This window comes from Ptychodera flava, chromosome 8 (genome assembly GCF_041260155.1).
Source record: "Ptychodera flava strain L36383 chromosome 8, AS_Pfla_20210202, whole genome shotgun sequence".
Lineage (NCBI taxonomy): Eukaryota > Metazoa > Hemichordata > Enteropneusta > Ptychoderidae > Ptychodera > Ptychodera flava.
The window spans coordinates 11574694-11718872 of NC_091935.1; the positions used below are offsets into that span (position 1 = coordinate 11574694).

At 38.0% G+C, this 144179-nt stretch overlaps 9 protein-coding genes across 9 annotated transcripts; 3 read left to right on the plus strand and 6 right to left on the minus strand.

Annotated features, from left to right (window-relative positions):
* Positions 1–1183: 1183 nt before the first annotated feature.
* LOC139139515 (galanin receptor 2a-like) lies at positions 1184–2422 on the minus strand. Its single transcript, XM_070708427.1, has one exon. The coding sequence runs from the start codon at positions 2420–2422 to the stop codon at positions 1184–1186; it is 1239 nt and encodes a 412-aa protein (XP_070564528.1).
* A 24606-nt stretch (positions 2423–27028) lies between these two features.
* On the minus strand, positions 27029–28234 carry LOC139139516 (galanin receptor 2a-like). Its single transcript, XM_070708428.1, has one exon. It carries the CDS (start codon positions 28232–28234, stop codon positions 27029–27031), a length of 1206 nt encoding a protein of 401 aa, XP_070564529.1.
* A 6568-nt stretch (positions 28235–34802) lies between these two features.
* LOC139139517 (galanin receptor 2a-like) lies at positions 34803–35978 on the minus strand. The gene has a single exon (XM_070708430.1). It carries the CDS (start codon positions 35976–35978, stop codon positions 34803–34805), a length of 1176 nt encoding a protein of 391 aa, XP_070564531.1.
* A 22574-nt stretch (positions 35979–58552) lies between these two features.
* On the plus strand, positions 58553–59695 carry LOC139139518 (QRFP-like peptide receptor). Its single transcript, XM_070708431.1, has one exon. The coding sequence runs from the start codon at positions 58553–58555 to the stop codon at positions 59693–59695; it is 1143 nt and encodes a 380-aa protein (XP_070564532.1).
* A 6254-nt stretch (positions 59696–65949) lies between these two features.
* On the minus strand, positions 65950–67206 carry LOC139139519 (QRFP-like peptide receptor). The gene has a single exon (XM_070708432.1). It carries the CDS (start codon positions 67204–67206, stop codon positions 65950–65952), a length of 1257 nt encoding a protein of 418 aa, XP_070564533.1.
* A 6357-nt stretch (positions 67207–73563) lies between these two features.
* LOC139139520 (QRFP-like peptide receptor) lies at positions 73564–74796 on the minus strand. Its single transcript, XM_070708433.1, has one exon. It carries the CDS (start codon positions 74794–74796, stop codon positions 73564–73566), a length of 1233 nt encoding a protein of 410 aa, XP_070564534.1.
* Positions 74797–86893: 12097 nt separating this feature from the next.
* On the minus strand, positions 86894–87841 carry LOC139139521 (QRFP-like peptide receptor). The gene has a single exon (XM_070708434.1). The coding sequence runs from the start codon at positions 87839–87841 to the stop codon at positions 86894–86896; it is 948 nt and encodes a 315-aa protein (XP_070564535.1).
* Positions 87842–103411: 15570 nt separating this feature from the next.
* LOC139139522 (uncharacterized) lies at positions 103412–104272 on the plus strand. Its single transcript, XM_070708435.1, has one exon. The coding sequence runs from the start codon at positions 103412–103414 to the stop codon at positions 104270–104272; it is 861 nt and encodes a 286-aa protein (XP_070564536.1).
* A 6089-nt stretch (positions 104273–110361) lies between these two features.
* LOC139138482 (epidermal growth factor receptor substrate 15-like 1) lies at positions 110362–142929 on the plus strand. The gene is made up of 19 exons (XM_070706874.1): positions 110362–110419; positions 122975–123019; positions 124376–124513; positions 125376–125471; positions 126886–126963; positions 127114–127239; positions 128233–128292; positions 128537–128764; positions 131241–131407; positions 132579–132750; positions 133718–133891; positions 134663–134872; positions 135098–135247; positions 136039–136227; positions 137052–137220; positions 138071–138226; positions 138574–138644; positions 139200–139646; positions 140269–142929. Exons 1-19 carry the CDS (start codon positions 110387–110389, stop codon positions 140440–140442), a joined length of 2883 nt encoding a protein of 960 aa, XP_070562975.1. The 5' UTR covers positions 110362–110386; the 3' UTR covers positions 140443–142929.
* Positions 142930–144179: the final 1250 nt, after the last annotated feature.

The window sequence follows — 144179 nt, forward strand, 5'->3', positions numbered from 1 at the left end:
TATGTAATCTTATTTTCTGGTAAAATTATATAATCAGCGATTTCCACTCGTTAAAGATTTATCCCAGGTAAAACGTACCCTACTGCACGCATGATATCAAGAACAAGACTGAGATTAAAGGTAGAATGCGCCTCGAAAATAAAAGACAAACTCTCGCTCGAAACTTTCCTCAATGAAACTTTCAAGCTTTCACAAAATTAAGTGTAAAAATCAGGAGTCATCACACAAAGTACGGTACCAGAGAAACAAATTACCTAAAGCTTTCTGATATTTTGTTAACTCTATGGGGAAAACAATTTTTTTCCTAAAAACTAAGAAATGGACACTTTTCTTACTAAACGGACTTTAACATGAGTTCCTCAAGAGATAAATCAGAAAAGAATTGTAATCAGCGAGAAAAATTTAGACTCTCAAATATAAAGTTTTTATAGGCTTATTTTTGTTAAAATTGAAGTTTATTTTTCGCCATAGAGATAACGTAAGGGTGTCACAGTCATTTTGAGTTTCAAATAAAGTAAAATTTATGTAATTTTCCCCCCAGGTAAACATAAAGTTTACTCTGTGACCCCTGATTTTTAATTCTTGATTTCGGAAAGGAATGGTTTGAACTTTTCTTGTGAAAAGTTTGAGCAAAAGTCTAAGTCATTTTAATTAAAGGCGCGTACTATCTTAAGTTAATGTAAAATTCCTTCTGCCCTCGGTGCAGACCGACGAAAGATAATTCGTCCTCTGTGGGTTTTGTATCTTAGCTTATGGGGTAATAATGAAAGAAATAGAAAACTTTAGAATTTCACAGGTTAATACCTTGATCATACGCAACATTCAACATGCATTTAACCCTTTGAGCGCCAAAGTCAATTTTTCAAGTTGTCACCCATAAAAAATATACCCTAGTCAATTTTTTCACATTTTTGCCAAAATTTTGATAAAATTCAAGTCGATGGAATGTGGTGTCCATTTGGTCCAAAATTATGAAACAAATTACAGAAAAATTACAGAAAAATTGGTAAAATACTGCACTAAAATTTTTGTTGGAAAAATTACAGCACTCAAAGGGTTAAGAAGTGAATCAATGATTTCTTCGGAATCTGCAAAAGATCTTCGGCAGCATTTCTCCTTATCATGATCATGTCTCCAGCGTTTGTCGAATTTGGTCGGCCGAAATAGTATTCTGTTGACTTTTTCAGTGAGTGGGCGAGTCCTTTGAGGCTTCGTATGCAGTGTTGTCATACCCACCGGTGTGATGTTCAGCGGGGAGAGTTGTAAGTTGTTCGGTTTGGATCGCAATCGTTCGCCTTGCGGTGTGAATTGTACCGTCATCGTTGGAGCACTGCAGGCTACTTTCGACAGATACAGACAATAGTGGCTTGTCGGTGATTTTCGATTCAGAGTGCGCGTTATCGGGTCGACTAGCTCGGTCTTCAAGGTTTACAGCTCGACTAGCGTCAGCTCTACTCTTCAGGAACTTGCAAGTCAGAATCTCGACAAACTCCTTGCGAAAGTTGCTGCCGAATATAGCAAAGATGAACGGGTTGACCCAACTGTTGGCCACGGCGAAGGACATCGCGATAGCCCGTACGAAACTGAACGAAGTCCCTACAAAAACCCTCGGTGCAAAGATTCGTAATAATCGCATGATGCGAAACGGCAGCCAGCTTATTCCGAACATCACCAGGACCACTATGAGCATCTTGATCGCCTGGCGCTTGCGTCGTCTGGATTTATCGTTTGGCGAGTTTCCGAAGTACAGGACAGAAATCATCTTAGCGTATAACACAGATATCACGAGTAATGGCAAGAAGTAAAAAAATGCAAAGTCTGTGATGACTATTAAGCCGATAATGTCTGAGCTTACAATGTACCAGCAGTTGAGAGTAGTAACATTTTGCCCACCAACTTGGGTTGTCTTTGGGACGATACCGCTGAGCATGATGTAGTTGCTTGAGTACAGGAACGAGGTGAGCCAAGTCAGTAAGATCATCCACCTTGCCTGCTTGACGGATACTCGGGGTTTCATAGGGGTGACGATCGCACGATATCGGTCGATAGCGATGCAGAGGAGCGAGAAGACGGTAGAATTCATGAAAGTCCACGATACCGTCATCACGGCGTCGCAGAGAAACTCGGTGACGAGTAACGAGGACCCGAAGACTCCTGCCACTTGAGAAGGCATGAAGACCAGGCCAACGAAGGTGTCAGAAAGAGAGAGGGATGCGATCAGGTTGTTCGTCGCCGAATTTCTTAACTTTGTTTGGCGCAAAATTGCAATGATGACCAGTGCGTTTCCACCAACAATCAGAATTAAGTTGCTGACATTAATGCCGGCTAGTAGCCAATCTGCAAGCGCGCTGGCAGACAAAATCGCCGTGTCTTCAGCACCACTGTCGACAGTGTCGTTCTTCGCCTGACTTTTGTATAACATGGTTTAAGTGTTCGCAAGCACCACCTGTCGAACGCTTTGCCCGATCCGAGTACGATGTCTCAGTTTCGTTCACTTTTTTATATAAAAAAATCTTAGGCTGTGCTGAGTAGGTTTTAATACCCCCTAAGCCGAGAAAAGAGAATGTAATCGACTTGATGATCTCATGACGCGCGTAATTCGTATCCGTCGTATTTCATTTTGTAACTAACAAGAATCAGGGAAAGACTGCAGAACGAGGCCGGATTAACTTTGACAAAGCGTTTGCCAGAGGATAAATTTCTTTCGACAGTTTCTCGACAACAATCAAGGTGTTTTGTAACGAGTCGTAATGTGTCACACTTTTTTCGGAAAGAGGTATTTACGCTGTGGAATCTGGCCAGAGGGTAAAGTGCAGAGAAAATCAACCGGTCATGTTAGGTAAAGGCAGAATTCTTTCCTTAGAACAAATTTATACACTCTAAAACTAAGGACGGTTTCTTTACTTATCGATATACTGCTTGCATGGGCTTCTTTTGAAATCTGCTGTTGGTTGAAATCTCTCTATCTTTTTTTTTCAAACATTTAATTTGTTGTTGTTTTCTTTTAGAGATAACAAAGAGAAAGGCAGCCTTGTTGAATTCCATGCATCACTATGTTTGATTATTTTGCCTTCATAAACCAGAATTGTGCGGTATGACTATTGGCTTTACCCCTGATAATGAAAAACATCGTTTTAAGTTGCCCTGAGAAAGTATAAGGTAAAGTCTCTCATATTTGAGGTTCAATTTCCCTTACAAAAGATGCGGACAAGTGTTAAGGCCCGGAAGCAAAATAGATTCTACTGATGAAAATTTAACTGGAGGGGACATGACTAACGAAGCAATTCAATGCAATTTGAGAACAAGAATTGTGAGAGAATATGCGACAGTTTTGCCATTGGGATTGAGAACGACGGAAACGAGACAAAAAGTATCTTCATTTTATCTATATTTTTTGCACGTGTAGGTACTAGTGTTGACATCGAAATATGATAAGGTGGTATCGATATTTAAAACCGAGTGATAGAGGTATAGCAAATAGAGCTTATAATACCTCTTGCTATCAGATAGATCTTCATATGCCCGGCTAGTGTTACTATATGGCAGTATCAACATGCAAAGAAGGCACGTGAGGAGTTGATTCAAGCATGGTTATATTTCCTTTCAGTGTATTTTTTACAGCAGTTCTACAAAACGACCTCGAAATGGATATAGGTTGTAAGCACCTCAGAAGCGAGACACGTAAAGTTTTGCCAAAACTTTTCATAATGAAACTTTCAACAGCTCTCTCGCCAAATCAAGATCTAAAATCAGAGTCACCATGCGAAGTTACTTACTAGAGAAACATATTACCTATAACATGTACCGATATTTCAAAATTCAAAGTGGATGCCATCGCCGTGTTAACTCTATAGGGAAAGTAAAAAAGTCCGATTTTCGGCAAAACTATAATTGTGAAAATTTTTCTTTCTCCTGTATAAGTAAGCCCTCCATACACAGGAAAATTTTGAGAGTCCGAATATTTTTCCCCGAGGCGCATCCTACCTTAATGACGGAAAGACTAACTTACCAACTAGCCTAGAAAGTGAAATCAAAAAGGGTGGCACAGTTTGTGTCCAAGAGTGTAGCCCATTTCCGTGATTACATCAGTGGACGATGATTGTGATTCAGCTGAGTGGATTTGCTACAAACAGTGGTGAAAGGTGCTTCCGTAAACGATAAAAATGTCGAATACCAATTAACACTCTGAACTACAATTTTTATTTACAATCTGTCCATACTACTTGGAAGTGTGGGTATTGTTAAAATCGAGTCCATCTTATGATTGGATCGGACATTATGGAAGATTCTGTGGACATTAATTAGATGACAAATTGCCAAGGACGTCACAGTCTGTTCATTTCGTGGCAATTTCTGCCCTAAGGTACTAATGGATGTGCCCTGGCTATAGGTCTTTAACGAAACAAATTTCTCGATTTTTGGGGACAATTGAAATAGGAATTTTATATTGTTACGTGCAGAGAAAACGAACAAAAGGGTGAACTCAGCAGTTAACGTTTAAACAAAATTTATTACGAAAATAAAACTAATTGCTAAGTCAGGGATAGAGTACAAGCTTTAAAAGTGTATAGACTACTTATCTCAGCTGGGACGGCAAAGCTCCAGTCTCAGAGTTGTAACAGTCTGTCGGATGAATGAACAGTCCTTTGGCTTGCAGGCCTGAAGTTGCACAAAGTCCATAGTATAAATCCAGCGTTGGCAGTGAAGGTCTTGAAAAGTTTTGAGAATGACTACTGCTGGAGTTTCGAACACTTGTAGTAACACACAAGAGACACGATCCCAAAAGTCTGACTGGAAGCTGTGCAGGTCCCTTTTATACCCATGTGCTTACATAAAGGCATATAAGAACAATCTAGAACTTTTATTGACATGCTAATTACTGTTCTAAAATTATCTCTCTTACACAACTAATTAAATTTCCAGAACATTCTGAACATGACTAATAAAATTCGAGGTTGTGAGGTCATTAAGGGCAGTGACCTTGAGAATGTTCTAGACTAATTGAACTCAGGTCAGGATGAGTGTGGGGGAAAATGACCTACATAACAATATCATGATGTAACAGGACGTGTTTTCTGAAAACGATATATATTTAGAATATATTTAGAATGCACAACAATCGAGTGCCTGGAAATTGTTAAGAACATAACATTATTTTGATAATTTGTTCTGTTGAGCCATTTACATTTTCATACCTTAGCGTAAGACCTTCAGGCTCAAGGTGACATGTCATGAGAATCGAATGGTACGTCCTAACCATATGAATCAGAATGTAAAGCTATGAATACCTTCAGACTGTCTGAAGATTGCAGGATGCATGAAAACTTAAGCAACAGATATTATTACTTTGTTTTTGAAGAAATTTGTGATATATATATTCCCGAAAAATATTTTCAGAAGAAAGATAGCGAATTCCAATTATTCTGATACAATTAGCTTAAAGTCTAAAGTAATAGATCTTCCTTAAATGTGAACAAAAGTCCAGGTCCTGATTGTATTTGTGGTCGCACCCTGAAGTTCTGTGCTGATCAGCTCAGTGTAGTCTTACAACACCTTTTCCAAGTTTCTCTTGATACAGTTAGTATTCCTGCCATATGGAAAAATTCTATTGTAGTACCAGTCCCAAAGAAAGCTAGCCCTAAAGAACCCAATGATTTTCGACCTGTTGCTCTTACTTCCCTGGTAATGAAAACATTTGAGAAAATAATTAAGTCCATTATTCTGACAAAGGTTGGCAACAAACTAGACCCCCTACAATTTGCATATCGACCGGGAAAAGGTGTTGAAGATGCTAAGCTTTTCATTCTCAATACACTGTACAAACATTTAGAAAAAAACAGGTGCTCATGCAAGAATCCTTTTCGCAGATTTCTCCAGTGCTTTCAACACAATCCAGCCCCATATCCTTGCAGAAAAACTCTTAAAATTTAATTTTAGCAATCAACTTGTTCTTTGGATTATTGACTTTCTTACAAATAGATCACAAAGGGTGTTTGTCAATGGTATTTTGTCAAGTATCATTCAAACAAATACAGGTTCTCCTCAGGGTTGCGTTCTGTCTCCTCTGTTGTACATCCTTTATACTGACGATTGTAGAAGTACAAATGAAAGTAGCCATCTTGTTAAGTTTGCTGACGATAGTGCTCTGCTTACACTTCTACAGGGATCAGAATGTCATCATGGTCCCGCTCTTAGTGAGTTTGTTGAGTGGTGTGATAATTCGTATCTAAACTTAAATGTTAAGAAAACTAAGGAAATGATAATTGATTTTAGGAGGCAAGAACGCACCCTCCTACGTCCATTGTTCACGATCAAGAAGTCGAGATTGTTTCGAAGTATACATACCTTGGTTCAATATTTGACAACAAATTGAAATGGGATCATAACACCGATGCTATACTGAAGAAGGGGCAGCAAAGATTGTACTTTTAAGGAAACTGCGTTCATTCATGGTTGATAGACAAATTTTATCTCTTTTTTATAAATCTTACATGAAAGTGTTATCTCATTTTCATTCATTTGCTGTATCAAAATCTGTCTGTTAAAACACAAAACTTCACTTGATAGAATTGTTTCACTTAGCTCAAAACTAATTGGTATACCCCAGAGAAGTCTTTCTACGTTTCATAATCAGCAAGTACTCAGGAAAGCCCGCTCAATTCTTTTGTCCAGTGATCACATTTTATCAGCAGAGTTCGACACACTTCCCTCTGGTCGGCGTTTTAGATACCCGGCTTGCAGGTCAAACCGGCGCAAGTTGTCATTCATTCCAACCGCTGTGCGGCTTTTAAATGATTCCTAAACTGTTTTTTGTATAGTCCTGCGTCCCCTACCATTTTGTAAATTTGTATTATATACTTTTGATGTTGTATTTGAGCCACGCTTTTTAATTGCCCGTGTTTGGGATATATAAAGTTCTATTGAATTGAATTGAATTGAATCGAATTACGTATTATTAATCTCTATAGCATATTTCACCAATAAAGAGATTGAAGTCGATTTCAAAAATACCCTATCATCGTAAAATATTTCAACAAAACATTTAAGTATCGTAAAACGAACCAATGTTCACTGAGATATCATATTTAAGGGTTCACCATTGCTAGACTTAGAGTTCCCAGAGTCCTTGATGCTTCAAATTTCATCACGATTCTCACAGACTGCTTTACTGCAAAGGTCGCTGATTTTCGCAACTCGGATTGCTGCATTGTTCTTCGTTGTCCGGTTTATGTTGATCGATTCAGATCTCATGTTTCAGCATTAGTTTCTTCACAGATACATCGCATTGTTTCATATTACACTGACAGTGTTACTCGCTCAGTCGAATTTCGAAGGTCATTTTGTCGTTTTCAGTTCTTCTTGTCGTCATCGATGTTGGTTACTAGTTCGACGAACGTTCTCCGTCTTCGTGCTATATTAGATATAGATCAATGTATTAAGGATTTACGTGGATGGATGAAATCAAACACGGTGGTACTTAATAATGATCAACAGAAGTGATTCATTTTTCATCACTTTTCAAGACAGATATAGATTGTCTAGGTAGCCTCAAAGTTGGAGATTTAGAAATACTTTCAGCTACTATGATACACAATCTCGGTATCGCGTTAGACTTTGCCGGTTTTATGACGAGTCATAGCCAGAACATATGTAAATCGGCGTATTTTGCGGTACATAGAATAGGGAATATTTGCTCCCTGATAGACACTTCGACAACCGAGAAACTAGTTCATGTGTTTGTAACATCGCGTTTAAACTACAGTAACACTTGCTATATGGAATCAGTCGCTATCAACTACAAAAGTCACAATCTGTACAGAATATATACTGCAGCTAGACTTGTTACAGGTGCTAGGAAATTTGATCAGGTAACAACTGTCTTAGAAAAGCTTCGTTGGATACCAATCGAGCAAAGAATTAAATTTAAGCTAATGACATTAAAAATTATCTCCGGAAAATGCCCTGACTATCTCCGTCTACTAATAGACGCCCGTGTTTCCAATCGTATCCTCCGTCTATAGGACAAATTCGTTTTACTTAGGCGTGACACAAACAAGAAAACTAAAAACTACGTCTACCGAGCCCTTTCAGTCTCAGCACCGATTTTATGATGATCTCCCTTGAAATGCTGACATAAACTGTACTATCAATTCTTTTAAGGTAGAACGCACCTCGGGGACAGACATTCGGACTCTCAAACTTTTACAATTCTCTTTTGATATACTACATGTGGGGGTTCATTTTAAAGCTCTTGGTGAAAGAAAACTTTTCAAAGGCTTAGTTTTTCGAAATTCGAAAATTTTACTTTTCTCCATAGAGTTAACACAGGGATGGCGGCCATTTTGAATTTCGAATATCGGTAAATCTTGGGTAATTTGTTTCTCTAGTACCAAAATTTGCATGGTGACCCCCTATTATTAGTTCCAGAGACCAGCTCTGGAACTGTTTGTTTTTGCTCACTTTCCTTCTTTCTTTCTTTCTTTCTTTCTTTCTTTCTTTCTTTCTTTCTTTCTCTATTTCCGGTATTACTATCATAGAACATGCTATACACAAATTTTACCTTAATTACCCAGAATGCATTGCGACACGCTTATGACGTCATCGCTCAGCTCGGACGGGTTATACTGGAATTTCTTGTGTGTTTATTTATTTATTTTTTATTTTGCATTGCTCAACTATCATATTGCGTTCAGCTATTAATAATTCTAGCTTTCTTACGCTTTGTTTTTTGTTGCTTTTGATTTTATTTTTCTCTAAATACTCGCCGTGCGTGGCGCTATACTGTTTCGCCAGAATGCTAATGAGATAACAATGGCGGCGGTACGATCGCTTCGCTCGCATAGAGAGAGAAAAGTAGGCTTTCCTTAAGTTTACAAGCGCGGCTGGGCACATCGTGTACCTAGGCGAAGTGGGTGTGCTCGAAAACGAAAATCAATGCAAAATTTGGATTCAAAATCGGCTGTTTTGGCGGAGAAACTGCCCGCCGTATTTCTGAGGAGCCACCAGCGGTTTTTTCCTATATCAGTCTGCGAGGCCGTTTAACGCCGGTAACACAGCCCTGCCATGCAGAGCTAGGCATTCATAGTCAACTGTCTGTCACCGCAGCGGCACATGCGGCATGCATTGGCTGCACGTAAAAGCAACTCAACTTTCCAAGATCAAATGGTCAATTTCTTGTGAAAACAGCGACATAGCAATGAAAATTGTTTTAGTCTGTGCTTTTAATCAAATGAAAATGCATGTGGCCTCGGTTTTCAATTTCAACGGCCTAGGTCCGATGTTTCCTCTCGTCTGATCATCGTCGTAAACCACGCGCCTCTTTACAGCAACAACTCAGCGCTACCCGTCAAGCGATTGATTTTTGCGTAGGTCAGCGGAGCGAAAATTATTGCTCTGGCTCGCGAGAATGTCGTCTGATATACATTTCCGTGCGTTGTTGCCCCCATATGTATCTGTTGCGTTTTTACCGTACATGTAGGCATTTGTAATCTGTGTACTGTAATTCCCCGGACTGCCTTGCTTTTAGTTGTATTATGGTGTTTACTGCTATCAGCCCTTAACTATAGGTACGTGCTTGAATATTAAAATCCAAAGCACTCTTTCATTCTGCACCTATCTTTGTCACACATTCTCTTGTTTCTTCCGCTGCTCTGGTCTCTGGAACTTCGCTTTTGCTTGCAAATGCTTTCTAGTTATTCTTGATTTTGAAAGAAAATGATTTAAAGATTCCCTAAGGAAAGTTAGAGCAAGTTTAAGTCTTTCACTTCCGAGGTGCATACTACCTTAAGCTTAGTGTGAAGACACAATGTGTAACTTTGTTTTTATTTGCCAGTCAGATATTTTATTTTCTATGAATATCTTTCAGAAATACTTTTTAGCCTTGTAAAGAGCACTGAGTAGTGCGCTTTTAAGAAATATAAATAATTAATATAAGTATTATATAGAAATAATAACGCGAATAATAATAGGTTCAATTTCCGTGAAATTTTCACCATAAGGGTATTTTGGGTCGAAAAGACCAAATATGATATCGATTTCACTGCCCCATGTTTCCATGGTAACCATTTTAGGGGTTGAAAATTTCAGTTTTTCTAATATCCCATGAAAAGTTACTTTGATTTTATATGAAAATTATCTAGTGGGGGAGTTCGGGTCAGAGAACACAAAAACCAGAATTATTTTAATGTTTTGAGTTGCCATGGTAACTATTTTGGGATTGAAAATGTTACTTTTTCGCTAATTCCTATTAAAGAACGATTGATTGATGTAAAAATTTGATCATAATGGTTTTTCTGGTTTGCACACCAAAATATATCACACTCATTTTAATGTGAGATGTTTCCATGGCAACCATTCAGGAGTAAAAATTACTATTTTTTTAAAGATTCCATCTAAAATCCAGGAATCAATAGAATGTGTAATATCAAAGGGATATTTTGGGTTAGAAAGACCAAATATCCAGTGTAAAAATCCAGTAATCAACAGAAATATTATACCAAAGGGTTATTTTGGGTTAGAAAGACAAAATATGATATCCATTTTTACTGCCCTGTTTCCATAGTAACCTATTTGCATTTTAAAATTTCAATTTTTTTCCAAATTCCATTAAAAGTAATCCCAGTTACTATGCAAATGCTCTCCTAAGTGTATTTATCACAGCATGAACTCCATGTTAATTTTTGTTTTATGTTGCCTTGGTAAAAAATTTTGGTAACCACAGTTTTTTTTATTTCAAACCATAGACCCTCGAGAGGGTCTATGCTAAAACATAATTCACTGTTCTTTATTTATTTTATGGATGTCTAAGTAACAACTTAGAAATTTGTTCTATAATAAAAATAATTGTAATTTCTTTGCCTTCATTTTAGGCTGAATAGTAACATAATATATATTGGGGCCATTCTGGTCAAAATTATGTTTTCCGTTAATTTTAGTGTGTTAGAATTAATTTTATATAGACCAGAAATAATTTTTGACGTATTTTTAATTTTGTTTCATGCAGTCATCCCAAATAAGTGTTATATAGTACAGTACTAACTCATTATGCATCGAATTATGTTTATGCCTTCAAATTAATTTTATGTGCTAAAATTAATTCTACTAGTATCTCAAATTAATTAATTTTAATTCATAATATTAATATTTAATTAATAATTATTTTTTTTCGTTAACCAGAGAAGAAAAGGCTATTTTACAAGATTCTGCCTATGAAGTGAATTTTCTAGTCTTTTGATGTGTATACTTGCACACCTTTAATACCCAAGGAAACAGGTATAATGGACGACAGTGGGACTCAAAAGTTTTGTGACCTATTAACAACCTGTTTAACCCTCAGAGTTGTATGCAAATTTTAAAAGTCGCCATGACGACCTGACAACAACATGGCCTTTTCAGCACTAAGACATAGTGTAGCAGGGCTAAAAATAAACCATGGCCCTTCTGTCGGGAGGAGGCATAATTTCTGTGTCATTGTGATTGATACATTATTATCAAAATGCGACGAGAATGCGTTTTTATTGGCCATCGTTTCCTGTGTCTGTCATTCAAGTATGCCAGTTCAGATATTGAAACTTTGTTGCAAAGTTCCACCGCACGGCCGGTTGTCTTCGTAATTTCCAGAACAAAGTCTGTGCGCAGCTGGGTTTGACTGCATGCATTTATCTAGCTCGTCCCAAAGTGACGGACGCATCTTTCAACCTTTCAGCTTGGTGAAAAATGCATTTATTGATTCGCCAAAGGCCTGTGGATTCGCATATTTTTGCACAAGTGCTACATGGACATAGGAAAAAGTTTGACTCACCCTAGCCCTCTCGATTGTTGAATACAACCACGGTCCATGATGAGAGTTCTCGAATCAAAAACTGTAGTTTAGCCGTGCTCGAATACAAATATCTTCTTATTAAATTACGTCATTGTTATACAGAGCTAGCATTCCAAAGTCTGTCACCCTGTTTAGGGCGGCATTTCCATCTGAATGATTGAACGACGTGAAACGCAAAATTCTATAGCATATGTTCCGGCAATATGTACAGTGTCAGTAGAAATATATACTGTCAGTGTATACGCTGCTGAGTTACGTAAGCTTATAAGCTTATACTCCACAAAATGGCCACAGGCGGCGTGAACTTCTGAAAGGATTTCCTAAACGTCCTACTTGGTACCTTAGACACTCACATGTGATATCCTGAAAAGTATTCTCTGCAGTAATTCCAGTTTCTGTAAAATTCCATCATTTTTAAAGCTCACAACGACACGATAGCGCGAGATCGGAGACGTTCTACTGTCACGCCACGCACTCTCAATTGCGCATGCTCTGGGATTCGCGTCGCGTCTCTGAAGGGCGCGCGCGTGTTCCGACAGAGAAGAACGCGAATCGCAGGGTTTCTGCCAGACTACACTGCCAGAGCGAAACATGCGAAATGCAGAAACAATGTTTATTCTGCAATGCCAATATGACGCTTACGAAGTAAGTCTGAATAAGTTTTAAATTATACATCAGAATGAATCCATTGTACATTGGTACGTTTATGAAAGAATTAATACAGGATACGTGTCTGAGATGTTTTTCAATTTTAGGTCAGTTATTAGAGTTGGGGTTTGGGGTGGGGGGTTCTGAGACCTAACTTAAGCAATTAAGTTAGATTTATAAAATGAACTTTTAATATTACCCCTACTGTATGGAAAATATTCGTTCGGTGGTCGCAGCATAGCAGTTTCACTGCAGAGAGAGAGATAGATTTTTAATTTATATTGGAAATCTTTTTCATAGTCGTGACTTTTGATGGAAGAAAACTAAAAACAAAATTAAATTGAACCGATTGAACGTGTATCCGTAAAGTTCGCACAAAAGTTAAAAGTCTAGGCCTGCTGGTATCGCGTAAACTGCTTGGTGTCACTTTTCCGACAAGCATTTAATTACCCCTTGGCTTAATGATATCCCCCTCTCTCCGTACAGTATGATGCACAATTCTGCGCTGCACGTAAAACAATTGGAAGTCACCCCTATTGACAAAATTAAAATATACAACACCTCTTTTTCAGAATTCCCACACAGCTTCAATGAACTGTTATTAGATTTCTATATAATACTTATAGCCCCTAAACTTGTAATAATAATAATAATAATAATAATAATAATAATAATAATAGAAGAACATCACAAAAAAATTTCGTGAGCTTATTAAAGTAAAACGAATAGGCAACTTGAATCTCAACATCGTAATACGCATTCACTTTCTGAATAAATAATGCTCAAATCAAAAAATTTCTCGGTTTCGTTACACCGATGCTCCAACAAATGCATCGTCTCAAATAACTTACATAGAATAATCTTTACGATATGAATTTTTCAAATAACTTCGTACGCAAAAGTCACCTTTACTCATCGTGACTATATAAAATTCTCATAAAACTCTCAAAATCTCTTGAAAACTATCGATCTTCTACATGCACAACAATAAAAAAAGATATTTTGCTATTCTTCAAGTATTGTTCACACAGACACCATGTCAATTACTGAGGTACGATTCAAATCCTAAAACAATTTCACAATAAATAAGTAACATCAATGCAAATGATAGTAGTGCTTAACATAAAACGGAGGTTAATGTCTGCTAGTTATAGCCTATGACACAATTCTGCTCGTATGTCACTGTATTTAGTTAATTCAACTGGTAGGATTACATCACAAAAACACTCAGTTACGTTGAAAGCCTCAATACTGTGAATCTGTCATGTAAACCCATCCCATTATAAATTAACAGATAAATGTCGCAGTTGTTTTGTCAGCTATTATTGTTTATACGCTTGCTGTATGATTAAAGGAAGTCTCAAGTGAACAGCCAAACAACACTTTCTTGATTTTCATGAACCAGAATTAGAGACTTTCTGCATTGAAGTAACATATCCAAATTCACCGGGAATTATTATTGGGGTGGTGTATAGGCCACAGTTCCAAATATTATCATGGTGGATCCCAAAATTTGAGATTTGCCGAAAATAAAGAATCGATCATTCTTGGGGATTTCAATGTTCACCTACTGGAAGAAGGTCAACACTGTGATTTTCGTGACCTTATGTCATCTTGTCAGTTGGATCAACTTATTACCCAACCAACAAGAGTAACTGATCCTTCAGCATCACTGTTAGATCATATTTATGTCAGTAACGCTGAGTATGTTCGTTGCATCAATATACCTACTTTAGGAATGAGTGATCATTATCCTACCATCATAGTCAGGAAAAGAAATGTAGCCCGAAAAGATACTTCAATCAAAATTAAATATCGGTGCTACAAAAATTTTGACGAAACAAATTTTATCAGGGAGCTTGATGAGCTTTCATGGTTAGTTTTGGAATAGACATCAAATCAGGTCCAATAATCATTATCATTCAAGGTAACTATCCAAGGAATATATCGAAAATGACAAAGGCAATGGGGTCATCTTGAACCACGAAATAGTGGTGGTACCAGGTGTCCGGAATGGGTAAAGGTACCCTGCCAGCTAGCTGCACCCGTAAAGATTGACCCAAAGCGACAAATCCATTGTTATTTGGTGAAATTACCAAATTACTTTTGTGAGTCAAAATTTGGTATGCTGTCACTCATCACTCGAGAATCACACAGGTCATATTTTGATACAACATCTCCGTATCTACCATAGAACTTCTTAAGTGATTTCACTTGCCTCACTAGCTTTTGAGCTAATAGGCTGTGTCTCACTCGAAAGTCTTCGTGATCATATGAATTGCATGCTCTATTGTATCCAAAGAGTTGTGAAATATACACACCATAAGCTGGAGATGATGGTATATTGCTTGACAAAAAGGGAAAGTTTATGATTTCAAAATTGAAATCATCTCTTTTGTCACACAGCTTATATAGTGTATTTTGTCTAATTTCAAAAAATAGGTCTAGATATTATGCCGAGTCCACAATTTCAGTTGTTTCTTTTATTTCTAAATCATCTGGGTAGATGTGGTGTAGATAATTGGATATACCAGGATTGTTTAAACTGATGAGATCATCAATATATCTGTGGGTGTTGTTAAATCGCTTGGCAATCCTTTTACACCCAGATTTCTGAAGTGATTGCATGAACTCTGCTTCATACGAATACAAAAATAAGTCTGCAAGAAGTTGGGCGCAGTTTGTGCCCATGGGAATGCCTATGGTTTGCCCGAATGTCATGCCAGCAGACTTGATAAATATGTTGTCAATTAGGAAATATAGCATTTGAATCACTTCAACATCACCGTATTTGAGTTTGGCATCGCTGTTGTCGGTGAAATAGCCCAAGTTGCGCTTGATGGCAATGTATTCATACCTAAGACTACCTTTCTTGTAAAAGAAGGCTTTCTTTACGAGAGATGATAGCCTGTCTTTAAGTTTGTTGTGTGGGATGGTTGTGTACAACGTTGAAAAATCAATTGTGTGGATTGAGTTGTACATGGTTTTGTTATTTTGTAAAATATGTAACAATTCTTTGGAGTTCTTTAATATCCACATTTGATTGACCCCACTAGTTTCATAAACGTTGTCACAATAACGTACCAAACCAGATTTAATGGTTGATAAAATGACGGTTAAAAGTTGTGACAAGCGTTTTGTTGTACATTTACAGGAACCAGCTATGAGATGTTGTTCATGGGGATTCTTATGGATCTTAGGAATCCAATACAGATTAGGTAATACCTTGTCATCTTGCGCTAACTCGATGCCAAATTCACTCAAAACTGTTGAATGGTTCTGCAATATTTCCCCTTCAGCTAAGGTTGAAAGAGAGTATGTTGTGCTACTCTCATCATCTGAGTAAATCTGAAGTTCGTTCTTTAAACATTGAATGTAATACTGCTTGCAGACAAAAATGATGTTGTTTGATCCTTTCTCTCCAAACACAACAACATATTTATCGTGTAAAGCATCTAGACATTCCCGTACAGAAGGGTCATCGAAGGCAGATGTAGTGTTGATGACAGCTTTTGAAGAACGAAGACGTGAAATGCGAGATTTTACCTTATCACGGGACTGTGCGAAGCCAGTCCGAAAGACATCAAACGTCTTCGTCTTCGAGGGCAGCCCACTTCTTAGCCCACTTCTTTTGGAAATGTTCGATGACCCAAATGATTATTTAGAAAGTTGATATGAAATGTATGTTGGTGTGTTGGATAAATATGATCCGTGGCGAGAAAAACTTGTCAAGAAACCAATGCAACCAGAAAGGTTATCTGATGATATTCTGAATGCTATTCACACTTATTCACACTAGAGATAGATTTGAGGCATTGAAAAAGCATACAGAATATAAAATCTTGAGACATAAACTTAATAAAATGGTTAAAAAGGCTAAAATTAATTATTACAGATCGCTCATAGAGGAAAAAAATACAAATACTAAAGAGCTATGGAAGTACATGTCTGATCCGGTGCTCAAAAAGTCAAACACTTGCCCCGCTTCATTGAAAGTAGAGGGATCAGATATTACAGATCCAATGGAAATAGCAAATTCTTTCAATAAGTTTTTCAGTTTACTATACAGAGTTAACAGATTCAGAAACAGATTTTACAAAACTTAGAAATCATATTCATGGCATTTTGGGTCCAGATGTGAGTTTTAAAATCCCTCCAGTTGGCAAATCAAGTTCAAATACAGCTAAAGCTACTGGACTTGATCAGATAAGTCCTAAGATTTTTAAATTATTATCGAACGCTATAGCTAGATCTTTATGCTTCATTTATAATTTAAGCTTAAAAACAGGTGTGTTTCCAGATGTGTTGAAGGGAGCAAAGTTTACCCCTTTTCATAAGTATGGATCCTTAAAACATAATGGAAACTACAGGCCTGTTTCAGTACTCCCGGTCCTTTCAAAGATATTTGAGAAACATGTTCATAGTCATTTATACGGGTTCTTAAAACCTATGGTTAATGACTCACTGTCAGGTTTTCGAAAAGGTTTCTCATGTGAGAAAGTTTTATGTAAAATGGTTCAAACCTGGAAATTGAAAAAACAGTGAATGATGATCTTGAATCAGTAAGACATTGGTGTATGCAAATAAAATGGTTATAAATACAAGTAAAACAAAGATCATGCTTATGACCACACATCAGAGATTGTCACGTCTATCAAGAAATGTTCTTCATTGTAAACTTGGTCAGAATATTTTAGATTCTGTAAATGGAGAAAGACTTCTGGGAATAGTTGTAGATCAACACTTGAACTGGAAGTCAAATACTGATTCAATTTATAAAAACGGCAATTCGCGCATAGCTCTACTTAGACGTATAATACGGTGTTTACCATTAAGTACTAGACGAACATATTGTAATGCATATATACTTCCCCATTTGGACTATTGTTGTAGTGCATGGGGAACTAGTGCAAATACAAACAAGTTATTCAAATTACAGAAACGCGCTGTGCGTGTTATGATGGGCACTAAGTACAATTATCCGACCAATGGACTTTTTAAATTACATATTATGCCTTTGCCTGATAGAATTTTATACAAAAATATGTGTTTAGTTTTTAAATCCTTGAAATGTATAGCCCAATTGTATATGACGGAAATGTTCCAATATGTCAATCAGTGTCATAGCCGTGAGAGCTTGGGAGCTTTGGGAGCTTGATATCCCTAGAGCCAAATTGAATGTTTTTAAAAACACATGATCAGTACAGGGAGCTATGGAATGGAATAAGTAGAAAACAGAAGTCAAATCTTCTGAGACACTTGTCTCCTTTAAAAGCAATTATTTAAAACAACATTGGGCAGAATTTTAATATTTACTTGTTTTTCCTGTTATATATGGCAGTTGTTATATGTGGTTATTTGTATTTTCACTTTTGAAAATTGTTTTTGTGGTTTTGTATTTATTTGTTGTAATGTCGAGGGCCCTGGGGAGATAAACTCTCTCTAGAGTTTACCAGGCTTCCCTCATTAAATAAAGACATAAAATTAAATGATGAAAGATTTTCCCAAATATATCCGGAGAAAGATAGCGATTTCTTATTGTTCCGATACAATTAGCTTAACATCTAAAATAATAGTTATTCTCTTACATATTATTATTCTCTATACCATATTTCACCGAATAAAGAGATTGAAGTCGACTTCAAAAAATACACTATCACCGTAAAATATTTCAACATAAGCGAGAAACAACCCAAGTCAGGAAACAAAATGGCTATAAAAACCACGCCATGTCACATTCCGTGTCCGATTTCACTGTGAAAATTAGCAAGTTCATCTATCATGTAACCGTCGATCGTTCCCTATCATTCTCAAAATTCATACCTGGTACTTAATTTGCTTCAAAAACGCTCGTTTCGTGTGAGTTTCGGCCGAATTCGACGGACACATCGTCAGAACATAAGCGTGAGCAACTTTCCGGTCACCTCTTGGGTACCTCCACTTTACTGACGTTGGCGCCGCCTACCCATGAGGGATGACTGGAATGTTGCTCACGCTTATGTTTTGGCGAGGTGTCTCTCGAACTCGGCCGAAAATCACAGGAAATGAGCATTTTGTAAGCAGATGAAGTATCAGGTATGAATTTTCGTGTGATTTTCGGCCGAGTTCAGAAGACACGTCGCCAAAACATAAGGCATGAACAACCTTCCAGTCACCCCTCATGGGTACGCGGCGCTAACGTCAGTAAAGTGGAGGTGCCCAATGTCCACTGTGAGGTGACCGGAATGTTGCTCACGCTTATGTTTTAGCGACGTGTCCGTCGAATTCGGCCGAAAATCACACGAAACGAGCGTTTGTGAAGCAAATTAAGTACCAGGTATGAATTTTGAGAATGATAGGGAACGGTCGACGGTTACATGATAAATGAACTTGCTACTTTTCACGGTAAAATCGAACGTCGAAGATGACATGGTGGCACAATCCCTATACGAAATAGCCATTTCATTTCCTGACATGGGTTGTTTCTCGCTTATGTACACTCGTCTATGGGGCGAATAGTCCCAGAGCTGAATAGCCCACGAGGGACTGTGGGTTAATCCAGAGTTCATTGCTAAACTTAGGGTTCCAGAGTCCTTGATGCTTCAAACTTCATCACGATTCTCACGGCACAGACTGCTTTACTGCACAGGTCGCTGATTTTCGCAACTCGGATCTCTGCATTGTTCTTCGTTGTTCGGTGTATGTTGATCGGTTCAGTTCCTGCTTTAGCGCCAGTTTCTTCATAGATATATCGCATTGGTTCATATTACACGTAAGCTTACAGTGTTACCCACTCAGTCGAATTTCAAAGGTCATTTTGTCGTATTCAGTTATTCTTGTCGTCATCGATGTTGGATACTAGTTCGACGAACGTCCTTCGTCTTCGTGCAGTTTGCTCTGTACCCGCTGATTCTTCCACCATGTTTCTATACGTTCTGTCTTTTTTTATCGGGATTGTTTATCTCGTTTACTCGCCTTGGCCTGCTGAGAGGTACCTGGGATCTTCAGTGTATTGAATACACGAAAGGGTCGCAGTTTGCTGGTACAACATAGTAGACTTTATTTCTTATAGATACTTTTTATTCCTTATAGATATATAGATACGCTTCTCCCATAGTGTAAATGTCTTGGGTCCGCTGTGTTCCTCTCTCAATGTTCCAATATTCGTTGTATTGGTTTTGAATGGCATTTTTAACGTTATCTTTAAGGCGTGGCTTTTACTAAGTGTACAATAGATATGAATTAAAGATAAAATTATACTTCCAATAATAATATCAGTGTCACAATTAATGTTTAAACGACACTCTAACACATGTTCTTGTTTTCGTCCTGACTTCCGTAAACACCCTCGTAAAACGTAATTATCGTTATTGTGCGTTTGTCGCAATTATGGTTTGTATTCATATAGACTTATAATTGAGATCTTGTTGTTTGAATTAATAATTTTACTGGTGTCGATGACCGCTAGGTTTATTAACCTTTCTGTGAGATAAAATATCCCCTTAACAATATATATATAATTATATATATATATATATATATATATATATATATATATATATATATATATATATATATATATATATATATTACTTCAATTACTTCAAGTAGAGAGTAGTCATGTGTTACTTAAGTATCGTGCCCCTTGCAGTCTCCGGACAGATAACATTTATTCCACAAGTATTGAGGTAGTGTTGATATTCTATTCATAACACGATAGGAACTTATTTGGGACAATTTGATCTTCACATATTTCACATTTCTCAAAAGTGTTCGGAGTCCTATTGCTGATTGTTGTAATATTACAGATTACTCATACAATCTAACAGATGAGTTTACATTTGCAGATGAAACCGACCTTACTTCACCATCCAATTATCAAAATTTGTTCCAATCGTGTTTCTAATAAAGTGCAAAGCTATCTTCATTGCCGTATGTTCGTGTTCAAATGAAAACTGGGAATTTACGTTGAAATGTGAAGATTGTTTGCTTTAGGAAGACTAGAAATTTTTCTGAAAAGGGTGTTGTTTCTAAAGACTTTACAGCCTTGATATCCAGTGGGACCATTAACCTTTATCTTTTATTATCGATTTGGTTGGTGTTCTCATGTCCCGTTTTCTTTTTTCATGACTCGAAAGACTCTCATATTGTGCTTGGATGAGAAACAGGCTATAGTAGAGCGCCCCCAACATCAAACACATACAGTATCCTTGCCGCACCTTCATTGAAATTCACTTCTTCCATGCTGTTTAGTTATTTTGAAAAATTCTCATTGTTTTGCTTTACCTTATGTCATTTTACGCGAACATAGAACTCCACTTGTTATAGGTCTTCCAATTTGAAACAAATGAGATTACCCGAATTCAATTATATATATATTATCTAGATATCTCTGACCTACTTTTTCTATTTCAATGGTATTGTGTGTAAGGCTTTGTTATTTGTATGATTTTCCCTTTTCTTTTCCTTCTCTTTTTAGACTTTCGTGTAAGACAAACGAGTAAGTAGGGCTATGACAAATTATAGTGGCGCTTCTCTGAATCGCCGTTGCTACCGTGCACGGTTTCAACTAAGCTGCAAGCACTTTTGTGTCATGATTTTTTCGATGCCTTGGCTGAAATCATGCTCTACTACACATTGAATACATTTATACAATTATTCAGTGTTTGTATCTGTTCCATATTATGCTTTCGATGTCATAATGTGGAATACAATAATAATTATAGTGGAGATTTACTCGATTGCAAAAGTTAACGAAATTTGTTTGTCGCTTCAGTAGTCCCGCTATGAAATTCCGAAAGACGACAAGCTTAAGGACAGTATATCTTTGTCTGATCTCGATTAGAAAAGGAAATGCATACTAACTCCCTAACTTTACAGTGACTCGCTAGCTGTCTTGAAGCTACTAAACCATTCACAGAATTATCTCCGTTGGTTTCTGGATCACTTGTTCGTTTCGGAGTTTTCATAACATTTTCTTTTACACAAATTCGTGTAATACCTCTATCGTTAGGTCAAGCTGTGAGTTGTTTTTGTGCAAATAGCCCAAACGGAGTCTTAGAACTGCGCACGCCCTCACTTCACTCTTTTGTTTTCTCGGTTTAATAAAATCTAGATCGCCCGTAAGCAAATTTCTGTCATGGCTTTAGCTATCAGTTATTACTCATATGATCACGTTTTTCCCCCTATAAATCCCTGTTCTCTTTCAAAGAAGAATGGCCTCAAATCGAATGTTTTTTGTTCTTTTTTTTCAGTTTAGTCCTAGTAAGCCCAATTCTACAGCATCGCGTATTCAACGGAATATAGTTTAGATTAATGCAAGACTGTCTGCCAGGCGTGTCTCAGTTCTGTCAAATGCATTTTATCAGCAAGCTGCAGTCATAGAGACAACCTTTGTTACGGAGCAACATTCGTGCTATAGGAATATTATCAAAATTATTCAGAGCAAGGAGACCGCACGACAGTGTTGATGATGGTCTCATTAGGTGTCAATTTCACAATAACATTCAACACAACCAAAATTCGATTTGGAAAAGATATCCACCGTCGGTCACATTGTAAGGGTTGTGTAAAAGGCATCGACCGAATGACCGTCTCAAATTCGACCAGCTTGAATGGTGGGCGATGAAAATCGCACACGGATTCGTAGATAGATGCAGATGTATCCTATTCCCAGGTATGATATTGCTGGGAAAAAGTGTTCCTACAGTCCAATAATTATAAATCCCGGTTCACCGTGACCTAATTATGGCAGTGAAACTCATAGGTGTACCCAGTTTTCAAAGTTTAATTCCGACGCGAGTCAGCGCTAAATTGAAGAGTTCATCCTTCATCAGTCACTCAATACATTCTCTAACGTCGCCAGTTAACAAGCTACAGCATTATATGACAGCCAAACGAGCGTGTCAATATATAACATTTTTACAAATGAGTTTAACAAATGAAAGTCTATATCGACGAAAATAAGTGTAATGACACATATTCGGTGTGGCCAGTAGCGTATTGTATTAAATGTTTACGTACAATGTAAACAAACTAGGGACAGACTCTTACTCAACTTGCAATAACAAATTCAACAATGGAAACGATCAAAGCTGTCGAAAGGTTCAAAGGGTAGGGAATAATATTAATAGATATTCATGAATATCATGATTTTAAAGTTGGATTGACAGACAGCTATTTCTCATGTTAAAAAAAGACTTCTTTTTACAGATGAAATTAGAATTCAATAAGCACTACTAAGCACCGTTAGGCCTATAATTAGGCAGTGCTTCCTCTATCTTAGTTTTTAAAATATCCGAGCAATTTCGCTTTAAGAAATAAAATGTAATCCTCCAAATTAGAACTTCCACAATCATTCAAACGCAAGATATTACTTGTATTAGCCACGTTTACGTGGTAAAAACAGACATTTGTCTAAACGGTCTAGCAGTTTGCCTTGCCCTCATCAATTGCTCCTCTTCATTTTGAAAGGCATTTCCATTGTTAGTTACTATCATAAGTTCATTGAAACCCGGACAGAAGACACTCTGATCGCAAGATCTGATGGCACCAATTTGAGTGGGTGTTCAATACGATTGCACTGGTTACAGAGTGATACACAATGTTATAATACTTTAGCAAATTCTGCGAAGATGTAACATGCACGGTTGGGCACGAGGTGCCGGGCGGCATCGTTAAAATTAATATGGCGGCCTTTCTATAATCCAGGGCAAATGACTTCGCTGAATTTGATGTGGCATGTGATTTTGTTGGTAGGCAGCAGAAACCTTGGTCACGAAAATATGCAACAATTATGTGATTGTCATATGTAAAACCATACACTATGTGAGATAGATGCAAACGAATGCACAAACAATGATCAATTTGCCAGACAATGATCGCATTTACTATCGAACATCACTTATGCAATAACGTACCCCCTTCTGGCCTACAATGGACGAAAGGAAACTTTTCACTAGATAGTGTGCCACGCAAAGACGATTTCTCATGGAGTGCGAAGTTTGCTTGTGTCCATTATGGGCCGGAAGGGGGCACATTATTGCTATTATTTCATAATTTTGGCAATATGCCAGGGAAGTTGTACTGATGTAGAAAATATCTGGGGCCACAATGCTTGATAATCGGATACATTATCAGTTACAATCTGGGTGATGACGTCATGAAATTCACTACTATTGACAAAGCTATAAAATTATATGCTATGATCAGATACATTTCATATTTAGTAAAGATGCAAAAGTACACTAATATACACATTTTCCGCATCAAGCTTGCTCAATCGTCTGCTCGGTGAATTGTCCTTGATGCTTACGTTGTGAATCTATGTTTGCTAATACTTTCATAGCTGATCATTTCCACAAAATAAAAGGTCGAGTGTCAATCAATTGAGCTCACTGAAGAATTTCCATGGTTAACTGGCTGGCATGGGCATTATTTGAGATGAATACGAAAGCAACTTTTGCCGACAAGGCAGCTATTTCGAATAATTTTTTCAGGAATGTTCTCCAATAGTCTGATGGGAAAGAAGGGGGCAATGTAATATTCGATAACATGCACGTTTGTGGTTCAGATGTTTATTAATGTCTTTGAATGTTTGTAAACATGAAAACTTACAATATAAATGTACTACATGATTTATCAGAGTGACGATCAAAAGAGCGACTGTACTTAAAATCTCCATTATCTGTAACTTTGATATGTTTTTCCAAGCATGGGAAATATTTGTAAAATAGAATGTCATCGCTGTACTACTCCCTTTGATGTTGAAATATCAACTTTTTACCAGTTTGTGTGATGTTTAATGTTCTTTACAGCGATATCGACACCAATCTGTTTTGTACGCTACGCGTTGTGTTTGTATAAGGTGTATTTCAACATACTTCAAGAATCTAAAGAAGAAAATGTAATAGTTCTTTTATAACGGTGAATGATGAAATCTTTTACATGCTTATCGACAAGGCCATAAGCTTACATCGACTGGAAGTACGACATTGAACTTGCATGTAAAATCGTGATTATACATTCATGTTGAGCATCTTTTATTTCACGAAACCAACCAGATCTCCGTAGCAAAGTTACACATGATTATTACAACCTAGAATCTACGTTTGCATGTCAAATACAACTGAGACAATTATCATAGTGTGTACTAAGGGTTCAAGTCTAGTCGTGAAGGAGCAAAATTGCAACGCTATTTACATCTAAAAAAACAACAATAACAACAGTAATACTAATTATAACAATAATCAGCATATGCAAACAACACAGCTATATAATAGTTAAAAAGGCAACGTACGAATAATAGTATTTTGCTTTTTTATTCAACATCGATAAAAAGTCAAGTGCTGTTCACTAATTCACTACAGCGCGTAAAAAGAGACTCATTCATCAAGTTTCTATCTACTCAATGCATGAATGGTGTTTAGAAAATCAATCTCAATTTCTCATAACCAATTACGTATACTTCCTTGCAATTTGGATTGTTCATCATTATCATAAACAATACAAATTTAAACTCGGCTACAGTAAAGTTAAGGACTTACGGCAATATCTAAGAAAATATTTAAAATACATCTATGATTATGAGTACAAGTAAAATAGAGTGATCCGTTAATAAATTATCCATCGTAACACAAATGAAAACAGTAAAGACTCACATCACAATGTTATCCCAACAACATTACCTTCATGTCATCTATATGTCCATCTTGTTATAATTGTAAGACAACCGTCTCTCGAAGACGCTTGCCAGCAACCAGAACTGCTACTGAATATTAACGATATCGGTAAAGATACCCTCATAATGATTTCAGTAACAAAACAACCTTCCAATTTTTCGAATCTTCAAGTTTATTTTCGCTTTATAGTATCAATGGCAATAATTATCTTCCATTTTCTGAACGAACGCGATGTTTGTTGGTCCTTGTTTAGTTGTTGTCGATCGTACCTGCTAATATTCGATGTTTTTCTTGGGTGAGTATGGACATATATCTATTAAGATAGGAAGGAGGCATTACGTCCCAGTGGGTATAGGACAAACGATCCAAAGACGATGGGCACAGCGACTCCAAATAAATAATTTCAATCATAAAAATTTCAATCGATACAAAGACGTTTCACTAAAGATGATTACTGAGCCATAATATTTTTAACTTGACATTTATTCTAAGGAAAATGCTTTTCGACTTCTCGGTGAATGACGATGTTTTATTTATTTCTATGTCGCGCGGGAAGTTGATTTTTATTTTCAACATTTTAAAGTTGAATAATGAAATCGAACGATCATACCTAGGCTACAGAGAACACCATATTACCTGGTTATGAGGGATACTAGTATATAAGCAGGGTTGTGTCCTTAAAGTTGCCAAACCCTACTACTGAAGTGTTAATTTGCGCTCTATACTTACACATGTAATCGGATAGGTCTATTGTTTAACCACTTATCAAGTGCAAAATAAGACAATCATTTTGCAGAGATTTTGATTTACTTTACAGTCATATCGCTTTTTACTTTGTCACAAACTGCAAGTTCTCAGAAAATTAGGAAAACAGTGTAAATTCATAGGCTTTAATTAGCAAATTGTGCATTCCTAAGCATCAGCACTGAGGTAAAAGTGCCTGTAATTGCACTGTTAAAATGTGAGGTTACCTAACTAGAGATGCAATATAGACAATGTCAAATACAATAACCCTAAAAGATTAATAATTTTTGAACACACTGTATCCCTAATGTGACTCGCCATTTTCTCCTCGACTTTTGTTCAGACAAGGTAATGTATAAGCTTTATGAGTATCAATAAAACAAAAGATAAGATTTTTTAAAGGCGAAAACGTAATTCCACGTTCGTCTAAAGAGACGCTGTTTTCTCAACGGCTACATTCAGTATTCAAACCCAAATATCCAACATGACTTCTCCTAATTTCATGACGGAAAGTTTCACTTTTATCGGCCCTTCAGGTAGTATGCGCCTTGAAAATATATAAACTTTTGCTCAATTTTTCCTAACTAAACGTTCAACTATGCATTCTCTTACCAAATCAAGAATATACATCAGTGACCACAATGCAAAGTTTTGAACTAGGAAAACAACCTACCCAACATTTAACGATATTTGAAATGTCCAAAATGGTTGCCATCCCTATGTTAACTCTATGAGTGAAAATGAAATTTTCTATTTTTGAAAAGCTAAGACGGTGAAAATGTTTCTAACTCCAAGGATTTTAAAATGAGCCCCGACAAGTGATTGATCAGAAAAGAATAATACAAGTTAGAGACTTCGAATATATGTCGTCGAGGCGTATTCTATTTTGAGAAAGCTTTCATCGAATGCCTTTATAATATTTTCTTCCAACTTCCCCTGCCTCTTCTTCTGTAACTAAATTCGGTACAACCGGTTTGACTGCAATGAATAATTTCAAAGTATTGATTTTAACGATGCGATTAATCCTTATTTACTATTGAGATTTCAGACTGGCCATTAAGATAATTTGAAATTAATTATAAGCTATTGAAAAACTATATCTGATACTTAGTGCATGCTTTGTGATCAGTTCCACGACTTAATTCGGACTTTCTGTTTAATTTTCATAGGCAGGGTTCTTACGACCGTCAGAGTGGAAACCATTACCAAGATCTTCATCTTCGGCTTGAGGTGTTGATATGCCACCCTTATCTTGATTTGTAGCATGACTCCCTGAGTCTTGTTCTGTCGACGCAGTACGCTGTTCACTACTGTCTTCAAACCGAGCGCGTCGGGCTTTCTGTTCGACAAGTTTTTGCACGCTGTTCGGAGACTTCTTGTCTTTAGTCTCATCGCTACCACGTCCGCAATTGAGGATGCTGGCGAACTCTCGGCGAAAGTTGCTGCCAAAGATGGCGTAGATGAACGGGTTGATCCAGCTGTTGGCGAGGGCGATGGTGACCGATAGCATTTGCATGGTTCTGTGTTGAGCCTCGGGCACCAAGTTGGGCATGTAAAAGAAGAGAATGCGCCTTACTCGGAGTGGGCACCACCCTATTGCAAACATCACCACTACAATGATGAGCATCTTTATCGCTCTTCTTTTTCGCTTACGAGAAACGTCATTTGGAGAGTTTCCAAAGTACAGAACGTTAATCATTTTGGCGTACAGAACGGATATCACAACGAGAGGGATGAAGTACACCAGCAAAAAGTCAGTGAGAGCTACTATTTTCACGTCATACACCGACTCGATGAAGTCACACTTGAGGATAGTAACGTTCTGTCCATTGACTTCGAATGTCTTGGAGATGACACCGTGGATCGCTATTTGGTTGCAGGAGTAGACGAAAGAGGCAAACCAAGTCAACAGGATCATCATCCTAGCTTGCTTGATGGAAATCTGCCGCTTCATCGGGGTGACGATGGCACGGTAGCGATCGATGGCGATGCTGAGGAGCGAGAATATGGTCGAATTAAGGCTGGACCATGATACGGTCATCACAGAGTCGCAGAGGAACTCATTGCTGAGTCCGTCAAGCCCGAAAATGCTGAGGACCCTGATTGGGACGAACAAGACTCCCACGCAGATATCTGACACGGACACCGATGCAATGAAATGGTTTGTGACCGAGTTGGCCAGATGCTTTCGGCGGTAAATGGCGGCGATGACCAGCAAGTTACCAACAACAATTAGGAAACTGTTCCCTAAACTAATACCAGCCAGTAACCAACGAAATACACTGTTGTCCGGTCCTCCAACTTTGCCGCCAACGCCGTGAAAAGTGTCGTTTTGAGCCATGGCTGGTACTCTTTCGATCATGGTATGCTCGACAGCTTTTCAAAAATCGTGCTCCCATATTTATACTCTAGTCGCTTATATTGATGGACAAGTCAATGACATTAATCATGACTTTATCCTGAACACGCATCACGATAACAAGAATTTGCATTTTCTTGGGTCACCGCCTACATAAAGGCATTGAATTAATTGGGTGGAGACCCTGTTTGACAACCAGCTTTTTCTATTGGATGAAAAGCTTTACTATTAGAAAAGGGGCGTCGATAGATAAAGCCCATACAACATGAACATGCCCATGTATAGACACAACATCTTATAAAGGTGAATTGCATATAATACCACATCTCCAAAGCGGTGACAAAGTTCCTTAAATATTTCTATTTTCCAAAATCGACACACCCTCACAATTAATGGGACACCGAAACAAAATGCAAATTTATAATTGCTAAAGGAAAAGCATAATATCAACGAAAACATGGAATTTTGTTGTTTACCGACAAGCAAAACCATTAAGCTGAAAGCGCACTTATGCGCAGTCAATAAGCATGTAGCTGTTGTGAAAAGACAGGATTTTAGTCAAAGAGTTTTGAAACTGTCAAGCGACTCCAAATTTCACCAAGACACTTTGACAGTTTCGAAATGTACGCACACACTCCATTTCTCTGATACGGAAAACAAACCGAACGTCTCTTTTGATATTGTAAAAGGACCAGAGCAATTTCATCCAAATTTTCGCGAAATCTCATATTACAAATATCCTGTAGAAGTTTCATCATGGCTTTATCGAGGTATTTCCAAATTCTGCAGACTTTGCCCGAAGAGAATCAATACTGAAAGATTTATGTGAATAACGAGGGACCAAAACGTGCGGTTAAAGTGCGTAAGCGGGAAAAATGTGCACACGCATTAGCCTACAGTTGCAGGCATTAACGACCATAAGCACGTTGAAGCGTTTGGGTTCAACTGATAGAACTATGGTTCAATTACTCGAGCTTTGACAGCCTCGGGATACAAATCTTCAGCTTGTTCTGAGTCGCTTTGTACAGTACAAACCATTCTCATCGAAGCGTGTGGTCACCATGACAAGAACAGCAAGAAGAAAAACAACATGCACTGAGTCTTAACTAAACGTCACTGATCTGATTTTCCAGTCATACATATTTACTCTAACGCACAAATCACCGCTTTCCAGGGTTAAGAAGTTCGACGCTGTGTCTACGGAGGATTCCTTAAGATTTAACATAGACAGGAACCATGGAATAGTTTAGCGGAGGGTCTGTCGAACTCTCAGCTTTAAATTGCTTATTCAATTGAATCATATCTTGCGAATTAACGAATTAAGTTACCTAAAGATAATTCATTCAGCCTTCTACTCGACAAAAAGAAAGAGAAGAAGCACAATTTTACAAATATTATAGTTATTGTACCCGTAATACATGTAGCCTATCAAGGTAAAAACAATCAAGGATTTTGAACTTCTGTCAAAGAACTTCAATACCAATAGTCTTTTAAATACTATTGTTGTCAATTTTCTGTAATCATGTTCTTCGTTATTACTCCCCTTGAAAGCCAATTACCTTTATAGAATTATGCCCGTTACGAGCAGATAATAAGCAGAAATAAACTAACGTTCGGGGCGACAAAGGAGGTGAATGTAACGCTGGACATTGACCCGCATCACTTGACAAGTGGAATAAGTAACAAGTACTTGACAGGTGGAATAAATTACATTGACATGAAGTAGAAATGAAACGCTAAGGCTACTCAAGTATATGGTATGATTTTGTTATGCGGTGGTACAGTGCAGTACATACCCCTATATTATACACTAACTTATATAAACATCATTGTATCAGTATAAAACAGATAAAAGTTGCACTGCTGACAAATACTGATAATGTTTCTTATCACTGGGCACATCACTTCAAGACCTCGCATCATTTATGCTTTATTACTTTGTCGGTGAGTCTTCAAAATTGACGCTATATCACTCCCTAGCTACTGCCTAGCTCATATCTTTAATGGTCCATCATTTGTGAGGTTGCCTCTCCTAAGAGCTCCGTAATACGTATAAGAAGACGGAGTACTTTCAGTTGGTAATTTACTATTGATCTAATGGGTAATAGTCTCCAACAATATCGATAGTAAAGAAAATGAAGAAAGAGATTAATAAAGGGGTAGTACATAACCTTGGTCAAATTAGTGATTTAATGCACGTTCTCTATTTGGTTGTATATCTAAAGAAGTGCTCAGCCTAATGTTCATCAATTTTAATAGCATACAGAATGTGTAACAATTTTGCATGCAAAATGTTCAACAAGTTGATATAGAGATTATGTAGCATTTAGTGTGCAGAAAGTGTAGCATTTTAGCGATGAGATGCAGAATGCTTAGCATACAGAATGTTTAGTAATTTAAATTTAGCGTACAAAAGGCTTAGCAATTTAGCCAACACAAGTTTTAGGCTGGGAAGGATATGTTGCGAAATGTTGACGGGTGTGGCTGGCAGAAATCTATGCTACTTTGGGTGACTCAGTTTTGAAGACCGAATGCTATTACGGCAAAATTTCCAACAAATTAAATGAAGTTAGATTAATATATAAACATGTACACTATTTGCGCGATGAAAGAAGTAAGGTCATGTCATAGTATAAAGTAATCAAAAATTCGCGCATTTAGATAGTTCCTGTAATTAAATTCTGTATCTCAAAAAGTACAGAGCAAAATAAGCCGAACAATGCCCCATAAAAATTTTAATATTTGCTTGATTTGCATGACCCTGCATTCGTGTCTGTCTGTTTGTTTTCGTTTCCTGCTCTTTGCAATTAAACTATGACAAATTGAAACAACACTAAGTAAAGCTGAGGAAGCTATCTAAGCAAAGTAAAAAAGTATGTTTTGGATCATACACAGACAGCGAGTTATGTATGACACCCTTTTAAACAAAGCCAGTCTTTGGTTCAGGTACATCAGACATTTTGAATTCATTCTCACGTGAACCACCTAGGTCATTCCTGCACTGACTTTCTTCGGCTGACTCGCAGCGTGTTTGCAAGGTTATATCTGATTGGTCGATTGTCACTATTCACAGCCACTTAGGGAGTCTATTTGTATTGTTTTCATTATATTGGTAAGATTCAGCCACCCAATTGGATAACAGCTTCGAAATCGCTGCGAGTCGGCCCACTTTCTTATTTGAAATTTGAAGCATTTAATCACACTCCGGAGCTAACACCTGTGTAGCACATATCCATTTTGTCAAGGGATACGCAAATTGTCACCGTACATTTTTTTTGTGTTACAGGTAACATCTTCGGCCTAAGTAAATGATCACCGTACATATCTTTGTCACAGGTGACATCTTGGGCTCTTTAATTGGAAACGTTATTACTAATAATCCGGAGGGTGACGTCACTTGTTTTGACAAAGCTATAATATAATATAATATACTGTAATCGCATACAACGCCTACTTCGTAAATATGCAAAATATAAACCTACACATTTTCAGCAAACTTGCTCAATAGTCTGCTCCTTGAATTGTCCTTGCTTGTAAGGTTATGATTCGGTGTTTGCTAATTCATTCACTGAATGATCATGCCTGATCATGTCTCGGAAATAAAATATTCAAATGTCGATCATTCGAGCATGCTGAAGCACTCCATTTCCGTGATTATCTAGCTCGTCAGGGCATCATCAAGTTTTTATGAAGAATATGTGAGCAGTTAATGCTGAAGCGGCAGCTATTTCGAGTAAGTTTCCCAGAAATGATTTCCAACAGTTTTGTGGGAAAGAAGGAGGCAATGAAATATTCGATAATATGCACGTTTGTGGTCCAGATGTTTATTTACGTCATCGAATGTGTGTAAACATACACACTTACAAATGTATCACATGGTTTAGCTGACTGGCGATCAAAAGAGAGAATCTTTTTCCCTTAAATGGAATATATTTGTAAAATAGCATGCCATGATAGTACTACTCCCAAAACATGTCGAAATATCAACTCTAACAGTTTGTGTAATGTTTAATGTTCTTTAGAGCGATACCAATGTATTTTGTATTATACGTGTTGTGTTGGCAAGGTTTATAGTTGTATTTCAACACACTTGAAGTAATGGACCGTTTTTTTATAACAGAGTGGTGAAAACTTTAAAGCTACAGTGAACAGTTTACATGCTCATCGACAAAGTGATTAACCTACGTACTGAAAGTACGATATTGAATTTGTATGTAAAATCGTTACTAGAAAGTCATGTTAAATATCTCACAATACAATTAACCAACCAGATCTCAGTAACAAAGTTACATAGGATTATTGTAGCCTGGTCTCTGCGTTTACATCTAAAATACAACAGCAATAATTATTCGAATTTGTACTACGGCTTCAAGTCTATAAAGAAGGAGCAAGTTTGCAATGCTTTTTATATTTAACAACAACAACAACAACAACAACAACAACAACAACAACAACAACATCACAACAACGACAATCATAATCATCGTCATTATCAGCAGCGGCAAATACAAACAATACAGGCATAATACTTTAAAAGACAACATATGAATAATATTAATTTGCCTATGTAAAACCTTAACACATTCATCAAGTTTCTATCTATTTATCGTACAACCCAATGAAATTTGGAAAATCAATCTCAGCTTCCAAAACCGGTTAATCGTACAATTCCTTCTAATTATCATTGTTCATCATTATCATAAGCAATACAAAATAACCCCGACTAAGGTAAAAGTAAGGACTACGGCAGTGTCGTTGAAAACATTTAAAATACACCTATGATTATGAATACAAGTAATAAAGCTATCCGTTTAAATACTATCATAAATGATAACAATATAGACTCATATCACAATGTTATGACTACAACAGTTATCTTCACATAATCTATATGTCCATCTTGTTATAATTGTAATACAACCATCACTTGAAGACTCAAACCAACAAACAGTGCCACTACGGAATATTAATTATATCTGTAATATATATCCCTAACAATATGATTTTAGCAAAAGTACAATTTTTCAAACATTGTCAATCATCAGCGTTACCGAATTGTACACCTTTATTTTTCGCTCTACAGCATCGATGGCGATGATTATCTTCCATTTTTGAAAGAGCGACGGTGTTCGTTTGTGCCTATTTGGTCGTCCTCGATCACACCTATTAATAATCTGCGTTATTTGTGTCGACATTTGTTGATTGAGATTGAGGCATTTTTTACGATTAAAATTTTACAGTTGACTTATGGAAACTGAACGATAATACCTAGACCATAGTGAACAAGTTATGAAGGATACTAGTAGATGAGAGTTGTTTTCTTAAAGTTGCTAAACTCTACTACTGAAGAATTAATTGCGGCTATACTAACACATGTAATGGGATACTGTTGTTTAACACTTGTCGCCAATTTGATGGCAACTTGACGTAGTTTGTTGTTAGTCGTCGACGTTCATCGATCTATATCGGGTGCGAACGATCTTCATCGGCGAGTGGAGTAAAAAGTTATCCGCTTTTCTTTATTGCAGGAGAGGGTGTTAAAGATAACTAGAGACAATGTTTAGACAATGTTATTACATGCGTGTATCAACTGTATCAAATGTAAAAACACGCTGCAAGAATTAGTTCTGACACAAAGAATATTACGAACATGTTTTGATTCTAATAAATGAATCCAAAGAATTTTTGAATACCGCTTGTTACCTTAGTCAACTTGGACTAAAGAGCAAATTAATAAGATAATCGTTTTATAGATATTTTGATTTACTTGACTGTCATATCATTTTCAACTTTGTTACAAACATTGTAAATTCATTGGTTTTGATTGGCAAATGGTTCATTCACAAGAACTGGCTGAGCGAAACAAAAGTGCTTGTAATTGCACTGTTAAACTATGAATTAAGCTGAAAACACGAAATAGACGAAGGGCATATGAAATTACCCTGAAAGATTAAGAACTTTTGAACACATTATAACCCTAACGTATTTATCAGATTTGTCAGTTTTCTCATACACTTTTGTTTAGATGAGTTGATGTAAAACCTTTATGGGTTTTAATGAAACAAAAGATAACAAAATGAAATGGTGAGAACATAATTGCTCGATCGCAAAATGTTGTAAAGAGTCGCTGTTATGCCAATGGCTACATTCAGTATTCAAACTTAAATGTCAAACATATTTGTCCTAATGTCTTGATGGAAAACTTCACTTTTCTATTATCAGCTTATAATAAAGACGGCTTTGAAAGAACCAACGTCAATTTTGTTCAATGAAAATCACATTTTTCATTACTTTAAATCTGAGTTATTTCATCAAATTAGTCCATAATTTTCTCTCAAGTTCACCTGGCTTTTCTTCTGTGACGAAATTCAATGAAATCGGTCTGACACAAATTAATAATGTCAAAGTATCAATTTCACAGTACGATAAATCCTAAAATGCTTTAAGATCTGGGACTGGCCTTTAAGATTATGTGATTCAAATAATTGACAACTTTTGAAAAAGTATCTCTTATACTAAGTGCATGCTATATGCGTTTCACGACTTCATTCGGACATTTTGTTTAATTTTCTCAAGCAGGGTTCTTACGACCGTCAGAGTGGAAACCATTACCGGGATCTTCTTCTCCGGCTTTGATTGTGTTTATGCCACTCTCACCCTGATGTGTAACATAGCTCTCTGGGTCTTTCTCTCTCACAGGAGTAACGTGTTCACTGCTGTCTTCAAACCGAGAGTGTCGGGCTTTCTCTTCGACCACTTTTTGCACGCTCTTCACAGAATTCTTGGCTTTGATCTGATCGCTCCGGCGTCCGCAGCTGAGGATGTTGGCGAACTCTCGGCGAAAGTTGCTGCCAAAGATGGCGTAGATGAATGGGTTGATCCAGCTGTTTGCCAGGGCGATGGTGACTGTGACCATCTGCATGATTCGGTGTTGAGCCTCGGGCACCAGGTCGGGCATGTAATATAAGAGAATGCGCCTTACTCGAAGTGGGCCCCATCCTATTGCGAATATCACCACTACAATGATAAGCATCTTTATCGCTCTTCTTTTTCGCTTTCGAGAATTGTCATTTGGAGAGTTTCCAAAGTACAGAACGTTAATCATTTTGGCGTATAGAATGGATATCACAACGAGAGGGATGAAGTACACGAGAAAAAAGTCAGTGAGAGCGACTATTTTCACTTCGTTCTCCGACTCGATGAAGTCACACCTCAGCAAAGTAACGTTCTGTCCATTGACTTCGAATGTCTTCGGGATGACACCATGGGTCGCTATTTGGTTGCAGGAGTAGACGAAAGAGGCGAGCCAAGTCAACAGGATCATCATCCTAGCTTGCTTGATGGAAATCTGCCGCTTCATCGGGGTGACAATGGCACGGTAGCGGTCGATGGCGATGCTGAGGAGCGAGAATATAGTCGAATTAAGGCTGGACCATGATACGGTCATCACAGAGTCGCAGAGGAACTCATTGCTGAGTCCGTCAATCCCGAAAATGCTGAGGACCCTGATTGGGACGAACAAGACTCCCACGCAGATATCTGAGACGGACACCGATGCAATGAAATGGTTTGTGACCGAGTTGGCCAGATGCTTTCGGCGGTAAATGGCGGCGATGACCAGCAAGTTACCAACAACAATTAGGAAACTGTTCCCTAAACTGATACCAGCCAGTAACCAACGAAATACACTGTTGTCCGGTCCTCCAACTTTGCCGCCAACGTCGCGAAAAGTGTCGTTTTGAGCCATGACTGGCAATCTTAAGTTTGCTGTGATAGTATGCTCGACGATTTGATGTCAAAAACCGTGCTTCCAATATTTATACTCTGGCCTCTTATATTGATGGACAAGTGGACGATATTAATCGTGACTTTATCTTGAATAATTTACATATTTTGACATAAAGGCATGTCAAATTAATTGAGCGAAGACCCTGTTTGACTATCCAGCTTCTCTTAGACTATTTGATTAAAAAGCTTTTTACTTTTAGAAAAGGGGCGCCGATAGATAGACACAGCAACTTACAAAAGCGAATTGCTTACATAATACCGCTTCTCAAAAGCGGTGGCTTCAGTCACAAAGTCCCTTCAATATTTCAAGAGTGTGTTTATTGGATACGATTTTACAAAATCGATCCTCCCTCAAATTTAGTGGGAAACCGAAACAAATTGCGACGTAATAATTGCTAATGAAAAGTATAGTATCCAAGAAAACATGAAAGTTTATATAGGCTTTAAAAAGTTGGGATTTTTTAGGCAAGCCGTCTGAAAGAGTCGAGTGACTCCAAATTGAAACGTCTGTTTTGATAAAATAAAGTACCTATAGTAAGCAACCCCCAACTACAAACGTTTCAAAGTCGAGGAATTTTCCAAATTCTGCCAAATTTGCCAACATAGAATAATTACTGAAAGATTTATGTGAATAGGGATGTGAACAAGACGTGCGAAGATCGGCGCGTAAACGGGACAAATGTGCACGTGCATTAGCGCAGTTGCAGGCATCAACGACGGCGAGCACTTTGAAGCGTTCGGCGTCAACTGAAAGAACCAGGTTTCAATGATTCCGCGTTTGACAGCCTCGGGATACAAATCTTTAGCTTGTTCTGAATCGTCTTGTACAGTAAAAACCGAAGCGTGTTGTCACCATGACAAGAAATAGCAAAAAGCAAAACAACATGCACGGAGTCTTATCTACACGTCACCAATCTAAATTTCGAGTCCTACATATTTACCCTGACGCACAAAAATACCGATTTCTAGAGTCAAGAAGTTCGTCGCTGTGTATGATTACTAACTTTTCTACGAAGAATTCCTTATGATTTAACTTAGATGGGAACAACTGAATAGTTTAGAGGAAGGTTTTGTCAAACTCTCAGCAATACTTTTCGAATAAATTATATCATGGCAATTTAAGTTTCCTAAAGGTAATTTATTCAGCCTTCTGCTTCTACAGAATACCCTATCCAGATAAAAGTAATCCGACGTTTTGAACGTCTATCAAATAACTTTAATACCAGATATAAAATAAATACTATTGCTGCCAACTTTCTACAATCAAGCTCTCCCTTATTACTCTCTTTGAAAGCAAATTACCTAATTACGCCCATTACCAGCAAATTATTAGCAGAAGTAAACAAGCGTTCCGAACGACAAAGGAGCTGGATGTGAGTACTGGACATTGACCCATGTCACTTGTCAAGTGTAAAAAGCAACGAGACAGCCTCTTATAAGCACAATCTCGGTGTTTCTTTGTGAAGTATCTTTCTGCTACAACGCACCCGATTCGTACAAATATCAGATCCGTGGTCGTGTTTACCTCTGAGTCATTTGTGGGCCTGTGCAGATGTAAGTTAGTCCCCATTAAGCGCCTCGGGGACAGATATTCGGACTCTAAAAACTTTTCCAACTCTTTTTTCTAATATACCACTTGTAGGGGTTTATTTTAAAGCTTTTGGTGTAAGAAAACTTTTCACCGGCTTAGCTTTTCGAAATTAGAAAATTTATTTTTATTTCTCCATAGAGTTAATACAGGGACGGCGGCCGTTTTGAATTTTAAATATCGGTAAATCTTTGATTATTTGTCTCTCTAGTACCAAAATTTGTACGGTGACCCCCGATTTTTATTCTTCATTTTGAAAGAGAATGGTTAAAAGATTCCCTAAGGAAAGTCTGAGCAAAAGTTTACGTCTTCACTTACGAGGCGCACACTACCTTAATATATCGTCTGGTATGTTATATTCGTAGCGTTGTACCAGTAGTTCAGAAACCCAAAACAATATAATTAATATGACATACGGTAATTTCTAAATCGAACCATCCAAATGTGCATGTGGTGGAATAAATTACATTACCATAGAACATTACTTAATTCACAAATGAAATGCTAAGGCTAAACATGTACAAAAAGATGGTATGATTTTGTTATTCAGTGGTACATGTATTGTATAGTATATACCCATATATTACAGACTAACTTATATGTAAACATGATTGTATCAGTATAAAGCAGATAAAACTTGTATGACTGGCAAAAACTTGCTATGTCTCTTATCATTGCACGCATCTTTTCAAGAACTGTGCATCATATACCGAATGTATTTGATTCTTTGAAAGTAAGTTCTACAAAATCGACGCTATATCACTCCCTAACTACTGGCTAGAACACAGCTTTGATGGTACATGGTAATATTACAAAGAAAACAAAGCATATGATGTCCAAGTGGAAAAAATTCAGCACTATGGATTATATTTGACTACTCTGCTGTTTCTGTGAAGATTTCGAGGGATATATGCACGACATACTGTGTTTTTGCTTTATTTGCACGAGGGCGCCATTTTACGATTGGCCAAACGTTTATTATTTATCTTGCTAAAAATTGCACATGCAGTCCCAGTGGTCAGTTTATTATACTTGTATAAACGCCCCTCAATGAGTACATTCCCGCGATTTTGTTTTAGTTTGGCAGTATGATAAAAGATACAGCTATTGGGCCTTTAATATACTTTCTCTATTTGGCTGTATATTTACAGCTGTAAAGAAGTGTTCTGCCTAATATTTAATAATTTAGCATGCGGAATGTTTAGCAATTTAGCATACAGAATGTTTAGACTTAGACAGATATGTTGCGAAATGTTGATGGGCGTGGTTGGCAGAAAGCGAGGCTAGTCTGCGTGACCAATTTTTAAGGGCCGAATGATAATACCGCAAAATGGAACCAAGTTAAATGAAGGTTGATAAATATATTACACAGACACACTATTTGCGTATTATGAAAGAAGTTAGGTCTTGTCGAAGTGTTAGGTAAACGACAATTTGCACATTTGGATAATTCCTGTAATTAAATTCTGTATCTCTAGAAGTACAGAGCAATACAAATCGAACAATCTCGCAAGTAAATTGAAAAACATCGGTCACTCACGTGTCGCAAATTCTAATGATTGTGGGGAACTAGCACATCGTGATTGTTCATCATTCTTTTTTCTTTTCATTTTTTTCACAAATCTGGTTGTATGGATGGTTATTATGTACATATGAACTTTGGGTACGAAAGGAAACCATCGTTAGAGATGTGACAAGCACTTCTGCTTTGTGGCAGCTAGGTTTCAAGTCAGGAAAATACAATGTGGCTGGCTCAGGTCACCGTCTTTTCGTGATCCACATCGTTTTTCCTCACTAAAGAATGGAACTAGACTATTAACATGAACATTGAGTTCAGGCATGTATAGGCTCCACAGTGAGTCCGTGTGAGAACGAAGATGGTGTCACATCAATACGCAGGGTCTGCGGATGTAATTGCCAGTTCCTCTCATGTTATTGACTCTATCTCTGCCTATTGACAGACCCTACCCAGCGCTATTAGCAGTTGGTTTGTAAGTTTGTAATACTGTACCAGTCATGTATCAGGGCAAAGATGAGAGGAAATTGTGTTGCAGTTTCAAATATTTATATAAGAAAGGCTCCAGTACGGAAAAGAATTGAGCATTTCAAAAAGAATTTTCATTTCTAAAACCCATTTGCCCATTTGCGTCCGTCCGTCCGTGCGTCCGTCCGTTCACGCAGATATCTTAAGGATGCCTGCAGCGATTTCATTCAAACTTGGTACAAAGATTACTCCTTATGTCATACATATGTACGTCAATTTATTTTGTGAAACGATCCAACATGGCCGCCATGCGGCTATTTTGTTACGATTTTTTTCATGTACAGAGTCATAATTCGGGCGCATCTCAACCAATTTTATTGTAAGTTGGTACAAGGACATCAACCTTTGTCATACATATGCACGTCCATTTGTTTCACCATGGAGGTCTACCTCCATGGTTTCACAATACAATTCAATATTGCTGCGTGGCGGCCATTTTGTTACGATTTTTTTCTTGTCCCGAACCATAACTCAGACATGTATCAACCAATTCTATTCAAAGTTGGTACAAGGACATTGACTTGTGTCATACTAGCTGTGGAAACGCAGCTATCTGTCGGCGGGGTAGCGTGTGTCTATGCGGGTCATCAAAAGGTCAACCCCGCCACGTATAGCTGCGGGCCAACTGGCGGCGGCGAAAATTGGTCCACTACGACGACACCACTTGTGTCGGAACTTTGAACGGTAAAATAAACCAAAGTGAGTGTAATTCAATAAAATGACCTATACCTGCCTGAACTCTGATTATTGTTCATTCCCTAACTCCTTTTGTGAACAAATCTCTGGTTCGTTTACGTAATTCAGCTGATTTTCCAAGGACTACTCGAGATTTTCACTCTGACCGGCCGTCACGCTATTCACACGTTCGAACGCGCGAACGTCTCAGCTGATTTTATTCAAAGTTGGTACACGGACATTGACCTGTGTCATACATATGCATGTCGATTTGTTTTACGATAAGATTGCGTGGCGGCGATTTTTGTATGATTTTTTTCATGTTCCGAACCATAACTCAGACATGTATCAACTGATTTTATTCAAAGTTGGTACAAGGACATTGACTATTGTCATACATACAATATGTTTCATGATATGATCCAATATGGCCGTGTGGCGGCCATAGCGTTACAATTTTTTCATGTACAGAGCCATAACTCAGACAGATTTCCACCAATATCATTTAAAGTTGGTACAAGGACAGTGACCTACGTCATACATATGCACATCAGTTTGTTTCACGACATGTAGTAGTATCATGTCAATTATTGAATTTTCGTTATTCGGCTGATATGTCAAGAAATACTGCATCAAATTTCACGAGACTTGGTACAGATGTTAAGGTCATATTGCTGTAACAGTGAATAAAGACATTTAGCAGTGTCATGGTAATTAATTTGTAATTGCATATGTATAATGAACTTTCCTAATTAGAGTGATATGTCAACAAATACTGCATCAAATTTGATTGAACTTGGCACAGATGTTGATCTCAATGACACTTAGCAGTAGCGTTTAAATTAATTGCTAATTTGCATTTACATGATGAATTTTGTTTTTAGGGTGAATGTCCAGAAGCACTGCATCAAACTTTAAGCTTATGAAATATGGTACCTGTGATCTGTCAGTGTTACGATGGAATGTAAAAATGTTTGGCATCATCCTGTCGATTACTTACTAATTGACTCATTTTTAATGACCTTTTGTAATTAGGATGGCGGCCAACATTGGTTTTATGTTTTCACCACCATAGAACTCGATCATTGTCGGCCATTAAATCCCATCTATATTGGAGTATTTTAATCACAGACCTAATTAATGAACAGGACTCTAGTCTCTCCGAGGACTTGTAATTAAAGTACCCATTAACAAGTGGGGGGTGTGTCATGTGTGTCATGTGACTTGTTCCTCGTGTTATTTGTTTAAATTATGACAGTCGTACCTTATATGAGTGGAAAATCTCTAATATTATTGAAACACGTGCACACTTCATCCGAAATCTCTGCTGCAATTAGTCAATTTACGAATAAGTGTGATGTTTTGTTTTGTTTTGTTTGTCTCTGACAAACAAATGGATAGGCTTGAAAGTGCCATCTACGTGGCCTGCGACTATGTTAAAATACAAAACATATTGACTGGCTATATTTGAGGAACAACGTGTGATGTCTTCGCCTGGGGCCTGTATGTTGCTCCTAGCGGTAAGACAATGGCCTCGTGGGCCCAGTGAAACAGAATATTTTGGGGCAACTTATAGGCCCTCGGGAATGCTGTGTTGCATTCTCACGGACGCGGTACGGTTAATTTGTTTATACTTATGATGAAACTGGAGTATAGTAGACGTAGCTTCTGTTGACACAAACCCTGAAATGTTTCCAAAGTCGATACTAGATACGTCGTAACATTTTTTTCAACAAAACGACCTAATCTAGGTTATCATTTACACAAGCAGCAGCCCTATGATTATGCCTTACATAGAAAATAGTGAATAAATTCAATAGGGGGTTCATTGACCTCCAGCCGTCATCTACATTGGATGATCGATTTTGTATTGTCAGCTAACTACCGATAAGACGATTTGTCTGATCATGCCGACAACAATAGGGAAATGGAAGAAGTAACAATTTACTGCTGCTTCAAGTTTGAAATCATAACCGCTTTTTGAAGAGCCATTATGGAAGGCACAATGGCCTCGCTTCCTTTCAGTGAAATCTGCAAGGCTTCCATAACGAAGTGAAATTATTTGCATATTTTTCTTTGTATTTCTTCTCCGACTACGTTCCGATGTTGTTGAATACATCCTTCCCCGTAATGTTCTCCCCCCTTTCGCAGATCTAAACTGGACAAAGTGTAGCAAATTGAAAGTGTCTGACCATGATACACGATGCGGGTAATAGGTTTACGAAAATTCTTGTTTTGCATTTACACATGATATCATGCTTTAAAATTAAATGATATAAATGAAGGGGCTGCCGTCAGTCAAATACCAGTCGTTATGAGCACCAGCATTTAATTGCCATTCAACTCGTGGGGGCATTTGTCCCGTAGCGACATAGCATTGACTATCTACATGTAGGTGTGTGACATTAAAATCGATATCACCCATATTACGCATTATTAGACTCTGCGAAAATGATTCTAATTTGCGAACGACTATGTTTTTCTAAAAATTAAGATTAAAGATTTTGTATGCATGACCTTTGCATAACAATCATCTTGAAATTTCGTTTCACCGTTTCAACCTGTTAACGTTGTGTTTTATTAGGCTAGTTGATTAGGTTCCACAAATTGTTTTCTTTAATAAGTTGATTTACCAACCCGTAAGCGCAGCATAGTGACTGTGTCGCTTTGATAAGAATACAAGAAAATTTTAAATGTTTGAAATTAGTCGGCAAATTAGTCGTATTCAACCGGACCTAGCTTAACTGATATAGAGCTGTAGTGGTACCGGTGTCGGAAGGGAGCGTTGAACGTCATTCGTATAAGAGAAAGGATAGCTTCTCGCAAAAGCTTTCAACAAGTAGACCAATACACAGTCATCATTCTCAGGTATTGTACTTGGATGAGACTAAACTGTCCTGTTGATGACATCAGCGTGTCGCTCTTTGATGATTTGTGGTCAAGTTCCTTGGATATGATGTCCACAAATGCGACAGTCCACCAGTTCAATAAGCACATCATGACATGTAGATAATTTTTGTTATCCAGTCACCGTAGAGGGCAGGCAACCCAACAGTCGGACACGTGAACAATTTTTACGCAAGGAAAACGAAATGTCAAGAACAGAAACTGGTACGCAGGAAATGTAATTTCTTTATAGATGGTGTCAATGTGGTGTGCGTCAAACTCGCAACAATTATGTTTGGGCACACAAAGCAGTTAAAGCAGCATACCACAATGTAGATTAAATGAATAAAATAGATTCGTGAAAACACTAAATTAGATGTGCAATAATTTTTATCTATTTATATTGCCATATTGGAATATGCATTTGTCATGTTCGTTTTTTATTGGTCGACGGAATTGAAACATTCACATTGTATCAACAATTACAGAAGCGGCACCAAGATTGCGAGCTATGGACAGCGCCCTCAACCACTGCTGATATACATAGATAGATAAAATACTTGATATACGTTCTTGTATATTCACAAATATGAACGTATATGGAACACTGCATTAGATATACGCTACGTACACCATAATGTGGTGTCCGTTCATATTCGCACGGTTCGGACCGTGATCAGTGATATAAGCTTACGTAAGTATACAAGAACGTTTATCAAGTATTTTATATATAGAAAAAAATATCTTGTGTTTTCTGAAGCAGGCTTGTGGAAAACGAAGAACGTCAACGCAAAATAAATTTTACGTAAGGCTTATTGCAATTGAATATCATTACTGACGGTAAAATTTAAAGTTGCCGATAACTTTGGATTTTTTTTTCGGATGTTATTTGGGATGCATAGGTTAGTTCTACGATCAAATACATATGTAAACAAGAACCATGCTTGAGCGCGAGACTAGTATGTGAAACTCCGCTTTGAGAAATATATCATTTCTCATATTCCTGGCCGCTAGGAGTGTGGGATCGAGCAGGTGGCAGAAGTTGCAACGGAAAAATTACCTGAGGGCAGCGCTGCCCTGAGGGCAGCTCAGAGCGGAATAAGTAAACATATGCACAACATTTAATGACGTCACAAATTACTTGAACATAGTCCCAGTTCGCATACCAATCTGCCCTGAGGGCAGCAATATATCAGAGCTACCCTAAGGGCAGACATACATTTCCTATCCTATCTACTAATCTGTCCTAAGGGCATATATATATATATATATATATATATATATATATATATATATATATATATATATATATATATATATATATATATATATATATATATATATAGGCTATGCGCTGTTCCCAGGGCACACATACATTTCCTATGCTTAGAGGATTACATAGTGTATATCTACCAATCTGCCCTGAGCGTAGTAATATAATCAGGGTTGCTCTATGAGCAGACATACATTTCCTATCTTACCTACCAATCTGCCCTGAGGGCAGCAAAATATCAGAGCTGCCCTCAGGGCAGACATACATTTCCTATCTTAAAGCATCGCATAGTGTATATCAGATCTTCCCTTAGGGCATACTTTGCCTATCCTATCTACCAATCTGCCCTGAGGGCAGCAAAAAAATCAGAGCTGCCCTCAGGGCAGACATACATTTCCTATCCTATCCATCAGTCTGCCCTAAAGGCAGCCATATATCAGAACTGCCCTCAGGGCAGACATACATTTCCTATCCTTACAGCATTTCACAGTGCACATCAGAACTGCCCTCAGGGGGCGGACATATATTTCTTGTCCTATTTGCCAATCTGCCCTTGGGGCAGCAATATATATGAGCTGCCCTCAGGGGAGACGTACAGTCTTAATCTTTACAGCATTGCATAGGGTATATCAGAGCTGCCCTCAAGGCAGACATACATTTCCTATCCTTTCAGCCTTGCATAAGTGTATATCTACCAATCTGCCCCGAGGGCGGCAATATATCAGAGCTGCCCTCAGGGCGGACATACATGTAGATTTCTTATCCTATTTATTAATCTGCCATGAGGGCAGACGTACATTCCTAATTTTTACAGCATTGCATAAGGTATATCAGAGCTGCCCTAAGAGCAGACATACTAGACAGGCATATGGTACTTACCCGCGCTAACGTGAACTGGGACTATTTTCAAATTATTTGTGACGTCGTTCAATGTTGTGCACGTTTACTCCGCTCTGAGCTGCCCTGAGGGTAGCACTCACTCTCAGGTCATTTTTCATTTGCAACTTCTGCTGCCTGCGTGGGATCGACAGTGTGCGAAAAATCGATCCCATACTCCCTGAAACCGTGGTTGTGTTCGATTATGATCCTCGGGGAGCCCTAAGTGACGGCATGATGTTATGATGGGGCTCCCCGGGGAAGTGGGAAAATCGAACGTTAACGGGGGAACAAAATGTCAGACGACAAAAACAATACACCCGAAAATCAAAGATTTCGCCACAGAATAGTTATTTTATTGCCTGTTTATTTTCAACAACTCCACTATGTCACGTCAATTGTTTTGATTAACTAAAGACACCAATAGGGCGATTTTCTCCATGAGCACTAATGTTGTCTGTTTGTCGTCCGCCATGTTTGTTATGCAGTGCCATGCCCCGCACTTCCCCGACTCGACGAGCAGGGACGGTGAAATCTACCCCGAGGTACCCTGACAATGACGTCACACGATAATCGAACAGAAACTGGGTCGCCCCGGGCCGCCCGAGGGCACCTCGAGTAAGATAATCGAACGCACCCCGTCCCACCACAGGGGGCTCTTGCTCCTTGTTTATTTGTGTCTGTGTTTGTTTGTGTGTGTGTTTGTGTTTGTTTATTTGTTATTTTTAATAAAATAACAGCGAAAAGCTGTTTTGTTAATATTTGTCAATAAAGAGCAGTTTATTTATTTATTTGTTTGTTTGTTTGTTTGTTTATATTAATTACCGATGGTTAGGGTTAGGGTTAGGGTTAGGTTAGGGTTAGGGTTAGGTTAGGGTTAGGGTTAGGGTTAGGTTAGGGTTAGGGTTAGGGTTAGGGTTAGGGTTGGACGTATTCACTCCCTCTATATGTCTGAATATATAGAGGGAGTGAATACGTCCAACCCTAACCCTAACCTAACCCTAACCATCGGTAATTAATATAAACAAACAAACATACAAACAAACAAACAAACAAATAAACTGCTCTTTATTAAAAACATTAACAAAACAGCTTTTCGCTGTTATTTTATTAAACATAACAAATAAACGAACACAAACACATCACACAAACAAACACCGTGGCAGACAGACCACAAATAAACAAGGAGCAAGAGCCCCCTGTGGTCCCACACTCTGCAGTATATATTACACGAGCTCTGATTGGATGATAATTAGCCTTTCGTTCAACGCGCAAAATATTATCCAATGGCACGATGAGGAACACATGGACCATAGGCGCACGACGAATTTTAAAATCACTTATCTGAATTTTTAATGTTGAAAACATGCATTTTAGTAACAAATGTGCAAACAGAAATCATGCGACCAGATTTTGAGGCATACAGTGAACAGTGCCAATCAGTGCAGTGCACGGCTGTGGCCGTTTAGCTCTGCTGTTACTTATACTCTCGGCGAATTTTAAAACCACTTGTCTGTAATTGAATGATGAAACATGCATTTTATTAACAACTGTGCAAACAGAAATCATGCGGACAGCTTTTGAGATATACTGTGAGCAGCGCCCAGAACACGGCTGTGGCCGCTCGGCTGTCTTGTACACAGCCAAGCGGCCACAGCCGTGTTTTGGGCGCTGCTCACTGTATGTCTCAAAAGCTGCCTGCATGATTTCCGTTCGCACAGTTATCAATAAAATGCATGTTTCAACATTAAAATTGTAGACAAATGATTTTGAAATTCGCCATTTGTATAATGTTAGTAACGTTAACATAGAGCTGAGCGGCCACAGCCGTGCACGGGGCACTGTTCACTATATGTCTCAATAGCTGCCCGCACGATTTCAGTTTGCACAGATTTTAATAAATGCATGTTTCAACATTAAATTACAGACAAGTGATTTTAAAAGACGTCGTGCGCCTGTGCATGGACAGGAACTACAAATTAAGCAGGTCGGAGTAAAGGGGCAGACGACAGCGTTATCAAGATTTTAGATCATGTTGTATTTTATTGATAAAGGACTCACAAAAAATGGCCGAATTTTCCAAATAACTGGTGAACATAAGACACTTGGAATACATAGCACATTTTTTGTTGGACATCTCGTCTGAAGCAGAAATTGAAGTATCGGCAGTGGAACTCACCACGGAGTTTGCGTTAGTGACACGGTATAGATGGTCACGAAGTAGGATAGTCGCCGATATAGTTAAACATTCAATGTTTCCAGTGTGAATTTAACGCATTTTGTGGTCATGTGAGAAAAAGAATCTCACACACCAAGGACCTGGGATCAGATTTCTCACACTCGTTGGGGATATTTTGTTTCACACTCGCCTGCGGCGACAAAATATTCCCAACTCGAGTGACAAATCTGATCCAATGTCCTTGGGGTGTGAGATTCTATAATTCTCTCGGTTCGAACTTACAGGGAGACATTGATGTCTTCGCCTTACGTGATTTTGATACTTGGCATTGATGAATGGTGTGAAGGCGGGGTTACGGAGATATAAGTGGAAAGTTTGGCTGCCACTTCTTGATCCATCATTAATGAATGAATGAATAGAGTGGAACGTAATTTATTTATTAGAATGAGAGTATAGCGAAGACGACTGTCAGTACACAGATTACGGTAGATATCAAAAGTTGTCGCTTGAGGGCGCTCGGCCTTGCCCCCTCTTCGGTAGATACAGCTCCATCAATTCAAACGAACTGGTATATTCATGTATGGATAGGGTTCTGCATGTTCGAAATTTATGAAAAAACTATCATGCTGCTGTTACGGGTAGGATACTATAGAAACAGGATATACTCACGAACCTACAAAAAGTATTCACAGTTTACCTTTGTGATATGCAAAACAATATGAATGCAGCATATGGTAAATCATGGTAAATAAATCATGGTAGATGGTATTTTGTTCATTGGTGACTATTGGGATGTAAGTTACATCACCAGTATACCTCATTTGTAACAGTCGGATATAATGGATCTTAAAAATTAAATATACCCATGGCCACTTTACTGTTAATTAAGCATGTCTAGGGCCGACGCAAGCAGAAACTCTATTTACAGAAGAGTCATAAAACGGTTACTCTACCACGGATCAGACGTGGTAATGACATTACTATCTGCACCTCATGGAAGTGATTAGCCTGAAATTTCTATGTAGAACTAGAACAAACCATTTCGAGCAGCACCAAGTTCATTGGAGGGTTTTGAAAAAAGGATGAAATATTGGAGAGTGTAAAACACAATTTGGTTTAGTTATAATTCAAGTACCAAAGGTAAGACAGGACACAAAAGGCCGAAAACAGATCATGTTTTACACTCTGCAATATTTAATTCCCGCTTTCAAAACTTTCCAGTACAGGCATATCAGTTTACTCAGTGGAGGAGCTGCCTGCCGAGTTTGGTGGATTCCTTATCAGTCTTCAAACAATAAAATAGACTTGTAATAGGTAAGATTTTATGCTTTTCGTCAGACGGTGATTTTGTTATCCAGTTCAGATTTCAGTTTACTATGATCACTATGGACAACTAATATTTACGTTCTTTCCATTTCCCGGTATCATTTGAATGCGCCGGGACGGCTCGCTCAGTTTTAGATCAGGTTTTTTTCTCTGTGCAGGACAAGAGTTAAAAATTGGGCTACATATGGACATTCCAACTTACAATACCACTTCAATGCTGTTTATATTCCATTGACAAATGAAACACAAGTGTCAGCTTATACAATATTGCGAGGAATATTACAGGCGTCCTAGATAGGTAATATTCTCAAGCCATGCTAATCATTCTTACTCCAAATCGACAAAATCTTTCGCAATCCCTTACGATGAAGGTAAGTGTAGACAAAACGTTATGGAAATTTTAACCGATTATGTGGACATTGTATTGTTCGAAAGTCGCGGTCAGTATGCCCGATATCAATAACATTTACTTTATGGACCCATTTTAATCATTATTAACGAAGAGCTGTCATATTTTGGAACCAGAAGTACAATCTTTTCATCGATGATGAATGGCGAGACCTGGCCAAGTACTCTTTCAAATTAGCAGAGAGCTGATACCAAAGTACAATAGATAAATAAATTAATCAATAAATAGATAGATAAATAAAAAATAACTAAAGGTCTCACGTCCAGCGCTAATTAATACTAAATACAGTCAGGATGTGGTACAGGAAATTGACTTGAAGAAAATAAAGAAGAGATCAAGAAATAAATTACAGTGTAAAAATTCACGTTTGCTGCCGGGTATAACTCGTCTCGTCTATATTTTCACACAAAATTACATATTACTCTCCGTAGAAGATTATGCGATGATAGTTTTGAATTATAAGTGAAATGGACTTCATTTAACGCAGCAAATGTCAAATCAAATTGGGTATCAGAATTATACATTACGATGACAATATTCTTGCAAAGCAAGCAGATTATGTAATATCCGAGGGTTGAAGATTTTGTAGGAAAAATCTTCAAAGCTACACAGCGTTAGACTCCTTTTCAAAAGGCAGCCATTGCTATTAAGAACTTATACTCCAAGCGACAATAATGGCGGGAAGAAAAAATTGGTTCACCAGTAGGTACTGGCATCATCTTTCATTTCATTTCCTGTGCACCCTCCGGGTGCATAATTTTACTATCAGTAGGCAGCCTCCGGCATTTTGCCGGTACGATTCTAACTGCAGATTTTTTTTCGATAGAAAAGATAGCACACTCACACTCACTCATCTTATATTTCATATCTTTCCGCCTTTTGATGCATAGATTTCACTCGCTCATACAGGTCGAGGATTATTTTACTCGATCGATCAATCAATCAGTCAGTCAATCGATCAATCTTTAGCATCAAATTTTGGGCAATAAGCCTTGCGGCAGTCATATACATACAGACATCAATCACAAATGTAACAATTTAAGAACGCTCATATCAAAATTAAGTAAAATTCAATAGACAAAAGCATACAAGCCTGGGGAGGAATTAAAGAAAACCACATTTTAAAAGCTCGTTGATTCCGTTCAATCGACTGATAGTTCTGTTGATAAAAAAAATATGCCACGATTGCTTTGCCATCACAAAAAAATACAGTAATAGTGACTCTTTTGATGTTATCGCCGATGTTGGTTTTATTCTGCAAAGTAAAGCATTCAATATTCAACAAACGGTAATGTGCTTGCGACAAGAGCAGTCTCAAATGAATAATATTGAATTTTACTCTCTAACAAATGCCATATACACGGTAATTGCAAAATTATATAACTGTTGCATGTACGATCGTCAAATAACTTGAGATGTAAGTGAAAAACTGTAACACATCCGAGGGTTTAAAGATTTCGTGAGAAATCTTCAAAGAAGCACAGTCTGAAACTCCTCTTCAAAAAGCAGCCATTGCTGCCAAGGAAAAGAGACACGTATACGCCAAGCGACGATAAAAGCGCGAAGAAAAAGTTAGTGTTCAAGTAGGTACTTTCTAGCATCATATTACATTTTATTTCCTGTACGCCCTCTGGATGCATAATTTTACTATCAATAGGCTGCTTCTGGTACAAGATTACAAAAGTACAACTTTCAAATTGGTAAAGTAAGTATCATATAATGTCTAGTAACAACCCTGTTTTTACTTAGTCTGTAATTTAAATGCCCTGGAGAGAGGTTATACTTCCAGTGTTACCCTGGGACGAGGCTACCTCTAGGTTCTCCTCTTCACTTGCTATACTTGGAAGTGCGGACAGTTTGCATGCTCAGCATTTTTTCTCTTTTCTCATTTAGAATTTTGTAAGTTTGTTTTTTCCCTTCTGGCTTGTTGTTTGCGCAAGTTGGCTACATTTTATTCAGCCGCAATAAAGTTGACTTTCAACCATGATGTTATATCAGTCGTCTTGTATGTATTTAGCGGGATCTAAATAATTAACCTTCAAAGTATAACATCCAGTCTGATTCAAGCAACTCTAGTATCCTTAAAAACTATCTAGGAAACCACGTGCATGTGTTGCATGTGATTGATCGAAGAAAATGAACATGACACGTCGCCGGGTTTTGTAATTGGTAGAGCACACAAGAACACACCTATTGAATGAGAGAACCACTAAAAACAGCGAGCCATAGACGAGGTACTAGTATTTGCATATTATTATGATTCATCAAGACTATTACAAGCGCTTAGCTCTGTTGGTTTTTAAAAATTGGTACTCTAAAGCGACGGCCAGGTCAATGATGTAATGAATGCTAAAACTTTGAATGCAAGATGGAATTTCCTTTTCTTAAAACATGCTTATCGTATAAGTTAGAGGACCCTCTCGTTCTTCTCCGATAATATTGCTGCAAATATTTCCTATCTTACCAAGTTTGTTTCCATTGTTTCCGTTTCAATTTTAATACCAGCAGACGATTGCAAATTAAAACAAATACTTTCAGTGAACTACTCATTCAACAGCTTCATCACTAACTTATTTAAATCAAATTGATTAAGTTTCTCAGGAAAAGCACCACAATATTTGTACTTACTAACAATCTAATCGTACTCTTATCGAACTCTAATCGTAATGTTGTGATGTTTTGCATCGCACTCAGCAGTTATTTCAAAGTAACAATAGAAATATTTATAATTAACCCTTTGAGCGCTGTTATTTTCTCCCATCAAAATTTTAGTGCAAAATTTTACCAATTTTTCTGAATTTTTCTGCAATGTTTTGATAATTTTGGACCAAATGGACATCACGTTTCATTTGCTACAGTTTTCTCTCAAAATTTTGGCATAAATCTGAGAAAATTGACTGGGGTTTATTTTATAAAGGGGACAAAAATAGACTTTGGCGCTCAAAGGGTTAATGGAGATAAGACAAACATATTTATTAACGTTCAGAGTTGGTTTTAAATACTGAACTTCCTCCTAACCAACCACAGAAATTGTATCATTTAACTTGAATTCAAGTGTTAACGATAAAAGATACATGTTCAGCATACCAGATGTGTTCACAACCTTCATACTAAGCTTTTCAATATGTTTCACGTTCCGAGAACACTAGTACAATGCATAGTTAAGTGTCAATCAGATCGTCATGGTAACATCTTAACGGTGGAAACAGTATTGATTTCTAGGGAACGAATAACAATACAGCTTTATAACTGCAATTGTAACAAGTAGCTTTCCAAGCGAGAACGATCTTGGGGATTGTCATGTTGTAAAGACGGACTGGAACACCGTTGGTGTGAAAATGCTAATAGTAAAATTTCTGAATCAATAGATATCAAAATTTTCAAAAGATTCAAAATATTTTGTCTGTCTCCGAAGTTTGGTTCTATGCTTGTTGCATGCCGAGATTCATTAAAAATTGAGTACACCACATATCATCGGTCAATAGACTTGTTCCAGCTCTAGACTCAAATGGAGAAAGCTGAGATAGATTTAGTGAGTTTGAAATGGTGAGTAGCTGTTGGTAGCTTTTGATGATATTTTTCTTGTTCTTCTCTTATTAAACACCCACTCTTTCTACGCGCTGAGTGCTCTGTACTGTTCATATTTCAATTCTATTCAGGACCAGAATTGACGTGTCAACAACAATATCAAAGAAAGCAGTTTATATTATCGGGTACAGGTTGATTTGACAAGTTGTGTATCCCGATATGCTATGTGGAGTAGAAAAAGAACCTGCAGTTGACGTTAGGAATAAAAATCGTAAAAAAAACTATCAATATTTACAGCTACCGACTCTTTAAAATTTGAAACTTTGACAGTATTGGCCCACCAAAGGCAGAAGAAGATAGTTCGTTCGTCTTGGAATTTTCAGCGGTAGGAATTCACTAACCCAACGCCCAACCCCCCTCCCAACCATCATGGTACTTGAAGTATGGAATGTCATCGAAAAGATGCCGACAGCAATTATGAACATCTTATTTTCTACAAACCAACATCGCGAGACTTGCGTAAATACGGTCCCTGAGTAAAAAGTTTGCCAGTCTTCGTAGAAGACGTGATGAGAGTATGAAGGACGAACTAATTTATACACGCCAACGGTGTAATGTCCAAAATGAATAAATCACAGTCAAGTTAATTCCCTTCAACCCTAGAGTACGACTGGAATCTTTAAAACCAACCCTTTGCGGTGCGACACACAGTGAATCATTGTGAATCGAACAGAAATGTTACTGATGGTTAATATAGTTTGATAAGAATGATAATTTCTCGTTAGGCAGCCTCTGTATTAATATAAACGTTTTGCCTTTGGGATACGTGGTGCAGAAAAATGTGCTTTAGCGGTGGTTTCTTTAGGAGCAATTTCAATTTGAGATCAATGAATATATGGCACTATGCAATATATCTATTATGACATCACCAAGGAGCGAGGACTTAGATAATTCCCCCCTGCAATCGACCAATTTGAATGCTTTACTCACAATCGACGGATATTAAGTGTGTCAAATTATCGTAAACATTACTCGCCGAGAGGTGCAAGTGGCAAAAAAATGTTGCCAAAGGAAGAAAAGACGGAAATTTTTCAACGCCCGTCATAAAAATCATCTAAGATAAAAAATGTCAAGGAGCGCTATCGTTTCGGAAATGTCCATTGCCCCTGTGTCATTGAAGACCTGACATACTGCCGGTTTTCCGTTTGCAGATGAAACCGGGTTCAATGTGATACCGATGTTTATCTTCATAGATTTCGTAAACAAAAAAGAGGGTAATCGTCAGAGTGAATATATTTCCCTGACGATATCTTCCGAATTGCTGCAACTCTTCTCATTACATATCCTTCTGTGCAGAATAAAACTTAGAAAATTAATCTAGAAAATATCAAGAAGTTTGCATCGTGTCAGCAGTGATTCAATATTCAGTATCAAGAAAACACAATACTATGAAAAGCTGTCCTTGCATGTAAGTGGATGTCCTAGTGGACCATTCCCAGTACTGGCAATGTATTCAAATTAATACAGTCTGTAAAAAGTTTTGTCATATGCCACTTTAAAACTCGCAAGCAAGTTAATTTCTTATCTGGTTGTAGATGAGCACGTAAGACTTGTGATCATCTGTATCTTTGCTCATATTCCATTACTAATGCATAACATTTGAAAGCCAGCCTAATATTCCGTAGTTGTAATGCGCGTTTCACAAGAAATGATATAGAGGGTCGCTCTGCTCGCAGCAAAGTCGGATATAGTAAAGCCCTGATTTTAGCTACAGCGACCTGGTGACAGTGCTTTTGCCTTGGCGAGAACATCCTTGACGTCTTGCAAGTCTTACCTTCCCTTTATCACAGCCCCTCCACACACCCTTTATGCATTAAATTGGCTAGAACTATACAAAGAGGTATTGATGCCTAGGGAAAAGGAGCCATGACGACAGTGAGATCTTCTTCGGCAGGTATGCTGACTTCGAAATTGCATTTAATGAAGCGCCATAAGTGCCTATTGAAAGTCGCCTTCAAAGAAGAAACACAGCGGTTGTCACCTTTTATTTCACTTGTGCCTATTCAGTGACACGGGCACGACTCATAAATTGTTACCCTGGTCTGAAGCATCCTATGGATAGAAACCCGAGGATTTTACTTTGTCACTGTAATTCAAATATGCGAAGCGAGAGTTACTGTAACATATCGTGTATGTCGGTGTTTAGGCTATGAATGCGGACAGATAATCAGACTCTCAAAAGTTTTTGCGATACCATGCCCGTGTGCTACTTGTGTGAACTTTTTTGACGCTTGTGGAGTTAAGGAAGTTTCCGCAGTTTTGGTTTTATGAAAATCGAATAAAATTCCTCCGTAGAATTAACGAAAGAGATGGCGGCCGTTTTGAGTTTCAAGTATCGGTAAATTTTGGGGGATTTGTTTCTCTGATACCAAAATTTGCATGGTGTACCCCTGAAGTTCATCTTTATTTCCGAAGAGATTGATTTAAAGTTTTTTGGAGTAAGTTATATCTTTACGTTCGACGCGCGTAGTACCTTAATTAAAAGTAGAGTACGCCTCGAGGCAGATATCTGGGTTCTCAACTGTTCCGATTCTTTTCTCATGTACCTCTGATGGGGACTTATTTTATAGCTCTTGGCGCGAGAAAAAAAATTATACTTAGTTTTTCGAAAATCGAAAATTTTATTTGTCTCGTTAGAGTTAACACAGGGATGGTGGCCAAGTTGGATTTCAAATTCCGGTAAATCTTGGGTAATTTGTTTCTCTAGTACAAAAATTTGCACGGTGACCCCCGATTTTTGTTCTTGGTTTTGAAAGAGGATTGTTGAAAGATTCCTTGAGGAAAGGTTTGTATTTCATTTTCGAGGAGCATACTGCCTTAAAGTTGAGGGTCATCTTCACATTTTTGTCTTACACGCCAATGAATAAAATGACCGTAAGCTGCACTTTGCGACAGTGTCTTCAGTTTCCAGAAACGGAATCGTAGACCTTCGTTCATCTGTGTGTATATAATTGACACGATTGGAACTAATTTGTGAAAATTGGATAATTACATTGTTCAAATTTCTCAAAGTGTTAGGTGCTGTAAAGTTGAAAGTTGCAATATTACAAATTACTCATTTAAAAACAAGTGTATCGCGAAAAAAGAAAAGCAGATGAACTTACATTTAGAGATTAAAGCAACATGAATTCACTATCCAATTATCCTAGATTAGTTCCAATCGTGTAATATGTAATGGACACGGCTATTACCACAGGTTATTACATGTGATATTCGTTTAGGAAATATGATCAATAAATGTCATGTATTAAACTTCTTTATTACACCCTAGACCCTAAACTATGATTATAAAAGCATTACATGTGTCGTGTATGTACCCATTACTTTACTCTCGCTATCTCTGTATAGAATTTAAAAGAAAACGGCCCATATCTGCTAATCTGCTATCCCTGATCCCCTCATTTGTATGTTCTGCTGATCACCAACGCGGGGGCGTATCGTCCTTATCCAATAACTCTTTAGCAGCTCATAAGGTAAGCTGCTTACGAGTTGTTTAGTCTGGGAGATTGTCCTCTGTGTTGGTAATCGGTAGATAAAAACTTACGAACGGGATTATTTAAGATATGGGCTGTTTTCTTTGAACTACTATACGTAGATAGCGAAAGTAAAGTAATAAGCTCACGTGCAACACAGGTTTATATTTGTATAATAAGCAAAAGTTCAAAGCATGACATTTATCGATCATAACTCCGGACGAGTATTGCTTGCGTGCAATAGTCTGACTATTACTGGTGATTACATCACTCTTTTCATCCATTCTGTATGTCCGCATGGCTGGGTATGATTCACCGATACTCATTTCAGCATGTTACAAGTATAGACGCACAGCACACTAGACCTCACCAACGACTACGTATTGGCAGAAATATAATGTCCAACGTTTGCGACTTTATCCATTTGCAAACAAGGATCAATCAGTACATAATTTGCTGTCGATAGAATGCAACTTGTGAACAGGCGAACCCTCAAAACACATTTACAGCTTTGCAGTGGTCTATTATTTGTGAGCTGTGTAGAGTCATTTTCAAGTTGAAACCCACGTAGTAAGCATGTATGAATTTTTCACCTTCGTAATTTTATAAAAATTAAAAATATAACTTGTCCACATATACCGTTAAGATAGGGTATTGCAACATAGAAAATCGGTTAATTTTAGGTAAATGATTTCTATAATCCCAAAATTTAGACAATGATAATCCGACTTCTAATCTTGATGATAGAAGAGACTGGTTTGAAGTTTCCTCAGGAAACTTAATCACAAGTCCGAATGTTCTGAGGCAGAGAAAAATGCATGGCGCGGTGCGGCGGAGAATGGCAGTCAATTGTTGTACAGATCTTGAGTCGCCATGAACATTCTATAGAAAGACGTTCTTATTAAGAGTAAACATATTTCCAAAGATCATCAATTGGAAAGTATCGAAGAGAGCTCAAAATGGTTAAGGACCTTCAATTTATGGCAAAAAATCTCGGTAAATAGCCCGCCAGCTCTTACCCACGGAATTAAACGTAATAATACCAGTCGAGTCTACACATTTTATCTAAGCCAAGATTGTATCGCAACGATTTCAATCGTGTTAGAAATTTCAAAGAAAGTCAGACAAACATCATAAAAACTAACTATAATAACGAAAATGTCGGACTTGTCTCCAATACATACTTCTTTTGGTATGAGCAAATTTATTTACCGACATTTGCTATTCACTAGAATTTTCTATCAGCGAATGCTTGAGCGCTCATACCATCGGATGCTACGCATAATTGGTGGTTCATTTATGTCTCGAATGTAGGTTTGTGTCTGTGTGAAGTCGGAAAAGAGAGTGTAATTTCTTTCTTCGCTATCAATTCAGACTCCGACGAGTCGTGGACCCCCGTCTAATCGAGATCCAGGCTCAGGATTTTGACACACTGAATAGACAAGTTTACGACTGAGATTCTTGAGTATCTTCTGCCTACTAGACGATATTTACTGGCGTCGCATGTGTGAATACTGCCGCAGGACGTGTCTAACATGCATGGCTGAAAGAACCTATACGGAAACTCTCATCACAAAGCGTGATGCTTCGAAGATTCCAGTCGAGTTCGTTCTACAAGCTTGAAAAGTTTCTCACAGCAAGTCTTCAAGGTTTGTTCTATCCCACTTCCTTTCAAAAGTTTGACAATTCCGAAACTTTCACCACAATCGGGAAGCGCAGAGTCCAGGAAATTTAAATACTGTTAAGGCAAATTATTTTTTTTGCGAAGGTTAGTAGATACACGCAGCTACCAAGCAGTTGATTACTTTAGCATTTGGAAGGTTACGCTGCAGACAGTAATCACGTGGTTGTTACCGTAGGAAAGCCAACTGTACTCTTGATAAAAAGACCAAATTATCCACGGAGTTCAGTGATCAATACCTTGGAAATGTTACTTACTCTATCGGCGGTTAACGACCCCTTTTGGACTGGAGTTGTTGGCAATGAAAGGAGAACGACGCATATTGGACGAGAAAGCTCACGGGGCAAACAGACCGTACCAATTCTTATAAATTCGGCCCGAGTTTAATATAGAGTCAGTGCTCGTCAGACTCTGAGCTGTTACAACATAAGTCGTTTGCGTTCACTAAACCATGTTTCTCGATAGCCAAAACAGAACGTCTCTATCTAGACCAGATGCACGCAAAAGTATTGATTGGTTGGTTGGCAGCGTTAATATGAGTAATACAATCTTGGTCATCAGTGGCAACTTACTGGTTCTCGTTACCATTTTTCGACAGCCAAACCTACGAAAATCGGCGACAAACCATCTCATCGCATCTCTATCGCTTTCTGATATCTTCGTCGGTACTGTGTTCATTCCCGTCAAAGCCGCTAGACTTTTCGGAGTTGAGTGGCTGGTCACCGAGTTTCTGTGCGACTCTGTCATGACAGTATCGTGGACTTGCTTGAATTCAACGATTTTCACACTCCTGTGTATCGCCATCGACAGATATCGCGCGATCGTCACCCCGATGAAGCGACAGATCTCAATCAATCAAGCCCGGATGATGATTCTACTGGCTTGGAGTTTGGCTTTCATCTATTCCAGCAACCTCATCGTGGTGAACGGAATCAGTTCAATGACCATCACAATTTTTGAACAAAATCTTACCTATCTAAGATGCGGGTACCTACTGTCTGAACATGTAGCACTCAGCGTAGTTCTTGATTTTTTACTGTTATATTTCTTACCCTTGATAGCTCTAACTGTCTTATACACAAAGATGATCACAGTCTTGTACTTCGGGAACTCACCAAACGACGACTCCCGTCGAAGAAAGCGACGAGCTGTGAGAATGTTGATCGTCGTTGTGGTAATGTTCGCCATAACATGGTGTCCGGTACGAATTGTACGAATGCTGCGATTCGCCATGCCCAGCTGGGTGACCGAGTCCACATACGGTAGGATGCGACCCATCATTACATCGGTCGCCGTGACGAATAGCTGGATGAACCCGGTCATCTATACCATTTTTGGCGCCAACTTTCGCAGAGAGTTCGCGAACATCTTGGGATGTCGGATCAGGAACAAGGGTAGCGATGCGAAGCGAGGCCCGAACCGGCAACGTATGGCGAATGAGAAGCGCTTGGCCCGAATTGAATCGAAACCAGACAACGCAACACCAGAACCTGCTCAAGCAGAAGAATGTGGCCTCTGCGGCGACGGCGGAAACCTTCCCGGTTATGATGGAATCATCTCCGATTCTGAGAGAAAAACAATCGCCACTCAAACCGATGACGTTGATATTAGTCCATGTTTGCACACACAGGGTCATCGGAATGAAGCGTATGATATCTCTCTGGAAAATTTGAAATGAGAGTATGCATTCATGTGAAGTTACAAAAAGGACATACGATGGAGCCGATATATATATGGCTACATTTATTTCGCTATATAACGTATCATTAGAAATGTCGTCTAAATATTAAAAAAATAGTTCAAGTATTGTTATTTGGAGTTACAAAGATATCTCATTGAGGTACAATATTGATGCATTGTTCTTGATTACACTTAGTATTGTCGATGTTCGTTTGTATGATATTTTCAATGACTTGTAGGCATACAAGCAATCCCTTTCATTCTCTCATATGGCAAATGTGTTTGTGCTGTTCGTAACGGAAGAATCTGTTATAAAAGTTAATGCTTGGCACGCTTTTGTCACTCTGTTACACTCAGAGTCATACAATGCTTCATTTATTGCGTGCCTTAAGTTGAGCAACAGCATACCTTCGATGTCGCAAGACACTACCAGTCCGAGAAAATGAAAACAGAATTTTCATTTAAAAGTTTAGAAAACAATTCAGAGACTGCTTCCTCCGTATTGCATGAATGGCTGTCATCAACTGTTTACAAAAGTATGTCAGGCACATTCTATTGAGTTTTGTAAGATTTCAGGAATTTTTTTGTGACAACTTTTGTTGAAGCGTGTGAACGTGGTAGAAAGAACCTTTGTAGTTCATGTAAATTATGTAGGCTCGCATACTATAGTCTTTTACACGACTTTGAGGTATACTGTGAAGATATATTTTTATGCCAGCATGATCTTTATCTTAACCTTACTACTTAATTGATAAATGTATTTACTGATTAATGAGCCATGTACTGTGAGTATCTGCCTTTGTTTTTGACAACTGCTATTCTCAGAAGAGACGGATTCTTCTGATGTATACGCGGAGACCTTATTCAAGAACGTGTTGATTTTTACAACTAAGTCATCTAAGTGATAATGGTGGACCTTTGTATAAATCTGTCATCGACACGATACCGCCTGGGGCAATCTTCATGAGCCGCTGCGCGCACAATACGCTATAAAAGATGTGCTCTGGTCAAAGATGCAACGATAGAGTGTTAAATGGATGATTTGGTGTTGCTGATGATGTGAATTTGCCGAGAAGAGTAGCTATCAAGACGCGATTTGCAACATTGAGATATGGCCCACTTATCAGTCATGTCGCTTCCATATACCAGTACGTGTATATTAGAGTATAGCCTCTGGTATAGTAATATAGCTCTATTGTTGTCACTTGTAGGTAATCTTGCGAGGCGTGATAATACATGAATGGGACCAAACCAAATGTTATTATATCAGTGCCTCTTTGATTTCCAGACTATCATGTGTTACCCACGCCATATTAATAGATTTGAGGTGTTGTCTTGTTACAATAGCGACACCATCGGAGAAGTGAGACACTTTATACGCACCGAGATCATTGACACTGTACAACACCAGTCTCTAGAAATATAGACCTCGTGTTCTTAAAGTATAACCCCTTGTAGCAAAACATTATAGCTATTACCTCCTAAATCATCTAACATTTGCGGATATTTGAAATTGAAGGTGGCCGCATCCCCATTTTACTTTCTTGGGAAAAAATCAAATTTCGATTTTCACAAAGGAAAGCTACAAGAAACGGTGAAAACATCATTCTTCAAACCAAATCCACACAAGCAACATATGTGCAAAGCATTATAGAAATTACGGGCGACGCGCCGACCGTGAACGTTTATTTATGGGCAAGAGCGAGAGGAAAGCCAAAAATTAACGGGCGAGGCTTGCGGAGCCCGTTAATTTTGGCTTTCTTCTCGCCCATAAATAAACGTTCATGGTCAGCGAAGAGTCTGTTATTTCCATTATATTATCAACGAACCCCAAAAACGTACCGTCAAAATTAAGAAAATTTCCTACGCGAACGACAACGGGGCCCAGAACTTGTCAGTGAGTAGTGCGCGCGCTGTAAAAATGTCTGCAAATCCGGAGATTTTTTCAAAAGTGTCTAAACTTGACCTACAAGTGTTCCATTTTATTTTTTGGTCGATCTTTGTTCAAATTTACGATTTACGTTTTAGCTGAAAAGTTACGATGTTTACGATATTATTCATATTCACGGGCACATAAACAAACCATTATTGCGTATTTGTGGTCGGTCAGATGGCTCAGCTCGATCAATTAAAATGCGACGGACAGGGCATGTAATATAATGTAAAATATCTGTCCCAAGACTCAGGCTACCTTGAGTTTTTTCGTTTCGCGAAGAAAAATTATAATCTCATCAATTACGATATTAGTTTGTCAATACTGAATTATTCTAGTTGCTAGTACCGACCTCAGACCTGCGTTAATATTGTTTATGTGAACGATTTGTGTCTGTGTTCCTGAACTTCTCCGGCTATCCTGCATTGCTCACATCAACCTGTTAAGAAGGTTTCGGAATTCAAAATCGCAGTGTCGCCACCATCCGTGGTCTCTTCAAGTATTACATTAAGTTTAGATTGGAACTTTTTTTTTTATTGTGTTTACACCTTTCAAGTGATTTGCAGTGGGGAAAGTAAGGAAAAATATTTTCGAATTGTTTTGATCACCAATTTAAAAAAATGAGCATTTTTAAAACGAGTCTTGCACCTTTTTCATAGCAAATTTGCTTTAACATTGGTCGCATGTCTTCGGTGAACATATAACTGGTATAAACAGGACTGTTTGTCAGGACGACCAATCATTTAAAAATAATTTGATATGATGTTCGCCTTTCTGATTTTTTAAGAATCTAATGTCATGGCAACAGCCTGATGCACGTTAATTAGGTCACAAGTGTTAAAAAATAACAATGGCCTCAGTATCAGCATGAAATTGCGGAGGAAATTCGTTTACGCATAGCCGCTAGCAAGAACTTATGAGTTGGTGAATTGACGAAATCTTTCTTCTCTGGCTTTCTGGCCCTGGGGTGATATGTCAGTGATATGTCCATGTCTGGCATTTACTTACCGAGAGTATGTCTTCGTGACATCCTACTTCTGGTGGCTTCCTTTGAAATTGACGCAGTTCCAGGATGATCGTGAAATCAAAGTACAGAAATAGTCATGACCAGTGTTCAAAATTAACGTTAGTCCTGCGGTACGAGACAGACTGTTTTCTCGAAGGACCGAGAATTTTGACATGCGGGTGGCCCTTGTGACCGACCCAAAATATGTACTCTGGATTGTTTCTGTAGCCTACTATTCTCATAACTAGTCGTTTATGTTAAAGATATGTTAATTTCCCCATCCAAATTTTCCCGCATAAACGTGTGATAGTTCTGATATAGATTTCTGGGAATTTGACTCAGGATGACTGTACAGTAAACGTGCCAAACAAGTTATTAAACTTGACTCTGCTTTTGTAACAACCATCGGTATCACGGAAATTTTGGAAGTATATAATGTCTGTGTGTCTCTCACTCATTTGCTATCTGAAGAGTGTTCTCGATCAATTTGTAGGGCTGCAACACTACAGTTATTGGCTTTCAGTGGTCTGATTAATATGATGTCTTCATTTAATCATTTAACATGCAGGGAGGGGTAAAAATGCCAAGCAGGAGTGAATGCAATGTGCAGTCACGAAATGGCTGGTGCAGTCATCGGCGACTTCAATTGGTGAGACAGGTACAATCACGAACGAGATATCGCATGACCAAAGAAATAAAACTGTTCGTACAAATAGGTTTGAATAAACCAAATAAATATGACCTTTATTTATATACGGGCAAACGCCAAGCGACTAGTGGGCTAGACTGAGCTAGAAGATTTGGAACATGAATACAATGGTAACATATATTTTGGCAATAAACCAGAAAATTACTCTGTACACATCTGTCTACTCGTGACAAGGCTCGAGATAGACTCCTCAAACTGACCGATATTGCGGTGCGGAGAACGTTAAACACACAAACACGAAACTTCAATTTATTAAACCAGTCAGTCGTACTGAAGATGAACGAACTAAAATGTGAACAAATATCTACTTTTCTACATTTTTAACCTTTAAGAATACTCACTTTTATGCAAGGTTTCAAGTAATTCTATGAAAAAGAGATCACAATTCTATCAACTACATGAAGTTTAGTTTTTAGGTTTACCTTCATTTATAGCTAAGCTTGTAATTGTACAGAGATTACTAGTATTGTTTGTCAAGAAACTTATTACAGCCTAAAGGCCGATATTTAACAACATATACAGATAAAGCAAGCTTTGTAGGAGGAAATGTTTGACAGTTTACCCCTAGCCTACCATGAGAAGTGAATTAAATTTTTTGGGTTACATTTAATATCATCACATCTGCACTTTGAAACACTCTATTCTAATCACGTACATTCATATCACTTGTCAAACATTTACAAAAGCACAGAATTAGAAGTTTTGTATTGAAACAAAATTACTCATAGTTTTCTCACAGGCTACAATGTAAATTAAATCGGCATTTCGGGGAAATTCCAAAATCAAATTTCTTGTGCATGCATGCACTTGTAACCACCCTACTGTATTAAAGAGGCACTCCCATTTGGTAACATTTTTAAAACACATTTTTTTAATGCCAACGGTCGATATTTGACGTGGCGACTGCGCGCGGATCGCGAGATATCGATAAAACATGTCATTTCCCGAGCGTATTTTTCACATCCCGAAGTTTTACGATCGTTTCTGATTATGACGCGAAATCCCCGAAGGTTTGTTGTTGTGCTGATTGACGATATTCTAGGGAGTCCATAATAAGTTCGAACGACGCAATTTTACCTCCCACTGCGAAGACTTTATATACAGCATTATGCCTTTACCATAGGTCAGTTTTTGAAAACTTCTTCTTAGCTTTTGTCGTTTTCATTATTCTAAATCAGTTGTATTATATTTTTAACCAATACCACATAAACATCAGTTTTTACGTGTAAAATATTAGCCGCCTCCGATGACTACATTTTGTCGTCTGCCACACAGTACGTGTGGTTCGCCGCGCGCGTGGTATGCGTCTATGCATACCACGCAGTGGCCGCTATGTATCAACCGCACGTAACTGGGCTAGTCACCTATGCGAATTCTGGTGGAATCAGCAAAATTGTTTTTCGTTTTTCCACCAAGTCAGTAAGACTCAGCTTTCTCCCAAGGGGCATGACCGATCATCGACGCAAGTGGTACTGTGGCGTACAGCAGCGTCAGTGTAGACTCGTACTCCATAGCTTAGTTGACAATGGCCCCAGTGCCGAACGTTCGATGTTCGGAAGCTGAATTTAGGTGGGCCACCGGAATTCAAACTTTTACTTTTTTGAAGACATGTTTTTATCGATATCTCGCGATCCGCGCGCAGTCGCCACGTCAAATATCGACCGTTGGCACTAAAAAATGTGTTTTAAAAATGTTACCAAGTGGGAGTGCCACTTTAAGTACATTTATGTAGATTATCAAACATCAAAACGCACAGACATTGTTTGTTTTACAAGTATATTGGAAAAATGTTGATCATATTTTTTTTGTTTATGACTTAATAATAAGTTCTATAAGTAAAGTTAACAACGTCAGCCCATTACGTATCCAGCTGGATTGTTCGTACATGTTGATAATTATTTAGAGTTTCTTTACAGAAACAGTGAACGAATGACATAACTTACGCATCTTGCTTCAACTACTTTCTTTGAATGTAAGCTACATTTAAGTCTAAACTTATTATAAGCTCAATGTTTCATACAGGAAATTTTCTACCGTATTCCTTTTATAATCAACACCTAAATTAAAAGTCGGACAATTGGACAGGAATCAGACAAACAAATTACTGAATATCTACAGAGATTTGAGCGTAAAATGGCTACGACACCTGTCGTTAACTCTCAGACAGACATTTTGTCCGTTTTTTCACAAAAGCAAGACAGAGAAATCGTCCTTTTCTCAACAGTCTTCCACACACTAAACAAGCAAAATATTGAAAAAAAAGCATTCGAAATTTCGTGCCAAATTTTACTTTCACCTTGCTTATTGAATTATTGCCAAGATGTACGTTTTTACATAGCCTATATAGTCTACACTATTTTACACTATGCTAAGGGCTGCAAAATTACATTTCTGTTGTGTTTAGGAACTTTGGAATCGCACATCAAAGAATAATCCATTACATGCAACAACTGAAAGATCGAGAAAGATTTGTTACTCTCTTGAACAGGAAACTTGCATTACTAATAATTTGTCAGGCAGTGCACAATACTAATTCAATAAAGAGGCCATCAAACTAATGTCACGCGGGTCACGCCCAGTAAGAGGACCGGAAACAAATCAGTTTTACGTAAGTAGTTGCGGTTCGTTGGGAAAGTCGTTTTCACTTTCCAGTGTTTCAAAAGAACAGTTCTCATAACATCTGGACCCTTGAAAACAAGAAATGTCTTTGTCGTCGGTTTGGGTAGAGGTGGTTTTAGTCGCCATGCTTGATTCTGCAACAACTTCTCTGTCACTTCGCGTTCTGTCTGACAAGCTGGACTGGATGTCGTTGAAGTTGACGATGAAACGTTTCCGATTGTTTTTGTCGTTCGACTGTTGGTCTTTGGTTCGCCTGGCCTCTTTGGGTCCGTTCTTCAAGAACCCTCTGCAGGTCAGGATGTTCCCAAACTCCCTGCGAAAGTTGCTGCTGAAGATCGCATAAATGAGCGGGTTCATCCAACTATTCGCCATGGCAACAGTGACGACGATTCGAAGGGTGACTGTGTTCTCGTAGTCGGTTGCCCAGCTGGGTATGGTAAACCGTAGTATTCTGATGACTCGCAGTGGACACCAACTTAAACCAAACATGGCAACGACGACGATAAGCATCTTGATCGCTCGTCTCTTCCGTCGCCGTGAATTGTCGTTGGGAGAGTTCCCGAAATACAACACGACGATCATCTTGGTGTACAGCACAGCTATTACTGTTAGAGGTATAAAGTACAATAAGAGAAAGTCTGTTGCAGCGATTATTCCCACTCCATACTGCCTCACTACATACTCGCACCTGGCTCTTGTAAAATTTTGTCCGTCAAGTTCAACTGTTTTGGAGACGACACCACTTACAACTATGAGGTTGCTCGAATAACAGAACGATACCAACCATGTCAGTATGATTATCAACCTGGCCTGGTTGACAGAAATCTGTTGCTTCATCGGGGTGATGATCGCTCGATAGCGGTCGGCGGCGATTGCCAAGAGCGACAAAACGGTCGAATTCAAGCAAGTCCATGATATTGTCATTACGGAGTCGCAGAGTATCTCGCTAGAGACCAACTCGATACCGAACACGTCCGCTTCCTTGACGGGAATGAAAAGGGCGCCGACGAACAAGTCGGATATTGCCAGCGATGCGATGAAGTGGTTCGTCGCCGATTTTCGCAGTTTTGGTTGGAAAACAATGGCCAAGATGACGAGCAGGTTTCCAGTGACAATTAAAGTGCAATTACCGATTGTAACTCCCGACCCAAACCAATTTCTGCGAAAAATCTCCCCAACTCCGATCGCTCGTCCCCCAACGCCAACGAAAGTGTCGTTCTTTGTAGAGCTTTCGAGAAACATAACGTCTTCGTTTACCGAGCCTCTGTCCCTACACCCTTCTATTACTTGGTCTGCCGGGATGTACCAGTGACCAAGATACGCAAAACATACCAATATATCCAGAAAACGTTCGCTGCACCAGCACATTTATTTCGAGGTTTATCCCATATATGGAAGCGGTAGCGTATATGTGCGTGTCCACGGGAAAAACAGACCTTGCCTGTAGCAGCGCCGGAACTTGCAGTTCAGGAAGAAGTAAAGAAATTATGAAGAAATTACGCAACTGCTCAGTGCGCGTGGCAAATTTCAAATTCATGAAAAGAGCCTCATCGTACGGTAACAGAAAGACTTCTCACTTCTGTACAATGTCGTGACTACAAGCTTAATCTTGGCACAATCAGTTGAAACGTAGCTAACACACTACCCTATTAGTCCAAGCAGACTTATTCAACTGGAAATTGAAGATCGCGTATGAATTAACGCCTCAAAAGATGATTTACCTCGAAAGTGGTGGAGTTTTCAAATGGCACAAATTGGTTGCATGTTCCTTAAATTCTTTGCCGTAAAGATTGGAACGGAATGACTTCGATCATAAGTCGTTTGAGGATATGCTACTTTACTAGGCCCTCCTGTGAATATAAATTCGTTTATTCCCTCGTAAATGTTTAGAGGCGATCCAGAAATTTCTATATGTCCTCGATGAATCGACGCTAAAAAGTGCCATAATTTATTTTGCTGTTGCTGTACATAATTGAGAGGCAGCTATAGGCCCTTGGAATCGCTTTTGCAGGACTAGATAAGACTTTATACGTGTTAATCTTTTCTAAACTTAAACGCCATCTTAGAGGGTATTTTGTATCTATTTATGAAAGGCACTTCCAGACAAACATCGATACTGCCACGAGGTGCGGCAAGTCTCGGTCTGAAGCAATTACGCCACTCCCATTTTGGCGAGATCCGGAGTAAAACACAATACTGAATAGCTTGAGTCCGTGTCTGCAAGATCTCGCTTTCTGTTAGACTCGAAAAAATTGAAACACAGAAAAAAACCACAAAGAAAATGACATTTATTCAGAATACTAAATGTCACAGCAACTATGCAAGCAATTTCTCAAAAGACGCAGACATCTATACCCATGCAAAAAAAATATCTCCAATGGAAAAGATTCCATCCCTAAGTTTGCAAAAGTGAACTTTGACAAGTGTAAATAAGAAAATACAACAACAATAAAGCTAATCATGCAATCAGAGAGATGATAGGAGAGCACGATGTTGACGAGTGCGTTTCAATGAACTTTCAACTATAATAGGTCACTAGCACCTAGCAACTACTTTTCGCAGGAGGTAGCGCTGTTGGACAACCTTATAATAAACAAATTTAAATTCCGCCATGATTCAATTAAATATTTGCTTACGCTTGCAACAGTATGCCAGACATCGGAGTCGACCCCGAAAAGTGAATGGAAATTTAATTTCTATGGCACGGTGAAGACATTACTACCGTAAATCTACAATAAAGACCCCCGCCCAAGCGATGACGTCAGATTGAGGGATTTGATATGATTGACATCGTATCCATAGTAACACGGTCAACCGCGTGCATGACGGACTTTACGATTAGTAAGCAAAAAAACATGTCGTTTTGGAGTCATAACCAAGCAGACGGTCATGAGACATCAGTCTTTGTCATACAGTTTCTTGAAGGACTACGCACAAGTAACTAACGTTCAGCAAAACATCTACTGAGGAATTGACCATTTTGGTCACCTTGAGAGGGATTGTCAATACTAAGGAAATCTTAGGAGAAAGAAGTTGTAAATATAATTTCACATGACTTTCATATGTCTTGAAAGTGGAAAAAGCGATGGAGTTGGAAAAACTGTGAGTCAGATATTGGAAGAAGGAAAACAATTACACATCTTTGTTCTGTCCACATCTGGTGTACATTGAGCTGTATCCCTTGCACTTGAACCTACAAATACATCGAACGGTCATTTTAGTGACAGTGGACTATTTTACTTCGACGATCATGGCAATAGGGAACAATCGTGTACATGGTTCCTGTTTTACTGTTTGTTTTGTTTTGCTTTGTTTCATGTACACAGAACTCAGTCTCCCATCTACCACGCTCAAGGAGTAATAAGATGGTCCATATATAATTGCAGAGACTTGCCTGTACGAGGATGTCAAGCCATCGGGATGCTCCGTTGAAGTTTGCAGCATTAGACAACTCTTCCCGAAAACAGTTGGTATCGGTATCATGAGGTCTGTTGGACAGAAAAGATACATCGCATTCGGCCCGCAAGGCACTCCATTTGAAATGGGAGTCGTTTTTTTTCAAATTGAAATAATGAGGCAATTCCGAGGTGCAGCACCGCTGAGATGATTTCCGGCTGAATTCATATGGTTTCTGATTGAAATCGCGGATGAATACTCCTGCCGTCGGGGTCGGGGTAGGTAAAAGTACCGAAGTCTTCGGTACGCGGTGATCTTCCTAGCAAAACAGCAATCTTCATGACTATTTTCAGATTGCTTGCAAACGCGGTGACTGTAAATGCATTATTGGTACTGAGTAATCTGACTTTAAACAAGACAACGGTGGGCGAAAATAACAGTATGTATGTACATTGTGCCACAGTCCTCCCGTCATGATGGGGGACAATGATAAAAAATTGTGCAAAGCAAAATGTGAGATCTCAACATTTCCTACTGCTGCTCGCCAGCATTCTTGTACCACGAGAGTAATAATATCGAGGGGAGTGGATTGCTTAGGGCGATCACGTCGTTCCCGTTACTACTCGGTTTGATCACGTAGAATCCGTCAAGTCAACGAGTCTTATCTCGATCGTGAAGTTGGAATCAAGAAGATAAAAAAGGTGTTTTGATAGATAGCGTTGCAATAAAACGACTTGCGAAAGTATTTTGAGCTAATTTATAATCGATCATAGACATTAAACAGATACCTCAAGATATAGGACGAGAAAGAAAAACCAAAGTAACAATGTAAAACCAAAGTAACAATGTGTGAGTATGGTTTGAAGAGTGCGACAAGTTTTGCAGTCTCTCTCTCTCTCTCTCTCTCTCTCTCTCTCTCTCTCTCTCTCTCTCTCTCTCTCTCTCTCTGAGTGCGATGTTTTGCAGTCTCTCTCTGTAAAAGGAATACATCAGCGCTCTTCATAAGTAAAGGAAGTGAGTCACACATGCCAGGGGGCTTTCATCTTAGCGGGCGTGAATGCCGATTTCTAAATTGTGGGACGGCGGGGAACCTACGAAAAGTCATTGTATTTTATTGTTCGATGACATTCTAAGATTTTCCATAACTGTAGATTCTCTTGGGTAACATTTCGAACAGTGTAGCAATTTCGTTTCTTTTGTCATGGTAACATTTTCCCTGCAGACAAAACCAGCATGGTAATCAGTGAATATGATTGTTGAAGGATAGGATACACTATGAGTTGGAGCCAAGCGTGCAAAGAGTGATGAAAATCGGCATTATTTACCCAACAGGAATAAATATGGGACAACATTTTTGATTTTTAAACCTCGACAGGCAGCTTGTAGGGACTAATGGCCCAAACTCATCAAGATGAAAGCAGTGCGAGTAAAATACGCTGCCTGGACGACACCACGTGACGGATTTACATTCAAGGGGCAAGTCAAAAGAACCGTCCCTTGTCGAAGACTGCAGCATAAATTTTAAACTGCTTTTGTGGGCCGTTCACAGTTTCTCCGCAGAGAGTTGTCAACTGCTAAAGGTTCAATAACTTCCCTTATAAACGTATTTCTCCAGTGCAGAAGAGAAATTCAGTAAAGACATAAATTCGACGGACGCAAGTATTTCATGTGACTTACCAATCCTTTCATGCGTATGCTTAATCTTTATAACAGCGTTGCACTTAACAACCACACTTCTTTTCAAAGCAATATTTCTCATCAAAGATAGCATGAACCCCGCCCCCTCCCCTTGCACCATATATTTTCAAAAAGTACAGAATCGAAAGTTAAATATGGAAGCCATAGTTTCCCCGGAGGATGAAGGGGTAATTTTTTGGCATGGAGAATCTAAATGTCGGTATTAATAATAAAAATTGATTTGAACCAAAGTTTGATGCTACTTAATGAAATTTAATCATTTCTTTAAAAGAAAAAATGAAAATTTTGTTTTGCATTATCAATTATACTCATCCTTAAATGACAGAATTTGAAGTACTGACATTCAAAAACGTTCTTAAAATCATGATAAGCAAAATCAAAGTGGCTCTTATTCAAAATGTAAGAATTTTATTGCCAATTTTATTATAGCTTTGTCAATCCCAGCCGATTTGTGACGTCATCCAGATTATCACCGATAATGTTTTTTGATTATAGAATATTGCGGCCTAAGATGTTATTTACATCTACAAATTCCCTGGCATTGCCAAAACTATAAAATAATAGCAATAATATACCCCACTGGGCCCATAATCGACTCAAGCAAACTTTGCACTCTATATTGTTCTCAGCTTTGCTCGTACATATGTCGTGCAATGTATACTTTCGTCCTTTATGGGCCGGGAGGGGGTACATTATTGCTTAAACAAAATTTTCGTTTTGTTAAATAGTATTTAAAGAACTAAAACTTCACAAAATTTGACCTAGCTAGAGGCAATGGAATTCGCATATTAGAGCGTATGGGCCTTTTCAGCGTGTTCTCACACTTAACTCGTGTTCTAGTGAAAAGCAAAAATCTCTTTATGCAAGCATAAATAAATGACCGTTACATGTAGAACAACCAATTTTGTTCGATGTCCAAAATTTAAGCAAACTATGCATGCTCAACTGTAATTGATACACGCATATTAGGAGACCAAAAAACCGAACGACAAACACTTCTGTTTGCTGAAGATGTCTTCTAACTTTATTTATCTTAATAAGACACAATTAACAATATCTATACGAAAAGTAACATGATATGTAAGTATGAAAGCGGCTCTTAGGTTTCAAAGATATTAGATTAGAAAGTCGATGGACAGAACTGTCCGCCAGTCTATCTGAAGCCTAGATTTGATTCAAGTCTGTGATTTGTGAACGTTTGAGTTGGATGAAGTTGCCAGTACTACAGCGTGTGTGTGTGTGGGGGGGGGGGGGGGGGAGTAGGCAGTCAGAAATATTGCAACGACTTAGCTTGGTTATTGAATCGTTCTCTATCAAGGGTGGAGGATTCAGCCCAGTGGTTTTGACAACAGATGTCTTCGCTATGGGTGAACAGGTGCTGTACGTTGTAAGTTCAAATCTGATCGAGAATTTACTGAATTGAAAAGAACGAGAGACAGAACGATGCACATTAATAAACAGTGTATCAAGTTTTAAAAATGTACTTTGACATTACTTAGGAAGTGATACAACTTTTCTACAAGCATATCTCAAACATTATAATTTACTCATTGTGTCGCAATCTAACATTTCTTACATCGAACGATGGAATGATGAATCATAATTAGAACAAATGACACATATTTTCCACCTAGTATATACCCAGTGACAAGAACAGAATTTTAGGATGTTTCTAATTTTGATTATTCTGGAATGTCTTACACGTCAGCATCGTTAATTTAAGAAAGTGACATGATTATATATATATACTGGTAATGCCGCGTGGTGTTTTTAACGTAACAATCCAGGTGGCGATAATAGTGCCGACAATCAATATAAGTATGCAGAATCAACAAATTAAGAATTGTCAGCAATTCTTTGTATCACGAGATGGTGTATCATCAGAATATAATGTGTATATTACCTTTTGAGTAAAGGCAGATTACGTAAGAAAGTAAACTTGAATGGTTATAAATGAGAAATGAAAGTTATTCAGCGGAGAGACGATTATAAGAGAGCTTAGGCGGTAATTCGGGCTGAGTTCCCGTGCTGTAAATAAAGCCATAAATCTCAATTCTACTGACGTGTTAGTCTTCAATTACACAAGTATTACGATCCCGTGGTACTTCTGACTTCTGGTATAGGACTGGACAACGTACGACTACTGTTCTCAACAGACAGGTTTGAGCTATTCTCAAGTAAAACTCACTGCATAAAAGGTGGACATAGTTGCGACAGAACACTGAAAGATGCAAGGGTTTTACAAGCTGAACACATTGATTTGTTTTATAACACTTTTAAAGGAGAACACAAATACTAACGCCATGTAAATGTGCAAGATCAACAACCACTTATGAGAGGACCAAGAGACTTTGGAGTATTTCGCTTTAAACTCATTTAGGCGAATTGATATTTGATATATATATATATGAAATGTTCAAACTTTGACAGGAAATACAGCCGTGTTTCTGCATGTAGATTTTCGTCGCGTGATATGTAATGTCACATAGATTACGTAGACATAATTCATAATTGTCGAGATTCTGGTGAGATTTCAAACCCTACGTTCTCATGACATTGACAGTGCAGACTGGAATCAGGATCACGGTCTTCGGTTTGAGTGGCGGTAGTTCGCCTGTCGGACGGATTGCCCTCAACGATGTAAGGGGGGTCGTTCTCTCGGGCAAGCTTAGGCTCCGGTGTTGTTACGCTGTCCACGTTTGATTCGGTACGGGCGATTTTCTTCTCATTTGATCTCCTTTGGCCGTCTCGGTCTCGTCTGGCGATATCTCCACCGTTCTTTAACCCACATCCCAGGATATTTGCAAATTCTCTGCGAAAGTTGGCGCCAAAAATGGCGTAGATGATCGGGTTCATCCAGCTATTCGTTAGAGCCACGGCCACAATAATCGGCCGGATTTCCATGTATTTGGACTCGGGCATCAAGCGCGGCAAGGCGTATCTCATCATGCGCAGACTTCGTATCGGACACCAGGTTATTGCAAACATTACCACTACAACGATCAGCATCCTGACTGCTCGTCGCTTTCTTCGTCGGGAGCTATCGTTCGGCGAGTTCCCGAAGTACAAGACTGTGATCATCTTTGAATACAACACGGTCAGAACTATTAATGGTAGGAAGTAAAAGAGTACGAAGTCAAGAACTGCAACGACTTCCACCTTTTCAGATACTAAATAGCCGCATCCGCGATCAGTGAAATTTTGTCCAGCAATTTCGACAGCTCTAGAAGTGATTCCGTTTACCACGATGAGGTTGCTGGAATAGATGAAAGCCAAACTCCACGCCAGTAGAATCATCATCCGGGCTTGATTGATTGAGATCTGTCGCTTCATCGGGGTGACGATTGCGCGATATCGGTCGATGGCGATACACAGGAGTGTGAAAATTGTTGAATTCAGAAAGGTCCACGATACGGTCAAGACAGAGTCGCAGAGAAATTCTGTGACCAGCCATTCAACTCCGAAAAGTTTAGCTGATTTGACGGGAATGAATACAGCGCCGACGAAGATATCAGACAATGATAGAGATGCAATGAGATGATTTGTCGCTGAGTTTCGTAATTTTTGTTGACGAAAAATGGCAACGAGGACCAATAAGTTACCACCGATGATCAAGATTGCATTAGTCGTATTCAAACTGCCGACCAACCAATCCCCACTTCTGCGCGTGTCTGGTCTGGCGACCTCCCCCCTCAACTCATTTAAACCATCTGTTTCGTTCTGACTGTCGAGTGACATGGTTTCAGAGAACATGTATTACTGTATAGGTGATAGTTGTGCTTTGCACTAGCTCTGTCCGACGCTAATGCTGTTCTGCAAGCCCAAGTCAAATTTATAAGAACTGATGCAAATCTAGTTTCGGCATTGGCCATCCTTGGATTCTTTCATCCTGTACGTCGCTCTCTCTAAACAGCGTAATGCGCAGAACTCAAATAGGCTAATTCGCCCGTGGTTGACAAAGCTTACAAAAGCATTGCTTCAAAGGTATCTGTCAGGGGCATTTTACAGTACGGTCATTATCCAATGGGAAGTACCTTTACCGTTATCATAAACACGTGATTATCGTCAACATGATAAAGATCGAAATCACAAAGTCACCAGTCGGGAGCATAAATTTATTTTAGGGGCCGTCGATAATAAAAGCTGACGCACGACAAACGTAATTCTTTCGTTTAGGGGGGAGGGGGTAAAAGCTCATTTCGTTTTGTGTGCGTCAAAATCGCATAAGGCCTAAAGGATTTTCTATTGTTTTCGAAGTGCGACTTTGCAGCGAGAACACAAAACTATACCTTCGCGTTCATCGAGAACAGAATGACCACAAAATACGGAGACAGAAAAGACAACGAACAGACATGAATGTGAAATAAAAACTTGTATCTGTTTTCAACTTGAAACATGTATGTGAAACATTTTCCTACGTGCGAAATACATTAAAATTTTCTGTCTTAAAAAGTGAAACGCGTAAAGTGGAGGTTTATTAATTAATGTGCACTTCCGGTATTTTTTCATGGACGTACGGATCAGAGATTTGCGTGTGGGTTTGTCAGAAACGGCATCATAATACGGAATTGATTTCGCATAAGAACTTTCGTTTTGAGGGGGGGGGGGTTTCAAGTAAAACGAAGGAATTACGTTTCTTCTGCGCCAGCTTTTATTATCGACGGCCCCTTACTTGGCTCCGAGAGAGAAAATTTGCACTCGTTACGTTTCTTGGCCTATTTTTATTACGAACTTGAGAACTAGATAAAAAATTGGAAACAAATCGGGATGGTCTAGAATGGAACCTTTGCTTATTTTAAAGCCTTTCAAATTAAACGACGGCAAGTTAATGAATTTGCTGACCCAGGGGCTTGTGAGTTAAATGAATTAAACACACCCCATGGCGTCCTTTAAACAAAAAAACAGATGAACAACAAATAACAACACACAGAGGCATACATATGCCATACTACTTCATTCTAAGCTCTGCTCTCAATGCATAACTTGTTCATGATGAATGCTTTTTTCATACTGAGTCTTTTTTCTTCTTGTTACAAGACTTTTTATCGTCCTACTCAGTTGCATACCAGTGATCATGATTTTCAACGATTCACAGCAGCTGATAGACCTTCAATATTAAATTCGATGATATCACCACCAACACTTTCTTCAAACAGTTCTAAGAAAAGATGAAAGACATTGACTCCTCATGTTTTAAGGTTCAGCTGTCAAAAATCCCGCCACAAATTTCGATGTTTCTAGCACTGCGGGTTTGAAGCAATTTTTTTTGAAGTTCAACGTTTTTTCGGCTTCAAAAATTCTTGTTATATACATGAACACTGATAAGTGTTTTCAATCGGGTTCGAACTCAATTTACAATTTACGCTCGCTCTCTCTCTCTCTCTCTCTCTCTCTCTCTCTCTCTCTCTCTCTCTCTCTCTCTCTTATAGATAAAGGTGACACCACCCTGCTTCTGCTTTGAGCTTTAATGTGACCTATTGTAGCTCCTGTTGGCATTTATGAAAAGGTAATTCCGAACTATGGATACAGACCGTCTGGAGAACCAGTGATTAGCGAAGATGTTGTCATCGCTCGATGGGAAACTGCATTGAATAGATGTTGAGGACCGGTGTGCAGTTCTTCCCCTAGAGTCACAGTACTGATTTTAGCGGAACGCAAGTCAATTTTTGCAGGAAAAGCCTTCAAGACTTGTTTTTCGAGTAGCAAAGCTCTATGATGACGTTCTCATCAATGTTTTGACTGTCCGCTACTGCGCAAAGGACAGATCGACACAATACTTGTTTTCAATTGAAACGTATGGAGCCAGTACGGTTTATCGGACGGGCTTTCATATATCGCAAGTTTTCCATAGCGCATTGTAGAAATGTAATCACATAGTTGTTGCACAGGCGTTGCCAACCACTTCGCATACTTTGCCTCTTGGAAAAGTATAGATTCGAACATCGGCAACAAATATAGCCTACACAAATTTGATGTTACTCTAATAAGTAATTATGCCTTTGGGCAGAATTCAACTTCACAGATATGGAGTTTAGTCACTCTATTTCGGAAAAAGTCAACAACAAATGATAGGCCTAATGATAGATAAAGCCAGAAGTTAGAATGTTGTATTATGCTTTTCGAGTGAACACTGCACATCCTTGGCAAGTATTACGTTGTCGTTGTTGCCCTCTTGATTACTTCGGATCCATAAAATTGAAAGAGCAGAAGAAATGAACGGCGTGTTTGTCATCGTTTCCATACTCCCATTGGTAACTCTTGTCACAGACAGTAATATCTGGCAAGCATTCGTCGCTTGTGCGCTAGTGAATGTGAAAAAATGTAGACTTAGACTTTTGTCGACTGACAGCCTTGTAACCAAGAATAGGTATAAACCAGATAGCATGAAGGTGACCGAACTACAAGGTTCGCAACTAACAATTTTTCTTATTTTTCTCCGAATCGAAAATCAACATTTGAGATTTAAGGTAGAATTCGCCTCGGGCACAGATATTTGGACTCTCAAACTCTTCCAATTCTTTTCTGATGCACCACTCGTGGGGGTTCATTTTGAAGCCCTTGGAGAGAGCCTTGTAGAGAGAAAAACCTTCACCGTCTAAGTTTTTCGAAAATCGAAAATTGTATATTTTTCTCCACAGAGTTAACACAGGGATGGCGGCCATTTTGAATTTTAAATATCGGTAGAAATTTGGTAATTTATTTCTCTAGTACCGAGATTTGCACGTTGTCCCCCGATTTTTATTATTGATTTTGAAATAGCATTGTTAAAAGAGTTCTTCAGGAAAGTATGAGCAACAGTTTAAGTCTTTCAGTTTGGAGGGGCATATACTGCCTTCAAAAAAATAAGAAAATCCATGTACATATTGTGGCTAGAAGGGGTTGTACTGCACTCGCTTTTCACGTCAAGAATATGGCAATTCTTTACATACTATACTGTAAAATCTAATTTTCCACACATGTATTTATTTGAAATATAGCTCTCTGAAAAGAAAAGAAAACTAGACTCTCCAGCACAAAAATCATTAATGTCTATAGAGATGATATATTTTTGTTTGTGTGTACATATTTATGTCATACTGCATACTCGTAAACGATTAAAAGCTGGTACCTTATATGATATGTACCCACTAGTTCTTGTATACCGAAGGTATATCTACTTACATGCTACACATTTGTTCGTCATGCTCTGAAGACTTATCTGTTCAGACACAATAGCTTACCTTCTTCTCCACGTTTGTACATCGCATATACAGAGACCGCTACCCACAGCTACTCAGTTTTTTAAACTTTACTAACACTACATACTACGTCGAAATGCTACTCCAATTATCGGTGAAAGCAACCACTAGTCAAAGTTCAAAGTGTCAGTGGAAGAGTGACGCGCTCTGACCATTAAAGTCTATGTCATGTACACACACACAATACGTATTGACTGTTGCGTAACGGGAACTGCAGAATTACTCACCATATGTTGGTTGGTGGAGATGACTCACACGAGGAATGTTAACATGTGATTTTATGTGAAAGGATGGCAGTCGTTAGGGAACAAAGGAATATTTATTTCTTTATGACATTTACTAACATGTAAACTAAAATCTACCTTATAAGGATATTTATCAGAAAAGAACAATAAATTCTTACGATCCATTTCTTCAACAGAAGAATCAGTGTCGGATATTAGTTCTTTATATATTACATAGCTATAAAAACCTCACATTTATTAATTTTCTGCTCACTCGCACTTAGTTTCTTCTCCTTTATACTATTATTTGATATTTAACTTCCAAAAATAGTAGCTTCATTGTTTACACCAAAGGTTATTCCCCGTAAATATTTTGACAGCAAGTGATACCGAAAACCTTCCGAGAACTGTGATCCTTGGAAATAGGAGTCATTTCAACTGTGGACTCTGAAAATGTTGCTACACACACAACAAGTAATAATTACCATTTGGCAAGATTTTCTCGCCTGCTCATTTATTTGCGGATTCTCTGGAGATTGATTCGGATAGTAAGTAGCTTCTGGAATGTAAATACTATTCCCGGAATTCATCGGTAAATGTTACATTTCAAAGACATAAGCTTACAGCGAACTAGTCCGAGCCTGTACATTTGACGAGAAACGAAAATGTACTCCTGTATTATAAGGCATTTTTGTATATTCTTGCAAGACTTGAATGCTGAGCAGTTAACAGGGCCTCGTTACATGTGATTCTGGGCAGAGAAGCATTTTGCTTCAACTTTCAGATCTTAATGTTGTGTATGAGGTTTCTTACAGAAAGAGTTCCTTAAACTTTATGAACTTTATTACTCTCGAAATTGTCATTCATTTTTGAGTCGAACCAATCTAAATACAGTGAGGAAAGCCATCGCCCTACACGTTCGATCACTTTTTTCGAATATCTACCCAGATTGTAGTTAAGGTTTTCATTTTTGTTTATGACATCAACGAAGCATTTTCAATATTCAGTGTCTGGTATTACGTTTATCCAGTACACTACGGTCTACGAAATCCAACCCCTGCGGCAATAAAAGACGCCTCTCTTTTCAAATCAGGCACGTACAAGAGCTCATGTATATGTCGTGTACGTACAAAAGTGTTGATTGCTACTCCAACTATGGCATTTTTCAGGCTAGATGGATTTATAAGCTTCATTCATATAAAGTATTGGCATCGATCTCGAGATTGTGTATCAAATAAATAGATAAGTAAATACAAGAAAATACTGAAGACCAGAATAGTATATATCGTTGTCAGAGCTAGCACGCATTACTTGATATCCCAACTTTTATAAACTCCACGTTGCAAGAAGTGTTCTGTACGTGAGACCCCATCATATTGGCATATCATATCCAAATCCATGACCATTATGATGATTCGATTTTATTGCAGTGTATTTTACGATTTGAAGTCACTATATATCTGCTAGCCAAAGATTTTCTCGCTGAGAGCAATTGAAGCATGTAGATCCTTCTTGAGACAGGATTCATCATATTTTTGACCAAAGTTTCCGCGTGGAAAGTCAAAAGCATCGGACAAAACTTCGTTTTGCTCACTACAAAATGTTAGTAAGAAGATATACCTCATTCATGAATGTGAAATTGTCGACGTAAAAGCAACTCATACATTCCTATGATGCCTGAAAATGATGATACAAAATACAAAATACGATTGGAACTAGCTTGGGATAATTGGATGATGAAGTTATGTCTGTTTGATCTGCAAATGTAAGCTCATCTGCTTTTCTTTTTAAGTTAGACATTGTAAATGTAAGCTCATCTGCTTTTCTTTTTAAGTTAGACAATTTTTTTTTATGAGTAATTTATAATGTCGCAGCAAACAGCTAAAGAGCACCTTACAGTTTTGAGAAATTTAAACATATGGAAATCCAATTATCCCGAATCAATTCCAATCGTATCACAAGTTTACTAGCTTATTATATTACTGCACGATTAATATGAGCACATACTTTTGCATTATTTGGGCAGAGAAAATACCTATATTCACATATCGAGCATTTCCAGATATGACATATTGTATATTACATTCATATACATGTGATAATCTAAGTCACGCGATTTTTGTGCACATATACTAGAACTACTGACTAAAACTATCATTTTAAAACTTTTCCCCGCAATCATTGCATGTCTTATCACTTGGTCATGGATTATGTGAACTGCCATGTAATTTTTTACTTATTACTGCTGAGCTTCAGAACGCTATGTTCGCATGACACTGGCAGTCTAAACCTGAGAAGCAATATCATGGTCTTCGGTTTGATTAGCAACTGTTTGTCTTGTGGCATGGAATCCGTCTTCGATGACGTCAGGATGGTCAATTCCTCCGACCAGCTCCCCCGATCTTAGATCTGCGTTCAGTGTGATTGGTGCTAACTCCTTGTTCGATCCACGTTGGTGATCTTCCACTCACTCACTCTTCGCGCAGCCACCATTCCTTCTTCCGCCACACCCAAAGATGCTGGAAAACTCTTGACGAAATATAACACCGAAGATATTGCATACATGATTGGGCTCATCCAGCTGTTAGTCAAAGCTACAGACACGATGACGGGGCGAATTATAAAATATTTTGTGCTCTGGTATCCAGCTTGGCACTATATTCTCACAATTCGTATCGGACACCAGGTAAGCATAAACATCGCCACAACCACGATTAGCATTCTGATGGCTCGACGCTTTCGTCTTCGTGAGTTATCGTTGGGCGAGTTTCCGAAGTACAAGACTGTGATCATCTTTGAATACAATACAGCAAGAGGTATCAAGGGAAGGAAAAATAACAATACGAAATCAAGAACTACAACTAGTTCTACTTGTTCAGATAGCAGTTACCCGCATCCGCGATTGGTGAAATTTCGTCCGACGATTTCGACAGTTCTGGAGGTAATCCCGTTTACCACGATGAGGTTGCTGGAATAAACGAAAGCTAAACTCCACGCCAGTAGAATCATCATCCGGGCTTGATTGATTGAGATCTGTCGCTTCATCGGGGTGACGATTGCGCGATACCGGTCGATGGCGATACACAAGAGTGTGAAAATTGTTGAATTCAAGCAAGTCCACGATATTGTCATCACAGAGTCGCACAGAAACTCGGTGGCCATCCCTGCGATTTCGATAAGTCTTGCTACTTTCAACGAGATGAATAAAGCGCCGACAAAGAAGTCAGAAAACGAGAGAGATGCAATAAAATGGTTTGTTGCCGAATTTCGTAATTTTGGCTGACGGAAAATGACAACGAGAACCAACAAATTACCACCGATGATTAAGATCGAACTGACAATTCCGACATGAAGGCTTGCACTGGACCAATCAACACCTCTTTATTGTCATGGCATCTGTCTACTAAAGTCATCAAAAATTTATGTTTTGTTCTGACTATCAAAAAACATAGTTTTGCATACGTAGAAACGTATGTTAACATAAACGTAATACTTCCCCGAACTCCGACCAACGCTGAAGCTGTTCTAAATTCACGCCCCATTTAAAAGAAATGCTTCACATTTAATTTCCGTAACTGCATGTGTACGCTCTTTGATCTTTTCACCCGATGCGTCCGCACTCTAAATTGCATGATGTATATACTCTTCACAGAATCACCGTTGTTACCTGGTCTAATGATCACTTAAATAACCGCAATTTTCGTACATGGCGACCAAAGCGATTTGTAATGGGGTTATCATTGTCCCTCGCATTGTAACCGAATGGTAATTACTCTGCGTTAAGTGCATTTCCCACTTAAATAACCATACGATTATAACCATCTGCAGGATAATCATAGGAATGATGCCGTGACCAGTCGGGATATGAGCTATAATTGCTGAGCTTCGAGAAATAGGATTTAAAATCTTGTCGGGCTTTGCATTGCTTTCTAATTCACTATTTCTTCCGGAAAACTTCTTAGAAATCAAGTTGAGTAGAACAAGATTTCAGATCTTATATATAGTTATGGAAACGTTTTCACTCCAGGTTGTAGAAATAGCAGGATAAAATCTCTCTCTCTCTCTCTCTCTCTCTCTCTCTCTCTCTCTCTCTCTCTCTCTCTCTCTCTCTCTCTCTCTCTCTCTCTCATGGAAAAGGTGATGCTGCCCTACTTCTGCTTTGAATGTGACCGTCTGTTGCTTCTGTCGGCATTTATCAAAGGTAATTCCGGACAGTCACTATTGATACAGATCGGCATGAGAACCAGTGATTAACGCAGATGTTGTCATCGCTCCGAAGCTGCATTGAATAGATATTGAGAACCGATGTGCAGTCCTGCCCCGAGAGTCACAGTGACTGATTTTAGCGTAATTCAGGTCTGTGCGGGGAAAGCCTTCAAGACTTATTTTTCGTAAAGCAAAACTCTATGGTGACACTCTCATCAACGTTTTGACTGTCCGCTACTGTGCAAAGAACAGATCGACACAATACTTATTTTTAATTTAAGCGTATGAAGCCATCACGGTATATCAGACGGGTTTTCAAATATCGCACGTTTTCTATAGCGTATCGTAAAAAACTGTTAGTTGCACGGGCGTTGCCCACCACTTCGAATACTTTGCCTCGTGGAATTGTATACATATATTCCAACATCCAGAACAAATACAGCCTACACAAATTTAATTTTACTCTAATAAGTCGCCATGACTTTGGGCAGAATTCAACTTCTCACTCTATTTCGGACAAAATGAACATAAATGCTGATAAAATCGGAAGTTAGAAAAATACTATTATGCCGTTCAAGTGAACACTGCACATCCTGGGCACGTATTGAGTTGCCGTTGTTGCCCTCTCGAATATTTCGGATATACAAAATTCAAAAAGCAAAGAAGAAACGAATGGCGTGTTTGCTCTTGTTACCAAACTTCAATTAGCAACTTTTGTCACAGACAGTAGTAGCGGGTGAGTATTCGTAGCTTTCTCTTTAGAAAATGTGAAAACATGGAAGATAGAAGATTTTGTTGACTGACAGCCTTGTGTACCCAGATTTGGCAGAAAAAGAGTATGAAGGTGATGGAGCCACGACTTTCGCAACTAACAATTTTTCTTATGTTTCTCGGAATCGAAATTTACATATAACAATTCAGAAAATAAAAAATCCACGTATCACCAGATTAGTTTTGTGGCTAGAAGAGGTTGTAGTACACTCCGATTTCACGTCAAGCAATTAAAAATTCTATATATACCATACAATCTAACCTCACACATATATGTATCTATTTTAAATATAGCTCTCTGAAAAACAAACAAACATTTACTTGACTTCGGGCCATGTTCATTGATAGTGTCAAGTTTTAGAAGATTTTCGTTGCAGTATTATCATGAAAATTTGAATTATCACAATTTATATCCTTTTCGCTGATAACTGACATTTTTGTTAAATAAAATCCCCAATTCTGTTTATTAAAAATACTTTGTCAAATATATCATACTTCTCACCAAATATTTTTTTGTTTTCACACATTTTATGTAGAATTTTTTTCAGTCAATTCTCTATGGCATTCGAACTCCCAGCGGATGGCACCCTACCACCTAGCGAAAACATCACAGTCGAAACCGTTCGGCTAAATCCTCACCTTGTAAAGAGTCTTTAAATAACCCAGCCATGGTTGTTACAGTTTCCCTCTCAACTTTATCAAAGCGATGAATACATCGCTTAGCTGGGCGAAAGACAGCCTCTGGGACAATTCTGCCCAGCAGCAGAGCGATTAATCCAGTATGAAATGTCGAACTTTATATATTCCGAATAAAAAATATGGGAGCACAACCTATTTACGGAGTCACATCCCTGCAGTAGCGTTTATATCCTGCTTGGTGACCCCGATTTTCATTCTTAATTTTGAAAGAGAATGATTGAAAGTTTCCCAGGGAAAGTTTCAGTAAAAGTTCAGACTTACTATTTCCGAGGCGCATACTACCTTAGACCAAAAGCAAAGGTGAAGTTATTTTTCTATTTTGCCATGATTTTAGAAAGCAAGTTTTTCGTCCGTCCCTGAAAATTTACGTGGCGAACTTTAGATAATGTCTGAAGTATTTCAATTGTACGATAAGGAATGTAACATCAATGACGACATAGAATTACAAATCTGCAAGGGGATGCGTCTTTCTCTCCATGGCTAAATATCGCATATCGCATTCAAACTGCGAATGAACTCGCATGAAGAACCAAGGTGGTTGTTGTGTTCCAAATTGTCGAAATGATTATTTCAAATCTATTGTAATTTCCTATAAGGTACATGTTTATGATATAACTTACACGATACTGATAGTAAGTCTTTTGGCAATTTCGTATACGGCGGAACAGCAATCCCAGGATTGGATGGTTCAGGTTCAAGTCGATGCCAGATTTTTCGAATGGAGTGAGCACATCCCGCCTAACATGTTTCATCCACCATCTACATCAACAAAGCGTCTTTCGATGACCGATATTTCTCTAAGTCTGGTCCTTCTTCTTGGAACAACCGACCGTTTAATCTCAATCACACAAATCATTAATGTCTGTAGAGATGATATTTTTGTTTGTGTACATGTTTATGTCATACTGCATTCTGAAAAGCTGGTTATTTACATGATCTGTACCCACTTCCTTTTGTTGACTCAAGGTACAGCTCACACTTTGTTCGTCATTCTCTGGAGACATCTGTTCAAACGCTAGCTTACCTTCTTGTCCACGTTTGTACAGCGCATATACAGGGACATCCATCTACTCAGTTTTCAAACTTTATTAACACTGCTACGTCGAAATGCTACTACAATAATCAGTGAAAACAACCACTAGTTAAAGTTCAAAGTGTGACACACTGTGACCATTAAAGTCTATGTCATGAACACATACTGAAGTTTCGAGATGAATATAGGATACGTACAGACTGTTGTGAAACGGGAATAATTGCAGAATTACTCATCACTGGTTGGTTGGTGGAGATGACTCACACGAGGAATGTTAACACGTGATTTTATGTGAAAGAATGGCAGTCGTTAAGTACGGAATCATACGAACAGTGAACTATCACTTTATTGACATTAGATAGCTACGTGAGCTAATGGCTATTGTATGACATTTAGCTTCCAAAAATTGTTGCGCCATTTTTCCCAAAAAGTTATTACTCGTAAATATTTTGACAGAAAGTGATACCTATAACTTTCCGAGGACTGTGACCCTTGGAAATAGGAGTTACTTTAACTGTGCGGAATCTGAAAATGTTGCTACAAAAAACAAGTAATAATGACCATTTTGCAAGATTTTCAAAGATTTGTCACATTCTCGCCGGCCCATTTATCTAGAGTGATTCAGATAGTAAGTATAGATACTGGAATGTAAATATACATCGGTAAATGTTACATTTAAAAAACATACAGCGAACTAGTCCAAGCCTTGTATATTCGACGAGAAAAGAAAATGTACTCGTGTATGTATTTTCTTTTCTTGCAAGACGTGAATGCTGAGTGGTTGACACGGCCTCGTTGCATGTTATTTGGTTAGGCAGAGGAGCATTTTGCTTCAACTTTCCTTGATCTTTATGAACTTTAATACTCTCGGAGAAGTTATTCACTTTTGAGTCGAACCAATATGAATACCGTGAGGAAAACAATCGCCTTTCACGTTCACTTCCTTTTTTTTCGAAAGTCTACTCAGATTGTAAAGTTTTTATTTTTGTTTATCACATAAACGAAGCTTTTCAATATTCAGAGTCTTGTATTACATTTTTCCGGTACCCCACGGTCTACGGGCCTTTGGCAATGAGTAACGTCTCTCTTTTCGTATCAGACACCACAAGAACTTATATCGTGTTCTAAACCCCGGCGATGGCATTTTTCAGGCTAGATGGATTTATAAGCTTCATTCACATACACCATTGATATTGATCACAGGAATGTGTATCAAATAAGAGTTACAAGAAAATACTAGTGCTGTAGCCAAAAGCATCGGACAAAACTTCGTTTTGCTCAGGACAAAGGGTTAGTAAGAAGATTTGCCTTATTCGTGGATGTGAAATTATCGATATGAAAGCAACCTATATATTCCTATGATGCTTAAAAACGATGACAGAAAATCACAAGTTTACTAACTTTTATATTACTGGACGATTTGTAAAGATGAAGACATACTTTCGCATTATTTGGGTAGAGAAAAAAACACTATATTCACATATCAAGCATTTCCAGAAATAACATCTAAGTATATTACATTTCGAGACATGTGATAATCTAAGTCGCGCGATTTTTGTGCAAATTTACTAGAATTACTTACTAAAACTATCATTTTTCAATTTGTCCCCGACATCATTGTATGTCTTATCACTTGGTCATGGATCAAGTGAACTGTGGTCCGATTATTTTTGAGTTTCTGCTGAGCTTTCGAACGCTACGTTCGCATGACACTGGCAGTCTAAACCTGAAGCAATATCATGGTCTTCTGTTTGCGTGGCAACTGCTTGTCCTGTAGCATGGAATCTGTCTCCGGTGACGTCAGGATGGTCAATTCCTCCGACCAGCTGCCCCGGTTCCCGATCTGGGTCCAGTTCGATTTGTGCTAACTCCTTATTGGATCTACGTCGGTGATCGCGCCCACGCTTCTCGTAGCCACCATTTCTTCTTCCGCCACACCCAAAGATGCTGGAAAACTCACGGCGAAAGTTAGCACCGAAGATTGCATAGATGATTGGGTTCATCCAGCTGTTAGCAAAAGCCACAGATACAATGACGGGGTGAATTCTGTAATATCTATACTCTGGCATCCAGCTTGACGCGACGTATCTAAACATTCTCAGAATTCGTATGGGACACCAGGTAAGCGCAAACATCGCCACAACCACGATTAGCATTCTGATGGCTCGACGTTTTCGTCTTCGCGAGTTATCGTTGGGCGAGTTTCCGAAGTACAAGACTGTGATCATCTTTGAGTACAACACAGTAAGAGCTATCAAGGGTAGGAAATATAACAGCACGAAATCAAGAACTACAACTAGTTCTACTTGTTCAGATGGCAGGTACCCGCATTCGCGATTGGTGAAATTTCGTCCGACGATTTCGACAGTTCTGGAGGTGATCCCGTTTACCACGATGAGGTTGCTGGAATAAACGAAAGCTAAACTCCACGCCAGTAGAATCATCATCCGGGCTTGATTAATTGAGATCTGTCGCTTCATCGGGGTGACGATTGCGCGATATCTGTCGATGGCGATACACAAGAGTGTGAAAATTGTTGAATTCAAGCAAGTCCACGATACTGTCATCACGGAGTCGCAGAGAAATTCAGTGATCAGCCCTTCGATTCCCATAACTAGACTTGCAGCTTGGACGGGGATGAACACAGCGCCGACAAAGATATCAGAAAACGAGAGCGATGCAATGAGATGGTTTGTTGCCGAATTTCGCAATTTTGGCTGACGGAAAATGGCAACGAGAACCAACAAATTACCACCGATGATTAAGATCGAACTGCCAATTCCGACATGAAGGCTTGCATTGGACCAATCAACACCCACTGTGTGTGTATTGTCCGGGCACCTGTCTGCGAAAGTCATCAAAAGTATCTGTTTTGTTCTGACTATCAAAAAACATTTTTTGCATACGTAGGAACGTGTGTTACCATAAACGTGATACTTCTCCAAACTCCGACCAACGCTGAAGCTGTACTAAATTCACGCCCCATTTAAAGGAAATGCTTCACATTCAATTTCCGTAACTGTGTACGCTCTTTGATATTTTCATCCGATGCATCCCTTCTCTAAACTGCAAGATGAGTGTACTCTTCACAGATTAATCGTTATTGTCCGGTCTAATGATTTGTTAAATAAAAGCAATTTTCGGAGAAGCCGACCAAAGCGATTTTTCATGGTGTAATCATAGTCCCTGGCATTGTAACTGTGTGGTAATTTTACTCTGCGTTAAGTGCCTTTCCCACCTAAATAACCATACGACAATAACTATCTGCAGGATAATCATAGGAATGCCGTGATCAGTCTGGATATGAGCTATAATTGCTAAGCTTCGAGAAATAGGATTTAAAATCTTGTCAGGTTTTGCTTTGCTTTCTAATTCACGGTTTCTTCAGGAAATCTTCTCAGAAATCAAGCTGACTAGAAAAAGATTCCAGATCTTATATAGTTATGGAAACGCTTTCACTCCAGGCTGTAGGAATAGCAGGATAAGATGTCTTTGCACTTTTTTGTTCACTACTCGCAGACATTCTCTCTCTCTCTCCTCTCTCTCTCTCCTCTCCTCTCTCTCTCTCTCTCTCTCTCCTCTCCCCTCTCTCTCTCCTCTCTCTCTCTCTCTCTCTCTCTCTCTCCTCTCTCTCCTCTCTCTCTCTCTCTCTCTCTCTCTCTCTCTCTCTCTCTCTCTAGTTTTTGAGAGTCTATAGACCGCCGATACCTTCTTCCATTATAACACAGTAAAGCTACAGATGTAGTCAATGTTTTCGTTGCATCGTCTACCTAGGTATACAAAAACATAACCCAGAATTTCGTTGGTCCTGTAACTCATCATAACGACATTTATAAAGTAGTTTTTGAGCTCAATGAGTCAAGGAGTTAACAAGTCAAAATCCTTGTTCATAAAGCAGCCCTATACTACCTATCACATAACCTATTTCATATAATTGACCACCTGCTACGTGTTTCACTGAATGGGTACCCCTACGTTTTTTTGTAAATGAGAAACTGAAAGGTGAAACCGTTCTGGAGCATCCTCAAAAGTTACAGTGTGTGGAAGTCCCATTGAGAGGAAAATTACCAAAATGAAATATCAGTTTAATCATATCAGCCTGAGTCGGGTGGCTTATGTCCTTAGGGTAACATTTGCCTTTTGTCCCTTAAAAAGTTCACTGTTGGGATTTCGTCCTTTCCCGTCCTCAATGCCCAAATCGTCACCGAGTTGACTTAATTCGAGTCAAGTTATGCAGGAAAGTGCCGCGACACTTATGATTTTGCAAAATCTGAAACCTGGCGATGCCCCTGTTATTATTCTGCGGGACTAACTGTATTCTTCTGCACCCAGTGGGGAGCTACACTAATCGTCTCGAGTAAATCGTGCCGAGCAACGGCGACAGATCAGAGGGGCTTTCAAAATGCTGTTGAGTCGTGAGTTTTCTTCCATCCCGCCAAGGTAATTACGGATATCTATAACGGTAAGGGAGCCCTAATTTTTATAGGGAGGGGTCGGTGGAAATCCTGGGGGGATGAGTTTTACAAACCGGTTATGGAGGGGTCAAATTTTACAATCGACAGTTTGACGAGGTTTTAAGACTTGTATAGAGCGATGGCACTACAAAAATAGAACCGAAAATTTAAAAAAAAATGAATTATAGGAAATGATTTTTTTCTATATATGAAGTCTAGGAACGATAGTAAGACGATATTGAAAAAGAACTATTTTAAACGACGAGATCTGGTCGACAGTGCACAAGATGGAAATCACACTACTACGAAGACTAGACTGAATGGCAGACAAACTCATTATGCTATAACATAAATCCAGCTTGACAGGTGATAAGTAAATAACACGTCACTTTAAAGGGACAAAGTCGGCCATTTTTCATGAATTTTGTTTGATACGAGATACTACTTATTTTGTTTGACATGTTGAAAGATACTGAAAGAATGGGTGGCCATGCATATATTTGACTCCGGGTTTAGAAACGATACATTAAACCATGGCGAAAATGAATTAATGGTCATGACCACTAATTCATTTTCGCAATGGTTTCTTTTAATTGGTCTAAAACCGGGGTCGAATATATGCATGGTCACCCATTTATTCACTATCTTTCAACATGTCAAACAATATAGTAGTATTTTGCATCGAACAAAATTCATGAAAAATGGCCGACTTTGTCCCTTTAATGCTCCTCTATATAATTCAGCAACGTATAGCTAATTTATCAGTATTATTGTGTTCTGTGTATCAGCTTCAGTTTCGTCTTCAACTTCTCGGCAACAGCGAGATGAAATACCATGGTGTTTAGCTTTTCAATCAAGACAATATGTGTACAAGTAGCACTGTAATTGTCCAAAATTGCATTCAACAATACCTATGGTTGGGTATGCTGTTCAATTCCAGCGCTTCATCGTGATGGCACACCATAGCTACATTATAATTTTTCATTAATCTAACCTATAGATCAGTATTTTTGACCCGGGTCACATTTTACAATTTATAAATTGAGAGGGGGATCATGTTTTATAATGGATACATTGAGGGGTGAGCTTTTACATTTCTTAAATTCACCATCCTCCCCTTCACATAAGATAATGAAGGCTCCCTAAAGTACCATTACCCCTTATTGCTATCACACTCGCGTCAAATACGCTGCTTTGCAAAAAATATGTTGAATGTTGATAAGTACGCACCAAAGGTAGTATGCGCTTCGAGAGTGAAAGACTTAAACTTTCGCTCCTCAATCAATGAAACTTTCAGTCTTACTTATACCAAATCAATAATGCAAATCAGGGTTGACCGTGCAAAGTTTGGGACAAGAGAAAGAAATTACCTGACATTTACCGATAATAAAAATTCAAAATGGCCGCCATCCCTGTGTTAACTCTTGGAGAAAAATAAAATTTTCCATTTTAGAAAAACTAACAGGGTGAAGGTTTTTCTTATTCCATAGATCAGAAAAGAATTGTAAAAATTTAAGGGTCTGCATATCTGTCTCCGAGGCGCATTCTATACCTTATCACAATGTAATGCAATGTTACTATATAGGTCGCACCAGTTTATGCAAACTAAACTTCAGATGGAAACCAAATGTTCCGCAATTTTTGCTTAAGTAAACAAACACGACCCACGCATACTGCACTTTCTGACTCTCTTATATTTGCATCGTGGAAATTTCACAAATACGATATTATGTTTTTAAATTACTATTTTCTTCGCAATAAAACTTTTCACAGCTAGATAGTATCCCCATGAGTAAAAGTCGCTTCTGCTTCAGCGAAAAAAAGGAAAACAATCAGCTGTCTGTCACCAGAGGGCGTTGTCGCCTGAGCTCGGAATGCGAAGAAAAAGATTGCATTCATATGATGATCTTTGTAATTAAACAGCTAATTATTTTTTGTTTGTTTTTTGTTTCAGACTAGACGCATTGTAAATTTAATGCATTCACAGTAATGTAGATTTGTTTATTTGCGACCATGTTGAAATAAATTTATCTTTTTCAAAAAAAAGAAAAAAATTGCCTCGAAGGACAAGTAATATGCGTGGGGTTAGATACATTTCACCCGTGTTGTCGCGATGCCTATTAAGAAACGTACATATGGGGTACTTGGTCTTCCTACCAGATATAAGACAAGAAAAAATGTATGAAGAAAAAGTTATTACACAGTGAATGTTTCCAGACTTTTTGCTTATGTAGAAAATGTGAAGATTATTTGAAGGTGAACAAAGCATGGCATTGTTTTTAAAGGTTATATATGCCTACAGATATATATATATATATATATATATATATATATATATATATATATATATATATATATATATATATATATATAATATATATATATAAATAATATGTATACACACACACACACACACACACACACACACACACACACACACATATATATATATATATATATATATATATATATATATATATATATATATATATATATATATATATATTGTGTGTGTGTGTGTGTGTGTGTGCCTATTTTTAAATATAAGTTGAAATAGTAGCATTTCCCAGTCGTGGAAACCGCTCACAAAATTAGTGCTGTGCCCCTTTAATTAAGCAGCTGTTCTGTGCTAAAGTACTTCCTACTTGTTTTCTTTTTTTTTAATGAATTGGGTTTTTCTCCAAAGACATGTGAATTTTACGAGGCTTTCAGGTTAAGCTATGAATCCAAGGCAGACTTATTCCTCTCGCATACAGTTACTTTCATGTCGACTTCATTCGAATTGAAAGATTACGAAAAGAGGGGTATGCCACTGATATTGCCTCCCTTTTTCGATGCCAGGGATATGACAATACTGTTCACGTCCGTTTCCGAATTTGACAGTTATCGTTTTATTTTTACCTGGTGGTCTGCATAGAAAAGTGAACCTATGCCAATAGTTGCCCGGGTCGTGTGTGTCTAATTTCTCTGTTAAATTCTTGTAGCTGAGATGATAGTTAACTTTTCATTGTCAAATCAACCCCAGTGTCTGATATTTCCCAAATTTCTCGTGGCGGTCATTTTATCCTTTCAGTCAAAAAAGTAAATTTATACCCAACCGTAGATCGATTCCACAAGGAGTAACCTGATTTTGAGGCTTCAAATGAAGAGGAGGAGATTATACCACCGCGATATGAATAAAACTCACAAAAAGATTGTTCCTAATTAAACATTAACGCTTTTATCGGACAAATTGATATTAGAGTGATTCAATTTAATCGGAGAATCCCGACAGCTCAGCCTGCGTGAGAGGGCGTTGCCCACAAGTTAACCTACGTCATGCCTTTTGTCGAATATCTGTGTTCGTGTACGTGTATGTTTCTGTGTCTGTATACGTGAACAAAATTTTGATCCACTCAGGAACAATGTTCACAACCGAAACAGACGGTATCTGCTGCGTTCGTGGATTGATCTGGTTCTGATTCTTGGAGGCCGTAGCCAGCATAATTGAGACAAATTTACATAATTAATTATCTGGGACAACAGATCTGAAGAATTGATATACAAAAACTGATGAGACCGTGCATCATATTAGTGACTTTTTAGTCAAATTATGACTAAGCTCGTTTGCTTACTTGACGAATAATTATATTTAGTTTCTACATCAAAACTTAATGCCTGAACTCTATTTTCAACTTGTTTGTACATTTAATGAACTTCAGTAAATAGACCGCATATTACTGAAGCATAGAGTTTGATAAGATTTCTCTGGGCCATTGCTCTTTCTTAGATTTAAATAAGTAGGAAGTTTGTCGGACATAGCAACTTGAAAACTATTAACTTATTTGCATATTTAATGAATTTCAGTAATAAGACAATATATCACAAATGAGTACACTTAATTTGACTGGACTGCTAAGGTCCATTGGTCATACTTATGGTCTCTAGGCGGAGTACATTCATTATTAGCTCATTTCCATAGTTAATGAACATTTGAAAGTTGTTCGTTACCGTTGGTCAGAAAATAGCAAATCTAGGTATTTAGAAAATGTCACTTCTGTTGAAACATCAAATTCTTTCAAAGATGCTATTGCTAGCTTACCTGATGTAAATACAGCTATTTGTAAATTTACCAGTGCATTGCAGTTTGCAGGTGAAGGTATGAAAGGTTCAGATTGTAACAGAAATAGTCGTAAAATACAAGGTTGGTTTGACGATTCATGTTATTTCAAAAAAAGAGTTATGTACGATAAGTTGAAAGACTTTCGGAAAACAAGCTCATATTCTTCACTTAAAGAGTATTTGACAGCAAAGAAAGTTTTCAAAGAGACTTGTAGAGTTAAAAAAACAAACTATCAAGATGCCATTAAGGAGAAACTGTTACAAGCTTTCAAGGAGGGTGGTTCTTCAGACATATGGCAGATTTTGAAGACATGTATGAACCGTAAAAGCCATACTTCAAATGTCATCAGTTTAAATGAATGGTATGAGTACGTAGTGACACTGATGTAAGTGACCAGTCTTTTCGTGAAATTGTCGAAAATGCAATAAGTAATTTAGTTTCATCGCCTTCTCCAATCCAAGTTGATGACGGAGAACTAAATAAAAGTATTACAGAAGATGAAATACTGTTAAGTTTAAAAAGATTAAAATCTGCTAAGTCTCCAGGAGTTGACGAATCCCGGGTGAATTTTTCAAATTTTCATCCGCTGTTATTACTCCTTTCCTTTTCATTTTATTTAATAGTATCTTTGACTCAGGAGATTTTCCTGAGGACTGGGCTATAGGTGTCATTATCCCTCTTTTACAAAAAGGGAATAAAAACGTAGTTAACATTACAGAGGAATCTCACTGCAAAATGTTTTCGGAAAAATTTTACATCAATTTTAAACGAAAGATTATCTATATGGGCAGATTCCAATAACATAAGGTCTGACTGTCAGGCAGGCTTTCGTAAGAACCACAGCACAGCACTGTCGATAACATTTTTGTTCTGCATGCGATTACCCAAAAATACCTTGGTAGGCCTGGTGGAAAATTTTATTGCCTTTTTGTAGATTTTTCAAAGGCTTTTGATAGAGTGAATCATTCCTTGCTATTGTATAAATTGTCACTTCTTGGTGTATCAGGTAAAATGTTTTATATCTTACATTCTATGTATTCAAATGTCAAGTCTTGTGTTAAATCAGGGTCTTATGTATCACAATATTTTGATTGTCCTGTAGGGGTTAGGCAAGGCTGTATGCTGAGCCCAATACTTTTTACCTTTTTTATTGAGGAACTGAACGACATGCTAGTAAATTCTAGTAATTTGGGGATTCAGTTAACACAAGACATTTATAATTTATTTGCTCTGTTATTTGCTGACGATATTGCCATTTTTGCAGACGTCGACTGTGTTGTAAATCTACAAAGGTTAATTGATGTTTTAAGTCTTTTCTGTAAAAAATGGGAAATGAAAGTAAACATTGACAAGACCAAAGTTATGGTTTTGCGTAGAGGTGGCCATAGAGCACTTTCTGAAAAGTGGTTTTTGAACGGTCAAATGCTAGATGTTGTAAGTTATTATAAGTATCTGGGTTTGTTACTTTCATCTAAAAATACTTTGGGGAAAGCAGTATCGACACTTGCTGACCAAGCCAACAAAGCGTTGACTGCATTATATGCTTCTTCCAAAAAGTTGCATGGTTTTCCTTTTAAAATTCATTTTCACTTATTTTATTCAATGATTCTCCCTATTTTTAACGTATGGGTCAGAAATATGGGGGTATCAATATTATGACAAAGCTGAGAAGGTACAACGTAAATGGTGTAGGATATTTTTGGGTCTGCCTTCCAGTGCAACGAATGAAGCAGTCCTAAGAGAATGTGGTAGATTACCCATTTTTGTCAGAACTCTGCAACGCTGTGTGAAATTTTGGCTTCAGTTAACTGAACTGCCACCAACTAGGTTGCCACGCCAAGCTTACGTCATGCTTTTTAATTTAAACTCTCTTGGCAAGCAGAACTGGGCAACTTCAATAAAACATATTTGTATTCATACGGTTTTGGATACGTATTGCTAGCCCAGGAAGTGGGGAACAAGGAAAGGTTTTTGCATGAATTTTTTACTAGAGTCCAAGATGTTGCTAAGCAGCAATGGTGGGCAAATTTGAATAGAAAACAAAAAGCGTTCGTATACTTGTTTTAAGAGTGCTTTAGAACCTGGAAAATATTTGTGTATGAATTGTAATTTCAAATTCCACCAAATCTTTGCATGTTTTCGTTGTGCGTGTCTGCCATTAAACGTCGAAGAAGGTAGACGAAATGGTACTGAATGTAGTGTCAGATTTTGTAAAATTTGTCAATCAAACAAGGTTGAAGATGAATATACATTTTTTATACCACTCATGGTCATGTGACACATTGTTCTCACCGTACGTTTATTATCGCAACACCAATTGTTCTTATGCAAATAAGTAAACCATTACGGTTCATTGATATGGAAATTAGTAAACCTTACAGTTTAATGAATAGACTTCATTATCATATGAATACAGACGTAAGGTTTACTACTTTCCATATCAATGTACGCGTAAAGGTTTACTTATCTACATACAAACGAAAATCAAACATCTGGCAGATTTTACATGTGGCAACTTTTAATGAACTAGCGAAATTACATTTCAATGAAATTACATTTCAACTTATCACCGTGTTGGTTTTGAATGAAAATATGGCCTGATGAACTTGTGTACCGGGTTATTAAACGTAGTGGTATCTGACGAGCAGCACGGAGAATGCTACTCTTCAACTTTTACATCAACTTTTGTCACAGGTTGTGGGGGCTGTAAAGCATTAGACACGGTTTTCTGCTTGGAAAATGCTGATACGCAGTGTACGTTCGAAATTCTTCATCAGGGCGATGACCAGTGCATTCTTTAAATAGTTGTTCATCGAAGCCCTTATACATACAAAGAAGTTGCTGCAGCAACCTGAATTTAATGAAAATAATCAATAATTGAAAAATATTGCCGTGGAAAAGGAATGACATTTGAGTGGAAAGTAATGGAATCCAACACTTGAAACTCCGTTCAAATGACAACACTCAGCGGGCGGGATAGACCCATTGCATCGAACGTTTCAAATATTATCATGTCACAGTAAACTGGCCTTTCAGAAACACGATGGAAGAAACAATAACGATAACAGTCACGCCGGGAAAATGTAAGAAAATAATTGAAACTAACCTGCCCGAATGGCCGGTATGATATCCAGATATTCCACACATCCGCAAATGAATATTTCGCTGCTTTTAACTGGAGTTGTTTTAAGTTTCTCGCTTCGGGTACGTCCCCATGCATCCTACACTGACACGCTTGATCCGGTAGACTTGCGTGTATTTTGAAGTACGCGAGATCCTTATATTTCAGTCAATTTTGTACTGTTCACGGCAGCAGGAAATCTTTCACTTTCATGTTTGCCGTTAGGTAAAATCCTCTCTGTCATCCAGTGGTATCGCGTTATCAAACTGCGAGCAAACCGTTCCACTTCGCTTGATTACATTGTGTCGGAGATATACAAGTATAGGTCCATACTGGTGGCGTGGCCGATGCACAGTGACATGCACATGCATCATACCACGTGGCAAATTGATGTGCACCTGGATCAGTGCAGTCAGTTTGTTAGCCAATGAGAAAGCTGTATTAAACTATCTATTGTGTCAGAATTTCAATCCCTAATGACACCAGGTGTTTTAAGGCGTAATGCAAATTGATCATTCTGACAGCACCGCACAACTAGGTCATGATATTTTTCAAATTTCCTCTTTTTTCGTGGTATAAGTAGGTAATTGTACAGGTTCTCGTGTGTTTACAATTCTAAACCTCACGGCTTTAGCTGGCAAGTTGTAAACCGCACTCGGCCTTCGGCCTCGTGCGGTTTACAACATGCCAGCTAAAGCCGTGAGGTTTAGAATTGTAAACCCACTCGAACCCGTACAATTACCTATACTTATTTGAATGCCTGCTTACACAGATTTACGAATAAGATATCTTCCAAGTGACTTTATTATACATCCTAGTCTTTGTAAATTTTATCACCTATTACGTACCCCACGTACATCTGATAAAGAATTATTATGTCAATTATACACATATATTTCTAAGGCTTTTCATTTACGTAAAGAAGTGATATATTATGTAAAATCTTGTTTTGTTCCTGACATATTGGCGGGGTTTTTTTGGGTTTTTTTGGGTTGTTTTTTTCTTCCATAATTATTTGAAAATGTTCATTTGTAATTATTTCATCTGGAATGTAACTCCTTTGTATAGGGGCCGGACGCCTAGAAATACAATAAATCTATTTATCTATCTAATGAACATTTGAAAGTAGGGCATATATAAACACTGAAGGCCCTATAATTCAGAAGATTATTACACTATGAAGTTTTCACACATATCCACTTAGTCCTACTTTGATTTCTATTCTGAAATTTATCGCACGAACTGTGCGACTCTCGAATGACAGCAGTCTGCTTTACCTTAGACACTTTCTAAGCTTTAATGCTCGACTTCTATTACTTATACAACTTTCTTAACTCAGTTTCCCTTTCAAAACTTTGTATTCAAGTTGTATTGACAAAATCGCATTTTTGTCGAGTTAGAATTGCGAAAGTCGTCTGCAAACCGAAAATTACGGTACATATTTATTTAAAATACAGTATAAATAATTTTGTGACATTCTCTGCCATGCGCCCCACCGTAATACTGCACTTCAATAATAAGGACTGACTACGCATCCTGTGCGATGGAGTATTTACCTGCATCTGCATAATATTTATACTCAAAATAAACACATAAGAACTAGCGTATTTTTGAGGTAGAACTGGTTCTTTCCGCTTGAAATCCTTTGTTGCTCTTGATGGAGCGCAAATTTTCATATAAATCTCGAGTGTCTTCACCCGAGATAGTGCTCTGTTATAAAGAGTAAAACAATGCTGCCAGTGGAAAAGTTATGAATTGGAGCTTTTATAATCGATGACGTGCGTACAGATACCCGGTTTACGCAAATACAAGGTTGGTTACTTGCTAGTCACACCGCATCATGGATACGTATTATTTTATGCCGATTCCACAGGTTTTTAGGCACCGATAGTCCAAGAAATATTTTATAAATATCATATAATTATGAAATATAAATACTGTTTATGAAATTTTGGTGTTTTAGTCCTGCTCTATGGCGCGGCGCGTCCATTATATATCTGTCCAGCAAAGGTGATTTATTACATATAAGTCCCAACAATATGATGGATTCCGTCCTAAAGCAGGTACCAATACCGGTGATTCCTGTTTGTGTCACTTGGCTTGATTTCATCCTTGTTTATAATACCATAGAGAAAGATAGATAGAGTGGCAACGGGTATTGTTTAAGGCGTGAAGCGGTTACGTAACCCATCCATGTTCGCCTCGCCTCAGGTTGCTCTCGCCTCTCTTTTCCGAAGAGTGCCGACCATGAATCCTTCGGTAATTTTCGGATTTTCGCCAATTGTTAAGCGAAAGTATGTTTGGCAAAGTTTGTGTTGTTGTTGTCGTGTGGTGCTGAGAGGAATTGACGTGCTGGCGAAAACGGGAGTGTTTTGAGCTTCAGGAAAATGAGTTTTACCGTTTTAAAAATTCCTCTCATATTTTTATGAATATATAATGAGTGTATTTGAACCAAATTTGAAAGTCTTTTATCGATACTGTCTGGTTTTACTCAATGGTTTACGGTCAGTCATACCCTCTTTTACACGTGCGTCAAGGAAGGACATGTTTATGAAACTGCTGGCGTGTTATGTTTTGATTGGCGTGAAGCAGTGTTTCTGGCCTGAGAGCTCACAAAGTAACTATGGTTGCTACGCGACTGGCAGTACGATGCCATCTCGTCGTATTTTTCGCATAATCTCGTGTAATTATCAACCACAAACAAATCCTCCAAAAAGTTTAACACCTTTGAAGCTCATTTTAATATGAAAAGCCAATAGTCTACCGAGACGACCATGGAACAAAAAGGCATGCAAGTGTTGCCACTCTGTTATGTTTCTCTGTGATAATACATAGACTGAAAGATCCGTTGCATGCTCGAGGGGACCGTAGAGAGCGCCCTCAAGCGACAGATTTTTCAGTCTACCTTGTTGCATAGCCTATTTTTGTGGCATTCATTATAATAACTGTTTTCTTGAAAGTTCTCGAATCCTTGAATCATATCGGATCTCATTTCTGTACACCACGGACAAAACGAAATCACGCTATACTAAAACGTCATGCCAACGAGGGCGCTCAGCAGGTTTCAAGCGAAAGCTTGACAATCGCAATAGCGTTGATCGCGATTTCGGGTTTGTTACTAAATATAGCTGCACGCGCGTGACTTTCGGACAAATATGCTGAAATTCTGACAAATTTTGTCGTTGTATGCGCGGCTGTCGTTGCAACTTGTAGTCTCAGTCGTCAATTCATACGAATAAGTGTGACGCTAAAAGCCATTCTTATGGAAGACCGGTCACGACATGCGACATGCGAGTTTTTTTTAACTGCGACCTGGGAGTTCTTAAACTGCGACATGCGAGTTCTTAAACTGCGACATGCGAGTTGCAAAACTGATATGGCGTTTGCATACATGTCATTTCGTTCTCCTCCTAACGATGGATTATAGAGGTAGAGAAGAGCTTATGTCTGCATACTTCTACAATGGATACACCCTGGGAGAAATAGCGGCCACGTTAGGACTCCGACATGTAGGGAAGACCGGTCACGACCTGCGACATACGACCTGCGTCTTTAAACTGTGATCTGCGACCTAACCCTAACCCTAACCCCTAACGCTAACTAACCCTAAGTAATGCCGTTACAATTTTCCCTCCCTTGGCCTAATCTCCAGGGTTGAGAGCGAAGTAAGGCTTTTACCAGAGAAAACCTAACACCTCACCCTAACCCCTACCCTAACCCTAACCCTAACCGCAGATCGCAGTTTTAAAAACTCGCATGTCGCATGTCGTGACCGGTCTTCCATACATTCTAACACTCGCAGGTTTATTTTCGTCGTTTATGCGGAAAATGCGGTGAAATGTTTATTTATGCATATTAATGAGAGAGAACAGTGACGTCATTTGCGATCAGTGCTATTTCTCTAATAAAATGTGATGCCATAGGGAAAAGAAATGACGATAGGTATCACTTGCATGGTTCATATTGCGCCTTGTGAGGCTGCGTACAATACGGAATGAGAAAGTGTGATTCTTGTAGACTTCCGACGCTTAGGCCACAATTCTTAAAAGATTCCTACCGATTTGAGCACAGCCCATATTACTTATGAAAGTCCGTAAGAGACATGCTCTTTGAAACAAAAATAAGATCTCGAGATAATAAGCTTATAGTCTGTTTTCCAGTATCTGTTTTTTGTCTCAAGATTTCATTCGGCGGAATAAATCCATTTCTCTTATTTAATGTTTAAATCAAGAATAAATTCATGTTGTCATTATCAGCTAAGCACTCTCATGTAAGTCCTTAAGAGAAATTTCGGTAGAGCCCGAAATATTTAAAAGAAAAAAGAGTTATTCGATACATCTTTGAGATACATGTACTGTACCGACCATCATCATATGTCACAAAATTTTCACAGAACCATGGCTTTAGTCACTAATGAACTAATGGAGTTACTTGTGTCATACTCTGCTCATGCCGGAAATTTGATTTCGCTCTGTAAAAGTACTATAAGTTTTAACATTGTTTGTTTCTCATCTTCGCGCGTGTCACATGTTGCTTGAAAAAATGACAGCAGCGCCAGGCGAGGCAGAAAGAATATCGGACTATGTAGGATCGCACACGTACACACGTAGTTCTCTGAACAGTTTACATGTTGTTCTCACTTTGCTGTGTGTCAGAATTACAACTGCTTGAAAAATTATATTTTGTTGTTGTTTTAATGTCGGTACGTAAAACATGTGAGCTAAAAATAAAAGGAAAAAGAAAAGAAAATGAAAAATCCTCGTCCGGTTGCATCATTTTGTATGAGAGACCCCGGATGAGAAACAGACCTATAAGCTTATTCTTCAAGTTGCCATCTTGTTTACTCTTTGTGCATAATTTGTTTTTGCAGTAGATACTTCTCCACATTGCTCATACTTGTCAGTGTGGGCTTCATAATTCGCGAAAGAAACGCACGTTGTGAACACATTAACATTTCAAATTGTTCCAGATTATTTAAGAGAAATATTATATTACTCTGAAAGTTTAGTCAATAGCCTCCGAAACTACGAAGTTCTTGCACCAAATATCAATTGATGCTATCCCAGGGCACGAATTTTGACGGCTGTTTCCGTAGACCATCTTTTGATATGGCAGATTTACACTCAGAAGTTCTCAAGACATCGTCAAACCTATGCATGGAATGCGATATGAAGGATCCTGGTACACAGCCTAAAAATTGTTTCAACTTTTCCTGAATTTTACAAATAGGCTAATGGGATCCGTCTGTTCAAAACAGGAATTACTACAACAGCAGTAAATGTTCTTGCACTGAGATGCACGCCCGAAGTGTTGAGGAGGAGGGGGATGAGCGAAGTCTGGAGTAATTTTTTTTTAGATAATTTCTTATTTATTTATTTAGCCGTGTACACATGTGACATTGGCATAAAATGCAATACAAAAGAATAACAAGATGTTGAAAAACTTCGGCTTTCATCAGCTCATTAAAGAACTTGCAGTAATATGCACGAAGGAATCATCGGAACGAGACATTATGAGTTTGAAGAAGGGCATTTGTCAAAATGTTTCAGCTGAGCCTGAATATCAAAATTACAGTAAGTATAAAAACCTTGTGGAGGTGCACTTTGACAAGTCATAATATAATGAAATTTTATTTATTTATTTATTTATTTATTCGGAAAACCAACAGGAGTAAATTCCCAATTACAGGCTCCGCAAAACATAGAAATTACATAAAATTATAGACAAATATACAATTGACGCAAAAGACTTACAAAGAACATACAAATCACGAATAAAAATAATTCATTACACTTGCTTTAAAAAGACTAACTTTGTCAAATATGTCAATACTCGAGCGTAATTTTGAAATATCGTTATAAGTGCTCAAAGCACATGGCAAAAAGGATCCGGAGACGGTGTTTACGAACATTGGTTCTGCAGGTATACCCGTAGACTACGTTGAACGTTCAGTGGGATTTGAGTTAAACGAGAACAATTTACCACAGAATGAACACATTTGTACAGGAAGCTAAGATCAGAAACCTTCCTACGATTGTGTAAAGGAGACAAATTGAAAAATTTGCATAATTCTGTATATCCTGATGAACAATAGCGCATATTCAGTTTAAACGAGTTATTTAACGACAGACAGCAGATTCGACTACGCTACGGTTCAAGTTCATGTGTAAAATCATCCCAAACTATGGGTATCTCATTGCAAATGTGGCGGAGTCGTATTGGTGTGTTTTTTCACCCTTCATCTTGGCGGTGTGTTGAGTCGTTCAACAATGCGACTACTAAGCATGCCAAATGGCCACCTGTTCTGGAGCTGCTGTTCAGGACTGCGGCGACATCGTTCATCGTTGGTCTGGCATTATCAGTGAGTTACCTGTTTCTGAAACTTGATTTACCGAACACACTGACACTATCTACCTACATGGATGTTGATATTAATCGTTTAAGGGTGAATTTACCAAACCTCGACCAACGTTTCGTTACAAGCGACACGATATCCAGTGTCACGATGCCAGAAACTTCTCGGTCCCAGGTGTTCGTGCCGTTTCTACTGACCATTTGCGGAGATGTGGAACTCAACCCCGGTCCAAGATCCTCTAGGCAAACCAAAATTACTAATTCTATCAGCCAAAGTGACCCTAGAACGCCCACTTCAAGTGCAACGGTGAATCCCGATGAGACATTTGATACAGCCGACGTAATTCGTGAAATCAGAGAACTTAAAATTGATCTCAGTGGGCAAATTGATGTGGCCATTAAAGATGTGCACGGAAGAGTGGATGAATTGAAAGAAGAAGTCTCCAGTTTACGAAAGGAACTTGAACGAAGTTATCGAAATTGTGAGAAGTTGGCTGAAGAGAATATGAATTTAAAGGATAGTGTAAGTTTCCTGACACGAGAACTGGACGACATGAAAGGGAGAATGAAGCGTGATAATTTATTGATCTACGGCATTGAGCAGTCACCCAACGAAACCTGGGAAGAATCAGAAAGTAAGGTAAAGTCATTTATTTCCGAGACATTGGATCTGGATGGGAGTAATTTCGATTTTGAGAGGGTTCACAGACTGACCAATGCTAAGTCCCGTCCTCAGCCAATTATTGCAAAGTTTTCGCGGTTCAAACAAAGAGAGCAAGTTTTACAAACTTCAAGGAGGCGGTTGAAGAATACCCCGTTCGGTGTTTCCGAGGACTTTTCACCAATGACACGTGAGGCTAGAAGAAAGTTGGCTCCGTTTTTAAAGAAAGCCAGAGATGAAGGGAAACGTGCCTTCCTCAATTACGACAAGTTGAAGATCGACGGATCACTGTATGTTTATGACGAAGCCTCTAAAGACATTTGTGCCGTGATGGCTAATAATCATAGATAGGGGTTAGGCCAAAGCCGTAATAATAGCAACGGGACTAACACTAACAGCCCATCTAAAAGTAGTAATGGAACTGCAGGTCAATTTATTGATGTTGGTATTTCATTTATTTGTTGGAATATTAATGGTTTAAGCAGTAAGTTTTTGGACCAGGAATTTATTTCTTATTTAACCAATTTTCATGTAATTTGTTTGACAGAAACATGGGCCCGTAATTCTACCCAGTTTAATTTGGCCGACTATGTATCTGTAAACGTGGCTAGACAAAAACGCACCCAACTTGGAAGGTATTCAGGTGGAGTGTCATGCTTTGTGAAGAAATCGATATGTAAAGATGTTGAACAGCTGCCCAGTGCAGCTGAAGATTTTCTTTGGGTGAAAATTTCTCTGAAAGAAGATTACATAATCAATTCCCTTCTAGTTTGTGTTACTTATTTCTCACCAGAAAGGTCATCCCAATATGCCAACGATGAAATGTTCAAGGTACTTGAAAACGAATTGGCCAACTACACAGCTATGAATGATGAAGGCCTGGTTGTTATATGCGGTGATTTAATGCCCGTACTGGTAATCTCACCGATACAATTGAGAGTAATAACAGATTTTTACCGATTGATGACAGTTACGTCAATCCTGTTTTACCACCACGTGAGTCACATGACACAGTTGTTAACGATTATGGTAGACATTTACTCGACTTGTGTAAAAGTACAGAGTTAATAATTGTTAATGGTAGATATTTTAAAAACAAAGGCAGTGGTGATTACACTTATGTAACAGAAAATGGTGGCAGTGTTGTGGATTATCTGTTATTGCCCTACAGTTTTTTGCAATTACTATCAGATATGTATATTGATACTAGACCAGAGTCAGATCATCAGCCTCTGCTTTTTAAGTTACAATTACTTGCATGTAATGTTAGTGCACAATACCAAGCTAATGTTACCAATACTGGTAATAACAATGTGTTTAGCTGTAAATGGAAGGGAAACCTCACCGAAAATGTGAGAAGCTTTTGGAGAAATGAACTTACGAACTTTGGTTTGTCTGAATTGTGTGAATTAATAGATGGCGGGCATATAAATGATGCCATTGATTGCTTAAATAATTTGATTTATAAGTCACTTGAATGTATGGTTAAAGGTCAAGTAAAAAATCGCTTTGTCAAAGTAAATGAATGGTGGGATGAGGAATGTAGTAGATTGAAGTCTGATGTTAAAAAGGCACTTAAACTTCATAAAAGTATGCCTCATGCTTCTTCTTTTGGTGATTTTAAATCTCTTCAACGTAAATATCGCAACCTTCTGAAGGATAAGAAGAAAATGTGGGATATGTCTAAACAGAGGGATTTTGTTGAAGCAGCTCAGGATGTCAATTCAAAACGTTTTGGTCTATGTTGAGGCCTTTCACTCCTGGAGCCTCAGATACAATATCTCCTAAAGAGTGGGTCGACTACTTCTCTACTTTGTTCAATACCCCAGGTAATTCAGATGATGAGTTTCGGGATTTTTACCAGGAAGTTGAAGATTGTGTAAATGATTCTTTTTCTTTCCATGAGTCTGTAAGTAGTGGATTAGAAAGTATTGATGTAGATAGTAATATTCTTGACAGTGAAATTACTCTTGAGGAAATTGACTCGTCAATCAAGAAGTTAAAAACCGGTAAAGCTGCAGGTGTCGATGGTATACCTGTGGATTTTTTAAAGTGTTCTGGCCAAGAATTTAGTTTCATACTACTGACACTGTGTAATAAAATTTTCAACTCAGGTAACATTTCAATCGAATGGGCGAAAGGCATGATTGTTTGTTTTTCCAAAACGGGTCTCGTGACTCTGCGAACAATTATAGAGGTATCACGCTTCTACCCATTATTACTAAGATCTTCTGCAATATTATGTATATGCGTATCTTAAAATTTGTTGACAATAATTGCCCTCTTTCAGAAGTACAAGCCGGTTTTCGAAAGAATCATAGTACTAATGATAACATTTTATACTTGACACCACGGTCTGGAAGTACCTTTCAAAACACAAACTAGGTTATACTGTGCATTTATAGATAGCTTTTGACAGAATTGATAGCAGCACAATGTTCTATAAACTTTTGAAGCTAGGTATGAAAGGCAAAATGTTGAAACTATTAAAATCTATGATAATGAAAAATCTTGTGACAGAACACCTCAAGGAATAAGTGAATTTTTAACTGTACATTTGGAGTCCAGCAAGGATCTGTACTTCCTCCTCTTCTGTTTACTCTTTTTTGATGACATTGGAGAAACCCTGAATAGTGGTCTATATAATGGAGTGTATGTTGGAATGTTAAAGCTATTGTATTTATTATTTGCTGACGATTTAATTATTTTTTCCAGTAATGTAATTGGTTTGCAACGACAACTAGATAAACTTAGCAATTACTGTAAGAAATGGAAGTTAAAAATTAATGCAAGCAAGACAAAAATTATGGTTTTTAGAAATGGAGGGAGGTTGAAAAATTATGAAAAATGGTATTTGGAAGGAATTCAGGTGGAAGTAGTTTCTTATTTTAACTACCTTGGTTTAATGATTTCCTGCTCAGGTATATGGACAAGTGCCCAAGAAAACTTGGCCATACAGGGTAAAAAAGCAGTGTATAATATTAAAAAAAGTTGCATAAATTTAAGGATCTGGATATTAAGATAGCTTTAAGAATATTTGACTGTAAAGTATTACCAATTCTCATGTATGGATGTGAAGTGTGGGGATTTCATAAAGGTTTTGCTATTGAAAAAGTTCATAATTTATTCTGTAAGTATGTCCTTAAGGTTAGTACAAGAACATGTAACTCTGCTGTTTTGGGAGAACTTGGTCGATTGCCATTACAATCAGTGAGATTGCCTCGTATTATTAAATACTGGCTGAAATTGTTACGTAGTGACAATGATACATATCTTAAACAATGTTATAATTATCAATTTGATATGGCAGAAAAGGGGTACTGTTGCTGGGCTAAAAATGTTAAAGACCTTTTATTCAGCTTTGGTTTTGGTATTGTTTGGGTAATGCAAACCGTAGGCAATGAGGTTACTTTTCTTTCTGAGTTCAAACAAAGAAACTCTGATATTGGTTCCCAGCAATGGAAAATAAATCTTGATACTGTCTCAAAGTTGGATACTTATCGATTGTATAAAAATAACCTTGTTTTCGAGAAATATTTAAGTGTTGTGAATATTGATAGATTTAGAAGAGCACTTTGTAAACTTAGAGTTTCAAACCATAATCTTTGCATTGAAAGTGGTCGATTTGAGAATATGCCAAGGGAAGACAGGCTATGCCAATTATGTGATATGCATCAGATTGAAAATGAGTTTCACTTCTGTTTGGTGTGTCCTGTGTACACTGATTTGAGAAAACGTTTTCTTTCACCATATTATTATGAAATACCATCTCTTAGGAAATTTATAAATCTGATGAATTCTCCGTGTCATCGTACAATTTTGAAACTATCAAAGTATATTTTTTACAGTTTCAGACGAAGAGAGAATTTACTGTAAATATACTTTTCAAGAAATATGTTGTTTTGTTGTCAAACAAGTCTTTGTGTAAGCCCCTAGTTTGTCTGTGTTTATTTTTCCTGTATTGTAAAAAAGGCCGGTGGCCTATATTACCGAATAAACTAATATAATATATATATATATTATATTATAGCTATTCAGTTTAAAACACAAGTACTTAATGAATTTCTTTTGAACCACGTTCAACCTTATCAACAAGATGATTCTGCTGCCACGGATTCCAGATAACAGAACAGTATTCGAGACTGCTGCGTACCAGGGCGATATAGTGTCTTTAAAAATTTAATATCACTGAAATCATTACACTACCGCTTTAAAAAGCCAAGGTTACGCATTGCTTTCTTAACTGCATTATCGATATGCTCAGAGAAGTCCATGGGGCTACTAAGGATGACACCAAGTCGTTTACAGATGTACATCGTGGGATCGGTACTGTATCAATAGCATAGCATAATTTAAAACTTCTTGGTTGATTCGAAAAAGTAATGCAACAACATTTCTCAACATTTAGTTTGAGCTTCCATGTTGAGCACCAACAAACAACCATCCAACATCACTTTTGCATAAAGTACAAAGTCTAAGGTGTCTAAAGATATTCTTGTAGAGACCGACTTCAACTGGTAAACTATGATTTGAAATTATAAGCTTATAAGCCTATAGGCCTACCCAGGCTGAAGAAACTGACCAGTCCCCAGCGAATGGAGGATAGGTTGGTTGAGTCAGTCAGTCAACGATTAATTAAGCACGCAAGCAAGCTTACATACGACCCCGGGATACGACCGAGTATATAGGCATAATATTGTGTGCACGGTATGTCAGGTAGGCCTGGGCACCTACAGAAAAGAAGAGAATTGTGGATTAAGTGCACCTGCATCTTGGTATGAGGTTGGCCGTTTGCTGCAGATATCAATGTTCAAAGTGAACAAGAAATCATCAAATATATTTCTAATAAATTAACTAACTGTACAGAACTTTCAAAGGAAAACAAAAGACTAAAATCACAAAAACAGTCAATATCATCAACCACTAATTTGAGAACCAGGGATTGAGGACTGGGCCGATTTTAATAAGAAGCTTGGGCTTATGATGAACAACGAAATAGATACATAACGAAATCGCGAAATCACGAAATGACATTATTTCCACAACCCCCAAAATTTTTTCCAATAAAATCTAATATTTATATAATGTCCGTGACCACAGCAGTTGGTTTACTGGGTTTAATGAACGGATTAGGTACGTAACGGAATATTTTGAAGTGACTTCAATCACGGTCGAACTACAAAGTGATACATGGCGAAATCATGGGCCGCCATGAAAATATCAGTGTGAACACGTACTCCCACAGTCACTACAGTACCTGTTTAGTCAGGGGAGGCTGTGAACTTCACAAATCTCTCTCGAAATAAAGCCATAACATTTTGGAATTGAGGTTTTTAATCTTCAAACACCTGCACAAATCCAACGAGGTAAAATACAAATAGTAATTCGGCCATAGCTGTGATATCGAAGCGGCACTTGTGGCGCTGCAGCGTGTGTGCTGCGAAAACAATGGCCGAATTCACAGGCGCTGGACCTTAGCTGGGTAGTCTGCTAAGTAGATCGATTTTCGGATCGATCTATTGATCCCGTAGTCGATATGCCCGCGACTGAGGTTGCAGTGGCGGGCATATCGACTACGGGATCGATACATCGATCCGAAAATCGATCTACTTAGCAGACTACCCAGCTAAGGAGCGCCTGTGGCCGAATTAGCTGTGATATCGCAGCGGCACTTTATCGAACGCGCTCGGGTCATTGGGGTCATCGCCGGTGAACCCAATGACCCGAGCGCGTTCGATACGAGCCACAAGTGCCGCTTCGATATCACAGCTATGGCCGAATTACTATTTGTATTTTACCTCGTTGGATTTGTGCAGGTGTTTGAAGATTAAAAACCTCAATTCCAAAATGTTATGGCTTTATTTCGAGAGAGATTTGTGAAGTTCACAGCCTCCCCTGACTAAACAGGTACTGTAGTGACTGTGGGAGTACGTGTTCACACTGATATTTTCATGGCGGCCCATGATTTCGCCATGTATCACTTTGTAGTTCGACCGTGATTGAAGTCACTTCAAAATATTCCGTTACGTACCTAATCCGTTCATTAAACCCAGTAAACCAACTGCTGTGGTCACGGACATTATATAAATATTAGATTTTATTGGGAAAAATTTTGGGGGTTGTGGAAATAATGTCATTTCGTGATTTCGCGATTTCGTTATGTATCTATTTCGTTGTTCATCATAAGCCGATTACTGAATCATACTGATTAGGCCTAGGGCCTACAGTTGACTAGCAGGAACCATCTCCAAAGGATTTTATACTCGTGCGACGCGTACAGAATCTATATTTACTCTATAATGATATTTATGTAATTCAATTGTTTTGTAAGGATATCTTTGTAATTTGATCCCAAACCACAATGCAGTATTAGACGGTTCCGCGGTTTTCGCATTGACCGACGACGTCTCCCTTATGCTCCATCCGGTTACAGTGCATCGTGGGAATAAATACAATTAGGCCAAGATGGCGGCGCTGGCAGCGACCCCGATCTCTTTGGTAAGTAGAGACATAAACTGATGTACTTCGGTTTCTTGAAAGATCTTTGGTCGTATGATGATAAATTTAACTCTCAACAAGGGAGAATATTTTCTTGATAACACGACAAGTACGGTAGGGCCATGGATCTGTTCGCTTTAAGGGGGATGGTACGAAAACATCTATTACAGCCTGCAGACAGGGCGCATGTGGAGCCTTATTCAGACAGTTATTCGTGGACCGAGGGCCCCGTGAATTGAGCTCGGCAATTACTCGTAAACCTGCAACGGTCGAGATGTATATGCTTTCGCTGATATATCTGGTAGTCCTAATTACATGTAGTTTAAAGAGATAATTTCCAGCTTACTCGAATTGAAAGCGCTCTTGCGCAAAAAACACTAGTGTACCGATCCGTGTCTCGTTCAGTCCCAGCTACCCGTAAGAACCGGGGCGTTGTTCATCGCAAGACAAGATATCATACGTTGAAAACCTATCTTGTAAAACGTAATTTTCGGTGAAATTATTTACATTCATGGATACATAAAGAACCCTGCCGAGAGCCATTGTGAGTTTATCAACAAAATCAACACTGACGTCCGGATTATGATGTCATATGATTGGCATTGAAACCTTGTCCCTGTTCATATACCGTATTATGTAATTAACTGTATAGTCGTGCTCCTTCGAAAAATATTGACTATCTTGTAATACCATCATCCAGCGGGCCAATTACATCCAAGGAAGTGACTTTAAACTTTCCTGTAGAATATTGTAAATCGCACGTTGTAATTTTCAGTGTACCCGGTACATATAGTTTCCACTACTCACAAAAATAAACATATCGTCATACAGTGTTTACTTAGAGCCTCACCTTTGAATAGCAAGCGTTAGAGTAGGTGTGAAGCTCAGCGATACAGTTCATACTACAAGTATGCCTCAGGATTTTCACATGAAAGATGTGTTTGACATGTAGCTACAGCTATATGGAATTTCCTATGTGGGAGTGTTAACAATTTGCATAACAATAGATGATCAAATATGTCATGTTTTGATCCTTGAGCTTGGACCTGATCATTGCTTTGGTGTTTCAACTCTTAGGGGGTATTAAAATGCATTTGAGTCTTGAGTCTATGAGTATTCTGTAATGACGCTCAACAACAATTGACAGGCTTCTACATAATTTAATTTTTTGTAATTTTTGTTTGCAGTCACCTTTTCAACATTTTGTTTAGTTGCCTTTAGTATTCAACCTGCTGTCACATGAGCCTTTTTGTATGTAGACTGCAAAGTTTTGGGTTAGTGCTTGAGGTAAACTTTTTCAAACAGTGGATATTGGCACTGCAGGCAGAGTAGGTCAACTTTCGGAATTAAGTTGTTTCAATTTTTGATTACTGGGATACAAATTATGTCATCTTTATCATTTATGGCTAGTTTGCCTTATTTTTTTATTATTTTTTTTAAAGGGAGTAAGTGAGCTAGTTTCATGAACTTTGAGATAAAAAATAGTTTGTGTCGTTTGACTTCTTGAAACATGCTGATATACTGGTCAACTGTGCACAACCTCAACTCTGCTTGCAGCCAGACATGACATTAAGTGCTAGTGAAACATTTATAGTCTGTACCAAAAAATCAAGTTCACCATGCATGGCTGAACATACACCGTTGCATAAAGTTTGGACCTCATGCAAGCTTTGGAAATTTTGGAAACATTGTATAGATAAGGATAGCAGCCTTCCCTTACATTGTGGCAGTGTTTATGTATGTCACAGGAAAGTAAGTTTGAATAGAAAAAATAATTTTGTCTGTAGGTCACAAATGAAAACATCTGTTTACATTCAGCAAAAGGGTAATTTTTAACATGTTTGCAGTAATATACCATTGTCATTTTGTACACTGAATGACTTTATGCAAGTATTCTAGGTTTTCTTGATATCACAAAAAAGTCTAAAAAGAGCAATTTGTCCCTTTCAGTGTCCTAACATATAAAGGTTTGTTCCCTGCAGCTTTGATAAACAACAACGAAAGACACTTGATCTGCTGCATTCACAGACAATCATAACAGGTGGTGTATTAGAAAATATACTGATAACACATTGGTTGGGAGAATATCAATATTTCTGTGCAGGCAAGCTAATCAAAGTTTAGGAGTCTGTAAGTCATTGTACAAGAATTGCCTCTGGCATATGAGAGCAATCGCATGCAGAGATAGCAAAAACAGTAGTTTCTAGCCATTTTTCCAGGTTCCCATCCCTAGCGACAACACTACTATTGTCCATGGTGACAATATAATGGCAGAGTTCAAGGTGAAGACCGAAGTTGTTGCCATTGATTTCTTATCATTGTGGATGCTTTGTAGGTCAACTCTGTCAATAGCTTGTTTGCAAAAGGTTGTTGGGACTCCAGTGGTACTGGTGACATGATTTTCCTTAATTTATTGAACTAACTGATTTGGTCAGAACTTACAAAAGGTTTATCATGTCACTTTACCACTTCAGCACAAGTTTTCTTGTGGTTCTATTTATGTAAGCACTACATTAACCCTTTGAGCACTGCAATTTTTCCCACCAAAATTATAGTGTGCAACATTTTACCAATTTTGTGAATTTTTGTGTAATTTTTTGACATTTTTGGACCAAATGAACATCACATTTTATTGGCTTCAGATTTTTATCAAAATTTTAGCAAAAATTAGAAAAAAATTGATGTTGTATATTTTGATATAGGCAACAAAAATGACTTTTGCGCTCAAAGGGTTAGAGCTCCAATAGCTGCGAATGTGTAATAAACCGATCTCAAAATATCCTCAGTTTTCCAAGAGTTTTCTTTGAATTAGACACATTAAAGACTTAAGTGGTGTATAACACTGTCATAAGTGTCGAAAGTGGCATGTAAATTCAAACATTTTACCATCATTTTAGATTTCCCACCACTTTCAAAAAACAATCATGTTACGGAGAAAATAATGATATACAACAACATACTGTCGGCCATCGTGTGAGTGCATTCAACTAAATGTCATCATGCTTGTTTCTTGGATGATCACAGTGTGTATATGCATGAAATACTGCATTTATGTACTTTTCTTTGGGGCGCCATTTTACGGGTGTTAAAATATGTAGTCGTGGTCCAAATCAGGCAGCAGTGATATGTCTATACATATCCTTCAGTCAGCACATGTACACGAACCGACGATGGTTTGAAAATAAAATCATGAAAAAAATTCATATAATTCACAGCTATCGGGGCTTTAATACACAGTTCCTTGCTCGTCCTTCCTTAACTCTTTCACCACTGTGGATTGGCCCAAATGCCTTGTTTATCAATGGTGATTGTGAACCTGTTGAAAAAAAAATGGGGGGGGGGGGGGGGGGGAAGGGGGGGGGGAGATAGGTTTAGGTGGTATTTGGATGGCAGGTCAAGCATATTTACCTAACCTTCAAATAATGTGTCTCAACTTGAATACTGAAGTACTATAGTAAAGTACACATGGGTAAATGTCATAAAATATCCCATAAAATGATTCATGTTTACATGAACGCATACCAATTTATAAATAACTGCTCCATATTTGTATTGATAAGAATGTTCGAAGTTACAGTAGGTCAGCCATGATAGTCGTTTTAATTTGATGGTTTCTTCAATAATGGGACAAAATTGTTTTTCTTTTGTAAACTCAGGATCTTCTTACCACTTTATCGAGTAGGTGGTACAGCCTTTTTTTTTTGCATCGGCTGAAACTCTATCCTGTATCTTCTAAAAATATCCATGAATGTGATTTGATATTGTGCAGTCAAGTCACTGATCTTTTCAAATCAAATCAATGGAAATGGTGGGTTCTGTTTTCTTTTGGGTCAACTATTTGGAGCAGTGGTTATGCTTTTAATTTTTCTGTGTCAGCGATGCTACTGTGTGCGGGAGAGGATTTCAATATTGCCCCTGAAGGTCACATCATAAAAAGAAGACACTGTTTTTTTACTGTGGTGAAGGGATGGCTTCAGTAACCATAATCCTTTCACTCCCATGTCCCGCTATCGTAGTCTTAACACCCCGCTATCGTAGTCTTAACACAGCACCTCAGAGGACAACAGGGTGTGCTAAAGCCAATATTTTGCGGAAAAAGGGGTCAATAATGTGTTTTTCATAGGATTTTTTTATTATATATACGTACATACAGCCCCATTGTTATTGTACCCGCAGAATCATATGAGAAATCTTTGATTCTTCAATTTCCTTTTTATGATTGACAATATCAATCAAATATTTGATTTTCATCGATGAGAATTTGCTGACCCATCTATAAAAATCAGGCTAAGGTGTCTAGGCAGATGTAATCTGCCGATCAAGGAGGGACAGACTCTTTTCATCCATATAAAGGCAAGATATCATGTTTGTGGACACAGTGATACAACAGAAGATTTTTAGGATTAACAAGCTATACAGCAAAAGCTAACAAAAACCATATCAGGTCTCTGAAGGTAATACCTTATGCCCAACGATTAATTACATGTAACACATTTCTGGAGCAGCTGTGACAGATGTGGGAAGGGAAATATTACCACCGTGAGATTAAAAAATTGTGCGTAGGGAAAATTTGTATCTCTTTCCACTTTGTTCTGAAATGTCATCAGTAAGTTAGTTACACATGTAGCAACACAGATAGCAATTAGTGAGAATAATGCTCATTTATTCCTTGTGTTTGCCTCAATTTGGTAAAAAGTTTCAAGGTGTCATATTGGGAAAAACAGTATGGAGGTGATTGAGTTTTCTATGCAGAGTTTATCACAGAGCTGATGTAGGCATATGATAATTGGAAATGTTTTAATATAATAGTGGCCAAATAATGCTGTTTAATGCACAGAATAAAATATATCAGCAAAAAAAAAACTGTCTTTGGATAATATAGCTGTGTCTTTAAAAGATATTGAGAGATTTTTTCAAAATGCCTTATTGATGCAAGAAAATAGAAAATAACAGAAAATTCCATTAACAGTTTTAACCCTTTGTCCCGCCAAAATTTTAGTGCAACATATTCCCAATTTTTATGAACTTTTCTGTAATTCATTCGAAAATTTTGGACCAAATGGACAGCACTTTTCATAGATGCCAGGTTTGGGTCAAAATTTTTTGGAAAAAAATGTTTGGACCTGAAAATGTTATCTGGTGACAAAAATTGACTCGGGCACTCCAAAGGGTTAACACTTTGGGTACCAGGGTTATACCGAAACTCATTGCATGAATTACAATATAACTAGATCTGAGAGAAGCCATTGATAATGCCGTACCTGTTTGTTCAAAAAGCGTATGGAGATGTGATTAATCAAAAAAACTTGCAGAGTTTATCTGGGTCATCAAGCACTTTGTCCAGTGCTTGTCCTCAGCTGCTTTGTTTACCCAATCAAAAGATGAGCCCAAGCTCATATTACACATGTGACCCTTGCAGTACCAGGTCATGAACTCTCACTCCTGCTCAGGTTACAGTGATGTCATAACTAAAACCAGCTGGACGTCCCCTGTTCCAGAAATAGATCCCGCCAAACCAGTCTTATCAGATTTCCTGACTGACTCTGAGCTGTCTGTGACCTTCTCTTCCCTTTTCTGACCTCAGATACCCGGTGTCGATTCCATAGCAACAGTAACCAGGGCGACAATACTGTCCATCATGTATAATTAGTGACTTTCTACCACTTTTTCCATAGTTGTTTTACTATATTATAGTCAAGGAAAGCAATTCTTTCAGTACCCTACATGTTTTTGACAAAAAATGTGACGTCCCTCGGTACACGTATGCAATATTAGCAGATCAGTATGTAAAATGTATGGGACTAATCACTGCAAAACATTACGCTTTTTAACTTAAATGTACACAATATTCTAATATTGAAACTTGCAGCAAACAGATTATCATTGTTGAACTATGTGTTTTTTGTTTTTTTCAATTTAATGCATATTGGAAACAAATAGACATTAAAAGATAAAGGATAAGTAGCAAGGGCTATTAAAATATTTGAATTTTATATACATGTATTACAAAATAAACAGATGTTTAAAAACGATGAGGACAATCAGAAACATCTGAAGTCTGTCAATTTTATATAGATTACCCAGAAGTTTTTCTTAAGTTTTGTGAGTAGTAGCAAAGAATTAATATGGAAGTTTGAAACAGTAGAGAAAGTTTACATAAATTAAATTAACCCCTCCCCCAAAGTCATTAAAGTCAATAACTACAGTATATTTGCAGAACTTAATGTAGAGATAGTACTGTACTGTACTGTACAGTATAGAGTAACTACCAGAGTCCCTCTGCAGTATAGGCCTATTTGATAAACCATGGATTCCAAGAGTATTATCTTTGATGTGAGAACATTCATTATCTATACATATAATAAAGCACACCCAGCGATGGTGTACCATGAGATTTTGACCAGTTCACGACAAATATGCACGAGCGATAGCAAGTGCATATATGAAGTGAACTGGTCAAAATCGTATATATTTAAATTCTGGCATGGAACGTCAAAAAAGGATATTTGCTCTTGCCCAAAGTTCACGCATGTGCCAACCACGGTACATGTATGTATAGGATAAAGCCCAAGTACGAGGGCTCTTCTGGTATATACCGGTAAAGTCCAACCCAACGATAAAATGTCGAGGCCGCAGGCCGAGACATTTTATCGTAGGGTTGGACTTTATATACCAGAAGAGCCCGAGTACGAGGGTTTTATCCGACTTAAAAACTATCGCCCCTAACTGATATATTTTCGTTTTCAATGTGTTTACGTCAACCGTCCCCTTTGTCAATGTAACATGTTTAGGATATGAATGAAAACTTGTATTTGTGAAATAGCCTTCCAATGTAATGGAACATCCTATAAATGCCCTAGGGCACATTATATAAATGCCCTAGGGCACAACAGATTTTGTGTTGCAGCTGGTTTCCGCCTGTGTTACCAAATTTGAATATTAAAACGTACCAGATGTCTACAGAATATGACTCAGTGTTCTCCCTGAATAAGGTACAAGGGGCGTGGCGCCCTCTTGTAAATTCCGAGCGCCCCCTTGCCAGAAATGAAAAAGATTTATTTTTAAAAAAAGTAAAACAATAAAATGTACGGGGAAAAAAGTTGACAGTGATTTACAAGCAAAATGCGAGCGTGAGCGTCGATCCTGCAGACTGCAAACGTAATTCTCATCGATCTTGCAAATCTCGCGAGTTTGTGATGTCATCCGAGATCATAAGCCCATGTGCAACTCATCGAAGGCAGCCATATTTGCATGGCTCAGTCCGTAACGTTACGTTAGCCACGGTCCCTCCATAGGGACCGTGCATTAGGTAACCGACTTAGCTGAGTAAACATGGCAAGGAGCTTGAGGGTAACCAAGGACAGCAGAGTACACTGAAGTTTTTATAGGAGGTTAGAATTTCGTTTGTGTATTCCTTCCAAAAGCAAAACAACCTAATTTTAGGCTCGGTCGGACTTGTATCAGGATGAGAACACGTGAGTGTTATGGTGATAATTTTGCCATCGATGAATAAATGTATGTCTCTAGACTCGCTATGTTTTCGTTTGTAATAAAAGTTATGGAACACTGTTTCAGATCTCTTTTCCTTTGAGTTTTTTGTACGAAAAAAATCTGAAAAAATGCTCCCCAAACCTGAGTGTTATGGTGATAATTTTGACATCGATGAATAAATGTATGTCTCTCGCTACGTTTTCGTTTTCAAAAAATGAAATCTTCATAATTGAAATCAGTGAACTGTAATAAAAGTTATGGTACACTGTCTCAGATCTCCTTTCCTTTGAGTTTTTTATACGAAAAAAATCTGAAAAAAATACTCCCCAAGTGCCACCAAATGACACCATTTTAATCGCTGTTTTTCAAAAGCTCCAACGGCAGGAGGGGGGACACCCCCCTCCTGACCTCCCCCCGCTGACGCGGTCGCTTGTGGTGCTTCGCACCACGTCTTCGCCCTCTTCTCAAAAAATCCTGGGGAGAACACTGTGACATCTTCACTTTTGATTGACAGTACTTTACTATGGCGCTGTCATTCGTTTCTGGAATTTGTGGACCAAGGCTTTATGAGTAAATAAAACACCCTGAATTGAGCACTCTGATTGGTCAATCAACAGTAGATAGTTTTTAAATCGCGAATATACCATGGTTGTTTTCACATCTTGATCAATCAGAATCTGCATTTGCTACATCAATATATTTGTATGATATGATAAATAATAAAGAATGATACAAGGAAATTTCGAGAAATCATTTAATTTAAAATAATTTAGAGCAGAGGGGTAAACTACTGGTACTGTGATAGGCAAGTTCCAAACAGACATCTGCGTGTACTGTTACTGTCTTGTTTTGAAGCATTATGTAAAAGTGAGTAGTGTTTGATCACTGACTGCAGTTCATAAACCTGCAGTTTGAATATTGAAATGAATGGTGTGTAGGACCAAAGTTCATTTCTGTAAACACTTCACATACACAGACAGTTCTGTCAGGTTGAGTATTGAGTGGATGTTCTCAAGTGGATGTGCAACCAGAGCATGTGGGTTTGTGCTGCATCTGGTGCAAAAAGCAAATATGCACCTCAAAAGTGAAAGACTTAAACTTTTGCTCAAACTTTCCTCAAGGAATATGTCAACCGTCTTTCAGAATAAAGAATAAAAATTGGGGTTCACTGTGCAAATTTTGATACTAGAGAAACGATTTACGCAAGGTTTACCAATATTTGAAATTCAAAATGGACGCTATCCAGGCGCTAACTCTATTGAGAAAAATGAAATTTTCAATTTTCAAAAAACTTAAGACGGTGAAAAGTTTTCTTACAACAAGAGCTCTAAAATGAATCCCCACGAGTTGTAGACCAGGAAACAATTGAAAAATTTTTAGAGTCCGAGGCACATTATACCCTTGAGGCAAATGCATTCTAGGTGGAGACCAAACACCCATTGTTTTGCTTGGTCACCTTTCACCTCTCTCACTCATGTGCATTCACATGTATCTGCTGCACTGTATTATATAGTGTCTTTCAATGAAAGATGGGAGTGAAATTCACTGAGCATAACAGATCTATGAGTGAATTCTGAAAAACAAATCGCAGGCCATAACCAATCATATTACCAGTACATGGAATGTACCTTGCACGTTATCCCTTTTCCTGCCAAGTCCACATTTCACCACCAGGTCAAGATGGTTAAAATTAATGAAACACAACATATTCCATATGATGTATTTTAACAATACTATACATTTGAAGAAAACATAATACTGTATTAAAAAGTTGATTTTTTTTGACAAAAGGTGCTATAACATACCAAGCCAAGTGGGTGAAAATACATCATGTTTTGGCTCAATACCGCTTTTTACTGACTTGGCTGATGGGGAAGTGATACAGTTATTACTGTCTGGCAGGAAAAGGGTTAAATTACATGTACAGCTGATAAGAATTAATTCAATGATAACAGATGAGGAATAGTGTACCTTATAATTGTCCTGTAAGATTTTGTGTTATTTTGCCTGGGCCTCATTTTGCACTAAAGATAGTAACCATACCTTCAAGCTACAGCTGGGGAGGGCACTACGGGCTGTACAAGGGGTTAACTATCGTATAGAGACATAGAAATACTCAGACAACGTGACTGAAATGCACTATATACAGGAGCAGAAGTATGATCAAACACAGAAGTAAAAAAAGAGTTTGAACCAATGGATTTCACTCATGCTCGGAGAAATTAGCATTCTATTTCCTGATTCACAATAATGTTGAAACTTGAGAAGCAGACATTGTCAAGCCACACGACCTGCATGCTGCGAATTCAAAGGTCAAGCACATCAACCATCTCCGTACCTGAAACTCGCAGTGGTCTGCTCTGTACAAACCAAGTCAGATAGCGCGTTCATTGCAACTGCCAGAATAGCTACAGGGGCCTCTGGAGGTTTCTGTCGTTGGACAACAAGCAGACATCATTTCAAAGTCAATGTACTTAATAGGCCAATATGTAATCCGATAATCTCTCTGTTCTTGGCTTCAAAAATCAATAATTATTTCAGATCACTGGTTAGTTAGCCTGTTTGTTATGATAGTGCCTGCGCTTTTATTACAAAATTTATGAGCAGATAATAAAGATATTGTTATAACCAATGAATATACACTTTAGTTCTTGCTACATGTACTACTGGGAAACATTGGTAAATGATTTTGGAACCCTGGCGACATTTCTGCTGTCTCCCTAATCTTGAAGAGGAACCCTGGTAAAATGTCAAACCCTGGTAACGTTCAATGATTACCTGCTTGCCGCCCTTAACAAAAACACAGATCTTTACAAATATCTGAAGGTGATGATTCTCGCTATATGTTGTTATAAATTGGATAAAAACATGTGCTACATGTATTGCATGTCTGAAGATTAAAACTGCTTGTCTTGTCTCCGAAGAGTAGATTTGACAGTTGGCTGTACAATGAAAAAATTATGAAATGTTTATTGTGTACATGTAGATTATCTTAGTCTGAGGAATTACCACAAGCATATTTTACAACATGTTCAGCCACATATCCAATTTGACTCTAGACTTTACTGACTGAGAGTTGCTACCTGTGTGAAGTCTCCTGATTTCAAATTGTTTCCTTGGCAGTTTCCGGCATTTGTTTGTCACTCACCGTGTCCTGTTTCAGTGAAGAGATTGGGTTCATTGTATGTAAGCTTCACCGGGCTAATTATCAAAAAGTGCAGCGCTGTATGTGACGTTCAGTGAGTCAGTCTGAACTAATTTCTTTTTCTCGGAATCACCAGGATATTTTGATGAAAAAGGAGATTGGACATTCTGTGTGCATCCAAAGCTGAGAGTGATCACGCAAACAGTCCTCGCTGGGATGATGTAATTATCTTTGAAATGAGCAGGAACAGCTCTGAGAATGAGATTGAATCCTGCTATCTGTCTGTCTGCGTTTTGATTATGTTGACTGCAGTAGTTCAGGGATCCATTTTCAACTTTCTTGGGGGACAGTCGGTGAAATAAACTCACCAAAGTGTGGGGATATGCGTGTTTTGCAGATGAAAATTGACAATATTGATGTTGATAATGAAAGATGGGATGAAGACTGATGTACTTTTCTTCCCCTTTGAAAGATGACATCATCACAGATTGTATTATTGATGGTACAATAGATGGTTGATCATCCACTTTGTCATGGTTGCATTCATTCACTCATCAAATATTGTCTGTTTGATGGATTTCTGTCTGCCCGTACATTCACCTCAGGGACAGTGAAATTGTTTCAATCAAGTAATTGAAGTTTTTCATCTGTGTTAGGAAATATTACGGAATAAGACGATGAGGATAGTAATGATGTTTAGAATGATGGCATGGCTAGACTGAAAACTCCTCATTGGTTTCCATGGAAACCAGTACCATGTAAGACTTCTCTATCTAGAGACCGTGTTTTTACAAAGAACCTATTTATACCATGTCATCCTTTTGGCCCACTTATATATGATCTGTATTCATGTGATGTCTGTGTAATGGTTAGGTAGAAATTTCATTTTGCCTAGGTTGTCGCATTAAATGGTACATGTACATGTACGTCCTATATTTACATGGAGGATGTCATTGAAAGGTCGCACACTGTTGCACGTTAATATAATTAATACAAGGCCTTATGGGAGTACAACATAAAAAAAGAATCAATGTAGAGTGTTTTTTTTTCTGCACGTGCTTCTGAAAAAAGTACAAGTGAAGTTGTATTTAAAATTTAGGCCACCACTGGTAAACATGGTACATGATTACATGTATATTTGGGGATTGCTCCATTGGTTAAGGTAGCATTCACCACGAAATCGAAAGACACAATCGTTTTGCTCAAATTTTCGTCAATGAAACTGACTTTTAGTCATTGTCTTTCAAATTCAAGAATAAAAATCAGGGGTCACCGTGCAAATTTTGATATTATGGAGACAGATCATCTTAAATTTAGCGATATTTGAAATTGAAAATGGCTGCCATCCCTGTGTTAACTCTATGGGGGAAAATTAAATTTCCGATTTTCACAAAAGTAAGCCGGTGAAAACTTTAGTTACTCAATGACTCAATGAACTTCAAAATGAGCTCCCTTAAGTGGTAGACCAAAAAAGTAATATAAAAGATCCAGAGTCCAAATATCTGTCCCAAAGGTGCTTTCCACGTTAAGTTGATTTTTGGCATCCAAACTACTTCATTGAGCACGCTAGGGTGTTAATGCTGTCACCAGGGTCTGTATGATATGTGTATATGTCTTTCTGTGTGTTGGTAAATATGTATATTTTGTGTAAATTTGTGTGTAATGGAAAATTTGTATAACTAACTTTTAATTAAAATTAAGTTATTTTGATGGTCGCAAAATTCATATATAGAATAGTACAGTTCCCTACAGATCTTAAGAATGTTATGGAGATTATCGTTGGATAATATGGTGGAGAAATGCCATTCTCCTGGTCATGGCTCACTCCCACATTTGTATCATTTTGTGTACTCTGACACCCTGTCCTGTACAGTCCTTATCAATTATTCTACAAACTGATTTCATTTCGTCAATTGCAGATCACAGGAAGTCATGTCAATACTTATGAAGGTTTCTACAAACAGGTAGGTACCATCATGTCCTGTTGAAACTATCAAGTACATCAGATACTTTTTGATACATTGCAATGGCAAAACATCTCCCTCTCCAATTTTGCAATCGTACAGTAATGTTTCCAAATTAGCAATGTCCACCGAGAAATATGTCCTCATAAGGGAAAAGAATGTTTGATTAAACAGTATTGCAGAATTTACCATACGTGAAGCTAATCTAATGTTTAAGGTAGTACGTGCCTCAGAATTGAAAGACTCAAAGACTTGCTGCGACTTTCCAAAATTAAACATTAAAACAACCCCTATTGAAATCAAAATTAAAAAATCAGCGGTCACTAGGCAAAATTTGGTGAGAGAAACACATTACCTGATACGTAACTTAGTGACAGTTGAAATTCAAAATGGCTGGCATCACTTTGCAGGGCTCGAAATTAACTTTTTCCCTGGTAGTCCACTTAGGCTACCATTTCCTGAAGTTGGTAGCCCAGTGACAATGGCTGGTAGCCCATGCATATTTTAGTATAGGGATTTTTTTTCATTAACCAGAAAAAGCTATTTTTCAAGATTCTGCCCATGAAGTGAATTTGTTAGTCATTTGATGTGAATATTTGCACACCTTTATTACCCAAAGGAAACTGGTATAATTGACGACAGTGACAGTTTGGCCGACCTATCATTGTATTGACAACCCGTTTCATTCTCAGAGTTGCATGACAATTTTGATAGTCGTCATGGCAATGAACACCACCTTCTCAGCAGGGCTAAAACAGACCACGGGCTTTCTGTAGTAGGGAGGAGTTTGTGATTGATACATTTTGATCAAAATGCGATGAAAATACGTTTTCATTTGCCATCATTTTCTGTGCCTGTCATCCAAGTACATCAGTTGAGATATTGAAACTTCGTTGCAAAGTGTCATCGCAAGGTCTCCTTGTAATTTGCAAAACAAAGTCATAGTCTAGCCTTACTGTGTCCAGCTGGGTTTGTTCGTCCAAAAGTGAAAAACCTGACATGGCATGCCAAGTACTGACTGAATTTCATATCCCAGGCTTTGGGTAGTCCATGTGGGCTACCATTTCATGGACTTTGGTAGCCCAACGGAAAAGTTGGTAGTCTGTGGACGCGGGACTACCGCTAATTTCGAGCCCTGCTTTGTCAATGCAATTTTCAATTTTTGAAAAACTGAGAGTGGGAAAATTTTTCTTATTTCAAGAGCTTTAAAACAATCCCCTGCAAGTGGTAGCTCAGAAGAGTATTAAAAATTTGAGACTTTGAATATCTGTCCCTGAGGGGCATTCTACCTCAAAAAATATGCAGACATTACATTACAGTAAGACAACATCTACTGGTATATTTCTTTACAAACAGGTCGATCCATTAGGAACGGGCAAAATTGGTGCCATAGAAGCCGCTGCATTTTTAAAGAGATCTGGTTTGAAAGAGACAGTACTTCATAAAATATGGGAACTCTCTGACCCCACAGGAAAGGGATTTCTTGACAAACAGGTGAGCCTGTCTTTGCTGTGTGTGTTGGGACAGATCATGTCGTTTGATGCAGGTGTTGATGAAATTTGAGTGTGTCCTCTGGGAGTGCTCAGACACAGTAGTGCATACAGAACACACCAGCTATTGCTGTTGTGACTGTGACCAATACAACATACCATTTATCATGTATTGTCATTACATTGTATTGTCATTACATTGTACCTTGTACATGTATCTACAATGTACCATGGAGCTAGTACATGCTAGATGCATGTGTAATTTTGGGCTGAAGTTCAATATAAAGATGTAGATAAATAAATGAAATCTCAATGGATAAGAGAGACAGAGAGACAGACAGAGACAGACAGATAGATAGACAGACAGACAGACAGATGGGGAGGGAGTGGAGAGATAGGTAGATGAATAAATTAAACTTCGACAGGAAGGAGAGAGGGAGTGGAGAGAGAAATAAACCTCAACAGAATGAGAGAGAGACACACAGAGAGATAGACAGACAGAGAGTCAGACAGAGTGTGTGTGTTTGTGTGTGTGTGTGTGTGTGAGTCAAGCTGGTGTCCTTTTAAAAGTTGCCTTATATAATTACTATTTAAAACATACCAGGCGTAAAGCATTGATATGTATTGATCAGTCAATATGAATATAGAGAAATCAAAAGTTGTTGTTAATTGATTGGCAATGGGGAGATACTTTGTAGGGAAAGGAACCAAAATAAGTAATTGCTGTAGGATATTTTGCCTTTCATTAAACTGTTTTCTATTTTATAGCATCTCTCAAATTTGTCAAAGTATTTTACACCTGATGATCAAGAATGTAGGTAGGCAAAGTCATATTGCAATGTCAAGTTCCTCCCTTTCCTTGATAGGGCTTTTTTACGGGACTCAAGCTAATAGCACTGGCTCAGAATGGAAAAGAAGTGAGCACAGCCAACATTGCCCTAGCTGTTCCACCTCCAAATATGGTAAGGAATTTTCCAAATTTGGTGATCATGTCATTCTTTCTATGTGGCAAGTTTGCTTTCAGATATCCCTGTACCCAAATAAGGTAGATGTAATTCAAAATGTAGTGAGCATTCTGACCTTTGATGTTGTGAGTTGAATATTAAACTTGTTGTCCTTCTTCAGTACCAACTTTTTCCCCTTCCCCCCACCATCACCAAAAATAAAATTGTAAAGAGTTTTAAGATGCCATTCAAAGTATTATACCAACACCAAAAACATGTTTGAATTATTGCTCCAAATAAAAATGTTGAGATTATTAAGTGCTGCACACATTTTTAATATACTATCAGTGCAGACTTACATGTGCCCTGAATGTCTCACTGTTACCAATACCAGCCTTAAATCAACGTAATTGATTGCAATGTTTGCACAGTTCCAAATTGGCGCAGAGCCGTCCTCGTCTCCAAATCAGAAGTGAAACCGAAACTGTCAGATGATAGTGTATGGTGTAACCCATACAGGATTCTGACCCAAATTACAGGCCACTTCAGACTGATCGCTAAATAAACAAAGCAATCAAACAGCATCAGATGTATATCTCAGACTATATGCTGCAGTTTGTTGTGACATTCATGTAACCATAGACAGTGTAGCCGAAGGCACTGTTTATGGCGTAACAACATCACATACACAAAAGAGACAACAGCTATAACTTTTGATACTTGCATTATGTTTGATATGAACATGTGCTTGTTTATCTTCCTGATGTATTAGTGCTGCCAACACAATATAGGGTAGTGTGATTGCGTTATCATTATTATCATTAACAAATGGATTCGAAACTAAACTAGACATCACACACACACATGCTCTGTTGATATGCTGAACAATTGACATTTTTCATATTAAATTTAGTGTTCTCCACAGCTTGGAAAGACAGAGAGGCGATCAATTTACATAACAATGCATGGTTTACATATTCCTTTGTGATGGAAATGCATTCAATTATGTCATTATAGATTGCTCCTAAAATGGGGATTTCCCGCTCCTAAAAATCCTCTAGTGGAGAAGCCTGTACTATTTTGAGAATAAGGAACTGTATTTTACAAACAACCAATTATACTGGAATATACCGGTACATTTAACCTTACAGGTCATACCGCTGTAAATCTTCAGTTCATGATACTCATATTTACTGTTTGTTTATCACCAAGAGGTCCAATGACAACATATTCACTCTGGGAGACAATGTAAAAACAGAACAAAATTAAAACTTTCACAACAAAATGGGAGATTGAAATTAGAATAAAGGAAACACGTAGATACAAAAGTTTGATCATAGACAGTAGAGAGTCTACCTCTACTGTCTATGGTTGTATATAAAAGGATGTGTAGTTACTGCATGAAATGATTTTCCTGAATATTTCTCTGCAGGGTGGAGGTACACTGTCTGGAATGGCCACTCCGCCTCTCCTGAGCTCCCCTGCAGTTGAAGTTCCATGGGTAGTTGGGGTAAGTAGGCAGTTTCTCTTACTGACTCACCCCCTCCTCACTCATAATGTCCACCGTTCATCATGATTTTGATATATCTTTGATATAAATATATTTTCATGATTTTAAATTTAGCATCGTAATTTTAAAGACATGCTTTTTTTTCCTCAGGTTCAAGAAAAAACGAAATTTGATGGAATTTTTGATAGCCTGCACCCAGTGAATGGTTTGCTGTCGGGCGAGAAGTGCAAAACAGTTTTCATGAATTCAAATTTACCTGTAGACATACTCAGTAGGGTGAGTGACATTTCTTTTGTCAGGTTTGACTGCGATGTCTTCTCCAGGTGACTAGGTGCATTACGTTGTGAGTTTGAATCCCAATTTAATGGAATTCTCTGTTTTTAGGCGATATACACATCCGTCTATACTTCTTTTGTGTGTATTGTTGATACAAAAACTTTATCTTCTCCAGAAACTAATCAAACCAACTGATGGAGCTTTGCTTTTCGCTTTTCAATCAAGATTTTTGTAGCTCTTTGTATTGTCCCTGTCTTAAATCTTTACTCACCCGAAAACCAGTAGGATGTGCTTCGGATTGTGTATGGAAATCCTCAGGAAATGTTCATGGACAAATGACTTGTGTGCACCAGTAAGATTGTGCATTGAGCGCCACCAGTACCTAGTTCTTCATAATCTTTTGTTTTTAGCTTAAAAGATTCAAGCCAGTCAGGTTGCTTTAACTGACAGGTTTTACACTCACCAAAGCATTGCCTGCTGTCTGTAGTTAAAAATCACAAAAAAATATATGGTGGGCAAGCCATGTCACTATTAGTGATGTAAATCTGAAAGTATTAGTGACAGGCTATTAGTACAAGATACGGGGCATATAAGCATAAATTTATGCGAATTATATTAATGAGCATTGTTTTGGTTTTGAAATTTTATGCTGATGATTCTTTATCAATGTGGAATATTCATGGGCCCCGATCCTGAATTGTATGATAACAGGACAGTGTAAATTGCAGTTATCAAGATGAATGGTGCAGCTGATGTCAATTCCAACAAAATGTAATCTTTGGTTGTGCCATCATTATTATCGCCATTATCAATTTCATCATCATCATCATCAGTTTTATCGTTATCATCATCGTTACTGTTATCATCATCATTGTCATTTTTGTTCTCATCCTCAACATCCTTTCCATTGTCATTACAAACACTGTCATACATGAACACTACTAAGTTTAATACTGCATTTTATATTTCAATGAATATCTTTCATATTTCTAGGTATGGGATCTCAGTGACATCGACAAAGATGGATTTTTAGACAGAGATGAATTTTCAGTGGTAAGATTCAGCCTTAAAATGTTCTCATAGTCTCATGCAGGATGTAAAGAAAGAAATCTTCATCAACATCTTTCGAGGAAGTAGATGCTACTTGCAACAGTTATATTTACCAAAACCAAATGTGTTTTCACTCATTTTTTTATCCAAATTGAAATGATTTAATCAAAGCATGACCTAGACGTAAACTTGCATCAGTCATGTTTCTAGAATTTCAATGTTCATGTAAACATTAATTTCCTTGCAGGCAATGTATTTAGTTTACCGAGCTTTAGATCAGGAACCCATAATGGCTACATTACCACCCAATGTGATTCCACCTTCAAAACGGAAGAAGACGGGGCTAGCGGGAGGGGTTGCCGTTCTGCCAAGTATTCCTGCCCCAGCTGGAAGCCTCCGACGAGCATCGCCAACTCCGCCAGGCAGCACTGGTTCTCCGTCGCCAACAATGTCACCACAACTCGCGATGAAAAGCGTAAGTTCCTAATACATTCTCAACAAATATTTTCACACTGAACTGTTTGTCTTACACAGAATTGAAAGGTGACCTTCTAGATGTTACAGTCTCTATGGTCATGCTTTGTTCTGCAACAGTAGGTCATACAATATCTGCATATGTAATTAGCATGATTTGCATGCATTTGAATATGCAAATAAGCAGAGGAAGGAAGCGGAGTAATGCTAGCAGGAACTGCCAAAGAGGGAGTCAGTGTTTTCAGCTGACAGCAAGAAGATAAAAAAAAATGGAGAAAATGTTTGCAAATTCTAACCTTAGTTTATTGGAAGATTTTGGACTTTTGTCGTTTGAGTCACCAACCAAGGTAAGGTGAAAGATTTTGGTCTATCGATTGTGGTGCAGTTGTAATTCAAAATTCTAGTCAATCCTGCGATGGGAGGATTCAATCTTTGGTCATAAAACTGTCATTTCAGCTGACAATCATTGACAATATGCCAGTTTAGTGTTTGTGTACTGTCAGTTTTGACACTGCCAAAGTGGGTGTAGATATACAGATATGTGTGTGGTTAATTGCTCATATACATGTGACATGGTCAGATAAATCTTCAGAATGAAAGGGGCGTCTGTACTGTTTATAGCAGAACATCCTTGATTAATTTAATTTCAGTGCTCAGCAACAACAACAAATTTTATCTTTTCACCATGACTTCATAACTTGATAGTTTCTCATATGATATTTATATCTTCGTTTAAATACTTGTACATGTGTGATTTTCTTGATACCTTGCCACACAGAGTACTATGCCACTACGCACAAACACCAAAGATAGACATGTTCAAAGTTCAATAACTCGTTATGTCATTCTTGTATTATCTCGGGGAGTCAGGAAACACAAACACACAGAGGGAGGCCGGCCTGCTAATATGATATGCTGGTCGTTGAAAGTAGCTATGGCAATGGGGTTTGATTACAAAGATTATATAACCTTGTATGATCAATTAATGAGTATTGTAAACACAAAGGGAAAACCTGCATAGTTGAAATGCTGGGGTTTCATATTTTGTTTGAATACTGTCACTGTATGTCTATGAATACTGGAAAAATTCTAGCATATGCTGTTCAGAGTCTGTGTAAGACATTTTAAATAACTTCTGAGGAACATGTCCATATTTAAAAATTAATTGGATTTCCATATCTTCTGATAGACTTTTGCACTGGCAATTTGGACTGTACATGATCCGTATTTATGTATATCAGAACTCCAACTGTGGTTCTGTAGGAAGTTCTGTATGATATTGGGTTGCATTCAAGTTTTTTCAGTCAATGAATTTTGCTTGATATTTTTATGATTGATCTGTGTCTTGGCAGGAAACATGCTTGCTGTATCATCCAGCATATCATATTAGCAGCAGGACTTGAACAATAATCGTGATGAGCGTGAGAGCAAATCATTGACACTTGTTTAATTTCTGGTTTAAAGGGACAAAGTCGGCCATTTTTGATGAATTTTGTTTTATTCGAGATACTACTGATATTGTTTGACATGTTGAAAGATAATGAATGAATGGTTGACCGTACATATATTCGACCCCGGTTTTAGACACGATACATGAAACCACCGCGAAAATTAATTATTGGTCATGACAATTAATTCATTTTCGCGATGTTTTAATTTAGTTTGTCTAAAACCGGGGTCGTATACATGCATGGTCACCCATTCATTCAGTATCTTTCAACAGGTCAAACAATATCAGTAGTATCTCGTATAAAACAAAATTCATGAAAAATGGCCAACTTTTTCCCTTTAATGCATAAGACTGCCCCTGTGTGCTCTAATTACCAGCCGTTTGCATACCTTGTATGTTTCTCTACATTGAAGAAACTGTTTGTGTCTGGAAGAAACTATTCATTGAGTAAAATTATGTCCTTCAATCCATTACTGAAACAATATTTAGTTTATTATTCCCAGGCATAACAGTGATAACCATTGCCGTAGCGAATTGGTCATTTTTGTGGCCTCTACATGTATATAATCTGACATCTTGATATTTCATTGGTTTGAATCCTCTTTTTTGATTGAACGCTTTGAAAGAGTGGCAGCAGACTCTGAATTCTGTACTGTGTTGCCACTGAACTCATTCTCACTCAAAATTATCAGCAAATTTTTTCCCACAAAATGGTGAATTTGGAGTATGTGATCAGTACTAATACCAAGATGGGAGGTCGTGTGGGGTCATGAAGGTGGGCTACATCAGTGGTTTTGTGTGCAGAGTATAATCACACAGTAATGAATGTTGTATGAATATTTCACATGGAATTAATCGGCACGATTTGAGTACAATATGAGTGCACAATTATTTTCATATGTGTGAACTTTTACATGTGATATGAAAGCTCAACAAATACATGGATGAAAAAAATCCACCAAGAATATAAATGGTGCAGGGTACGGCACACGAATTAAATGCTTTGCATCTGTTTTGTTTTTGGCAGCTTCCCAAGCCTCCGGGCACATGGGTGGTGTCCGCGCAAGAGAAAGCCAACTCAGACAATATATTTAAACAGTTAGACTCCGACAACGATGGCCTGGTCACCGGTGAGGAGGTTAGGGGTACTTTCATGCAGTACGGTATTCCACAAAATATACTTGCGCATATATGGTAGGTACTAAAAAAACCATAGTTGATTATGCCTATATGTATTTGGAGTTATGAATTAAGGATTGGTTCAATCCCCTTCTGTATTATGTTCAACCAGTCCTTTGTTTGGAAGATTTTAAAGAGATGGAATCGTCAGAACTGAGTCTGTATGACTTTCTTGTTTACAAATAATGTATTTTATTCACGATGTCTAACGTACATACATCGTGTCAGTATAGCTACAACATTAAATTTAACAATGTACAGTACATCATGACAAACATGTTTTAACTTTCATTAATGGCCAACGCACCATGAATACTGTGTTTACATTGGGTTTAAGGGTCCAAGCACAGTTCTGACGACACCCTCCCTTTCAGTGTTTAGGGATGCCACCTTTAACTTTTTTTGCCACAGTTGATACCATTGATTCATTAATGAAATGTATACGCGACTGCTGAATGCTTTTGTTGGAAACATCATGTCAAGTGTTTATAACAATGAAGTGCATTGATTCCCTTATTTTCTAAACCAATTATTTCTTTCACTCTGTGATAACAAATAGAAAATGAAATGTGGTGATTTTCATGATCTGAATCTGTTTATGACTGCTATACTATGATGATGATAACTGTGATGATTAGCATGATTATAATCATAATTTTAATAAAACTGGTGATGGAAGGTCTGAAAGTTGTAATTAAGTAATATCATAGTGATCATGCATTGATAATCTACTGCATTGACTATCACTGCTACATCTCCATCCAGCGACAAATTTTATTGCATTTAATGCAACTATAAGCTGAATAACATACAACAATGTAAATAAGCATGTCAATTTTGGTCACAATACCATCAAATAAGACTGCTGGATGACTAATTTGTCCCAAATTTTTCATAGCCAGAGCCATTGCTGGGATGTGTATTTTCTGATTTCATTCAACTTGGTACAAGCAACTGTGGTACTACGATTTTCAAGTGCATGTCAACTTTTGTCTTAACAAAATCTAATATGGCCGCTTGATGATTTTGTAACCAGAGCAATTATGCAAACATGTTTCAATAGATCTCATTCACAACGTACTCCAAGTACTAGGTACTACTCATCTTCACCTACTGTTCTATTACTTGTAACAACCTCTACTGTCACAACCATTTCTGTAATTTTTCTGAATGTCGTCTCTTGTAGGTCATTATGTGACATGAAGCAACAGGGTAAGCTGAACGCAGAACAGTTTGCACTTGCTCTGTACCTCATCAATCAGAAAGCCAAAGGTGTAGACCCACCACAGACCCTGGCACCAGAGATGATCCCACCATCTTCAAGACCAAAACCTGGCTCTGATCTTTCTCTATTGATGGTAAGAACATTGTGAAAATTTGAAGTGAAACAAATGGCACTTAATAAAAAATGAAAACTGTCACCATCTTGTTTCCAAGGATTTTTCAACAAGGAACAATTAGCAAGACCGAAGAATCCTGGGCCCACACTGAACAATTTTACAAATCACATCAATCTTAGGGGGTCCAGTAGCTTCACAAAGGCAAGGGAGGCCCCCTAAGAATACCCTGATTGTTCTCATGAGATGGATGGCTCAGTGTGTTTCAGGTGCAGTGAACAATTTCTGCCAGAGTAGCTGAAAAATTTTGCCACAGTCTTGTATTAAAGAATGTAAAATATGATGTTCATGTAATGTTACTCTTGTACACTCAAATTGATACAGTGTCTTGCCAAATTCTCTCAAGCATTATGAATTATATGAAAGCCAAACAAGACGATCAGAAAGAGAACTGATAGGCTTGTTAAACCATTGTGTGGTGTCTAATCTGTAACTCAATATGCCTTCAGGTTTCAAAAAAGCAAGTTCTGACCATCAAGTTTTGATAACTGCAGTGATGCTTGTTTTGCCCCCGCTTGGATGTGAAACATTTTGCAAACACCATTGTCTGTGTGAAAGATGGCTGTCACATTCTGTGGTAATGTAGGGAGTTGTTAGACCAATCATAGCAAGGGCACAAATTTCTGCAAAAAACCCACCACTTAGGGCGCTATTTTCAGCACTCTCTCAAAATTTCAATGGAACTTGCCCACAAAAATATTTAATCATTGCTCAAGCTGACAAGGATTGTGACATTGAGTGACAGAAAAATTTAGGTCAATGCTACTGTGGTGGCCCATGGGAAATGAATAACAGGTCTTGCGCTGCATAGTTTTGGGAAACATCTTATTTCCTTTGACAAACTGTAAATTTGTCATCCAGGTATCCACTTTTGCTGCTGAACAACATGACAAACTTATATTGTAAAAACTGTGGTTTCATTTTGCAGGATGGCAGCGTTGGAACCGTCACTCCCAGCGGTAGCATGGGAGATTTTTCAGGATTCAAGGAATTAGATCTTATTAGCAAAGAAATTGAACAATTAGGGAAAGAAAAGACGCAGCTGCAGCAAGATCTCAGTGAAAAAGAAGAAATAAGTAAGAGGAAAACTGCCGAAGTACAGGTAAGATTTTCTGAAATCTGTAGTGCAGTTGTCCAGTAAGAACAACATCATAGCTATTGTAAAATTTATTTTTAAAGTCAATATTTTTGAGTGCTTGACAGCTTTCAAAATTTAGGAAGGTTTGAGAAGTTATTGATAGAGACCACAAGCTTAGAGATAGCAGGCAACTGAAATTCTTCACAAATAATACCTTTTGTTCACAAATAATTGAAGGATTCTTCAGTTTGTTCCCAGGATATCACAGATACGCAAGGAGAATTTGCTGTGCTTTTTGTCATAGTAACTGTTTTTGCCAAGGTGTGGGAAGATAGCTAAATGATGTTGAAACCTAACATTTCTAGTGTCACAATCCACAAGAATTAAGATTAGAATTTTCACTGTAGAGCTGTGAGGGCGCTCTCCTGATGCTGTAAACTTTGCTTCTGCAGTTCAAATCACATAATTGTATATCACAGGACAAAATTGTAAATTTTCACTGATTAATATCACTTGTCATATTGTCATAATAGATTTGAAAAGAACAAATGAAAATGTTGTGATATTGAGCTGAGTGTGGTGCATATCCAATTCCAGTATCCTTCAATCCATTGTCCCAATTTGTCTGTATAGAAGTCCAACTTGACCATAGAAAACAATAAAATTGGGACAAAGCATGGTAATGTATGGGTGGATCACAGTGTGTGTGGGACAGTGATGTATTAATGAGATGAAAACATTTCAGTACAATTGTTATTACTCATTAGATGCTAAATGTGCTAAACTTTCTTCCAGGAACTGCAAAAAGAATTAGACACAGCCAATGCCCAGCTGAAACAGTTAGAAAGCCAGAAATCAGACGCTCAGAGGAAGCTAGATGAATTAGACGAACGGAAAAAGAAACTAGAATCAACTCTCAAAGAAGTGAAGCACAAATGTGAAGAAGAGGAACAGAATATCAAAACTCTGAAATCTCAAATAGCTACTCAAGAAAATACAGTGAAGGTGAGATCTGATTGGCTATCATAAGGGGTCACATGTCTATCACATGACTAGGATTAAGAAACAGGAAACTGATAAGAAATTGATAATTAGGAATATTATTTTGTTATTTCTGCAGGAATACAGAATGTTAAAGAATTTGAAATACTGCAGATAGTTATTTCTTTACTCTCTCTTGGAAAGAAAATTATTTTATTTTATTGAAGTTACCAATTTTTTGATTTGCAGAGCCAAGATGAGGAACTTAACAGACTCCGAGTGGAACTCAATAGTTTACGTCAAGAAGAATCAGTATTAGAACAGAAAGTTGAAGCTGGTAAAACACAGCTAGAAGTCGTCATGAAATCACTCAAAGAAACACAGCAACAGATCAGTCAGGTAATATTCCATTCTATGATTGTCTGTCTTTAAAAGCAAAGAAATAATCTAGGTTCATTGAATAGAGTGTACTGAATAAACCACTATGGGTTCAGATAACATTTTGATCCATCTTTCTTCTCCGGGGTGTTGACAGACTTAGTCTCATCAAATTGCAGGTAGACAAGTTGGGAAGACGTATATAAGTAGAGAGATAGATGAGAAAATATATTATTGATTTCATAGAATTATTTCTACTATCCATACAATAATCACAAAAATATCATAATGAGACAGTACAACAACTAAGCAGAACAGAATAGAAAGTAGTATTTTCTGTTGATTTGAACTGGCTTTTCACAGTTTTAATTCATCTTATGAAGAAACTGCTATCCCGATCATATCATTTTGCTTCAGAATTTTAGTTAATACTGTGCATAACTTTATTGCTATGTGAGATAGTCAAAAATGTTTTGTTCATAGTTAATACATATATAATGGCTGTACCTAGGTTATTGCATCTTGCAAAAAGTTTTGCCTCATGAGGGCTCCCTTCATGGTGCCTTGTCATGTCTTTGCACTTCCTTTACCATAGGTATTTCCTGTGTCCTTCCTCAATCCATGCACAGGCATCCCTTGATCTTTCACCATCGTTTTGAAGAGTTAAAGTGAAGCTATTATCTAACCATCGAGGAAATTGTCTTTTTTTAGAGTGACAAGCCTTTATTGATGACATAGCCATACAAAAACACATGATAATGAATATCATTGTATTAAAATTGCAATACTCTGTACATGTTTTCTTTCCATAGGAAAATAGCAAAATAAGCAAATTGAAAGAAAACCAAAATATTTATAATAATAGTATAGAAAAATATAATGAAATCATCCAGAAAGTAGCGTCGGGGACGATGACAAACACAAACGATATAGACCACGCTGTCAATGAAGCAACGACACCAACTCCGTCAGAAGCAGATGCTTTTAGTATGAGAGCAACAGTAAGTAGATTTTTATTACATAGGAAGATTCTCTGAAATATACCAATAAAAAATCCATTATTTGAAGTCCTATTTTAAGCTTGTGAAGTTTCTAGGGTATTTCACTGTCTGACGATTTTGAGGGAAAGAATACCTGCTTGCATGAGTTTCATTTTGGAAAATTTAAGAATCTGAAGTGTTATGAGACGTGATTGTGGTATCTTGGTTCATGTTTCTAGTACTTTATACAAGGGAAAGAAAAGAAGTATCACTACATCACCATGCTGTCTTTGTTGCCATCTGTGTTTGTTCTGGAGAAGAACCTATAAGATGTGACCATACATTGATACTCTTTGTTCAATTTTCCAACGTTGTGCACCGTGCACCTTGCTGTGTTTAAGTTTACCAAGCGCCAGGCACTGGCTGTCCGGACTTTACATCAATTCATCTCCATTTACGGTCGATAGTTCAGCTGCTTTTGAATATGAATATTCCAGTTAATTTCATTGTGCCCATGTATCTTGTCATCATCTTGTCTATCCATCATCTTTCTATAAGACATCCACCTGCATACCTGACACGCACCTTAAACTATCCCGAGATCGAGCTGTCAATGTGTTCATCCATTTATCCATCTTTACTCTTCTCTCGTCTCTTATCATGGTATAGTCCCAACTAGCTACCCAGTGATAAGTAATCCAAACCAATCTCCCCTGCTATGGGGCGTCTATTTTCCTTCAGTCCAAACAAACCCATTGACCTTTGACCTTAAAATGACACGAAGCCAGCTCTTCTCTCCCCTCACTTCTTGCTGTTCTCTGTCTTCTGTCCAACCGTCCATCCAGGCTGGCAGCAGCCCCGTGAGTAGCCTGAGTGGGTTCAGTACTGGTTCCGGCATGGACAAAGCAGATACGGAAGTCAACGATGATTTCAAAGACGATCCATTCAAAGGAAAAGATCCATTTGGAACAGACAGTGCGGATCCCTTCCAGACGGATGACCCATTCAAAGGTGGTAAGTGTGTGTAGACTGCGGTCAAATCCTCCCAACTGTAAAAATTCACCAAAATATTTTTTCAAATTTATCATCCTGTTGTCTATCCTACTACGTGTGCTGTGACAGTAGCTGTAACTTTGATATTTTATCACCATTTCTATCTTGTATGTCAATCACAAGTTCTTGTTCTACTCACCACACTATGTTGAAACATCCACTGTTTAGCTTGTGAACATAGTGTCTATACGTGTAGAATTCACTAGTATTGTTTACCTTTTAATTCTAGCCAAGACCAGAATTAATTTGTCAACAGTAACAATGCAGCCTACGCATGTGACAAGCTGAACGCTGTGCATCGCAATAGGCTTGTGGGAGTAGAACAAGAAACTGTTGTTGACATTAAAAAAACTTGGGAAAAAAATAATCAAAAGTTACAGGTACTGTCCATGTAACGCCGTAGATTCCAATGTAATGTGGGAGTGTGTATGGAATCATGGGTTGTCAGTTGAATTGATAGAATTACAGTTCCATTGACATTGGGCAAAATACTTTCCAACAGTGTGCTACAACATTCTATACTGTGTATACTCACCTACTTGTTGAAGTAATCATGCAAAACCATGTTGGGATTGAAAAATGAGCTTTGATTACCGATGAAGAATCTTGACTCATGTCGTGAACAAAAAATAATGATTGAAACCAAAAAAGAAAGACGACGTGAATGTTGCTTTTTAACACACATGTCACATATCTCAGTTACTCCCATACTTTGGTTCTGTCAAAATGTTTTAACCTGTTCATCAATGAAAATCATTTCAGATTTATTTCTTTGATACATTTTATGATGATGATGTAACTTCTCTTTCAGCTGATCCCTTCAAAAGTAATGGATTCGCCTCTGACCCGTTTGCTGGTGATCCGTTCAAAGATGCAGATCCGTTTGGTTCTTCAAAGGACGACACACTCAAGCACACAGATGACCCTTTTAAAAGTATTGATCCATTCAAGTCCAAAACACAAGACGGTGAGTTCTTTTATCTGTTTTATTGTATGTTTCACTGAAAGTTTGACAGAGAACTTGGCACTTCATCATTTGGCAAATTCAAGTAAAGAATTTTGCCTGATTCAAATAATTTTTGCCCAATTCTAATAATTTTTTTGGCAGATTCAAATTAATTTGGCAGATTCGGATGAAAATTTTTATCAGATTCAAATGAAGAATTTTGCCAGATTCAAATGAATTTTGCCAGATTCAAATGAGGAATCTGCCTGATTTAAAGGTATAAAGGAGAAAATATATTCATCTGTGAAATTTTGCTCTTCCAACTCAAATTAACAGATAGTGACGTTACTTTGTGTGTTCCATTCCAGATACGTCAGGCTCCAGCAATCCATATTCTGGAGATCCGTTTGGTGGGGATCCTTTTGATACAAAATTCAAAGTAAGCAGTTTCATCATCTTCCAGAAGTTTTTTCCCCCTCATTCCTGTTTATGCTTTCAAGGAAAACAATTTTCCAGGAGAGAATCTCTAAAATAACGTAGAAGATCTACAACTACCAAAGACAACTTATTCAATTTTAACTTTGATTTGATGACATCTATAACAATTGTATTTGTATTTAGCTGTTTGAAAATGAATGTCAGATGAAAGGGTTTCTGTGATCTTTTGTGTCTTACAAAACAAAACAAAAACTTTCTAATCTCTCTTGGTTAACAGCAGGTAGTACAAATTGCGGCTTGCATACATATACAAAGTCACATATTTAGTTACTTTCAGTCTTGTAAAATGTTACCAATGTGATCCCATATGCTGTACCAAAGATAATGTGAACATATATGTGATCTCGCCGGAATTTCCGGCACTCAAGGTATCTAGTAATTCAATAGAATGCTGGAATTTCCTAGCATTCAAAGTAGTCAAGGGGTTAATTTATAACTGGGATATCATGAAAGCAGTCTGCCTCAAATATGCCATCTTTGTCATCTTTTGTGTTAGTCAACAACGGGCGGTGATGCCTTTGGAAGTGACCCCTTTTCATCTCAAGAACCAATGCCAGCACTCCCACCGAAGAGAAACCGACCGGGTTCGGGTATTTCAGCTCAGCCCCTGGGGAGCACAGTGACTGCGGGCAACACGTCGTCGGACCCTTTTGACAGCACTGATCCATTCCAGTCGGCATTTGGCAGCACTGGTGGTGGCGGCACCAGCGGTAGCAGTGACGACAAAGATCCGTTTGGTTTTGGCTTATCAGATCCCTTCGGAGGAAGCAGCACCGGCACCGGCAGCAGTAGCACCAAAGGGAAAGATCCATTTGCGGCGGCCACTATTCCGGCAACAGATCCCTTCTCCAGCGGAATCGATCCATTTAGCAGCTCTGCCAAGACAGATGTCGGAGTGTCTTCAGACGCGTTTGCAGCATTTGCAGACTTTGGCAGTGCACCTGTAAGAGCTCTACCAGTTCTCTCTATCATAAATGCCAAGTTTTCTACATTGAACCAAAGCATAATCAGACTATGGATTCACCCTTCATGATTTTTAGAGCTGTTTTGAACATAATGCTGAAAAATAGGACAACAGACGATTGATCAGACATCCTCCACTTTTTTCACTTACTGTTTTTTTTAGTGATACATTTCTGGTCTGTTGAAACTTTTAACTTACTAAACAACAAAATGAAGCAAGCTAAATTATCTATTGGTTGTAAATTTGAAATTTTTCCAAAATGTTTGAAGAAAGGTATGAGTGAAGGGAAGCAGACACAAACCTTTGGCTACGAACTAGGGGGGCTTTTTCTTGAGTCTTCTGACCCCATGCTGTATCCGTAACCCAACAGTTTCCCTAGGTTATAAATTATTAATGTCAAACGCTGTCCTCATCAACAATTCTTCTTGCCCTCCAGATTCATTCAGCCTCTTACTGAAAACGTGCATTTGTATAGCTTTAGTAAATAGCGCCCTCTACAAAGTCTTTCATTTTCCGTGTATACTTCTGTCTGTTGCTTGACTATTCCAGTTACTGAACTGTATGTGCCATACTTACGGTTTGGTTTTTTCACTGTCTTCAGACTGGCTCTGGTACTGTGGCAGCGTCAGAAGAGGAACAGATCGCCTGGGCGACCAAGGAGAGTGAAAGAGCAGAGAAGGAAAGGCAGAGGAAAATTGAACAACAAGAACAGGATGACTTAGAAAGGGCATTAGCGTTGAGCCGGTCAGAAGCTGGCCTGGAGTCTGATACGTGACCTGCGATTTCATTAGCTAGTTAGTGTCGCTTTTGCCCTAGTGATTGTAGTTAGTTGATAGTTATTGTACCTGGTTTGTGGCAGTAAATTGTTTTCTGGCTGTGAAAATGCGTGAAAAAAATGGTGCTGACTTCCAAGTGTGTCGCTGTTACTGTGTATATTACAGGTAGGGCTAGAAACTGACCATGCTTTTCAGCAAAAAAATTTAAGCAGCAGTGCTTAATTCACGAAAAGATACAGCTCTCGATTCATGTGATTAATTACGCCAATGCTTGTCCATATAATCAACATTTGGCTAAATTCTGCAATTCGCCAATCCCCCCCCCCTTCCCCAGTTTCTGTCACTAGAGCAATCTTACTGTTCTGTCTTCCTTTAGGATTTTTCTAAGCTTGTTGAAAAGTATATTTGATGGGGAGGGACAAGATTGTTTTAGGGTGAGGGGTTGGGAGGGTCAAGATGATTTGACTGAAACCCTTGTGAAAGTGCTGCCCCTGTGTTTTGGAATTGCCAAAATGACAAATGCATTTGATGTAAAGGGAAAGAATTAATTATTAGCTTTATTTAATACAGTTATGAAAATTTAAAAATCACGACTAATTGTAATAACCTATTAAAAGAAACAAAAAACAAACAAACATGCATGATACTGGTCTGTAAGCTGTACATACAATGCAGTCATACTGTGATGTGCAAAAGTTACGCATATCTTCATCTTTTATGATTTTTAGTGAAGTTTAAAAATAATTATTTTAACTAATGAGAGAAAATACAAAATGCATGCATGTTGTGAAATAGCAATGCATGTAAAGAAACTAAGTTAGTTATGGCCCTAGCATGCAACCACAACCAGCATTGTAAAATGAGTTGCAGAATGATTCGCACATTAGGCGAGTGTTATATACAAAACAAATGTGTTTTTGATTTTTAAAGGTGCATTTGTGTAATTTTTGAGGTCACACAGTGAAGTTGGGTGACCTTGGGTCGAATTGGGTCTGCTGCAGATTCAATTCATTATCAGCATTTGTGTACCCTCCTCCCCCTTTCCCATCCTTATGTTTTGATCCGCCATTGCCAATGGATAGGGTTGGACTAAATCTCATAGGTGGAGAGGGGCTTTAGCTCTTTGTTTCTTGACCAAAAATGACATGCTCAAAGACAGCTTGTACACTGCCCTCGCTGCAAAACAGACATTTTTTTTTTATCGTGAGGTAATATTTCATGTGTCCAAGGTTGCCAACACTGATGACCCTCGCCAGGGAATTATTCATTACAAAAGAAATAATTGGTTTATATTTATAATTCTGTAACACAGATGTAATTTGTAGCTTTGTTAAAATGTGTATATTATGTGTATCTGTGCAGACTTCTGTTTGGTTGTGACTTTTGTTGCCATTTGTCAATTCTTTTAGCAAAACATTTCACAGGTTTGTCTTTTATTTGGCAAAATATCATCAGGTTGATAACGATATTGATTATAAAGCTGAAATTATGTGAACCGAGTTATTGAAAGTATATTACAGCTCTTAAAAATAACGGTTAAAATCTCGGTTAAAATGCAGCTACGGCATAAAAGATCCTGCTCCCATTTATTAAACATGTCGGAAATACTTATTTGAATGGTCACTCTGGCGTAAAGAGTGTTCAGTCCATCCAGTGATATATATTTTTTTGCTATGGTACCATTATATACCTGTGTCCTGAAAATGTTAGGAAACGCGGGTAGTGTAGACCAGCTGTATAAGAATGAAGTTCATCTACGACATCCTGGGCTCAGCTAGTGAAATGTACAGGAGCCGTGTATATTCCAAGTTCATATTTGTGATAAATTGTTTTTCCCTTGAACGCCAGGTGTGTATGCGTTATACGCATTAAAGTACTGTTGTACGTCCTTCCTACAACCTGCGTACTTACGACCATGTAAAAATTCAAGAAGTAGCATGAACTTTCAAAGTAACTTTCCTCTACTATGACATCTCTGACTATAATGACTGTAAGAATCGTGCAAAATGCCAGCTACTATATGAGGCCGAGCTAGGAACTATTAACAAAGTGTTTATTTTATGAACTATATCAACAGCACCCTATATCCACAGTACATCACTCAGATCCAATACAGTGTTGTGATGAAACCTGATGTAATATATAGTGCACCATAGAAACAAAGTTGTCTACCATACCTCGAAACCTGCTCAAATGTCTTGTGTATAAATTGTCTAAAATTTCTCGTCCAGACCATGCAATGGAAAACGTAAATTTCCTTTTATTAATTATTGTGATATTATCAAAACGTTTTCACCCATTGTTAATTAACCAAACCTCTGTATCAAAGAATTCTCTGATAAGGTAATGGCATGGCTGTAAGGGATGTCCCATTTACCAGTGGCAAGCAGGGGACGCCACTAGCCCTGTAAAGAGGGACAGGAGCTGGATGTATTACAATTAGAAAAACAAGCAAATAAAGTAATGTCTATCATATTCATAATTTACTTTCTGTAGCAATGTGTTTTTGTTATTTTCTAGATTTGACACAAACACATAAAGCAAATATGGTACATGTATTCTGACTAGATTACACCCGTGGCCACTTTAGTGTTGATCAAGCCTGTCTGGTGCAAGCAGAAATTCTGTCTGCAGAAGGGTGATAAAACGGTTACTTTACCCTGTATCAGTGGTGATAATGATCCTACTATGGGGTACCCCATGGACACGCCGATTAGCCTGAATTACGGAGTGATTATAAAATACACCGTATACAAATGATGTTGACCACAGCATTTGCCCTATCAGTATTTAGTTTCAGGTAAAACTCATGTGTTTCAAATGCAGTCAGTGTTACAGAACATCACACATTTTGTGTCGATTTCAATATTGCATTTAATGAATACCAACAATACTACAGCGTGCATCGCAAGTGTCGTGTTCAGACTTTGTTCAAATGTGGGAATTGAGAAAATGCCACTTTGAAAATGTTAGCAATTAAATTACAGACATCGCCCGTCTTGACTGCAAAACTTTCGAAATAAACATTCACTTGCACTAAGCCATGTTTCTTTCCTACAAACCGTGAATAAACGTACTCCAATTTCACTTGGTACGAGAGAAAAGGTAAGAGTAAAGTACACTCGAGGTAGCATTTTACATGTACATGTATTCACATGTGTGTAACCATGAACGACACTTTTCTCATCCCGGTTGAAGGGAACCTGTCCTGATACATGTACATCTCTTCCAAACTTCTGGCTCCCTCCACGCTTATCTTAAAACGGTCGCTTGCTTGTTTTTGTAGCTCCCTGTGGTACCTCGCTGGATGCCAAATTGCCACCACAATGTTTTATATTTTGAACAATCAAGCTGCCGTATGATATTCGCGACCGTTGTTATTGATGTTCATTGTCGGAGTGCAGACTTACAGCGTGTCTACAGTGCAGTGTTGTCATCGATTGAATTGGGCAGGCGAGACATTTAGTAGAAAGTTATCTCAATCCTAACAGTGGGGTGCCCATAGTGAACCTTACATTTATTACACCGACCACCACTTTGTTTCGTTTATACAAACAGAATTTCTGCTTGCACCAGACAGGCTTGATCAACACTAAAGTGGCCACAGGTGTATGATATTTGAAGTACAGTATAGTGCAAAAAATAAGTAACCCATAAGTAACTTATTGCTTGACATTTGGACCATTTAGTTATTTATAACAAATGTCTTGCAAGTTCAAGATTGGATGAAGTTTTC

Excerpts from the sequence above, each read along its gene's own strand:
- LOC139139522 (XM_070708435.1), top strand. The coding sequence starts at position 103,412 with ATGCCAGAAACTTCTCGGTCCCAGGTGTTCGTGCCGTTTCTACTGACC.
- LOC139139518 (XM_070708431.1), top strand. The coding sequence starts at position 58,553 with ATGAGTAATACAATCTTGGTCATCAGTGGCAACTTACTGGTTCTCGTT.
- LOC139139515 (XM_070708427.1), bottom strand. The coding sequence starts at position 2,422 with ATGTTATACAAAAGTCAGGCGAAGAACGACACTGTCGACAGTGGTGCT.
- LOC139139521 (XM_070708434.1), bottom strand. The coding sequence starts at position 87,841 with ATGGGAATCGAAGGGCTGATCACTGAATTTCTCTGCGACTCCGTGATG.
- LOC139138482 (XM_070706874.1), top strand. The coding sequence starts at position 110,387 with ATGGCGGCGCTGGCAGCGACCCCGATCTCTTTG. Across the intron at positions 135,248-136,038 it reads CACAGCAACAGATCAGTCAG|GAAAATAGCAAAATAAGCAA; the intron begins GTAATATTCCAT and ends TTCTTTCCATAG. Across the intron at positions 139,647-140,268 it reads CAGACTTTGGCAGTGCACCT|ACTGGCTCTGGTACTGTGGC; the intron begins GTAAGAGCTCTA and ends CACTGTCTTCAG.
- LOC139139519 (XM_070708432.1), bottom strand. The coding sequence starts at position 67,206 with ATGTTTCTCGAAAGCTCTACAAAGAACGACACTTTCGTTGGCGTTGGG.
- LOC139139520 (XM_070708433.1), bottom strand. The coding sequence starts at position 74,796 with ATGTCACTCGACAGTCAGAACGAAACAGATGGTTTAAATGAGTTGAGG.
- LOC139139517 (XM_070708430.1), bottom strand. The coding sequence starts at position 35,978 with ATGGCTCAAAACGACACTTTTCGCGACGTTGGCGGCAAAGTTGGAGGA.
- LOC139139516 (XM_070708428.1), bottom strand. The coding sequence starts at position 28,234 with ATGATCGAAAGAGTACCAGCCATGGCTCAAAACGACACTTTTCACGGC.